The sequence below is a fragment of the Anomalospiza imberbis genome, chromosome 17 (genome assembly GCF_031753505.1).
Source record: "Anomalospiza imberbis isolate Cuckoo-Finch-1a 21T00152 chromosome 17, ASM3175350v1, whole genome shotgun sequence".
Lineage (NCBI taxonomy): Eukaryota > Metazoa > Chordata > Aves > Passeriformes > Viduidae > Anomalospiza > Anomalospiza imberbis.
Window position 1 is genome coordinate 5,577,042 of NC_089697.1, and position 125,599 is coordinate 5,702,640.

Below are 125,599 nucleotides of genomic sequence, written 5' to 3' on the forward strand. Positions count from 1 at the left end.
GCCCCACATCTTCTTCCTTGGACTGAGGGGTCCTGCCCATTCTGTGATGATGTCTAAAGGAGGGAGAGGCAGAGATGGGATGGAGGAAACCAGCAAGTCCCTGGCATCCTTCAGAGCCTCAAGACATGAAGACACTATGGCCACAGAGGTCCCTCACCACCCTCAGCACTGCCTGAACCTTCTGCAGAGAGCCCAAAAGACAACATCCCTGCAGAGACAGGAGAGCAGACCCTTCCCTGCACCCAAGCATCTCCAGCTGTAGTTGTCCTTGCGTGTTCATCCTTGTCAGCACAGAGGCAGGTGGAGGCAGAGCTGGAATGGGAGCAGGGCGTTCACCCAGAGCCTCAAGCCACCAGGGCACTTCCACCTGCAAAACTACCATAGTGATAATTCACCAGCAATTTATAGCTGTGGAATTCTCAGCTGTGTCATCACAGCTGGGCAGAGACTGCAGAGCCCCAAACCCAGTGGCCACTCTCGTCTCCAGCTCTGGTGAAGAGGCAGAGCCTCAGGGCAGGTTTGCTGCCCCTGCTTCCACCAGTGCTGGGCCCTCACCTGAGTTTGCTGTGGGATGAAATTATTCACAGGATCAGATAAATCTCAGGGAAATCACCCTTTAATTGACCCCCTTATTGCATGAAAAGACTGATTTCCAATTTGCCTAAATACTAATTTATAAGGGATTTCCATGTGTGGTGCAGCAGGTGGGGACCTCCCTGCTCCACCCAGCCTGGCCTTGCTGGCAGGAATCAGAGGCCACCTCTGGCTCCCTCCATGGCCATGGCCATGGCCTTGGCTGTGCACAGCTATCAAAAGCAATGCAGGGCAAGTGTCCTCACTGCACGAGCCTGTGGAGAGTCAAAGCTTGGCTTCACTCTTGGTTACTTGCATCATTCTACCTGCACTACTGTAAGATTTAATTGCAGTTAAAGCTGGGCTTCCATCTTCACCTGTCTCTCTCCTGGCAGAGAATCCAGGAAGTGAGCCCATGCTGCCTGTGCAAGTATGGCTATGATGACTGGGTTTTGTGGCTTTCTCTGTACCAGTAAATGAAGTGTGACCAGACTGACCCTGACACCAAAGATGGGTGTCAGGGAACAGAGCAAGTCCTGACATTAACCTCTCCTCTGACACCATACTGCCCTTCTGCCAGCATCCCCACCTGTGGCAGCTCCTAGCTCTGCTGGGAATGGTCTGGAGAGGGCTTGGCCTGTGGGAAGCCTTGGCCCGAGATGCTCCAAGAGGTTAATGATGAGCCTGGGAATAGCCTTTGTTTTTGATGAATTCAGTTTTGGTAATGTGTCCTGGGTCTTGGAGGATGGTGAGACAACCTGGAGCAGAGACAGAGGGGATGTAGCACATGGAGATTGCAGGCTGCTGTAAAATGGAGTCAATCCATATGCTCAAGGCATGTGGGAACTTGCCAAATAGTAAATCAGTGCTCTGAAATGCCTGACCTTACACTGCAGCATCTCCCTGCTTCCTCACCAGAGGCTCTCCATCTCTATAAAAAATAGCCACTGCATTGGTACAACTCTCCAGATTTTCTCATGTTTCCTGTTAGAGTTTTAGAGTCCAAATGCAAGTCAACGTCCCCAGCAAGTTCAGTGAATGTTCATTAATCTTTCCTGGCTCAGGCAGCCAGTGAGCTCAGTAGCACTCAAGTCCAGAAGAGTTCCAGGCTGTCAGAGGGATGGGCTATTGCAGGCCATACTGAGAGCCTGTCCCAGGCCTGCTGCAGATGGATTCCAACAAATCACCTTTCTGCAGGGGGCTGGAAATGCAGATCTATCCAAGGGCTCCAGAGACTGAATGCAGCTGGTTAATTAATTTCCAGCATAGAGCAGGCTGATATCCCCCTGTCAGCAGCATCTACAGACACCTTGTGGCTCTGGGTGGAAGATGGGAGTTGTAGGGATGGAATCCCATGGATTTTGTGTCCCCACTTTTCTCCTCCTGCTCAGAGGATGCTGCCATCACAGCCTGCTTTCTCTCCTGCCCCCACCATGAACTGGCTCCAGGGAGAGGCATGGAAACTGGGACAGCTGACAGCACAAGAATGGGAACAGCCAATGGCATGGGAAGGAAAAGCCCAAGCCCCTCTGGCTGGAGCAACCCCCTCCCATAGCTCAGGGAACAAACGCACCAGCGAGCACAGAAACCACCAGGAAATAACAGCATTAAGGAAAGCCCATGTATTTAGTATTAAGTCTTTGCCACTGAGAAACACAAGACCAGGTTTTGCGTCTGCCCTAATTTAGCTCTTTCCCTCTGGAAAGGACTATTTGTGAAATGCTTTGTGCTCATGTCCCCGGCATTAATCAGCCCCTGTCGGCCGCCAGCTCCACGGATCCCCCTGCACTCGCAGGTGCGCTGCTCTATCCCACCCTCCCACGTGGCAGGTACCCACTGGCTCCAACCTTTCACAACAGATATCCAAGGGGCTCAAAAGTGCTTGGAGATTTTTCTTTTAATTAGAGGAGCTCTGGAGACATGCTATATTCATATGTATTTCCTGCTATTTTTTAAATTTATTGCTACATCAGCTATTAAAAAAAAAAAAAAAAGGCAAAAAGAAGAAAGGAAGGGAGCTGCCACAAGCTGAGCGCCTTTTGGGATGACTCACTGCAGCACTGAAATGGCTGCTGGCTTCAGACTCACCCTGCCTCTGCGATTTGCTTCCAGACTGCAGAAGAGACCACGGCAAGAGGTTTTGCCCCTTGTGCCTGCGTGGAGGATTTGCTGTGCAGTTATCGACATGATCCGCCCGGCCTTTGGCGGGCGGAGACTTGCCTTCCTCAAGAGAGGAAGATGGGGGGAGACATGAAAGGAAGAGATGGCGAGGCATTTCCAGCTGACCTGATTTTCTGCTTGTTCCCATCTCCACATCACTGCCGGCTAGCTCAGGAGTGGCAGCGGGGGCACAGGGCTGGCCCGTGCCGTGGGGAGCTGCGCTTTACCAGGGCCATCGCAAACACAGCTGCGCCAAGGAACAGCCCTTACACCTCAATTTGCTGGAAAACAGCCTTAAAATAGGAGTCTCCCTTTCCTGCCACAGCTTACCAGTGTCGGTGTGAAGGCAGGCCAACAGGCTCTGGTCAGCTCGTGGCAGAGTCAGGCCTTTTGCCTCTGAACTTGTGCAGAAAATTCACCTCAGGTGCCATTGATGCAGCAGCCAAGTCCGCTCTGAAGGATGCTGTGATGCCATCACAAGCCTGCACGGGGCCTCTGCAGCCTGGGAAGTGAATTTCCCTTCTTTGCAGTTGCTTCCAGTCAGAGCCTTGAGCTGCAGCAGGAGACATGGGGGTATCTCCTCTCCGTGTCTCTCCAGCTCCTTCCCAGAGTAATCCCTCCAGTCTGGGAGCAATAACGACAGAGCCCTGTCAACTCCTTTCCCACTCAGGAATCAGCTCCTCCACATGGCCCAGGGACACTCAGCAAATCTCCTTGTACTGGGAGAGCTGATTTTGGGAGGGACAGGGCTGAGGTCTACTCTGTAGTAGAGCATAAACGGGGCTCTGGTGCAGATACCAAGTGCCAGATGGAGTGGGCGCCCTTGCAGCGCCAGGCACAGCTCCTTCCCTGAAAAATGGCTGGATGAGAACTATTTTCAGAAGGGAAAAGAAAATTCACCCTGATCACCATATGTCAGTGACAGGCAGAGAAAACCCCACGTGGGAGCCAGCCCTCCTCCTACCCTGTGGGCTGCACCCTGCTGGGGCTCAGCACCCACCATCATCCAGGCTCGCAGCTGCCTGGAGCAGACAAAGATGGGCATGTTTATCTTGCAGCTTCCAGGGATGCTCAGCCATCTCTAATTGCCGTAAAAATAAATGCTTTTTGCTTCATATCACAGAACAGAGGAATTTCCCTCCGTGTTTTTTTTTTTCTTTTTTCCCTCTTTTCTGAGGCCTCCCTCAAAGTCATCCCTTCCCCCTCCCTCCGCTGCCTCCTTGCCATGTAAACAAGCACAGGCACACACAGTCTGACACATCACACACATGGAGACACGCTGATGGCCCTGCAGCGGCCAGCTCTGCCTGGCACAGGGACAGGACTGGCAGCACACGCGGGAGGCGGGCGTGCGGGCAGAGGGAAGGATGCTCGCCACCAAAAAGAGCTCTCAGTCCGCCTCGTGCAAGCCTGGAGAAGGCTGAGAGCCCTCAGGCTCCAGCCCCTCGGACTATAATCAGCAAGCCGATGGAAGGGATGCAGAGGGTGCTGTGAAGTCTCGCCCCGTGCGAGCCGCCTGTCTGACACAGCTGCTCTGTGCTGCTGCCGGAGCAATGAGCCATCGCTGCGGGGACGTGCAGCCCCGGCTGTCAGCCTGGGAAGGTTCCTTTCCCATCCTCTCCTTGCCATCCCTCTGCTCCAGCAGCTGACTTCCAGGGGAGTTGGTGCGCTTGCAGTGCTCCCCGGGCTGTCTGGGGATGGCCCCGGGCGGCGGCGGCAGCTCGCTGACCTGAAAGCAGCGTGTGCCATGCCCGGGGCTCGCTGCCTTCGCCCACCTCCCAGTGAGCCTTTGAAGAGACACCGAGGAGCCCAGCAAACCAGGGGAACGCTTCCCCGCGGGGCTGCCCCGGTGCCCCACAAACTCCCAGTTGCAAGGAGCAAGACGGAGATGGATCGCATGGAGGGCGACTGCGAGGGCAGGGGTGCATCGTGTGCCCGGCGCAGGGCGGCACCGCTGCCCGGGCCCTGCTCGGCCTGAACGCGCTCGGCACGGGACCGCCCGGCACCCCCGGCTCCAGGGGCTCAGCCCCAAGGGCAGCGCTTGCCACCCGGGCAGCTTCGCAAAGACCTGGGGTAGCCCAGGGCCGGGTGAGACGGGCACCCCCAGCGCGGCTGCCACAGCCATCCTGTGAGCTCTCCCTCCTTCCAAGGGACTTCCAGCAGGTAAGACTTCAGGAAAGCCAGGGGTACCCTCGCCTGGTCCAGATTCCCGGCTCGGTTCCGCTGTGGTGGTGCCTTCGCAGGGGACACCGCCAGCCTCGCACGGAGCTGTGCCGACTTGTTTGGCCGGTTTCGCCAAAATCAGCTCGCTGGTCTCGTCCGGTGGGTTCTCCCCGGGCATCCTTCGCCCTGTCTCCTATACAGAGCTCGGGAGGGGCTGGTGGGAGGCAGAGGCAGCCACGAAACGGGCACCGGCGGTCTGGAACCGGGGACTGGAAACCGGGAATAGGGAACCGGGCTCTCCCCGACTGTTCCCGCGCCGCGGCGCCGGCGGGCGGGCGGGGGGCAGCACCGGGAAGGGCGGCGGGCGGGACCCCGGCCCCGCGGAGCTTCTGCCGCCGCCGGCGCCGGCCCCGCAGGGCTCGCGGCTCCGCGCCGGGCGCGCTCGCTGCGGCGGGGGCGGCGCCGAGGCAGGTGAGCGGCGGCGCGGGGCCGGGCTCCGCCAGCGGGGTGCTGCGGGCACCGGCAGCGCGGGGACCGCGGCACCGGCACCCGGGGCGGGCGGGGACGAGGGCAGCGGCATCCCGGGGCGCAGCAGGGACCGGCATCCCGGGGCGCAGCAGGGACCGGCATCCCGGGGCGGGGTGGGGACCCGCGGCATCGGCATCCCGGGGAGCTGCAGGCACCGACATCCCGGGGACCCGCGGCACTGGCACCCCGGGGCGCGGCGAGGACCTTAAGATCGGTAACACAGGGACCGGGGCATCTGCAACCCGGGTACCCGGGGTACCAGAACCCCCGGGCATTGCAGGGGTCAGCACCCTGGGGTGCGTCGGAGACCCGGGGCATCGGCATCCCGGGGTGAGAGGGCAACCGGAGCAGCGGCATGCAGGGATGAGCGGGGAAGCGAGGCACCGACATCCCGGGGTAAGCGGGGAGCCGCCGTGCCAGCGTCCACGCCCCGGGATGCTGCTGGGTGCCGGGTCGCAGGGACACTCTTCCCCGTCCCTCTGCGGGCGGGTGTAGGGCAGTCCCTCGCCCCGGAGCCTGCCTGCCCCGGGGGCTGCATTCCCCCTCCCCGGGGAACGGAGCACGGAGGTCCCTCTGGAGAGCTGTGCACACGCAGCGTGAGACCCGGGAGTGGAGGCTGGCACCGCGCTGGGCTGTTGGTAATCACCCTCTCCTGCACCCGAGGAGAACAGGGGGTTCCCCCGTCATCTCCATCTCCAGCCCTGAGCATTTTGGTGGCCTCTCAGCATACAGCGGCAGCTTGTGCTCTGCCTGCAGGGAGCAGCCAGTAGTGGGAATCCCCCTTCCATTCTCCCCACTGCCTGCCTGGCAAACCCCCACACCATCCAAGGCAGTCCTGAGCATCTTCAAGCCGATGAGAACGAAGACGCTCTGCAGGGGCAGTGTTGGATGACTAGAAAGCAGATGTCTCCCCAGTCCTGTCCCAGCATATGGGGACACTCTGCAGGAGCTGGGATGCCACCCAGCCCCACTGGCCTCCTCAGGTACTCAGCAGGGGACTCCCAGTCCTACCCCAGTCTCATGGATATCTTGCACAGGATCTCCTCAGTGGTTTGCAGCCACCACCCCTGCACACCTGGGACATGCACGGTCACATGTCCCGGGTGACAGAGCATTTAGGGTAGGCTTCAGGCAAAGGATAAGAGGTTCCTCCTCCTCTACGCATTTCTAATGGCTCCTTTGAGACAAGCCACACGACTCCCTGCTGGGAAGCCTCGCTGAGCTGTAAGTACAGGGTTTTTTATTTGGACTGTTAATCTAAATCCATTGTACCTGGTTGGAAAAGACCCTGCGTGCAATGCTCCCTGCACTTGCTGCATCCTCACTTGAATGTCTATTAGCACCTTCCTTCCCATTCCCTTGAGTTCCCTCTGCCAGGTAGAATAAATATACATAACTTCCATTTGAAAGCCTTTGAGAAAAAAAAAATATGTTGTCAAGGGAAACTCTTCTAGCATTTCTTATAGACATGCTTGATCTGTTTTATATTTTATTTTTACTGTCACACATGCATATATCAGGGATTTTTTTCTCCACAAGATAGATATTAATTTGAAAGCCCAACACCCAGCTCACACTGGGCTTGTGTAATTCTGATGGTTGTCTCAAAATAGCTTACAATATATTTCAACATCTATCAGAAAGAGACTGGCTTGATCTGTTCCTTTTTTCCAATCATTCATGGAAATTTTGGGTCAACTAAAGGAAAATTTTGCAAATTCACTTTATCCCAGACAGACATATTTGTATTCTCTGTCCATCAGGCTTTTAAATAAAAACCACCCAAGCTTTCCAAAGTAAGCTTCTGTTTCCCAGCTGATACCCTGCAAATGTTAATGAGGTGCACATGTGCTTTGATGGTCCAACAGGGGAGATCACACTGGGTCCCAGTTCAAAGCCCAGTTTTGTTTTAAAGCTGAGCTTAGCTGTTCGTGAAACAAATAGGCAAGGGAGTTATAAAACTATTAATTGCTGCTTTAGATTCCTAGATGAAAGCTGTATGTGGGCAGAAATTATTTGGTCTATTCATAAGCGAACATCATAAAGGAACATCTCTGGCAGTTCGTGACCCTTCTCCTCGCTCTGCTGCCAGTGCAGGAGAGATGGAGGGATTTCCCTGGGGTACAAAGCTTGCAGGGTCCTGACACCCACCTTTTAATTTTGAGCGGGGAGAGAGGTAGGAGCCATCCCCTTCTGGCTGTCAGGGTTTGGCACATCTCACCCAGAGCCACAGCTGTGCACTGGGAATGGTCCGGCTGAGCTGGATCAATGCTTCAGGCTTGTCCTGCCATCCTGGGCTGTTCTGTGCCCCAGCCCAGCCCCCCAAACCACCTTGCCTTTGATTTTGGTGTCCTGACCTTTCAGAGATGCTGCTCTATGGGGAGGGAGCAGAGAGAGTCTGAGGCTGGTTTTGGGATAAGCTGGATCCCACCAGGGCCCCCCCATCTGTGTGTGTGTGTGCTTATAGCCTGAATGCATGAGCATCCTTCTGGAAGGAACCTGGATTAGTCATCCCTACCCCACAGATGGGCTGTGTGATGTCTTCTCTGGAAAAGCTAATCTGACACTGAAATTCCAATTTATCCCTGAAAGAAGGGTTTACACCCCTTCTTCTCCCTTGCTTTTGACATAAGCATTAAAAATGTATCCTTCTCCTTCTTCCCTCCCGTTGGAAAGGCAAGACATTGAGTCCATTAAGCTCTGAGGTTTATCACCAGCTGGTTGCCTCCTCCAGACGTGGTGTAATGGAAATGCTGGTTGTGATGCAAGCTGTGTCTTTAAGGAGCCCTGGCCAGGAGATGCAGTGGGGTTCGCAGATGCCTTTGCCAGGCTGTTTCACACAAATCTGGCATTTCCTGCACCCACAGCCCTGCTCAGCTTAAAAACACCTCTGGTGCTTAACCATGCCTCCATTACCTGTTCCTCTGCAGCTCTGCTCTGACCTACAGATTTAGATGTGACCGTGTCCCCCAGGTCCCTCCCAGTCCTACAAACCTTTTACACCGAGGTTCTCAGACTGGAAAGCAGGCAGAGCCCTGGTGTTTGCCCCATAAATCCTGTGAGATGGCTGGTGAGGAAGAACTCATGGGACTCCCCTGGGTGGCATGACCCACCTCGTGTCACTGACCTGGCCCTGGCCCTTGGTGGCTGCTGTGGGACCAGGCTGTTCTCTGTGGGGTCTGCTGGCACCTCAGCATCACTGCAGGGGCTGCAGCCTTTTTCCCCTCAGCTCCTGATGCCTGTTTGTGCCCTGTGTCCCTGCAGCCCCTAAAAGCTTGGAAAATTCTGTGGGTGACATAAGACAAGAAAAAATGTAATTCCTCCAGCAAGAGAGCAAAGCAGTGTCCCTCAAACCCCACCACTCTGTGCCAGGGGCAGGGAGATCCCGTGAGTCAGGGCTGCTTCATGTGTCCCCTGGTTGTTTTGATGAAAAAGGTAGGTGGAAAAATCTGATTTCAAGGTGGTGCATAAAGAACATGACGCTTTTTATTTGCCTTTTTGCTCTAAATTTCTGGTCAAGACAGGTGAATGCATCTGCATCTGGGAATGCTTCACTTTCTCTGATGATTTAACTGTTTCTCATCAGAAAATAGAATTTCTGCTGCCCTGCTCCCTGAAACTTATAAATCCCTAAAATGCAATAGAAATCAAAACTCTGGGTTTTTATTTCCCCATTGACATACAGATTTTATTTAGTCATCAATGATTCTAAATCATGTTTTTGTTATGTTTCAACATAATCAAAATAATCTCAATATTTTACATGGCAGAACACACAAGAGGAAACAAAACAGGCAGATGAATTGTTTTGACACTTCTTCTCAAATTCTTCCTAAAATCGACACTTTCTGTGACAATACTTTGATTTTGGCAAAACTGCCTGTTCTGCTGGAACGATTGCACCATCTAAGGACTTTTTGACCAGGTCTAATTAGTAGCGTAGGTAGTGGGGCTACAAAGCACTTTGGCAGAATCACAGCAGTAGTGATTTGACAAGATCTAATTTTTCCTCCGGGAGACTCTTTGGGGAATAAATCTTCTCTTCAGTGACTAATTACCTGTTTGAAGGAGAGCCCCATGGGTGAGGTGCTGGAGGTGAATTAAACTGCCTTCCTTAGGCCATTAACAACCTGCAAAGGGAGAAACTTTAGGAGGTAAAAAAGCAAGGAAAAGTTGCACATGGAAAAATCATTGGCTTTTCTTTTTTTAGCTTCCATACCACAAGAGAACAACAGTCTAAAGCTGTTTTTCTCCCCTTCTCTCTCCTTGGTCCTCACTTCTCAAAATGTAAACATCCCTCCTCACTCCCCAGGGTGCTTCTCCTCCCCCCCCACCCAGGAGCACCCAGATCTGGGGGAGCCCTGTGTCCCCTCCAGCCCCGCTGTCTCATCCACAGGTGGAACCCACTCCTGCTCTGCTGATCATGGTCAACAAGACCTTAAATTACTGGGGTCCCAGTTTTGAGGAGGACGTTATCAACATCAACGTGGGGGGTTTGAGGAGGCGGCTCAGCTCCAGCGCCCTCTCCAAGTTCCCCGACACCCGCCTGGGACGGCTGCTCTCCTGCGACTCGGAGGAGTCCATCCTGCAGCTCTGCGATGACTACGACGTGAGCGCCAGGGAGTTCTACTTTGACAGAAACCCCGGATTCTTCCTCTACGTCCTCCACTTCTACCAGACGGGGAAGCTGCACGTCATGGAGGAGCTGTGCGTCTTCTCCTTCTGCCAGGAGATCGAGTACTGGGGCATCAACGAATTCTTCCTGGACTCCTGCTGCAGCTACCGCTACCACGAGCGCAAGCTGGAGAGCCGGCACCACAACTGGGATGAGGAGAGCGAGGTGAGCAGCGTGGACACGTCTCCTGATGAGATCTCTGACATCAACCACGACCTGCTGCGCTACAGCACCCTGCGCTGCGGCAACCTGCGCAAGCGCCTCTGGCTCACCATGGAGAACCCCGGCTACTCCATCCCCAGCAAACTCTTCAGCTTCGTGTCCATCAGCGTGGTGCTGGTGTCCATAGCCACCATGTGCATCCACAGCATGCCCGAGTACCAGGAGGTGGATGAGAATGGCAACGTGCTCGATGAGCCCATCTTGCACAAGCTGGAGTATTTCTGCATCTCCTGGTTCACCTTTGAAGTATCCTCCCGCCTCCTGCTCTCACCCAACCCCAGGAAGTTCTTCAAGCACCCGCTGAACCTGATTGACATTGTCTCAGTGTTGCCCTTCTACTTCACCCTCCTGGTGGATGTGACCATGGGCAGTGACTCGGAGCTGGGCAACCTGGGCAAGGTCGTGCAGGTGTTTCGGCTCATGAGGATATTCCGGGTGCTGAAGCTGGCTCGGCACTCCACTGGACTGAGGTCACTGGGGGCCACCTTGAAGGTAAACTGGCTCTCTATCTCCTTATCTACTCCTTTAGTCTAGTGCCTAGTAGGGCTGAGAGTGACCTGCTGAGCAGGTAGCAGGCCAGCCAGCAGCTGCTGGGTCTGCCAGCACCAGTGTGTATGGCTCAGGGCTGCTCCTGTCCCCATTCTGGGAAAAGGGGAACCCTCCTGAGGGCTTGCTGCCAGCTGACCAGAGTCCAGTGTCCAACCCCTGGTGTCTGCCCATTTAGGGAAACAGAAATCCTGGTCCAGCTGAGTTGATACTTGAATGCTTCAGGATACAGTGAGGCTGGGACTGGCACAAAGCAGCAATAGAAAAGCAACAGGTGAGTTGCATAGCTGGGACAACCAGCCCCAGGCAGGGTCTATGCCCTCAGCAGAGCCTGGGTTTCCAGCAGCTGTCCCTCAGTGTGATGGAAAACTTGGCATGCAGGGCTGGGGGAAGCTGGTCCCAGGACCTTGTGGTCCTCAGGAGGAAGGTCTGGAGGAAATGCTGACCAAGTGGAGGACCAGGATTCAGGTATACCTACAAGTGGCATCCCTGCAGGTCTGGTGAGAGGGTCCACATCCCCCATAACATGCCTCAAGGCTGTGTTTCTCCAGACCCCCACCCACAACAACCCTGGCCTCTTCAGACAGACCAAGGTCAACTTGAAATCTTTTTATGCAATCGTCACTATCCTGGTGCTGCAGCCAGACCTCCATCACTGCAGCTCAGTGGTGAAGCAGGACCAGCTTCCACACCCAGTGTGGTTCTGCTCACCCCCACCATCTCTCCCCTCCATCCCCCTTCTGCTGAGGGCCATGTTCCTGAATCTGGGGCGAAGGAAACTCACCTCCTGTGCTTACACAGAAAATCCAGCCTGGTGCAGAGGCCAATTAAACTCAGCCTTTAACTGTCCCTGGTTCTTGGTGATGCGTGAATAGGAATCCTAAAGCTGATCCTTGAGCCTGCTCAGAGTAACACATGCTCCCAATGCCCCAGCACACATGGGGCTCATGTGGGCCACGGGGGGATGATCACCAGGGCAAACATTGCCTCTTCTCGGGGCAATTGCACAAATATCCCTGTGCTTTACCCCCTTCAAACAACCGGTGTACCACACGAATGGCCAAGCAAGCAATCTTTGTAACAGAGCCTGAAATTCAACCAAAGGGCCACTCTCCTCCCACTCAGTGCCTGGCATGGGAGGGAGCTGCAGCTCCTGGTGCTGCTCCCTCTGAAGGGCCACGTCAGGGATGAGTAGCTGGGGACACCCTGTTTTCGCTGCTGCAGCAGTGACAGGGCTGGCATGGGGTGTACTGGCATCGGCAGGTCTCGGCTGCTGGGGTTGGACCCATTCCCGTGGCTGAGTCATGGAGGAAAGCAACCACTGAGTGTCAATGGGGGTGAGGATGGGCAGCAGGAAAGGTCTTCTGCCAGCTTCTGCTGTGACGCAGGATCAGCCCTGCCCAGAACTAATCTTGCAGAGCACACAGAGCATCAAAATATTCCTGGCATCCTCAAAACCTGCTGAATAGAGTCCAGGGTGGGTTGCTTGAAATGAAGATGCCTGAAGTCCTACCTGCATCATACTTGCTTCTGAACACTCACCTTGAAAGGGCACTGACAAGTGACAGACCCAGGTAAAACTGCTGGTGAAATTCAAGTAAACTTGCACACGTGGAAAGGGCTCCCTAAATCCTGCTGGTGCTCCACCCAAGCATGAACAACACCTTTCAGCAGAGCAGGCACTGATGGACTCATGTGCAGATTACTAAGCGGCAAACGAGATCTGGGGAGCCGGCAGCATCCCGGCTCCGGCTTCTGACGAGCAGCTGATTCACCCAGTGACGTGCTGGAAAGTGCCCCTTCCTGGGGACTCCGCAGCCAGCTCTACGTGGGGATGAGCAAAGACACAAATCTGATGCAGCAGCTTGGCATTGTGATTTAGTGGGCACATAAATTACAACGTCTTGTTAATAATAATTAACTTCCTATTGTGAGAGCAGAAAGCAGGAGCAGAGCAGTGAAGGCTGCTAGCAGCCAGGAAGTGGGAGCGATGGCTCTGGCAAGCTGAGTGATTGTTCCCCTGCCATGAAAGTGCTAGCAGAGGGAATTCTGCCATTTGTGCATCGTAAACCCTGAACAGTCCTCAGATTGCTTGGGGCCTGATCCACAGCATGTTTAATTTGAGGAGAGGCTTCCTACACGTCTCTGCTCTTCCTCCCCGCCACGCCTGACATCCATTACCGCTATTGCAGCTCCACGGGTGCGGGTTTGGATCCCCTCTCCCCCTGGCTGTTGATAGATGTTGGTCCCTGGGTAATTACAGCACATACAGGGATCTTCAGGAGTTGCTGTCTGTCCCCTCAGGGGCCTAAATACATAAAGAGGTTGGAACTCTGCACATCCCATGTCACCCTGCTGTCACTACCATGGGCCGTCTTTGCTCGGTCTCCACACCACTATTTCTGTCAAGACTCAAAGTGGGCTCTTCCATTCCAAATGGAGGAAAGATGTGCAGGAACCTGGAGAGACTGCTGCTTGGAGGGCTTTTTGCTGGAGTCTTTTATTACCTAGCATTGCCTCCCCCAAGGCTGGCTACTTGCTAAGCCTGCAACCCACCCAAACCCTGGTTAAACCTGCATCCCACCCAAATCCTATCCAAGCCTGCATCCCACCCAATCCTTGGCTAAACCTGCATTCCATCTGAACCCTGGCTAAGCCTGCATCCCACTCAAACCATGGCTAAAACTGCATCCCAGCCAAACCCCAGCTGCAGCTGCCTTCCCCCTCAATCAGTGAGCAAACCAGAAGTTTTGCAGATAAAGGGCTGTAAATAGGTGGCAGCCAGTGCCTGAGGATCAGCTGGGAGGTTTCTGGAGCCTTCCTTGTGCTGCAAATCCTGACCCTGTGTGTAAATTGAAGCAGCAGGAGCTATGGAGCTGCTTGACTTCCCCTTTGCCTTCCCCCTCCAATACATCCCAGGGCCAGAACTGATACTCTTAAAAAATGTATGAGGTTATTCAGTGCTGCTGGTCCCCAGCTGGGATGTACAGACCCTGCTGTTAACTTCCAGCCAGGAGCAGGTCTTTCTTGGCCAGGTGATACACCCTTGGCTCTGAGCTGTTTGTCCTCCTCGAGGAGCTCCCTTGGCATTGCTATAGGGCATTTGCAGCCACAGGTGAGGGAGGGGAAAGGGAGGAGGAGGAGGAAGGGGAGGAAGAGGATGCTATTTGGTGTTACTGGAATTATCTGAGCAGCTTTTGCCAGCTGTCTAAGCAAAGTCTCCTCATTCCCTGCCATGAATCCACCTCCTTTTAAGTCTCATCCTGACCACAGAAGCCTTTTCCCACATCTGCTGCTGTTTGCTTTGCTCAAATGTTGTTTCCTTTAGCCATTATGTGGTCTCCAATAAAGCATTCTCTGCTTGTTAGGAGACTGGGAAAAAAATCCCCACAGTCAAAGCTCTGCTTTCCTTTCCCCAAAAGATGAAGAGCAAGCTGGCCGGTTAGTGGGCAGAAACATCCAAAAAATTCACTTATGGCAGTCAGAAAGTGATTGGACAAGGCATGCTGGGAGGATGGTGGTGGCAGTCTGTCCCCTGGCAGTCCCTTCCTGGCATGACTTGCTGCCTGGTCCTCCAACTGCCCACTGCCTTTTCCCCCTGGGCTTCTGGCACAGGTTTATACTTTATTCAAATATTAGGAATATAAAAAGAAAGATCACAGCGCAAAGGTTTAGGTTGAAACCAGAGAAATTATGTCTTCTTCAAGGAGCATTGCCTGCCACTGCCATCAGAGTTGGGTGTACCATGGCTCTATTCCCATCAAGGATTCCAGACCCCTTGGGCTGTACCTTATCAAGCTGGGGCTTGTAGCACCCTGTAGGATGGGTGCTAAGACCAGCCCATGCTGGCACTGGATGGGTCCCTGGTCTGCCCTGATGACCAGGGATGTTTGGTTTCGTGTCAGCTCTGATGTGATGTTTCTACATGTGTGTAACATGTGTTTCATGAATGCTGAGGCTCAGTGGTGCTGGGGTACAGGAGGCACCCTGGGGCTCAGGGGTCCCCAGGGAGCCTGGGCTGAGACCTGGGTAAGAGCTGAGCTGAGCCTGCAGCAGAGACCACGTCCTCCCTGCGAGCAGTGCCAGCGATTCAGGAAGGTACAAATTGCTTCTTTTAGTGGCTGCCTATTAGGTGGTTTCTGGGGACCTGCCAAGATAAAAGGAAAATGTGCTAAATATCGTTAGCTGAGATCAGGCCAGAGTGAGTGCTGGAGGCAGGGGAGCAGCCTCTGCCAGGGATCCCTGGCTGAGGAGCACAGGTCTGTCTTCCCTTCCAGCACTTGCAGCCTGGTGGAGTGCAGAGAGGCAGCTGTGGTTGCCAGGTGGGTGCCAGGAATGATTCCTGGCTGCACCACTTGCTTCAGATGTGAGTCACTCCTGCCCCATTCCAGCCCACCCCCAGAGCAGGACGTCCCACAGCAGAGGTGGATAGAGGCACTGAGATCCCTGGTGGAGGTGTGCAGGGAGTCTGTGTTTGCACTGTGGGATCTCTGTGTCCTGGACAGTGGCCTCCACTGACCAAGGCTCTGCTTTGCCTTCCAGCACAGCTACAGGGAGGTGGGGATCCTGCTGCTCTACCTGGCCGTGGGGGTCTCTGTCTTCTCTGGAGTGGCCTACACTGCTGAGAAGGAGGAAGACGTCGGCTTCGACACCATCCCAGCGTGCTGGTGGTGGGGCACGGTCAGCATGACCACCGTGGGCTACGGTGACGTGGTGCCCGTCACCGTGGCAGGGAAGCTGGCGGCCTCGGGCTGCATCCTGGGGGGCATCCTGGTCGTGGCACTGCCCATCACCATCATCTTCAACAAATTCTCCCACTTCTACCGCAAGCAGAAGGCGCTGGAGGCGGCCGTGAGGAACAGCAGCAAGAAGGACCCTGAGGAGGTGGGGAGCATCTCCAGCCGCGACCGAGACTCGGAGGCTCTGAGCGAGACCTCCCTGGACAGGGGCAGCCCCGACCGCCGTGGTCTGACCCGCGGTGCCCACCCCAGCCCCTGAGCCCTCGCACTGCAGCCCTGGGGCATGTGGGACCTGCCTGCTCACGGTGAGCACGGCACCGGGACACGGCGGAGGAGCCGCGGCTGGCATCACCCCTGCCCTGGAAAGGACAGGAGGGGTTGGAGGAGATGCCCAGTGGGTGCTGGCTGCTTCCAGCCCCTGTGCCTGCCTGGATGTGTTTCAGCCTTCAGCTTGCTCACCCGTGGCTGCAAAGGGAGGTTGTGGTGCTGGATAGGGGAGAAAGGGAGGCAGAAAATAAGAAATACAAGTGACCCCTGATCAGGCACTGCCCCTGTGTATGGAGAGGGATTTTCCTCTGCCCTAATGTTTTGTGTTGTCCAGGGTGGTTAAATAGCTCAAGGATGAGGCAGTTTTCAACGAGGCTGGCAGCCCTTACAGATCCTGTGCCATGTCGACAACTCCAGCCCCAGCCTTGTCCTACCCCCAGCAGGAAACAGGCTCAAAAGGCTCAACTGCCCCTCCAGCCATAAAGGAAAGGGGCCTAGGAATGGGTCTGTATGGGAGGAGAGGCAGTGTCCAGCTCAGGGTGAGCCCCATGGTCCCCAGCCCCTGCAGTGGGATCGACTGAACCTCACCTTCTTCACATTGCTAGGATTTATCTGCTCTCCTGCACTGCCACTGCCGGGACCCCCAGGCATCTGGGGCTGTGCTGGGAGTGTGGCACAGCTGGGAGCACTGCCCACACATGGGTAGGGACACTGCCCACACACCCAGGGATGACCAGGATGGCAGAAGGAACACTGTCCTCTGAGGCAGCAGCAGTCAAAGGGATCAGGCTGGGGGAACTGAGGAGCCAACCCCAGTGGGGCTGTCCCCCAAGCCCCGGTCTCCCTTGCCTCAGCCCCTAGCCTGGCTTTATCCTGCCTCTTCCCTCCCTGTCTCAGGGCCAGGAGGCCAGGGCTGTAAGGAGGGGGTCACACTGCCCCAGGTGTCCTCACAGGGAGCTGAGCTCCTGAGTGCCACTGCACTCACTTTCCCTCAGTCATTCCCTGCAGGGAGAGAGCTGGGGCAGAGGGGACCTTGCACTGCTTTTGTCACCGCAGCCTCTGAGCACCTCACAGCCAGGCAGGGAGGTCGGCCTGGAACACCAAACCCCTTCCTGCCTGGACCCCCGGCCCACCTGAGCACTTCGGGGCTGCTCCCAGCACAGCATTAATTCCCGACAGAGCTTTTCCTTGCCCTCCCACCCCTGTCCTCTGTTTGGAAATTGTGCAGCTCTGTTGCACACAGAGGAGTGCACCCAGCAATGCCTGTTTTGAGCAGGAGAAACGTGCATCCCACAATCCCAAACCACCTCAAACACACGCTAAAGGCTGCGGGATGACCCCAGGTACTTGGATCATGGGTTTGCTGCTGGTTGTCCTGGCTGGGTTTCAGCACAGCTGCAGTCAATCTGCTGGTCACGGGCAAGGAAAGCCAAACCAACACTGGTGCAGGTCCAGCCTTTCCAAGCCCAGTGGGACTCAGGGAAGGTCCCCAAGGAAAGGTGGTGTGGGATGGGAGGGTGCTCACGCTTCTGGCGTCATCAAGTCTTCCAGTACCAACTCCATGGTCCGCTCCATGCTTATTCCTGCTGGGAGCTGGGACTGGAGAGCAGCACCCTCTGCTCCAACCAGCTCCTGCTGCACTGTTACTTGAATACAGGAAGGAGTTTCCCCTCCTCAACATAAATATTCCAGTAGCAAAATGTATTCAAATGTGAAGAGTAAATTATATCTATTAATGAAAAAGCATTATGCAAATAATTAAGAGCATGTAAATTAATTTTCTATCTATGCATGGGATGCATACTGTATATTTTATTAAAGACCTCAATGACCTGCTGTGGATGCTGGTTTCTGTTTTGTGGCAGCTGTACGAGCTCAAGCAGGCCACAGACTGAGCCAGGGCTAGGTCAAGGTGAGCAGGAGCAGCCAAGCTGCTCCCTCAGTGCTGCAGGTCCCTGTCAGCCAGCTCCAGCCCCACCCTGGAGCACAGCAGAGTTCCCACCTCACCCCTGCTCTGCATGGTGTGCTGACAGCTAGTCCTGGTGCCTGGCCCACTGCTGTCATCCTGGCTGGAGCAGTTTGAGTAACCCACCTTCCTGAGGCTCAGTGAATGAGGCATTCATGGGGTGTGAGGGAATGTGTTGGAGCTGGTGGGCTCTGGGATAAGCCACTCAGGGAGCCAGGCATCACAGCTGGGAGGGAGGAAATCCTGATGCTGCATGTGGCTCTCTGATGCTCTGAGATGAGGGGGTGTCTCTAGGCTGCTGCTCTGCAGGGGCTGGCTGGGGAGGGCACGACTTAACCACTGCTCTTCCTGTGTCAGGTGCATTACCCTGCTGGGTGTGACAGGGGTAAAACCAGTTTGATCTTTATTCCTTTGAGAGCCTTCCCATTAAAAAAATTTAAAATCCACATGCTGCTAGTCCTTCCAAGGCAAAAGCTCCCCTGCCTTGGGGGCTATAAGCAAGGCAGGATCTCCTGTGAGCCCCTCTCCACATGGCAAAGGCACATCAGAGGGGGCTGGTGCACGAGAGCTCCAAGCTCGGGTTTGGGAAAGCCACGAAAGATGTTTGCTTTTTTTAGCCTCCTGCTCTCTGTGAAGACATCAGGATTTGTATGGCTCTGAGTAAGTGCACTAGGAAAATCCTCCCACTGCTGTGCAGGCAGATCTGGCAGAGCTGGAGCTGTGCAGAGCAGGAAGAGCCGGGTGCAGGAAGGTGCCCAGCAGCAGAGTGGGTGAGCACACCCACGCTCCCCAGTGAGGCACGGCTGTGCAGCACTGGGCTGCAAGGACGGGCCTCACTTACTATTTCTAAGGCAAGTAGGAAACTCGTGTTCTTTTGCTAATCCCTAATCAGTTTTCCTGAGTGGCTGCATTTTCATTTGATACAGTGGGTAAATCAATTACACACTTTATCAGGTTATTCCTATAAAGCTTCTTTCCACATTCACCAAATGATTGACTAAAGCATGACTCTCTTGCCTCCAGGGAATGGTGATTAAGAAGTGACCTTATTAAGCTATTTAATGCAGCTGAGAATTAGACAACTCTGCTCAAAGAGACAAAGTAAACTTCATTACCTTTGTTTAAAACTTCTTTTCCTTTGCCAACTTTCAGATCCATGACTACCCTGAGCATGATCTGTGCACTTGGATGGTAATTAGAAAACCAGGAGATTTTAAAGGGCTTCACCTATAAGAAGGAAAGACTCCTCACTGGTAGTGTTTCTGGGATCTCTCCTGCTCACAGATTCCTACAACCCTGCTGACCTCAGCAAAAATCAGATCTCATTGCTTGAGCACACTGCTTGAAATGTTGAATCAGTGCTACTTCTATTTGCTGAACTACGTAAAGAGATCAGTAAAAACAAACAGTGCAGCAGTACTTCCATTTTTCTTTTTTTTTTTTTACAAAATAATGCTAAACCACTTTTGCCTCGTAGTGAGATAGCCCCAAGGTCTGCATATACTTATGGGTTCACTTTAGCCTTTACCTGAACCCAAGCTGCTTAGTTGTAGGAAAAACACAAAATCAAAACTATTCTAACCATCTGAGAAAGCCAAATGAGCAGCCTTGAAGGCACGGAATTAAATTAACCAAATGTGCCTAGTCAGTTTACACCATTTCAGGGAATAAAACCCACAGGTCAGGCATGCAGGGAGGCACAGCTCCAGCAATATATGTTCACATCCAGAACATGAGTCTGCTGAGAGCAGCACAGTGGGAAAAACTGCCCCACATTTCTTTCAAGATCATGCTCTCTGTAGTGAAGGAATGATGGTCCAGAGCTTGTGAGCCCCTTGGGCTGAGGAAAATGCACCCTACAGCTCAGCTGTCTGCTGACTGTGCACAGACAGGTCTGCAAGAGGCTGCTGTCACCACTCAGGATGGGACTCAGGGGCTCTGGGCTCCCTCCCCATCCAGCACTGTATTGATTTGGGCAGCAACAACCTAGAGAGGAGCAGGACCGTCCTTCATAGATGGAATTGAATTGTTTTAAAGTTTTCAAACACATTGGCTTTCTTCCTGGGCTCTTAAATTAAAGAGCAATTAACTTTCAGTCTGGAGAGAGCTGATGGGTATTTCCTGGTTTGAATCTTCAGAATTTTGCCAAAATGATTAGTGAAATGAAAAATTGTCAACTCTCGAGGCAGGGCTGTCAGCCAGCGCTCAAAGCATTTATCCAGGCTCGGACTCTTTTGGCCTGTGGACAGCAGGAAATGGTACAAAATGAGGGTGTAGGAAATGAGTAGCTGGGCAAAAAGGACACTGGCACAGCAGCTCCTGTACCTTAATGCTACTAATTATTAAAAACTGCTGGTGCTGTGGGCTTAGTGGAGAGCTGACTTTTTCCCTTATGGGGGAGAACACCAAGGCTAACCACCAGTCCCAGCTCGTGGGAACCTGTTGTTGGGTTTGTAAGTCACATGCAGAAGTTTGTGCAGCAGGTACAGTGCTGCCAGCACGGAGGGAGTGCACACAAACACTCCCCTGGTATGGCTGCACAACCCTCCCTCCCTTTGTTCTGGGGCTCCACAATATCCTGGTAATGTTGCTGAGAAGATGTGAGAGCTCCAGGCTTCCCCAGTTACTAGAAAATCCCGCAGCCTCCCCCCCTTTGATTTCCAAGCTCCTTCCCAACACTTAAAAGCTCAGATCTATTTTGTTTCTTCCGGAATTGCTAACCAAAGCTGACTCCTGAATGAATTCTGTCTCTGCTCCAGTTAGTCATCCCTCCAGGACAGATTTAGTAACTGCTCAGGGAAACCACATCCAAGCCAACAGTTCACCATTGGAAGGCAGCACCCACTCACTGTCAGCTTCATCTTTTTTCTGAGCTGGAAAGCTCAAAGTGCAGCAAGTGAGCCAGAATTAGGAGTGAGCCTCTAGCTTCACCTGTTGTGTAGGAAGGTGGATAAGTTGGTATGTACCTAGCCCCAAATCTGCCTGCAGGCTCAGGGAAGCAGCTGCAGAGACAGCAAGGACCTACAGCAGAGCTCAGCATCCCCATCTGCCAAAACATCTCATGGGGCAAACATCCCTCCTGCAAGGCTGGAGCTCCAGGCAGGGCTGCCTGTGCTCCCCCGTGTTGGAACTGCCTGAGCATCATCTCCTGAACCCCCACAAAGCTGCCAGCACATGGAGTTGCCCCTCTGCTCAAGCAATCTCACCCCGAGCTGCAGCATTAGTAATGTTTTAAAGCGTGTGTCTGACATGTTCACTGCCTGTGTTCCTGAAAGCTTGTGCCCTCCTCCAGAACGTTGCATAACATTGGCTGACTAGAGGTGCATCATGTTAAAACTTGTCCTGGTAAACAGTAACACCCCCAAGTACTGCAATGCATAAATATGAGACACAACACTGATGCTTTCAGGTAGGGACAGTTTATTTGCCCCTTTGAACAAATAAGGCAAGATATTTGAGAAAGATCAAACAAAATCTCCTGTATCAAACTGAGAGGAATGCAATAAAAGTAACTGTTCCATACATATACAAACTAAAGACCCAACACTATTATATACAAACGGCCAGATCTTACAAAACAGCATTTCAAGTCAGCAGTTTATGCCAGTGTTGCTAATTTCTTTGTTACAAAAAAAGTTAAAGCTACAAACTTCACATTTGTAAGTCTCACATGACTGATACCATCAGTATCTCCAGGTTTTAGAAGCAAAGGGAATGGTTTGTCCAGAACCCTTTCCAAATGCAGATGGACCCACGGAGCACATGAATACAGCTTCTCAATTAAGCAAGTCTTTTGCTTAAAACTTTGTCAAAACATGCTTTCCTTATGGTACCAGCCTTGGTCATAGCTTGGAGGACTCTGAGGAATGAACAGTTTCTGTGCTCCCAGACATTCTACAAAGGGACCAAAAAGGGAAACATTTTCTCCAGCAAATCGAAAATCAGTGAAGGAGAAAATAATTCCTCTGCACTACAGTTTCAAATGCAAGAAACATCATTGAGTCTCACCCACTGCAAGCATTTTAGAAAGGTTCAAAGACAGTTAAGCCATTGGACCAGTTTTAGTTATTTTGGTTCATTTGCTATATTTTAAGACAATCACGTCAGCAAAGCAGAGTATTTCAAGAGTGCTTACATTCAGTTACAGCAGTCACAGGTTGCATATTCTGTAAATAGACACCACCCCGTGGTGTTTCACCTTAAAGTTGGGGTTTCTAATGCCCTCTGATCTCTACAGAGTTATCAATACAGTGCAGAGAAAAATATCCTTCCAGCAGAACAGGCTTGACCCAGGCCACACAGGCAGTGCACAACTTACCATGTCACAGATCTCTGTGTCCGCCACACCAGAGGTGCTGGGCCAGATCCATCCAAGTGACTTATACAAGATCCAACACTGACCAGAGATCTGCCTGCTAAGCTGGAGGAGTTTCTTTGATACAAAGGATGCTCATGAAAATTGCTCATCATGAAGACATGGTTAGGGCAAAGCCTATTGCACAGATTCCAGATGAGCACGGTATGAGCCCTGATGTTCCCCAGCACCGGGGGCTGTCAGATTGCTGGCTCTCCCAGGATGTACTCCTCCTGCAGCACCCTACATACACTGCTTACTGCCTCCCTTTTCCTTAGGGCCAGCTGTGATCCCACTGCATTATCAAACTGAGACAAACCCATGCAATGAGCCCTGCAGAGGGTAAGAATGGCTTGGTTCCTTTCACAGCTGTGGAGCAGAACTGTGAGCAGCAGCCAAGAGCCTGCTCCAGTGGGGAAACAAGACCCTACAGAAACATGAAACAAACACATCACCCCTGTAGCAGCATTTGACTCAGGAGACACTGCTGTTTAATCATCTAGGTGATGTACCAAGGAAGCACGATGTGGAAACTGTTCCCTCTATCAGAACAAAAAAAAAATATTGGTAGAAACACTTGCTCTGCCCAAACATTCCATCATATGCTAGGCACACCTAAAACTACACAGCTGTGCTGTTAGAGCCCACGGGGCAGAGGCATTGCTCAGCTCCTGCCCTGCAAACAGGCTTTGTTTTACTCTCCACTCTGATGTGAGCTGATTGCACCGTCCTCTCAGCGATTGTACATGCTCGGGGCACTGTGGTTGATTGAGCTATGCTGGGCAGGGATGGCAGGGAAATTAAAAAAAACAACACAAGAGCATCCAGAGGAACTGGACTGAACCTCTTCCAGCAGGACACTGGTAATTGTCTTCCCATCCAGATCAACTCTGCCTTTGCTCCACCACCATGAATGCACATCTTTGTTAATTTAACAGTCTTTACTTTCTGTTTGACTCTCCTGATGCGCTAAACCTTGCAGAAATGTGAAGGATTGTGAAATCAAGTTTTTATTCAAGCATCCAAAGATGTAAATTTGAAATGAAGCCCATAAAATATTTCCCAAGCTGTGGAGATTTTTAAGTCCTCTTAGACACAGCTGAAGTACCTAATTCCTGAGAGAGGTTCACACAACTTCCACCCATTCAAACGCTGTTTCCTTTTCCCAGCACTCCATTCTCAGCAGGGTCTCCCTGAAGGACATTTCCAAACAGACAGACAAAGGGGTATCAGATCACTGACTGGCTTTTGGTTTTAAGTGGATGTGGATTTTAAATTACAGAATGTAATTTCTTAAGGAGGCACAACATGCTTTATCTACTCGTGTAAATTCATGAAGTACACAAAATGAGGACAAAACTGAGGTCTTGAAGATATCACACTTGCTTAAAGCACACAGTGTAAGGCATGGGGCTTATTACAGGCTTTTTAAAAACTGAGATTTAAGTTTCTTTCAAAAGGCTGGAACAGTTTGTACATGTTTTCACTGGCTCTCTTAAGTGAGCAAAAACTTATCAGTACCTTAACAACAGAAACAGTTAACAGCTTGAAATTGAGTCTGTGCATTCACAAAGGAAAACAAAAACAAAATCGCACAAAAGAATCAGCTATTACAGACAACCATCTGTATTAACTTAAACCAAAATAGTCTCCTGAAAGTTCAGTTGAAAAGAGAGTGAGCCAACTTTCATTAGCCAATTTCTATCTGGTTCCTCTGGTTTAAAAACAATCCTCCTAAAAAATAGTAACAGAACTCTTTTGGAATTATGTTTTAAATATATGTCTAACATTAAAACATACAATCAGGATTTTCCACATGATGGCATTCCTGAGTTCACAAAGGTGCTATGGAAAAATAAACGAGCAGAAGTATTGCCCTCTATTTTGCTAGCATATTTCAATAGAAATCAATCTGTTCAGTAGTCATAAAAGCAAGGGGCTGATTGTTTGAGGATGGAAGAACGCTCTACCCGTGGCTCAGAAGTTCTGCTGCCGTCGCTTCTTGGCTTCGATGGCATCGAGGATCGGCTGCCGCTTGGATTGGTACTTCTGGCGGATCTCCTCGATCTCCTGCTCCATCATGGGGTCCAGAGCAGAGAGCCTCTTCTGGAGCTCATCCACGCTCCAAGTCTTCAGCTAGCAGGGAGACAAAAGAGGAACAGACACTGGCATCAGTGCAAGCACCACCCACACACCTGCAGGGATCCTGCTGCTCCTCTGACGGCCACAGCGCATCTCCCAGCAGGGAAAGACACAAAGAGCTCTGCTCCAGGCTGCTGCCCTCAGTGAGAGTGGTGTGAGCCTCAGGACACTGCTTCTGCTCATCTCACAGGTACATTACATGCTCTGGTTGCTGGCAGTGTGAGCACACGACCAACCAGTGAAATGTTTTCCCCATGGAGTTGCTTTTCTAATGCTTCGTTTTGCAGGCTTAGGATAGAAATGCTGCACTGAGATGGAAGGAAAGCAAAGTTCTCTTCTCCCCATTCCTTGCAACTAAACCTCCTTATGCTAAATGACAAAAGAAGACATAGGGAACAGGAAGAAAATAATACCACTGACAAAAGCTGCATGTGAAAAAACCCAGGCAATTATGTACAATCAGGCTGAATCTCAGTCAGGGTGAGGAATTCAGAGTCTGCTACACCAGAAATCCCAGAGCACAAACACACACCAGGTCACTTTGGGTCAGCCTTGTACTGCTAAAATATGCAAGTACAATTTGTATTTTCCTGTGCACGTGAAGATCTCAGGCTCATCTGGACAAGCTCCCTCTCCCTGAATTCTCTCTCTCTGCCTGACCTTTGTTTAGTTGGCTGTCTTGTCTGTGGCAATTTGCCAAGAACTGGCACAGGAAAGTTTTGCTCTGTGATTACAGATGCCAAGTGTGGCCTGGGATAGTCTAGATTGTCCACAGCTACAGCCTTTATGTAATGTTCTAATATTATAACTGGTGCAACAGACAGGATTTTAGTATAATGTTAAAAATATGGACACTGGAAGTGCTTCAAATGTTTACTTAAGCACCAGTCCTTTCCCCATCCAAGACCAAGTGACCACAGGAGAGATTATTTTACAGGCATTCCAGCAGGACAGAAATGATTGTGCAGCACCTGCTATCACTAAGCACCTGCTGTGGATGCTAAGAATATGCAAAATAATTTGGGTTCTTTCTTGTGTGCAAAGAACTGTCAAAAATTTTTTTTTGCTTTCAACAAATGTCATAATTAAGTGACTTATCTTTTTTTTCATGCAAGTGAGCCTGTTCTAGTTTAGCTGTTAATTAATCAGCTGTCATGATTACTCTTCACAAAACACCGAGTGAAATGTTTGCTGCCTACTATAAGGCAACAAATGAATGTTTAATGGCAGTTTGCTTCACTCCTTAAAACTAAGGTATGGAACTCCTGATGCCTTTTCCTGAGGTGGAAGAGATACCAGTCCCGAAATCATGAGGTCACCTGCTACTTAATTTCTCACAATGTCTTTTGAAGTTCTTTAGCATATTCTGCTAAACAAGATCTTTCCTAGTTGCTGTTTCAAGATCACAAATCCATTTTAATAATCCAGACACATATGAAACAACCTTTCTGCCCAGGGTATACAGTTTTTCAGCCTTTCCAATCAGGCAACTGTTCATTAGAAAGACAAAGCACTTCCTCCACGAAGATATATATTATTTATACACATTAAAGCAGCTTTAACAGGCAGCAGTTTAAGTTGATGCATGGCACCAGTTGCCTTTTCACACTAATTTATTAAGGAGCAGGTAATTATTCAACATTCCACTTCCTCACAGTCTAGGGAATTGAAAAGTCAAATAAAAATGCAAAAGAGAAGAAAATATTAATACAAGTACTGAATACATATACTAAGCAGCTACACCTCTTCCAGTGCTGGACTGCTTAAAGAGAGTATTAGAACAAATCTACACCACCTTTCTCAAGGTGTAAGCCAACTATTAGATGTGAGAAATTGCCCTAGGGCTGCAATCTTCCAGGGATGCCCTTTGAGCCTTCTCTGCCTTCCTCCTGAAGTGCCTGGGTGCTGCTCGGAGCCAGAAACAAAGTGCCTGAGCTGGCAGAGCAGCGATGGGCTCTCTGGAACACATGGCAGTATGAAAACACTGCCCTGCCGCTGTCCTTGAACAGGATGGAGCATCAGGGGACATCCTCCGTGGACACCGACACACCGAGTCTTCCTGCAAAGTCTAAGAGCTGCTTGCCAAGGGACACAACAGCTTTGACAGTTCCAGGGACTGTGTTTGTCAGGACAGATGGCTGAACAGCGTGGAAGATGCTGGAGCACAGCTAAGTCTGGAGTGGGCAAAGCCCACGGATTATATCAGTACGAACCAGCGGGAAGCGGGTTACCTGCGTGACGCAGAGCAAAGCGGCCGCTTACGGAGCCGATCACGGGTTAAACACCACGGGGACGGTGGCAGAAGGAAGGGAGGCAAGTGCATGTGCCCAGGAGCACCCTGTGTGCAGAGCTGCGTCAGTGAGGATGAACGACTCACAGTTTTCATCTGGAATAATGGCACACTGTCTGGGAATGCCACGCTACTCCTGGAAGGGGTGGAGAAGCCAAAGGGCAACGCTGGTGCAAGGTCCAGGAGGTGACTGCTCAGCCCAGATGAGCTGATGGGAGACTGGCAGGTCCCCAGTGGGTAATGAGAGCCACACAGAGCAGGGGACACCCAGCCCTCTGCTCCCCCTGCGACAGCAAGAGCCTGGGGAGCTGGCCTGGGCAATTACTCAGCCTGTCCTTCCGCTCACACACACATCTTCAGAAGGAAAAAAATACAGCAAACTTCAAAATGTGATGGCCTCCATTTCCCTTTGCTGCCTGGCATTTCACTGTAAGGCAATGCCAGAGACAGGCTTTCTCCCAGAAATGAAGTTTTAGACTCCAGTATATCTCTTTCTGCACTCCTGGGACACTGACGTTATTCTCTTAGAGAAACGCCAGGAGCAAAATAAGACAAGAAGGACAAGGACAGCATCTCATGACAGACTGTTACCCGGGGTAAAGTCTCAGTGCTGAGCAGCTGCAATTAGAGCTGGTTTTAGCCACGGGCTCAGTCCCACTCCTCTCCTCACTTCTCAGCATTTCCTCTGCTCTAAGAAGTCTAACTGTCTCTGTAAAAGCTATCTATTTTTGTCCATGCTGATCAAATACCTAAGACAAACTTCTAAAGGAAGAAATCTCATTTCAAATGTAAAGCTGGATAAAAAATACTTGTTCTAAGGTTGGCCAAACTAATCTATCAAAATGGTGAGGAGGCAGCACATGAAACTCTTCCAGCAAGGCTGTATGTTGAGAAAGCTAATTTTTAACCGTTTGATTAACAGTTGTACTTTTACTTGAGGTTTTGAGAATGATCTTAAGTCTGTAAAAATGCCCAACTGAAGACATATGTCAGATGTCAGAGGTGGAAGTGTTCATCTGAAAGCCTCTCACCCACAGCCGTTGGATGCTGTTTGTTTTCTTCAGACATCACTGACAGCAACATCTTGTTTTAATATGCTGATGATTTCTACTGCATAATTCAGAAGGACATATATAATTATATCCTTTGGAAGGACATAACCTACAGCCTTCCCACGTCTACACAGTAGTGATGGACAAATCAGGAACAGATAATTTGAAATACAATTTCTTCCTCAAGGAGAAGATTTGTAAGCTATTCATGACATTCCTTTGTCAGCACTTCTGACAGATTTGCAGACAACTACCCCACTGAATAATGTTCAACTCAGCAAATTGCTTCTGAGTTGCAGTTATTTCAAATCACCATCTTAAAAACAGGGGGGGGGGAAACTCCACTTGCATTTCTTACAGTCAGGTAAAGTGTCACAGGAACATGATATTCTACTGAATGTAAATGAACCTAAGCAGCAAAAGGAGAATAAATGTAAGCTCTCTGCAGGCATAGCCACAGGTTTGGCATTCAAGGGCACCATGGTCTGAACTTTATACCTCTGCTGTTCTGTCCTAAACAGGACACAGCCCAAAACCCTGCCAGCATGCCAGACTTCTGTTTCACATAAAACAAACAAACAAAAAAAACTGTTGTAAAACACAAAGCCTAGAGAATTAACTCAGCCTCTGCCCTGTCCCCACGAAAACTAAACAAAAACCCCAAATGGTGAAAACTTTTTGAATTAGAAGCTGATGTAAATGACTCACAGTCCCCTTAGTACCCACAGCCCTCACAGCGAGGAGCACCTGTGCTGGTTTCCCTACAGCAAGGTCTGTAGCTTGCCCAGTTTGGGACTTGGCACATCCTCTGGTCCCTCAAGAGCCCTTGAGCAGCACAAGGTCACCACTGCCTGGACCAGCTGCACTAGTGACATAAATATGGTCATCCAGAGACCCCTGAGTCACTTCAGCCATCGTTCTTATTTGCTCCTCTGGCAAAACCACTGCCAGCCAAATCTCCTTGCTGCATGAGTTACGAGCATCACACAGAAATGAGCTGTTTCCCAGCAGCTTTCACACATTTCTCTCCCAACAAAGAGTTTTGGCCAAGCTCTAGCTCACTGACTGCACAGGAATCAAAAAATATTATCTTGGGGCAAGTGGAAAACATGCTTCTCCTGAAACTTTCTTTTTACTCACTGACACTGATTTTGATCCCTCCATTTAGCATAAAGCATTTTCTCTGCATGTCTGCAAGGTTTCAAGCTACCTGGGCTTTGCTTTTAAATACTGTCTTTCAAGTCCTGAGGCGTGTGCCAAACAGGAACCCTCTATCCCCTGGGTGGGGATGCAGTTTTTCTACCATCACTTTTCAAATGTGCAGATGGACCCTGACTTCTGGAACAAAACCGGAATATGTATGACACTGGTGAGATGAAGTTACTTTCCTCCTGGTGAAAGCATTTGAAGAGTTTTTCAGAAGGAGAATATTTTCAAGTCTTGTCACTACAACCAATCCTACAAATAAAATTAGGAAGTTGTTCTCTTCTTCCTTAGCCTTCCAGACATATTCCTCTACCCTAATTCCTGTGAGTTTGAACACTTGTCTTCCACACGCTCAGGGTGTTTTCCGAATATCCTCCCACTCTTACCAAGAGCCTGTGGCTTTTTAGAAAGAAAACACCCAGCTGTAGCAATTGCTCTGCCTGCCTTTCACCCAGAGATTCCAGGTGGCATTTACTGCTCAACATAACTTGATGTCAAACTTTTAAGTTTTATATAGCCCTTAGAAAAACTGGCTTTGGCAATTGTCACTTCATAAGAGGCAGTGGGAGTTTGAAGACTAAAATACAGAAGTAATAAAATTGCAGCTTCCCACGCTACACAGGGAAATAAATTCTTAGTAGAAAAGATACAAGCTAGATGGGAGCTAAGGAAAAACAAATTAATTGTCTATTTAGCACAGCTTTTATTGTTATAGTTTCCTTTTAAGCCTAGTTTTATGCTGCAATCTAACAGTTCTTGACTGCATAGCCAGTGATCAAAGCCTCCCATAAAACTCATCAATCCCATCAGCAGGGAGCACAACCCATCATTTTTTGTGTGTATTTAGACAGGCAAACTCTAAGCGTGGCTTGAGAAGGGGTTTTACCCAAATCAAGTTACCCAAGCTATGCTAAACATTAAATGCCAAATAGGAATTTGCTGTTAGAGATAACCAAAAGCACTATCACGGTAATAGAGTAGCAACAGTGTGCTTTGGAAAAACAAAACCAGAACAACCAACTGGGACTACAATTGTGTGGAAGCCCCTCAGGGGAGGCTGTTGATGATCACACTCGACAGCAGAAGTGGCTACACGTGAGACAAGTATAAAACAATTCCTGCAAGTTCAGTTAAATGTTCAGGTGTCCTTTAGGAAGGGAGGCTCTTCACAGAAGAGAATAATTAAACTCTTGCTTCACTTGACCTTGGCTATCACCAAGGCTATCAAGATGCTTCCCTGCCGATAAAACCAAGGGCACACTGAGACTTCCTTCTCCAGAACCCTGCAGATCAGTTTGATGTGTATCCACCTCAACTCCTGAACTTTCCTGCTATCACCTCCTCAAACAGAGTTTTATTTCTGGGAGGAGCTCTCCCATCAGATGCCATTTGCTGTGGCTGCTTGTAGCAAGCAGCTTGGGGCAGAGCTCAGCCTGCAGCACGCAGGACTGCAGTGGGGCTACAGAGAGCACAAGCCAGGGAGGGGTGTCAGAACTCAGGGATTCATCAGTGTGAGCGCTGACAAGGGGAAGAGCTGAGATCATCCTGGAATTAGCTTTCTGTAACTTGAAAGACTGCTTAAACAAGGTATCCATTAAATGCTCATATCAAATACACTCTGAGGACACAGATTACTCAAAAGTACTATGCACTTTTTTTGAACCAGGAAAAAAAAAAAAAGTCCTCAATTTCCTTGGCCAAAATTAAATTGTAGTAAGGTAATTTCTCAGGCTCAGCAGTGCTCCAGACTTCAGATCTTGAAGATGGTAATATAAATTGGTGTTGGAATAGCATGCTATTTTTTCCCATAGCATTTTTCCTGAAATGCTGCCTCAATATCACTTGGCATACTTTCAATCACTGCTCTAAAAATTAAGTGCCTCATTCTCGTTTACGCTTCCAACACAAGAAAGCCTTCATGTAATGTATGAGCAGGCATTAACTATTTATTCACTTTAAGTTGTCAAATACAAAGGACACAAGGACCTACTGGCACTTTCCGACCATTTTTCCTCATCCATCAGGTCCCTACAACTTCACAGATCTGTCAAGCAGCCATGCTACAGAGGGGCTGCAGTAAATCAGAACAAGCCCTTGTGCCTACACAAGCACTAATTATCTTGCTTTTCCTCCCTTTTAGCATCAGCATGTCAGTGAAGTTTCTCACTGTTATGAAAGCAATGGAGGAAATGCACTCATTGTGGGATTTCATGCAAGATTAAAAATACAGTTATTAATCTTTCAAAAGATTTGAAAAATAAGTCTCAGCAGCACAAGCTTCTGCTTTTAATGCATGTTAATTATTTAGGCAATATACTGGCAAAACACATCACGGACTGCAGCATCCAGCACCAGCCAAAACATCAAAACATCTCTGCAGCTACAACTGCCCAAAGAAAGAGAACAGGAGCAGTGATCAGTGCACATCTGGAGACTGTTCTCAGAACAGTCACCTCACCTGAACAGCAGATGGCTTTCCACATAGAAACAACACTTTCAATAAGATCATCAGATGACCCAGAGGTCAAGTCAGCTTAAGCCAGTTAAATATTTAAGTGCAATCACAGCATCACTTTTGTGGAAGAAAAGATGGACACTACAACACACTCAGCTTTTGATCCCCAGCTGAACTGGAAAATGCATCTTAACAGAGAGTTATATCAGAGGAGACCCAGGGCCTCCCAAGTGAAGTGTTTGGGATGGCTCTACCTCACCTGCACAGATGTGGAGCTACTGCAAGTGAAGCACCTTATTGTTATGAATGCCAATAAGGATTCCAGTTAATTTTCCAAGTAGCTCTGCTTACTTGATTAAAATAAAGGTTCATGACCCCAGACCATGGTATCTGTACTACCCCTGCAGAATTCCTGGAGGGCCATGTGTGCCATCCTTCTCCTCGCCAGACACGCTGGGAAGATCATATCTAAACTGGAAACTGCCTCTGCAGGAATGACAGCTGCCAAGACCTCTCTCCCCAGCCTGGCACCCTGAGCAAGGCTTCTCCCAAGCAGGCACAGGATCACAGCTCAGGGGCAGCTGCCCCTCCGTTCCAGCCTCATTGCTGGGGTCTCACCAGTGCCTGCTGAGGCCACTGCTCTTCCCTAGCAAGAGCTGCCACAGCTTTGCTACTCCCCTCTATCTTAGTTCAGGCTACATTTACACCCATAGTGTTTGATCCTGCTGGTTCAGCAAGGACCTTTCTCAGCCCCACCTCGAGCAGCCCGTTCCTGTGGCTGCTCTGGAAGAGACACACACGCCCTGGACACACAACTGCTCCTCACCAGCTCAGAGGCACCTCTGCCTTCCCACCCTCCCTACACTTTGGACATTTTCCCCCGTTCCTCAAAAGCCTTTAGGAACCAGAGAGCAGCTTTGCTGTTGGCAAGGTATCAGGAAATTCCCAATTTCAGAGGATTACAGCAAACATCCCGTGAACACCACAGCCAGGGTCAACAGCCTTGGCATCCCTGGGCTGCTCTTAGCCAAGAACTGCATTTCACTATTCCCTGCTGTAATCCTTAAAAGGCCCAGGGAAGTTTTGGAAGCCCAACCATAGAACCTCTGCAAGCTGTTACTATCCTCAGCATTGTCCTGAAGTATTAAGGAAGAAAACCCATCCAAAGGTCTACTTGCTGATATGAGTGCTGAGTGATCATTAAAAAAATAAAGCTTCTTAAAAAAAAGAACAATTTATTTTAACCTTCTAAGCACCAAGATTAAATTTCCTTTTTTAGCCTTAGTGTCAATTATGAGTGTGAATAGCCCCATTCACTTCCAAAATCACCCCAAGTCCTGTGCACACTTTGTGTAAATAAAGGAATGACAAATGGTGTCAGTGTTATTCTGCAGCACTGAACTTCAGGAAGTCCAAACCTTGAAAACCTTGAAATCCTTTAGGAACTTAGAAAGTGGCTGACTAATCCTATCACCACAAAGACAAGTTATCTCACTGCTATTCTTTTTTCAGTAACTGAATTACAAACCAAGCTAAAAGGGCAGCCTGTCTGCACAAGCAAGCAAAAAAAAAAAAAAGAAAGAAAAAAAAAAGAAAGAAAGGAGCACCGTTTGCTTTTAAAAAGCACCTGCTCGCCAGAGGTTTGATTAAATAAAAACAGCAGGGTTTTTTTCCTTCTCTAAGTGATTATGATTTAATTTTCTTAAGTAAGAGCAGAAAAATACCTCTGAACATGCAAAAATAAATCATGTCATTAGGCCATGAGGATCTGGCAAGCTGCACAACTCAGCTATAAAGTAGAGAGCTGACCAACGTGGGGTTTTTCTCCTTTTTTTAAGAAGAGCAATCTGTCAGAAAATGCTGATTCCTTTAAATCAAACAAAAATTTTTTACAAATCTGAAAAGTTTAACAAAGTTCTTCTAGGAAGTGTACATATGTCCATAAAGGATCTCCCTTCCAATTCCAGGTACCCTTCACCCCTCTCTCCCTTGCTCCTAAGGGCTTTTCTTGCTGAAGGATTAACAATTAATTTCTTCATTCAGGATCACTTATCCTGAATAAAGTGGAACAACTGAAGAGGTAAGAATACCTGAACTCAGAGTGATTAATTCATACAATATTTCTCAGTATGAAACACAAATGTAACTGAAGTGGTAACCAATTAACTAACACTAAATCAGCACTCGAATACAGCCTTTATTAATGATGTGGAGTAAGAAGCATCATTAACATATCTGAAGACTTCACACACTCAAATCTGCAAAGCACAGTGAAGGCTTAAAACACACAGTTTCAGTTTCAAAGGCTTAAGACTACATCATCCATGGCAAGCAGCCAATATAGCTTTAAATAACTTGGGCCTATTTCTCTTAAGAGTATTAAACTTTATTCAACAAACATTTTTGAGTCTTAGTCTCCCATTTTAGTTCCAGCTCCATGAAAGCTGCCGAAAGGGGTTTGTTTTCAGGAAGACCCCACATTGTCTATCCAAAAGTGAGGCCTATTACAAAACCTTGGTCCAACACTGCTCTGCCTCCCCTGCTTCACTCAGGGAAAGGAGGAAACAGCTGCAACTTGAAGACAAAGAAGACAGGAGAGAGAATGAAAAGCTTTCTGAGGAAAGACTGAATTACAGAGATTTCTACAGCATTCTGGAAAAATGAATAGCTACATGTCCATAGAGTTGTCTTTAAAACCAGGGACATGTGTTTAATATTTGAGAGGCAAGTATTTTTTGGGACAGTCTTCAGGTGAACCATCTCCACAAAATCTGTCTTGAATTAACCTGCACAATTCACTATGAAAGGTTTCCCCAGCTGTTCACTTGGGTATCCATTTATAACGATCCTGCGTGATGGCAGGACACAAAACAAGAAGGAACTAAACACTTCATTTCTGAACAATATTCCTTTCAGACTGTATCAGTCTGTATGTATTAAGCTGCTCTTTCTCCCTCTTCCTGAAGGTGAAAGCTTTGATTATGAATCGTAAAATGGTTTGGGTGGGAAGGGACCTTAAATCCCATCCAGTGCCACCCCAGCCATGGGCAGGGACACCTTCCACTGTCCCAGGCTGCTCCCAGCCCCAGTGGCCAACCTGGCCTTGGGCACTGCCAGGGATCCAGGGGCAGCCACAGCTGCTCTGGGCACCCTGTGCCAGGGCCTGCCCACCCTCCCAGGGAAGGATTTCACCCCAATATCTGATTTAAGACACCCCAAGGTTACACACACACCAGTCACACTGGCAATGCCTCGATGTTCCTGCAGAAGAGAAGAGGCTGCACAAGGTCTAATGCACCAGGTCCAGCAGTCAGAGCTGAGGTAACCTTTGCTCCTCTCACAGTTTGTCACTTCAGGCACTTGTCCAGATGAGACCCTACCCATTGGAAAGTGTTCACAGAGGCCTGATGGAGGCTTCATCCTTCCACTTTTCCAGATGGTCCAGCCTCCATCCCCCAAGAGGCAATCCAGAGCAGCTATAACAGACTCTCCATGCAGAGTCTCCAACAGGAGCCCTTTTTGGTACAGATGAGAAAAACCTGGACAAGCGTGTCTTTTTAAGCTACATTACCCTTTGCAAACATTTGCACTGACAGATGAGCTGGAAGAAGATTTCAGAAGCATTTCAAATAGATCTCATTTCAGCAGCAGAGTTCTCTCTTTAAGGGAGATGCTGTGCCAAGAACACATCCAGCCCTGAAAACACATCTCAAGGCACAACAAGGCTCAAACAGGTTTTCTAAAGAATTCAGAGAGCATTCTTCCAGCACCACACCTTCAGCTACCAATTCCTCTCCCCTTTTTCCCAAAGCAGAATTGCATGTTGCAGCCTGACCTTAACCATGCAGCAGCAGTAGAACAAACCCAATAATCACAGACCCAGGATGAAATTCTTTTAGTTACTTAGCTCATCTGCAAAACTTTCAGTCAATGTCCTAGCAGATTAAATCTACAGTAGGCAAGGGGCCTCCAAGATAGCCCAGGATGTTGAATTTACAAGTCTGAGTACTCTGATACGAAGTCGATTTCAGGTCACATTATTTCAGTCTCCATTAAGGGCTATGACCTAAGCAACAAACTACAGCAACTCATTTTACTTCCCACTCACTGCAGGTTTCATCTAAAAGCCTCATGTCACAGAAGGCCTGCTATATACAAAAATACAGCAAAAAATGAAAATCTGACAGCAAGTTGTGGCAGTAAGTGCTTTGCAATCAATGTCAGTTTGCACCAAAGTGAAAGCAGGTGGTGAGCAATGACCCTGTTACCAATCGGGAGAGAGCAGGAATCTATTCTCTTCCCAGCAGACACAAGAGTCATGTCTCTGAAGAACCTTTTTCAATTTTAAATATTGCTAACAAATTTTAAAACCAAATGTGGCATATTCTTCTTTTGTTGTTGTTGTTATAAAGGGAATTTGGAAAGGTTTATAAAACCTACGTACACAGAACTCACTGTGAATCACACTGCTGGTTTGACACAGCCACAAATCCAATGAGGTTTGCAGTGAGGTTCAGAGTGTCTTCCTCATGCAAATGTTACAGAAGATTCAAGACTACTTAAACAATAAAAGAGAGAAGCAAGCTGCTCCTGGGATTATTTTTAAAAAGATTGTTTGACTACAAGGTGACAGAATGAACCATTTGTCCTTAATAAAGATGTCACAAGTTAAAAGTATTCGCTAGGAAGAACATACTAAATATGCTGGAAAGGTAATGCTTAAAAGAGAAATAAACAATGAACAGAGCTTTAAAAAATCTTGGCAGATGGCTGAAGAGAAAAAAAAAAAAAAAGGAAATCCATTCAAGGAATGTCACTGTTATGAATCAAGACAGGTGACATTTAAAACCAATGAATAAAACATCAGGAAAACCTGTCTCTTTTTATAAATCATACTTCACAGTGGAACATCTAAGTAATACACTTCAAGATCCTCCTCAATAAGCAAGAGATACCATGGGGGTACAATTCAGGTTTGAAAGTTAATAATTGTCTATCCTGGACTGCCTCCTGTTGTCAGGAAAACAGCCCTTTTACTCGAGTTTGTTTCCCTTCCTCTCACAAAAAGGAACAAAAAAATTGTAGCCTTAATGCTCTCCCATAGAAAGAAATCTTTATTTTAGATCCAGCACAGCAGAAACAAGTACCTCAAGTTTTCTTGCTTCCCAACCAGAAATCTGCCCTAGTTCCATACTGCCTATACAGAGATATCCATCAGCCATCCCAGATCTGGCTTTATCTCTCAAACTGATAAATGCCCCAGCAAATAAGTTCACTTTAAGTTCAAAGTAAAACTATTGGAAAAAGTCAGTGCCTGAGAAGTAATTTTTATTCCAGTCACCACTGGGAAAAAGGAGAGTTCATGATAGATGAAGGGAAGAAACACTTGGACAGAGAAATCCCTGAAGATTCACTCAAAGTGTTTGGTTTAGTCTTCTAAAAATGTTATTGAAAAATGCTCTACTTTAACCAAACTTTTTTATTCTTCTACGCAAAACTATACGTATACAGATGAATTTTTTGAACAATCAATCTTCATTCATCACACAAGGGTCAGAGAAACTTGCTCCCTTAGAAAATAAAGAATATAATCTAAGTTTCATAATAATTCAATAGAAGTCACAAGATTATTTGATTTTCATTGATGCTGTTTAAACGACCTACAAATGTGTACACTTGCATACAGCTATTTTTTTTTTTTTGCGCTGAGACTTTCTGGTGTCTCAGTAACCAACTCAAATTACTCACTTGAGTAATTTGTCTGGGAGAAAGGAGAAACAACGATTAGTGTAGAGGCCTGCATCTGACACCTTTACCAAGCTGCTTAAAAGGCAGAAGTAAAAAGAAGATAAACTTAAGAGGATCACAGCAAAGTTGGGAAACACTATAAAATTATAAATTATAAAAAGTCACACAGCAGCAGCTTTCCCATATAATGCAAGTGTTCCTAGCATCTGCCTTAACCCTGTATCCTCAGCACGACTTCTTCCTACTGCTAGCAAAGACCCAGAGACCAATTCCAACAAAATAAGAGCCAATTATTCAGTCTACCATCATTTTCAAAGCTGGCAACTGCACAGAAAATACTCTCAAGTTTTTAATCGATTGAACTTTTAAAAGGACAAAAGGTAGTAAAGCTATAAAGCATCAATATTAGATTGCTAACAAATGCTATCCAAATGGATGTTCAGAGAAACCAAAGACGTTGAATGTTCCAGGTACTGGCAGACAACGAGCTGTTCACAAGACAAATGACACCTTCACAGACAGCATGCAATAAATTAGAGACTCTGGTCATTGTAAAGCAGCGTGTGTTTACTGTTATTGATAAGCAATAAATCACCTGCCCTCCAACAGCTCCGCCCTATAAATCACTCCCAGTGAAAGAAACAGATGGTTCCAGTGTGCAGCCGTTCTTCAGCAGAGCTGGGAGAGGGCCTGAGCTGTGCTGAGCCATGGCCACGTTAACTGCAGCCGTGCCACAGGGTGCAGGGGAGCAGCAGGAGCTGCAAGTCCCTGCACCTGACATTCCAGCTGGGACTGTGGCCGGGTGGTGCCAGGCTGAGCAGCACCTGGTGCTCCAGAGGGCATCCTCGCTGCACCTCCCTGGCCTGGACTGCAGCCCACTGCCATCCCTCGTGGCTGGGCCCTCCCTGCCTGGACCGCACCTGACACGCACAAGCAGCCTCTGATCTGCAGCCTGCTCTCTACCTGTAAAATATAGAATAAAATGCGGATAAAAAAGATACCATGGTCCTAGTGCTCTGGCAGCCTTGCTCGGAAACAATTCAGCTTTCTATACACTTTTCAGCAACTCCAATGTCTTGCTATCACACCAATACCTAACTTGCCTAACTGGAAGGAAACAGATTCACGTTCGTGTTTTCACTGCAAACAAACAGCCTCTTGGTCAGGCTAAACAAGTTGAAGACACCATTAGACCAACACACTTTCCTTTTTTGCTGGTAAAGATACCAGAACTGGGTTTACTTATTCATTTATTTATTTTAAAAATCTGTTTCCAATGTAAGGTTTTGAACTACTAAGTAAAAGCACAGAAATGATGATGTGAATAATAACAGAATATCCCAGGTGAGATCAGCATAATGAATCACTGTCTCTAGTAAACAGAAAATTTTATTTTTCTTTACTACTTCAAGAAAAATAATTATACCTTCACTCAGGGAAGAGGAAGGTTTGCTTTTATCTACATTACACTTGCAAAAAAAGAAAAATCTATGCAGTGGCTGTTAAAAGCCCTGGTTAGAAGCTGCTTACAGACAGAGAAAATACCAGTTTCCTATCAAATAATTATAATATTACATAGATAATATTATAATAATTATTTCCTATCAAATAATTATAAATGGACATCCAGTTATTCAGCTATTTGAAGGAGACTGCAGTTGAGATACCAACTCCCACAATTTAAGACCTCCAAAAGACGCAAATATACTTTTAGAAATGGGACTTAATTAAATTTTAAGATTTTCCTTGATGTTTTGCTTCAGCCACTTGTCAGACCACTGGCTTGGTGAGCCAGCATCCAACTCCTTACAGCTTCCAGCTCCAAGGAGCCCTGGGCAGGACTCAGGGTGAGCAAACAGAACCAGAGGCCACAAGAAGTGGTGTACAGACACTTTTGAAATGCAGATGTCTCATTTCAACACTGGTCTATTTTAAGGAGCACATTCCAGAGAGAAGTCACACATGGACAGCAAATGGTGTCACTTTGGAAGCAGCAGGTCAAAGAGCTGGGAAGAGATCAATAGGTGGGGAAGAGCAGGGTGTGATCCCACAACTCCTGAAGCTCCTTCTCTGCCCATCCCTGACAGGCAGGTTGTGGAGACCAGAACTGCTGCTTCTGTCTGGGGGCTCTGCCTGTGCAGCCCTGGAAGAAGTGGCAGCTGATGAGCTCTTGCATTCTTCCTCCCAATTAGAGGCAATTAACACCTCCTGCTCATCCTTCTTGATTTTGCCCTGGAAAAATTTCCTAAGCCACAGCTCTAATGCTTGCAGGACAGCCCTCCCCAGCAGCAGAGAAACAGATGACACTGTGCACTGAGAAGTGATGAAGGCTGCTTTGGAATGCAGGGAAATCACAGCAATCTTTCCTGTCCAAAGAAATTCCCATCAGCAGCCAGCGAGACACTGCTCAGAGGGAGCTCTAAGGATGAGCTAAGCCAGAGAATGGCACTCACAGCACGGACACACAGAGCTGAAACACAGGTTCACTCCCAGCACACTGCAGGGTGGTGGCACTGTGACCAAAGGCCATGGCAGCTGTCACCTTCCACAGAAATCTGACAAACAGGCCACGTCTACTCCTTCCACTTCTGCAAAGCCTGGCATTCTCAAGGCTATATGTTAGTTTTATTTTCCCAAGGACAGAATCTCTGCTCCAAAGTGTTTCTGCTTCAAAGAGAGTACCTGTGAATGCAGATCCTCTCCATTAAGCCAAGGAGAGAGAAGGATGGATCCATATCAGGGCTGCTGATAATTGCAGGAATGGGAAAAGTCTGACTCACCAACACCTTGCAGATGCAAGCAAATCAGGGTTTTCCCAAAAGAAGCAGCACACTTAGGAAAGAGACATAAGCCTTGATTCTGGTTGTTATCTTCCTTCCCAGCAGGATGGAGATTGCCAGTGCAGAAAACCAGGGGTTCCTGCGGGGGAATGGCACTGCCTCCCTTCAACAGCCCAGCTGCCTCCTGCTGCTCTGCCAGGGCACAGAGAGCAGCTACAGAGCCAGGGAAGTGTCTGCACCAGCGCAGCTCTCGACACGCAGCCTTGCACAGGCAAGGAATGGCTGGCAGACCCACAGGTGCTGGAATCAAAGAAAACCTTGGAGCAAACAGCTCCAATTCCATGAAGACTTGATGCCCTGCAGTACTCTTGCCCTAATCTCTGTCAGAAAGTTCATGTCCTACTTGACTTCACATCCAAAACAAGCCCCCAGGATAGCAAAAATTCACTGATAAATGAAAAAAAATATGACTTAGAATTACAGCAAAACCTAAATTCAACACTACAGGTATTGAAAAAGCCCTGCAGTCCCATCATGATGGCAAAATTTGAGACTGACCAGGGCCCAACTGCCACTGATTTTTGCCTGTGGAACCACACTCATGACATAAAACTGAAAAGGTTTCAGTGTTGTCAAAGCTCCCATAAACCAGGAGTGGCTGGCACCTGCAAATTTGCTAACAAAACAGGCTTTCAGTAAAAGGATTACTGATGTAATACCAAACATTCATGACTGGCTGATCCACAAATATGTGCTACAATAGGTTTGGCAACACTGAGGGCCTTTCAAGCAGGGCCAGAATAAAAACAAGAGATTCTACTTTAACCACAAGTGATATTAGAACACTGACGTGCTCAGAGCAGTTAAAAGGCTTTTAAAATAGGAATAAGTAAAGGATTTGTTGTGTCTGAGGGCAGGAAACACTACACAACTAATTTTCCTATATGTTACAGTACTACCGAAAGATTAAAGTGAAAAAATGTAGGACATTGACTAAACAAATCTTCTAGCATTATTAAGTCTGTACAACAGCATGTGACTAATGTTCACTGGCAAAGTTAAATGCAACTACAAAAATTCTGAGATCTGATTATGGCAATTAGGAATTATCCATACAATGCAGCCTGCCTATTATCAGCCTACCCCTGCAGCAATCTCTGCTAGAGTTTGTTATGTTCTTCCTAAAAGCAAGAATTTTTGCCCATAATTAGTATTTTTCTCCCCATGTTAAATAAATCATAATGTTGTTGAAAATATTGTTCGTAGTCAAACAGGGCTTAAAAGATCCTTGCTCAAACCTGAGAGGGGATAAACATTAACAGCATCAAGCACTGACTAATCATTTAATAACAACTTCCACCTCAGAAATCCAAGGCTGGAAATACTTCTTTGGAAATACTCTGGATTAGTGCCATCTCTGACCACAACCAGAACATCACATTTAGGAGGAATGGAGTTCATCACCTTCCAGAACAGGATCTCTGGGTTTTCAGATCTGCAGTGGATGGGGGTGACTCAATCTAACCCTCATCTAATGTGACATTGCCATTGTGATATAAATAGTGTCTTATTTGCCTGCTTCAGAACAACAATGTTAGTCAAGAAAAGGTCAAATGGTTTTGCCACAGGCAAAAAAAGAGCAAAAATATTTTGTAATTTAATATTGCCTTTTTTTTTTTTTTTTTTTTTGGGAAGACAGGAGACTCCAGGTGCTAGTCACACAGGAAGAATACAGAAAAGAAGAGAAGGCATATTTATCTAGTCTGCAGTAGCAGAAAGCAATAATATTTCAATCATTTCTTAAGGCCCAGAGGAACAAAGATTTACCTGGCATCTCACTGATCTCATCTCTACTTGGAATGCTGCAAACTGTAGAAAAAGGCTGCTCAAACCTGCCTACTTTGGCAATGCAGAAGTAACAGCTGCAGGCAGGTCTAGGACAGATGTACTGGATACAACTGATGAATGCCTTTTTTTTCTTATTCCACAGTGCTTATTACATTGATGCTTTCAATTAATAAATCATTGATAAACATGACTTTTTACCCATAGTCATGAAATCAATCAATTTTCAGCCAAATGGGAAAAATACATGATTTTAAGTCTTTGACTACATTATACAATATGAGCTTGTACTAACCCTCAGATAAGGGCTATAGAAACACCCACATTATTTATTAAGGCTGCTTTCAAGCAATTTTCTCATCCTACAGGAAAAAAAAGTAGCTCTGTTCCAAAATTTACATGCAAGGCAGGCTGGTACATTCATACACAACTGAACTAGAGAAACATATAGAGCTGTGAAGTGAAATTTCTACAAACTACTTCACAAAGGTGCCCTAAAGGCCGATTTATTGCTCACTTTTATTGCTTCCAGCACAGTGGGAATCTGTGCACACGGCAATACTGCATTACTAATGGAAATGAGTAAACGGGGTCACACATGTCACAAGAGTTGCTTCTTTTCATGTTCTAAAAATATTTGTGGGTCCTGCTTGCTGGAAAGGCAGCAACCTTTGCTTGTGTTGTCTGTGCTGGCTGGGGGTACCCTGCACCTACAGCTCCCAGGGTGCCCAGGGGAGTGCATCCCACTCAGAGGAAATACACTGCTAAACCTGTTATCAACCAAATCAGACAGTAAAATAATTACAGCAAATTTCTCCCTGGGCCGTCCTCTGCAGGCTACAAAAGACTCTGAAGATCATGTCTCCTGGGAAATGCCACTCAATAAAAAACAATTGTTTATCATTCAATTAAGGTACAGCATGAGGTGAATGAGATAAATGAAGTACCTGACTCGACTGGAATCTTGTGTTGGGCCCAGGCCCTGTGAGACACAGGCAGCTTGAGGGTTATTTTTGCACAAAACATGCTTATGCTGTGGCTTTATGCCTTGAGACCAAAGATAACAAAGATAATAGTGCAAAGAGCTACACGGGAGGGAATGCAGGAGGTCCCCTCAGCTATTCTTTGCAGCCTGAACAAGAAAATAAGAAAAGCAGGAGCAAAGACAACAAAGTAACAGCAGTAAATCTCTACAATCTACAGAAAGAGAATGAAAAACTCCAGCTGTTATTCCAGCCTCGAAGGGAGGCATCTCCTCGAGTGGTGAGCAGCAGAGGGAATTTGCTTTGCACACTTTGGGGGGTGAATATCTCCCGCTACTGCCAGAGTGACAACCTGAACCACAGGCAGGCACTGAAAGGGCACACACAGCAAAAAGGGCTCGCAGTGAAAGATCACTGCAGAAAAATGAGGGAACAACGTTCAGCATCTTCTGGCTTTTTGAAATCAAACATGAAATTTTACATCCACACACACACACACAAAGAAATCATATCAAATCTACGAATAATAGGTCTTTCTTTGAACTTCTGAAAAGTTCCTGAAACTTTTGAGCACGTCAGCCTTAGGAAGGAAGAATGAAAATAAGGATTTGAAATGAGAAATGAAGACAAGCTTGATGTTTGTATAATAAAACAAAATCCAGAGCCAAAGCTTTAGAAAAACAAGGAAATTCAATAGTTCTAACACTGTTCTTTGTCCAACACTAGACATTGAGGATTTGCATTTTCCAACTGCCATCTGGAATTATTTTTTTAAATTTTAAATGCATAATGGGGAAGTAAAGCAAGACAGCTTATACCTTCATGTCCTCAGGCTTTTTTGTTCCTTTGTTTGCTTTTAAACAAGGAACGTTTACAGATAATGACTGGCTACGATTACTGAGAAATACATAAAGAAAACGAGTTTTTCAAAATGCCCCATCCAAATGCATTAGCAATTAGAACCTCCTCAAGTTTCCATTAGTCTGTCAAAACAAGAAATAATCTCATGGCAGCTGACTAAAATTCTTAAAGATTGTCACATTGATTGAATTTCAAAGTATAGACTTACAAATTCGTAGTCTCCATCCTGTGGTACTTTCCAATCAGATGAATTTTTTGTCTGGCCAGAAACATTCTTCCCAAAGCTATTGATTTGATTCTCCTTCTCTTTCTGTTCAAAGTATTCAAGGAATGATGGTCTGGCTGGCTGCATTGTTTCATCCCTCCCTGGAAATATTAAAAATAAGAAAAAAAAACAGTTGTTTTGAAAAATACAGTTTTGGTTATATAGCCCTACATCATACCCAGAAGTAATTTTATTTTTTTAGCACACACTAAATCACACAGTACTGCTAAAGTACTTGCTAAAATACTATTTTTCAGCATCTCTTCCATCATAAAACTGACGGCACTGTGAGAAAAGTGGAGAAGGAAAGCTGGAAGCCCAGCACAGAAGTGATTACAGTGCTGGAGGCCTTGGCCTCTAGACCTGCAATCCATCCCTGCCAGCACACTCCAGGTAACCAACCTCCTTCATGCCCTGAATGCCAGAACTGAACAGCTGCTGGCGAGACAGGCTGGGCTCTTCCCTCCCAGCCAGGCGCCATGCACTGCAAAAGGAGCAAGCTTCAGAAATAAACTGTGCTGTTTCACAGCAGAAACTCACCTTTACATTTGTCAACAGACCAGGACAAAAATGAGGCTTTCAAAGACCACAAACACCTTACAAATACCACAACATTTGCCTTGGGTAGAAGTGGTCAACTTTTTTATATTTTTTGGTCAGAAAGGCTTATTCAGCTTTCAAAACTTGGGTATTTGTCTTTTTATAAATAGTCAGTAGGTGTTCAAGTTTACTGCCCTAGTTTTCTTTTTGTAAATTAGTTCTTCTGAACCAACTTTTTCAGTAGAAGAAAGGCTTAGACTTAGACTCAAACAAGCCAGGTATACACATTAACCATTCAATTCTAGGCTGTAATTAAGAAACTTAGGATAGTAAGAAATGGGAGGGCAGCTTCATTGGTAGGGTGATGACAGCACAATAAGGAAGTAAGTGATGAAATGTCAGAGGATGAAAATGCTAATTCCCAACATAGACAGAAAAAAAAGCTAAAACAGGAAGAAAACATGAAATTTAACTTCACAGCAAGTCAAGATTATAAGGCTTCCAGCATCTCCAAGGGAAGATTTCTTCAGTATGCAACCAGTCCAGCACCAGATGCTGCCCAGGCTCTGCACACTTAAACTGGGCTGTCCTGAGTTTCAGCACAGCTAATTCCTTAAGAGCCTCAGTCCAAACAAAGAGGCAGGCTTGCACAGCAAATGTGCTTTAACAGGGCTGCAACACAGGACCACAAGAGCTGCAGGCACAGCTAAAGGCTGCTCACAGCTCAATGCCACTGCACTGCTCCTGGTGATGAAATCACCAAATCCTGTGAGCAGCATGGAAGCAAGCACTGTAACCCACTAAATGGTTTTGTTCTGTAACACAAGGTTCTCTTGAATAAGTTACTCATACTTGAAACATATGTTTTAGGTGATGCAGAAACCACAATTTTCAGAAAGCAGGACCAGGACTGGAGTTAACAGAAAATGGCACCAGAACAGCCTAAGTCTGGACTGCAGAAATGAGTTCAGTGCTGAATGCCATACGTTTGAAATAAATATAAACTGCCAGGCAGCCAACCAACCAAGAGTTTAGAGCTTCAAACAAGCACACAGGAGATGTCCTGTGATGAGCTGGCAAGGTCTGTGTAATGCAGAGACTCTCCCACAAGAATCTGTACAGAAGGCAGGCTGTCACAAAACAGTCCTCTCTAAGGACATTCGGCAGTGCTTTCCTCTTGAAAAAATATTAGCTGCTCTGGAAACTCATTAAGATTTAATCACACAATATTACTCTTGCATATAAAATTGCCACCCAGTAATCCAGAACTTCCCTGGCAGACTCTGTCTGAACCTCAGAAAAGTGGATGAAGTCCTTGGTCGGCTACAAGATACTCTAGGAAATAATTTGTCTATAGACATGTTAAATAAAGAACAAATTTCTACAAAGTATGAGAAATCTTGGCAGGATGTTTGGGTTGTGATACTGTGAGAAGTGTGGTTCTGCACATCCCTAAATGTCATGATGCATTTTGAAAAAGCCCTGCATCATTCTGCCTCTCCAGGGCCAGCTAAAAGCTCAAGCATGAACTGAAGTGCTGATACTTTTGCACCACGACAACTGGAGCAAAGACAAATTATTATACCCCTGGCAGTAGTTCCCCCTTTTTAAAAAACAAAACTGAAAAACTCATCATACATAATTAGATCAAGAAAGACACCTTCAGACCAGCAGCGTGAAGGTCAGGCAGGGAACACGTCTGCAAAGTGGAGAACAGCTTTGCTGTTGGGAATAATTACTGAAATACAATCACAATCCAATTACTGCTGTGTGATAAAACATTTATTTAGAATGAAGTAAACACACCCCTTGTACTCTGCTGCAGCTCAGCCTGCTTGAGGCAGGAGGTAAGTTATTGTGGACAATCATGGCAATGTTTAACACCAGCTAATTTTGTAGAAAGAGAGGAATTCATAATTAGCCAAGCTAATCTATACACAGCTCACTGACAGCCAGCCTGGGTCTCAATAATTCAGACTTCCTGGGGGGGAAAAGAGAAAATATAAATCATGTTTGTACTCTGTTTTGAAGATTACTGTTTGCTGCAGAAGAGACTGTGAAAGCAAATGTTTCACTCCAGTGACATTGACTTATTCAGTTCTTGTCTATTTACTTTCTAAAAAACTGTTCCCTCAAAAACAGAGCTTAATTCAGGGTGCAAGTTAAAATAATCATGCTCATTTCCTCACATCTTGTGTCTTACCAAGAACTGCAGTATTTGCACTTGGCAGAAGGGATGTGCAGAGTCCCACCTCTCCAGTGTGCCCAGGTCCCACTGGATGCCATCCCTTCCCTCCAGCATGTCAAGTGCACCACACAGCTCAGGGCTGTCGGTGACAAAAGGAAGAGCAGGGAAAATTATGTACCTATAGAAGACTTTCTTGCTGCCCTTGATGTCCCTGGCCATATCTAATTCTATCAGGGTTCAGCTTTCCTAACCTGATCCCTGGCTGCTCAAACAACCTCTGTGTATTTCTCCCAGGCTACCTGTCTTTGCTTCCACTCTCTGTAGGCTTCCTTTTTGTGGCTGAGTTTGTCCAGGAGATCCCTGTTCATCCATGCAGGCCTCATGGCATTTTTGCCTGACTTCCCCATTGTCAGGATGCATTGCTCCTGAGCTTGGAGGAAGTCAGCTTTGGATATGAACCAGCTTTTTGGGCCCTTTCTCCCTCCATGACTTTATTCCATGATACTCTACCAAGCTTATTCCTGAAGAGGCCAAAATCTGCTCTCCTGAAGTGCAGGGCAATAAACTTTCAGTGTGATCTCCTCACTCTCCCAGTGAGAGGATGAGGAGAAATGAACTGCAGCAAAGGGTAACTTGGCTGGGCTGAACAAAAGGAAGGAAGTTTCACAGCAGGGATGGTTGTGCAACAGAACGGGACTGGAGTGACTTTGCAAGGCCTCGAGCAACCAGATCTGACTTTGCACTTGTCCTGTTCCAGGGACAAGTGCACACAGGGAATCAGCCTGATGAGCTCCAGAGCTCCCTGCCCACCCAAGTGCTTTTGTGGCACATGCTCTTCACACCCACCATCAGACACCTCTCACCCTGCAGTCACCTTAGGCCTTGCAAACACAAGCAACATTTAATCACCAATTTAAGTACATTTAGTCATCAATTTTAGTACATTTAGTCATCAATTTTAGTACATTTCCACACATCAACACATAACACTGCATCTTAGTGCTGCTTTGTTTTTTAACTGATATAAAGCAGAGATTGCTAACTGACAAAAAATGGAGAAAAAAAGAGATGGTAATATAAAAGGAGAAATAGCTGTGATGCAGATCTAAGATATCTGAAATTTTAGTTGCTGCTATGATCTCTGTAGGGGTGTGGATGCAGCAAGATGGACAGAAACGTTCCCAGAGACAGAAAGACATTACACCAAATCAATTATCATCCCAGCACAACTGAACTTCTTTTCGTCAATCTTAGCATTTAACAGCAGTGTCATCTTTCCAAAGATGACCTGCTATTAATTCAACACAAGAGTCACACCACTATATCTTTAAAATTTTGGTAACAGGCAGCCAAAGACAAAAATCGATCACTGCTATTTGCAGAAGCAGATGCTGCTGAAAGATGACACCGCACCAAATGTGTCCGTGCCAAAAAGCATTTAACTTCCTAATTTTATAGGGTTAGGCTAAAATATGAGCATTTGACAGAAAGTGAGATCACAACTGTGGTAGAGAAGAGCCTTTTATGAGAAGGTCACCCCGTGGTGACAAGAATGGTTTCACTGTTGCATCTATTTTGGAATCTAAAGAGTTGCTTATAAGGATGAGCCATGAGAGCTCCCTGGAGCCATTAAAGGTCTATCATTTAGATATGCAGTCATCTTTTAGGAGCTATATTAATTACACAAATGGAGCACCACAGCTCTGCTGGGGCTGGTCCAACTGACTGCAGAATTGCAGGTTCAGAGTGGCTGTGCAGAGCAGGGAGGGCTGCTCAGAGCTCAGCCTGCATTCTGCGAAGAGAAGAAGCCCACCATGGAAAACTTCACAGGTGTTGGCTGGTTTTAAAGTCATGCTTAAGAAGTATAAAAACATCTGTAGTGTTGTGTCTGATAACAGAAAAAGGTGTGAAACTAGTGGGTCCAAAGGTAGAGAATGCTCTAAGTTGTGCACAGCAAATATCCCTGTAAATTTCTGTGTTGTTCTTCAGCACTGGAAAGCAATGTCCAACTGCTTGTGGCAGTGTGCAGGCTGGGACAGTCCCTCTCCAAGCACTAACAGCCCAAAGACAACTGACAGGTACAGGCAGGGCTCTGCAAGAAGCCAGCACTTGGATCCTCTCCTCTGCCAGGCTACAGCAAGGGCAACTTGTAAGGAAAAAACTGAGCAACAGTCCACTCCTTTCCAAAAACTGTCACCTGTCTGAACAGTTGAGGGAATGGAACAGGTCAGTCTTAGGGGCTGACTGCAGCATACAAACCACCTCACATGAAGCAAAAGATGACAAAGAAGGTGTGGAGAGCCTCCAAGTCATTTGCATTTCCATATGATGCTGCAGAGAAAGCAGAATGATAAAGAAGAAACAGCCCAGTCAATCAAACCAGCAAGAGATTTACTTTTCATACCCAGCAGTAAAGAATATCCATGAAACCAGGTCACTTGCTATCATCTAGCCCCAGAAATCAAGACTCATTTCGTTGATTTTGCCAAATTAGCTCTCACAATTGAAAATTTTCAGAAGCTTACAAACTTCAAAGGATGCTTTCAAAAAGAAAGGGAGATTTACAGAAACCTTCTATCTATCTGAACAAGCTTGCTGAAATGAAAATTTCTGCTTTTCTGTAAAATTATTCTTCTCTACTCAAACTTGACATCAGAAGAATCCTTGTTTTATTATTCTTTCCTCTTGAAAGGGATTGCTAAGGTCTACCTGGGGTGAATATTCTGGAGTTACAAGGCTTGTCATGAGAGGGAGAGTAAGATAACCTCAGGAACACATTTTGTGTGCACTTCACTCAAGGCAGTTTACAAAGTTAATACTCAAATATCTGTTCTTGAACTCACAATGATTAGATTTTCTCCCTATACCACAAAAATTGGGAGCTGGAGTTATGGCTGGGCACAGTCAGGAGATAATGCTCCAAATTAATTTACAATGAAGCTGACATAAATCAGCAACAATGATCAATTACTACACTAGTGATTTCCAACTAAAACACGATCCTTGGTATATGTATGTGCATTTGTCAAAAATTCAGAGGCTGCAACCTCTACTAAGCCTTAGTCCTCACTAGTCTCAGTAAGCTGCTGCTTTATATTCAATTACATAACTTTAAGACTGAAAATACATATTTAGGATGCACAAAAAAGTGCCTGTTGGTCATGTGTAAGCAACACTTTATTAATAAAATTAAATTTCAACTGGAACTGCAGTTTTCTTTGCTTTGGGCTGTTTTTTAGAGATCACAGATGAACTTCAGCAGCTGGACAGCATAATTTGTACAGTGTGAAGAGGACTGAGTCATTTTAAGCAGCAGAGCAGAGACATGTCAAATGACTGAACCAGAGCAAAAATTGCTCCATCGTTAGTAAGTTCATCCCATGGCAAGAGGAGCTGAAATTTCCTTGCATTAAAAGCAGAACACGTAACACTTTTTATCTCTTTATAAGGACAAGTCTCTCCATAATTATGGCCTATGTCAAATTAAATCAAACCAAAACACTCCCAACAGGTTCTGCTAATAAGAAACTCCTAAATGAACATAAAAATCAACCTAAATCGCTTAATGAATAAGGTGTGAAAGACATGTAAGGAGAAGAGCACCAACACTTACCCAAAGCTGTAACATCTATAGTGAGAACCCTTCCAAAAAGAGGGGAGGAAATCCTCACAGTAATTGAAGGTGCTTAAGGTCAGGTTGCCTCTTTTTATATCTCCTCTGCTTTAAATCTCAGACATGACTATAAATATAGAGCAGCTTTCTTCCTCCAGCACAGATTTTCAGTGGCCACCTCACGTCTTTCACCTCATTAGCTTGAATTGCTAATTTAGTCCAGCAGCCACGGCACGTGACAGGCAGCGAGATGTGAAGGTGCATCCAGAAAGAAGTGAACATTTCCTATCCTGCATCCTCTGGCTCGGCTCCTCATAAATCTTAATGAGAAACAACCTCATCAGCAGGGATGTAGTCTTCACATCCAGCACCTGTGGGTAACAGCTCAGGCTCCCCAGATGGCACAGAACCAAGTAAGCACTTCCAAACTCCCTTTCTATTCATAAGCCAGAAACTCATTTGCTTATCTAGAGAGAACAGAAAACAACACTGCAATGGACATTTTTTTCCCCTGAAGCTTGAAAATCTGCTGGTAGAAACAAATATGGTTTTGAACTTCTGCAATTTAAGGAAGGAATTTAAGAGTTGACACTTTTCCTTATTCTTATGCTTAGGAGTAAGGCTTTCTCCAGGATTTATTTTGATCCAGTAGGGAGTGAGTTTATTCTTAGAAGAGACAGGTAGGCTCCAGTTTGCCTGTATGTGCAAATGCACCAATGTGCATGGGACAGAGATGTACTTGCCAAGTGATTTACTACTATTCTGTCTCTTGGCTGAGTCTCCTGAAGCACACTGCCTCCTGCACAGTGCTCAGGACCCTGTTAATCACATCTCCCATCTTATCCAAGAAAAATGCTTCTGTCCAGAAAAAAAAAAAAAAATCCCTACTTTCTATCCCCCACCCTACTAAATACAGGAGTGCTCAATAATAAACTGTTAAAACCAGCAAAAATAGCTTTGTTGAACACATACATTCTTTCACCAATTTCAGTATCCCTGAAAAGATAAACAGATAATTAACTTTGTCTTAGCAATGAAGCTTTGTCAAACGTGCAGGACAACCAAGGGTAGACAAGTATCCCCCTTAGATCCTGGATTAACTTTCCTTCATCCTCCAGCCTGCACAGAGCCAGTATTTCACTTACTAGGGCCAGTGTTCAAAAAGAAAAACAAAACACAAAACAAAAACCCCACAACAAAATGACAGCACACACAACACCTCCCATCCCTCAGAAATGCTGTCTGCATGTTCATGCAGCTTGATACTGTTAAGCAAGTTTTGCTGGCCACTGCTTATGTCAAGCTTGCCAGCAAGGCTGCTATTAAAAGTCAGAAAGCAACAGGAACATTTCTCTGTGCAGATTTGTATTCTCCACACCCCAAGAGTGGCAGTAGGATGATTCTTACAGTTCGAGAACAATTTAATCAATGTAGGAGTTTGTATAAGCAGCATGTTATTTAAATGCATTATAATGCTGGGAGTGTTTTATGGTTCAATTATGACTAAATGGATCAATTTGCTTTAAACACAGAATTGCACCACTGGACATTAATAACACTAAGTAGTGGGAAGCTGCTGCAAAGAGCTATTGCTGTCCATGGAGAAAACCAGAGGCAAAATAAGAACCTTTGGCCAGTATCTTTGACGCACACATGATGTAAATCCTGACAAGACGTGGAGTTATTCTCCATGGTAGCTGCAGGAGCAATTTGGATAACGTGTCACCGCACTTTTCCGCACAACTTATGACATTATCACCTATGGCTACCTCAGCTATACACCAGTAATACTTTAGTCAATTACAATATTAATGCAATCACATAATCCTTCTGCCACCCATTCTCATTCTGCTGCTCACATTGCAGGTTTTACAGTCACTGCTTTATGTGAAAAATCTCAGGTTAATTCATGGGGAAAAAACGTTTCCTGAGTCTTGGCAGAAACATTTCCCTGGCTTAGGTTTAAGTGTCACCCACTGGATGTCTCACACAGCCACCAAGATGACAAGCTTACTCTGAATCATTTGTCAAATAGGAAATTGCCAAGTTTGCATCTTAGCTCATTTAATTTGCTAATGAAGCCCAGTTCCCCCTCAAAAGGGGAAATATTTTTTTTTAAATGACACAACCATGCTTAGCAGTGTGGGCATGGTAAAAGCACAACAAAACCCAAGCCACCTCAAACTGTGTAAGAATGAAGCCTGTTTTTCTTTTTATTTTGAACACTTACAAACTCCAAAGAATTTTTACCAGCACATTACATTATCAAGGTAGAGACAACAGTGTTATTAAAGCCTCTGGTCTACCTCTGCAGCAGATACTGTACTGAATGTGTGCCACATGAACAAAAACCCCACACCACAACCCTTCCCCTGTCTCCAGATTCCTCATTCATCTCAACCCGAACACCACACAGCCCGACTCACACTACTGCTGGCAGTTCTGCATTCTCCAATATAATTCACCAATTATTTCATGCTTAAACAAGCAAGATGTACTTTAACAGAGAAAATAGGGCAGACTATAATACTAGACAAACTAGATCCAATTTCACTTGGATCTGATCGTATTGCAGTGTTCAAGGAAGTCAACATTATTATAAAATTATGTTCCACTCTTTAAATCAAAGGGACAAATTCATGCCAAGATTCCACTATCTAAACAAGTACAGCAAGTAAAGCAGAAAAAGGAAGAGTAAAAGCATAAAGAGTAAAAAATGCTTCATTGTTTACTAGCACTATATATTCTCTCACAGAAAAATTTAAAAAGGACATTTCCAGACATATTAACAGCTCAAAAGTTATTCCAGCTCCCAAGCACAATGGAAATGTCTGTTATTACAAATCATTGCTCGTCTATAGTTCTCCAGCTACATTTAAAGTTTTCCTGGAATAGTTTAACTGCAATCCATAAGAAATCTTTCAGCAATTGATTTAGAAGTAAAATGTGTCGCAGCACAATTTAGTATCTGCAGTCTCAGGCAATCACTTGAGTGCTTTCAGAATGTGCAACAGAATGGCTCAGTGACATTTTAAATGATGCCTGACTATTTATATTGAGTGCCCAGAATAAAGCCAAGCAAATGAAAGAATTTAAGCAAACACAATTACAACTCAATTGACTGCAAAACAAAACATCCCCTACAATGTAAAATACTGGAATTTAAGATTCCTCTGAGCTAAGAAGTCACAAACTGATTTATGCAAGAATCACTTTCAAGTCTACTGGAATTTGCACTTCCAAGGCTATTGGAAGTTGTTTGTTAGAGACTTCTAAGACAATCCAATCCATAAAACACTGAAATACAACACTTTACACACTTTTTACATTAAAAGGAAATACAATCAAACACAAAACTAGTTAAGACACAGATTTATTATTTTAATTAGAAAGAAGGGCTAGAACACAACTTCAGAAACCTGCAGTTAAAAAGCCCAGGACACCTAGGGAAGCTATAATGCCATGTAAAGAAACAAACCAGAAGATTTTTATTGACTTAAAAATAGGTTCTATTGTGAATCACAAGACAAACTGCCAAAAAAAATTAGGTGTCTTTAAAAATATGATTCAATGAAGCTCCTTAAAACTCAGTTGCTCTAAAACAGCATTATTATATTTATATGGAAGATTACAAAAAAGCACTTTCTCTAGAGGGTTCTGCAGCAGGCTGATGAGCTTTAGGGCTAAATGCATTTAACTGAATGTTAGGAATATGTAAATGGCAAGCTGAAAAATGGAGCTGCAGGGAATTCTCACAAAGGGCAAGCTGCTCAGAGACACTCCTTGCAACCCCAAAACAAACTGAGAACTGCTCTGTGCAGCAGCCAACATTTCAGAGTTACACCACCAACGGAGGAGAAAAGGGTGTTAAGGTAAGGTTATCATTTTAATTAACATCAGATTTGCTGGAATGAATCTACAAGCTGTCAAAATGCAGAATAACCTGCAGCAGAGTAGGCTCACTAGGCATCACTGCGTGAAGCCCATGGGCGTGGAAGTGGTCCCTGTGCCAGCCTCCAGGACCTCCAAACGCCTCCAGAGCTGCTGCAGCACCTCTGCCACACACCTGGCTGTGAACACCTTGCCCAGCAGCAGCTGAGGAGCAGCGAGGTTATAAGGAGCCTGAAGTCTAAGGAGGGTTTAAAATAAAAACTCCACTTTCTAGTCACGGAGATCTGGAGGTGTCAGAGCTTGTTGTGGAGCTCCCTCTTGAGGGTAGAGGCTGCCCTGTGGTAAAGGCATCGCTGCATCACTGCTCAAAACCTGAGCATGTCCTTGCTAAAGAGATACTATCAAAGGCATCTCCTCAAGCCTCTGAACACCACACACAGCACTAGGTGCTTTTGAGTTACGAGCACAGCAGCATTAAAAAGATATCGAGAAGATAAGCACATGTCAAACACTGAAGATAAACTCTAGAGGTGCTTTACTTACACAGTGCTGGCAGTGCAGGAGCACCAGACAGCAAAACCTCTGATATTGTGAGCCATGAAATGGAACAATACACACTGATGATGAGAAACTATCAGTGCTGTCTCTTAGTAAAGAAACTGCAGCTTCACTAGGTTTATTTAGTACTGCTGAAATGTCCCTTTCTTTGGATGACATTTTTGCTGCTCTGAGCCTCCATCCATCTCCTTGCTAGGCCAACCTTGTCCCACCACTCCACTGCCTTTGCTGCCCCAAGCTGCTACATGGACTGACACCTCTGGGTTTTAATGTGCTGAATCATGTTTATCAACATTTGGAAAATTCTTTAAAGGGATTCTGCTGAAATCTCCCTCTCAAACCCAACATCGTTTCACGAGCTTCAAAGGGCCCTGACAGGGAAGAAGCTTTCAGCACAGAAATTCCTGAGGAAAGGATTTTTCCAAACTCCTGCAAAGAACAGCTAAAGGCTCAATATCAGATGGCCAAGGAAGTCTTTGGAAGCAGTGCCAGAGCCAAAAGAACAAACCTTGCATGTGATGATCATACTTGAGTACTGCTAAGCCCTCAGTCAGCACTTTCTCCAGTCCTTGAGCAAACAAACATCCAGGCTGGCCAGTTGAGTCATCCCTGACTACCTCTGCCTCAGGACTGGGAGGTTAACAAACCAGTGGGAATGGATTTCTATGAGAATCCATAATTCAGAAAAGATTCATTTTCTTGTAGTCATACTTCTCTGGGAAGGCTCTCCCTGCCATTTCTTTAATCAAAGAAACATTTTCAACCCTTTTCCAGCTCAAGCTGTAAGGTCTTCCACAGACTATCAGTCACATAATTTAAAATCTTACATCCTCTGACAAGGCTTGTGGCTTTAGTAAGCTCTCCTGTTTTAGGGCAGAGTGGATTTCAACTTGAGTGTCTGAAAGAGCAACACGGCTCACTGGGCTGTCCTCAGTGACTGCAGGAACACTAAAGAAGCACACAACTCCAGAGAGATGCCAACCCCTCCCACGGCGTGTCCTGCCATGATGCAGCCTGCAATGTATTTGTCATTTCATAAATCTGTCTCTTCATTGAATGCATCACTCCTAAAACAGACTTGCTGCTTGCAGAGGCCAGGTTACAGCCAGATCATCATCTAAAGCAACATACATTTTGTGATTAACTCCCTGTTAGAGTCCCCCTGTACATTGTGTGAAAAATACAAAACCAGCAAAATAGAACTGACAAAAAAAACCACCCCAAAGCAGTAGCTAGAATCAGATCTTATTTGATTAACACAAAAGCTTGTGGAAATTGTGCACTTCAGCTATACCAAGTGCAAGACTACAAAGCATGGCTTGAAACTTGGACCTAGAAAGGTTTCTCAGAGGGCACTGACCTAAGTGTTTTGGCTGCTTACAACCAAAAGATACAATAATCTACCAAAAATATCAAAGCAGGTTGAGAATACATATCATAGACCACATGAAGCTTTAAGTAATATTCCAGAAGTCAGAGATGTTCCCTTACTTTTCATGGTGCCCTCCTCCTCTTCCTCCTCGGTGTTGATGACCATTGTGCCCAGCTGGGACTCCAGGGTGCCATCGTGTTCTATCATGGTGTTGGCTCCATCACTCATGGTGTTCACAGCTCTGATTGTGCCAGTTTCATCTCCACTCGCCCTCACCATGGTGCCCGAATCCGTCTCATCCTCCTCCTGTTCCAACATGCCACAAAGAGAGATTTTACTGATGGTGGTGAAGTGCCATGGAGAATGTCTGTATTTAAGGACACTGGCAGGTCACAGTAATTCAGAGGTTTTTACAGACACACACACAGAAGCGATGTTTGGTTTATGCACTTTGTTCTCTCCCTGTCATCTCCAAACAGGTAATGAAAACTAATGAATACTTTTCTGCCAGCATGATAAGTAAGAGAACAGATAAATAATCAGCAGAAATAATCAGCAGTGCAAGTTGTATCTCATTTTTGAGCTGGTGAAGTGTCTGTAAGAGCAGATCAGAACACTCAGTCATTAGTGTTTCTATTCATGCAGGCAGTTCTGAGAGCTGACCCTAACCCACTCTCTCCAGTGGTACAGCTCACTGAGGAGTCACCAGTTACTTGACAGCACCAGGTCTAAGTCTGGAGAGTATGTGGCACATGGAAAGATAAGTTCCTCATCCTGTTCTTTTTCTATTTCTTACATTTAGGTAGTTTTACTCATTATAAACTTCAGGAGCACTGAAAAAAAAAATAACTACATCTGCAAATCTTTAAAAAGGATTCAAACAAATTATCAAAGTTTGGTAACCTTTTTCAATGCAAATAACTTTTTATCTTTCCATTTGCTTAAAGGGACTAATAACAAAAGTCGGAATTACTGCTGCCAAGGCTTAGGAGACTGATTCTGTAGGAAAACACAACCTCTTCAAAGCACTTCTGGCAGAACAACTTCCTGGCAGAGCTATGTTAGCCAAAGGTGGCAGTTTCATCAGGTGGTGTGTGCTTCACTAAGTGTGTATTGTGACTAGGACTTCATGAAGAACTGGGTCAAGATTTCCACAATCCATTTGGTTTCTTCAAAATGTGGACCAGCTATGCAACTGCATGAACAGAATTCCCTTTCCAGGATTACAGCAGAGTTTCCAGGCATCTCACCTTAGATGAGATGCTCATGTTTTGTTCTCAGGATGAAGTTCACAGTCTTTATGTGACCATGGCCTTACTGATCTGTGTTAGTGTTAGAAAGAAAACACACAGGTGTTGCACATCAAGCTGTAATACTCCATCTCAGTGTCATGGAAAGAGAGAAGTCACCTTTCCACGTTGTGGTGTTCCCAGCATTTTACCTGCTGTGTCAAGAGTGTCTATAAAATTTACTTCCCAACCTCAAAACCAATAGCAGGAGAGGAGAAAACTACACAAGATGTTAATAGAGGAGAATTAATATTGTATGGAGTTGAGTGGGTGAGAGGAAGTAATAAATATGTTAGCTACACATCATTTAACAAAGGACTACATCAGAAGTTTTCACATCACTTGGGAAGTGTTTGGGAAGCTTTTCTGCTAGCAGACATGGAGTAGAGAAGCTTCAGGAAAACACACACACCAACAGAGAGGACTCAACTCCACCACACAGACACCACCTTTCAGCACTGTGACCCCAGATCAGTCAGAAATTAAGGGATGGCAAAGACAAAACTCAGGGTAGGGACAGTACTCGTAGAATTGACATCATGGCAACATGACCAATAAAGTTACTTCCACACTGAATAAATATCCAGTCCTAGACTGCAAAACCAGATGCACAATGCGTTCAGCACAGATACTATGGACCATGCTGCTCAAGTGTCACCCCTGAGCAGGGCTGGCATACAATGCCTTGTGTTGCCCATTTCATTTACTCAGGCTGAAGCAGGCAGAGGCTCAAAAACCAGCTTTCAACATGCTTCCCAAATTGACATGCTGTAACCACTGAAACACAGAGCCAAACTGAAATTCACAGCAAGCCCTGAACACTTCCCATGCCCTCACCTCAGCCTTCTGTCGGTTGCTCTTGTGTAGAAGAAAGTTTCTATAAGGGATGTTCTAAAGCACAATTGTAAAACAACACAACAGACTTATATCACAGTGCATCAGAGATGATGTTATTATTCTATACAAGGAGAGCAGTCTAAGACCTGAATCTACAATGAAAACATTGTCACTACTGCATAAATAATATAATCCAACTGGGAAAATGAATCAAGTCTTCTGCATACAGCACTTTGTAGCCCAGCCTAAAGCTACACTATAAGGTGAACAGTACCCCACACATGCTGCTGTCCCACTCAAACACAGCTTGAGCAGGGACCAAGCATCAAGTTACACAGTCATAAAGTAGAAAACTCCAGCACTAAGTCAAATCCACTGGCAACTGGACAAAATATTGCAAAAACAAAACCTGAAGCAGTTAAAACTTATGAAAAGAGCAAGAGTTTGGACTTTGCACACTGCTGCTATTAAATACTCACTGAATTTTCTTCATCCTCTTGATCGAGTTCACGCTGTTGTGCCTCTTGGCGTTTCAGCTTGATGTCCATTGCTTCATTAATCAGGTCCCGCAGAATTGATACTCCTTTGGCACTTTTAACAAATGGATGCTGAGAAATATTTTAAAAACAAATAAGCACTACATCCAAAGCAGGACAGAACAGCAAAACACTGTTACTATGGCCTACTTGAAATCAAATTAAGGTTTAACTCAAAACATTACTAAAATAAAGATCCAGTTCTTCTGTTTGGCACAGGAGGGAGACCTTCCACCCTCCAAACAAGATCAAGCTCCAAGGGCTCAACTGATGTGAGACCTTGGGCTCATTCACCACCCACAGCTCTACTTACTTCTTTCCTTAGCTTAGCTGTCAAGAACCAATTACACAGACCATTACCGTGCCTGGAACATTCCGAGCAACCACTTTCACTCAGCCTGCCCTGTTTTGTGTTTTAAGAGACAGTTTCTTGGCAGTGTTGGTGGGAATTTGAAAGTAAAACAGCAAATCCAAACCAAACCAAACCAGCAAACCAACAACAAACTCTGAAAGCCAAAACAACAAAAACAACACAGAGAAGACAAAGGAAGTTGAAGTCAGACGGGTTCTCAGAGAAGAACTGAGAAGTTGAAGTTGAGTGTGAGCTTTTTAAAATGAGTTACTAAAAAGTAAAATCTGTAGTGAGCAGGAGCAGCAAGAAACGAAACCAACATCTCAAGAGCCACACAGCACAGCCTGACCTGGGCAAGCCTCCCCCAAAGCTTATGTTCTCCTAAGAAAAGGCAGACCTGCAGCAGCTGTGTTGCAGTGGCTCTCTGCTCTGGGCTCTTCACAAGACACTGCTTCACAAAGTCTGTAAAATTGTCCGACCACAGCTCCGGTTTCCGGAATGTTGGAGGTGGATTGGTAGGAATCATGAAAATTGCCTGAAAGCAGAAGAGTATTTCAGATTTCCACGACAAAGCTTAAAACCAACAATTCAACATAAACACATCCAAACACACGCTGGTACTAAAGAACAGTGGACTTTTCAAGGTGCTGCCTCTGAGGAGTTTGTGCCAATATTACACACAAATCTGCTCACAGGGATCAAGTAGCAGGAAAACAGACTTTTCTCACTAGGTATTCACACCTGGCTGACCCATTATGTGCCCCAAAAGTGTGACTGACATTTTTCAGTCTCTAAAATTTGTGCTTGCATTAAAAAAAAAATTATTTGGATAATCCAGCTGAAAGTATCCTTCATGTCCAACACAGAGCACAGCTATGTCTTAACAGAAAGAAGAGGATTGTGATTTTATTCCCATGCAGACTCTTCTTGACAAAGACCTGTTTTTCATTTAGTCAACAGCACAAAGAACTGACAGAAAACAACTTGTTCTATACATTAAAAGCAAGACTGCATGCTGATATATGATTCAGCCAGCTATGATATCAAACCTTTTCCAAACATCAATACATTTAAGGCCACAGTCCTTACCCTCATGGGATGAATATCTGCATATGGTGGCTTTCCTTCAGCCATTTCTATTGCAGTGATTCCCAGGGACCAGATGTCTGCCACACAATTATACCCAATTTCCTGAATCACTTCTGGAGCCATCCAAAATGGGGTCCCTATGACTGTGTTCCGCTTTGCCATGGTGTCCTGAGGAGAAAAGGATAAAGATCCAGACAATGGCAAATGTATTAGCCACAAACAGTCATTAATGATTAATCATCATTAATTATCACTCTAATTATCTTGCACGCATGAAGATTATTAGACTCAACAAGACTAGAATACAGAAGTCTGCAAAGATCAATTAAAATGTGCTCACAGAACTTAAAAGTACCCTAAAAAAACCAGCAAATGCTATTACAAACCATTTCTTAGTTGTAACAGCTTCCAGAGACTGAGATCTGCTCTAATCTGCTGCTGGTTTATCATCTCGTGTTGATGCAAAGTGCTAAAAACCAGCTATGAGCAATTTGTCCAGCTCCACAATCCCATCACACACACAGATTTAAAAGATAAACTGAAATGTACACAGCCACCCTGGTTTTACTTACTGTAAGTTGTCCTGCCACTCCAAAATCAGCAAGCTTAGCATGTCCCTCTGTATTCAGCAATATATTTCCAGCTTTGATGTCCCTGTGTATTTTCCTCATAAAATGCAGGTACTCGAGTCCTTTCAGAGTCGACTGCACTATTGTAGCAATTTCCTCCTCTGTGAGCTGAAGAAGGGAAGAGTTACTGCCAACATGCCAGTGGCTGAGACACAGCACTATTGTGCTTTGGTCTGTATTTTACTGAGATTCACTAATTGCCACTTAATTGCCTTCACTAAAGGCTGCCATACCAATGGGGAATTAGTTAGTGACTTACAGTGTTACGTAGCAGAATTAGATCACAACCAGCATACATAAACACACTACCACATTTCATATGCCATAACCTTTTCTCAGCTAGCAATTCTTACCCTGAAATAACCAAAGTAAGGCAAAGTAGGGTCTTACTTGGAATCAGTCTGGGTTTTTAGGAAAGCCAACACACCAAAACCTGCTCCACCAATTAAATTGTCCAGAAAACCAAAACTCAATCAGTTTTCTCGTTTTCAGAGTAACAAAAGACCTGCATCTCAAATTATGGCCAATGGTTGTGTCAGGCACTGAACACTGAGAATTATGCCCTAACTACTCAGCTTCCTTGAGCTGCTGGACACCCATATTCCCACCCATGCACTCAAAGGAGAAAGGACATACAGTTTTATTTCGTAACCGAATAATGTCAGACACAGATCCAGCACCACAGTACTCCATGACTATCCACAGGTCTGTGTTCTTAAAATAGCTGCCGTAGTATTTCACCACATGAGGACTAGGAAAAAAGAAGGATAAAACAAAGGGTCAAACACCAGTAACCAGCATCACTGAATAAGCACAATACACTGCAGAGACCCTAAGTACCTTCTAGAAACTCAGAGCTGAAGTGGCACTGAAACCCAGATCAGAAGTATTCCAGAACACCCTGAATTCTGCACAGGGCTCCCCAGTCCTGCCAAGCCTGTTCCCACAGCAGGGCTCATATGACCTGCCAGTAAGTCACTCCAGGGAGCTAAACTGTCCAAAAAATCCCACGGAAACAAGGAACGATTAGTCCTCGGTCTGGTCCAGCTCCCTGAACCAGGTTACAGCAGGGTCAGTGCTGGGACAGGACAAGGAATGGGAAACAGGCCACAGCAGCCCCTGGAAAAGGTGCTACAGAACATTTGCAAAAAAACACAAACAATAAAAAAACCCCACAATTTGCTAGAAAATAGCTATCATGCTCATTAAGACAAACATTCCCCCACTGCCACGTGAACCTGCTTGTCTCTTTGATTTAGTCCAGGATATATTTTAGGATCTCAGCACAACCTAAGATTCTGTCTCAGTCAGCTATCTGGCTGCCCAAATAGCAAACAACCTAGAAAAGTACACTGCTCAGAAAAAACATGTATCCTCTGGAAAAGGTAAAGCAGAAACTAACAGAAAGACTGTCCCTGATTTGATGGAGCTAAGGAATAAAAGGAATATGTAAGAATGAACATTTTCTAATGAAAAAGCTTTAAAACTAGTAAGTCAGTCACACTGCACAGTGTCCCTTAATGCTTGCACAGAAAATATGATGCTCCAGTGATTCATTCCCTGTGCCGTTCACAACTCTAAGGTCTCACTTCAGGCCTTACAATACTAATATTTAATTTAAGAGAAAGTAGTAATGCATTTCAAGTTACGCAGTAAGGTTTTTCAGGAACAACTTCTTTTCAACGTACACTCTGCTGCCTGCCCCTAAGTCATCATTTAACTACAGTGAGAGTGGAATGCAATACAGTAAGTGACTGGGACCACAGTTTTATACTGCTCATGTAATTTATTTTAAATGGCTTTCCACGCAGGAAGTCCTTCAAAGTAGTGTTTCCTAAGACCAGATTCATAACACCAGAAGAAATGAGCCTATTTTAAACCTTTAGCCTTGGACTTTGAGAGGGTCTTCCCTACCCACAAGCTCTTCACTGCCTAAGTCACTGCAGCATCTCTTCCTATAAAATCACGCACAAAGGGGAACAACATCCATCAGCCCACCGAGCTGCCAGCAGGTTGTTCTGGGGGTGCTCAGATCAGCAGACAGCTTGCGCTGCAGCAGAGCCTGCAGAGGCAGAACAGGACCAGGAAGGACAGTCCTGCCACACGAGCAGGTGACAGCACGGAGGTTGTGCACACACAAGAGCAGCCATGCATTAGCGGCTCTCATCCACATGCCCTTCAAAAAAGAAACAAAAAACCTCCTTCTGACAGTTTTCTATGCCTTGCTGGGAAGGCACCACCCCTGTGGGCACGGCAGCTGCTGTTCAGCTCACAATCAAGTTCCCACTGTCCAAGAAGTGACGGTGCCCGGGCAGGAGGCAGCGACTGCTGACAGGGCTGGCTCTCGGCTGGCAGCAAGCGCAGGGTTACCGCACTCAGCCCAGTGCTCCCTCCTGCTGCAAGCTACACTTCTGCTGTCTTACCTCTGCCTACCAGCTAAGGTGACTCAGTTGATACGAGGTAACTTGATTGTACAAGTCCAGCCTTTTAAAAAACATTTAAGGCAACGTCATGGCTCTAATGCTGGGTGACGGGTGATACTTTTCCCTGCATCCCAATAAAGGGTTTTGCAGCACACACTTACCTGTCACATTGCTGCATTATGGATATTTCCTTGATGATTTCTTGCAGGTCAGATTCCACAGGAACTTGTTTTATTGCAACAACTTGACCCGTTTCTTTATGGATGGCTTTGAACACACTGCCATAAGAACTAGAAAACAAAACATTAAACAAATAGTGAATATAGTAATATTTTAAAAATGCAAATATTATGGTTTTGCTTTTTGCAAGTGTAATCATCATGTAAAATATTAACTATCCTTTTATTAAAAATAATTTGTATTTTAATATTAATAATCAGCCCACTAACGTCTAAACACTGTAATACAAATAAGTCAGCACACTGGGGCAGTGAGGGAAGGGCACACTGTCATTACACTGACCATGGCTTTGGAATGGCCTTTCACACAAATTCAACAACTAACATTTCTTTTTTTTTTTTTTTCCAGCATAGAGTACAAGCTGAGCATCAGTAAGAACTACAACTCTGGTCAGAGAGCTTTGCTTGCTCCTGTCAGATATTACCACTCTTATTTCCAGCTTCTTTACTTACAGCAGCCAGGCAGATTTACAACTCAGTCTTTTCAAACTGCTTAAGGCAGTGAACGTAGCACTGCAGGAGTGTTCCCATGCTGCTCTGCCTCACCAAAGGGCACAAGTTCACTTCCACCAGGCAGATCTCCCTCAAGAGGTACCAGGGATGAACTACAAAATCTCTCGAGCTCCCACAGAGCTCTACCAACTCCAGGCTGGGATTTTTCACGAACTTTTAAACTCCCAACTGCTGACCCATAACCTGCTATCTGGATTAAGCTATTTCACTCTTGGGAAACAAATTCTTTATTCTGTTACTAACCAAACAATGCCACTATGTCAGTAACTACCTTTCAGAAACAGGACCATGATAAAAGTGAAACATCAGAGTCTACTGAACACACCTCCATTATACAGATGTGTTTTCCTAGAAAAATGTACATTGAGACCACTGGAACACAACACATACCCTTCTCCAAGCTTCTCCAGGACATCAAATACTTCTTCAGGTTGTTTGGTTAAACTGTCTTCGTCTAACTTCTTCAGCTGCCTGTATGGGTGAGAAGAGAGAAATGTTTACTTTTAATTTTATGGCAGTTTGGGCTCTGCTGAAACAGAAGAATAAATAGCACCACTTAAACATACAAAAGGTTTGGCATGAAGTAAATTGATTATGAAGTAAGTTTATTTCACTTGATGAGGAGACTGAATATTATTAGCATCCAATAGCAAAAAAGGGCTGGGAGTTACAAAGAATAGAATGTGAGCAGGCACACAAATCTACAGCTCCTCTTGGCAGAAATCAGTTTCAGGATCTATAAGCTGGTGGTCACATCTCAGCATGGCACAGTCTTGAAGCCATTGAACGTATGTGTTGAATTTCAATATCTGGAATGGAAGGATACCTATCAAAAAAAGGGAACATCATCTTCCTTGATGATTAGAGTAGATGTGGAATACATTTGTTGGGAGGCAGGAGGCAGTACTACTCTCACCTGTACATTTTTATCACCAAAACGTCAGATCTTAACTTCATGGGCCTGGACATTTACTAGGAAGATTCCATCAGGGAAAAGGAAACTGTATATGACTGTCAGGATCTTAATGGCATCCCTCTTAAAGTACTGCTAATAAGAGTCAGCTAAAATAATTTCTAGGAATAAAAGCCTGCCATGTGCTGTGATTCTTCACACGGTCCCCCCTTTCCCCTAGTACAGCTTTTAGGGAGATCCCATACACAAAGCAACAAGAAGCTCAATCATATTTTTTTGAGTCTACACTGGAGAGCTGATCATCAAACCTCCTGAAACAGCTAAGGAATACATAACAAAAAGGCCTGAAAACGGTATTTTATTGTCAGTGATAAGAGTATCCAACAGCCCACAAAACAAGTGCTCTTTCATTTTCTCACGAACTAAAATAAAATCTGAAACAACAATAAACAAAACCAAAAAATAGCCAACAACCCCCCCTCCAAACTCCCTAAACCAGCTCATTCAAGTTTTTTAAACACAGAAACTTAGAAGAGTCTCAGAGTTTTTAGCACTGACTGGTGTTTAAAGTAAAACACACGTGGTTGCCTGCAACTGCGAATTACTCCTGAAAGCTCTTACAGCTGCTGCTAAAGATCAGGACTCCAGTTACAGGAATACGAATTTTTATACTAAATATATAACTGTTTAACCCAATTTCTTCAAAAATAGAACGAAAAACCATTCATTGATCCCTGGCTATTATGTTTATGCACAAAAGCCACACGGGAGGAGCAGCTCATGCATGGAGCACATACAATGGCTTCCTGAAGCAGAGGAAACATTATATAGAAGCAGACTCAGGAAGTGGTGAAATACTGAAAGTAGCTGCTAGCTTCCCTGCTCAGATAAGCATTAAGCAGAATTTACTTGTCCCTGTGAAAAGGGAGAGGGAAGGTGTGGGAAAAGGGGAAAAGCAAGTAATACATGCACCAGAAAACACATAAGCCACCATTTCCAAGGAGCCCAAAATGCGGCGACGCAAAAGGCAGACCCTTCTTGTTTAAGTTGAGGCTAAAATTCTACTAGCATAAAAGGAAAAAAAAAAAAAAAAGACTATTCATCTAACAAACACAATAACCAGACAACTACTGCGCTTGCAGCAAACAGCCTAATTTCTACTACAGACCAGAGCCCAATTGCTTTGCGTTGTCTTGCTCCATCGAGTGCACTCACTGCTGTCTGACACACTGCCGTTCTCCTGGGTGTTTATACCACACAGGTGTAACAGCAACACAAACCCAATCTCACCTCTGGTATTATTCCGATCTTATCTTAATCACCTGCCCTGGAAACACCGGCATAAGCAATTATAGACTAAAACGAAGCCTGTTTTGTTTTTTAACAGAACATATATCACTGTTTAACCAAACGGGCCAATGCCACTGGGGACCAGCGCTAGCAGCTTCCTTTGTTCGCTGCCGGAGCGTTCCCCGGGCCGCAGCTGCGAGCCACTGATAGGATTCTGACACTGACACTTCATTCCAGCTGCCGCCGATCTCCAGCTCTGCCCCGCAGCCCCGGCCCGGCCTGGCAGCCCGAGATAGGGCCCTCACGGCTTCGTTTCGCCCCGAACCCCCCGAGGGTCCGGGCTCGGTGTGCCCGGTGTGTCCGGGCACGGCGGGAAGGCGGCAGTGCCAGGGCTGGGCACCGCGCCCGCACACGGCACCGGGGGCACAGACCCGCACAAAATTCACCCAAGGAGAGACGCGACGGGAGAACAAGTGACCGAGGCTTGGTCACCCACCGGCACGGGCCAGCACGCCTCGTACAGCCGCGGTAGCCGGCGGCAGCTCCCGCGGCAGCGCAGGCAGCGCCTTCTCCCCAGTGCTCCAGTTTAAGCCGTTTCCCCGCCCCTGAGAGCGGTGCTGGCCCAGCAGGGACCTGCAGGCGCTGCCCGGTGCCACGGACTGCTGCCCACGGCCCCGCGGCTCCGGGCAGCGCAGCGCCCCGGAGAACCGAGGGGGCCGGAGCTCGGCGCGCCCGCAGCCCCGCTCCCGGCCCCGCGCCGACAACAAGGGGGTGACACGGGCCGGAGCATCCCCGGTCCCGGCAGGGCCACAGCCCGCGCTTACCGGCGCGGGTTCCGCAGCTGTACCGTCTCCATGGCGGTCTGTCGGTGAGCCGGCTCTGCCCCTCACTGCTCCATGGCACCGCTCCGCCACCGCTTCCGCCCGCCGCCGGATGCCAGCGGGGAGCGCCCGCCCCGGCTCCGGCGGGAGGGCGCGGCTTCCCGGGCGCGGCGGCAGCGGCGCGATGGCCGCGTCCCCCGGTGCGCTGCGCCGGGCCGGCAACGAGGAGTTCCGCCGCGGGCAGTACGGCCCGGCCGCCGAGCTCTACTCCCGGGCGCTGGCGCAGCTGAAAGCCGCAGGTAGGGCACGACCCGGGGCGGGCGAGCGGGCGGGGGCACCTCTCTGAATGCCGCCTGAATCGCGTGTGCCCCGCGCAGGGGATGCCAGCGCCGAGGAGCTCAGCGTGCTGCTGGCCAACCGCGCCGCCTGCCACCTCAAGGACGGTGCCTGCAGCCTCTGCGTGGCCGACTGCACCAGGTGAGCGGCGGCGGGGCCGGGGACACCCGGCGGGGCCGGAGGGAGCGCTCGGCCGCTTCCCCGGCTCGGCTGGGGCGGGCGGGGGAGCGGCGGCAGCCCCGGACGCGCTGGCTCACAGCGCCCCGGCGCGCTCTCCCCTCCGCCGCAGCGCCCTCGAGCTGGTCCCGTTCGGGATCAAGCCCCTCCTGCGGCGGGCAGCGGCGTACGAGGCTCTGGAGAGGTACTCGCTGGCCTATGTGGACTACAAGACGGCGCTGCAGGTGGACTGCTCCGTCCAGGCGGCACACGATGGAGTCAACAGGTAAGGAACGCTGCCCGGTGACCGCGGCAGGGAGCACCGAAAGGCTCGGGAGTACGGCATCTCGGTGCTGCTGCTGCTCGAACCGTGCTCATTCCTGCTGCCCTGGTAGGACCAAGCTGGGTCCCAGGCCTGGCTATGCTCCCTCTGCCTGCTAGTGCCTATAGCTCCTTCCAGGGTGCTGGTCGAGGTCTGGGCATGATTGCTGTGGGACTGTTTTTGCTTTGCTCAGTGCCTGGTTTAAAAGAAATAATGAACTAAAGTTCAGTAGCCTATCCTTTAAGCTTCTCTATATTCACTGTGTTTACAGGCTGCTATAGTCGTGTTCTCTTTCTGGTGCCCTCTGCTTGCCAGACCAAGGAGTGAAATGAATGTCTCTTGCTCACCTGAGCAGTCACAGCCCCAGCCCGTGTCCCGTTGTATTTTTAGCCCTGCTAGTGTGAAGATAATATTTTTGCAAATGTCCTGTCTGTAGAATAAAACTAGCTGAGATACATGTAAAGAAATTAGCAGACAGAGAGATGCTGTTCTTAATACACAGGCTCGGTTAAAAGCGATGTGGCTGGCTACTGCGTGGCCCAGCCAGCCAACAGCCAGGGTGACTGAGAGCTGTCTCTTCCAGGATGACTAAAGCCCTACTGGAGAAGGATGGTGTGAACTGGCGTCAGAAGCTCCCACCAATCCCCACAGTGCCTGTTTCTGCCCAGACGAGGTGGAGCACTCCTTCTGCCCAGGCCCCTGGGGCAAGCACTCCTCCTGCAACTGCACCACAGGGAGAACGAGGTGGGAATGAGCCCTTGGGCTGGGCAGAGAGCCCTGTAGCTCCCAAGGTGATGAACAAGACAGCTGCCACACCTGCTTGGTGTGTCTGCACCCAGGCCTGGTTCTGCCACAGCCTTTTTGGTTGATTCTGGCTTCTTTAATGTCTCTGTGTCTAGCCTCTGGTATGGGTATATTTGTTTTCTGTGAGGCTGTGATATTCTTGTGGGTTTTATAGAGTTCTGTATCCTTTCACACCATTTCCAGATGAGACTGCTGCTGGCATGGAGAGAGCTAGAATGCTTAAGGAAGAAGGAAATGAGCTTGTAAAGAAAGGAAACCATAAAAAAGCAGTTGAGAAGTACAGTGAGAGTTTAAAGCTCAACAAGGAATGTGCAACTTACACTAACAGGTACTGTTCAGCTCTTTGCCCAACTATTTCTGGGCCCTGTATAAAAGCCACCATTGTATTTCCTGGCAGAACTGTTTAATGTTTGCTCCCAAATTAATGAATAAAACAAAACCACCCCCTCAGGTTCACCCCAAGTGCAGCCTCCCTTGTAGTATAACATTCTTTGATTAGGTAGTAGAGAACCCCTTGGAGACACTCCCCTCTGGGCTGCCAGGGGATTTCTCCCTTGACTGCTTTGTCTAACAGGACTCCTGTATGTTGATTGGTCTCTGCTCTCCTACAAACTGCAGACTGCTGTTCTTAAACGCTCAAAGTTCTTCTAAAGCAGTTGCAGCAAGCAGAGCAGGTGCTGCACTGGCAGAGGCAGGAACCTGCATCCTCAAAGTGCAAGTCTAGGTTATTTGGTTTTAGTGCAGGTTGCTCTAAACATCTTCCTTTTTGTTTCTTTGAAAAACCATTTGCTGCTTTTTTTTCCTCTCTGTAAATGAAACACACTTGAGCTCAAGAATAAGATGGCATAAGACACAAGGATGGTTTTGGAGCCCAGCTTTGTGCTGCACTGGCAGCTACTCTGTGTGTTGTGGCAGTGGATGCTGCTTTCAGCCAAAGGTCTCTGAGCGGGTGTGTGTGTTGCAGAGCTCTCTGTTTCCTGACCCTGAAGCAATACAAGGAAGCAGCACAGGACTGCACTGAAGCTCTGAAGTTGGATCCTAAGAATGTCAAGGCACTCTACAGGCGTGCTCAAGCACTTAAAGAACTGAAGGTAAGTCAGGAGTTTCTGAAGGGCTTTAGGCTAGGACTAGATGGCTCTTGCTGCATGATCAGAGACAGAGATACCCTTCAGGGCTTGTTTTGTGCTAGACAACCTCTGCTGTCAGACCTTTAAGGACTAAGAGTCAAACATCACACTTTGCTGTTTGAATCTCATGAGTTTGTCAGCATTAGGTCCTGTTTCTAGAGATGCTGAAGGCAACTGCTTTCCACAGAATCACAGACTATGCTGAGCTGGAAAGGACCCACAGGGACCCTTGAGTCCAACTCCTCACCCTGCCCAGCACCAGCCCCAGCAATGACACCCTGAGCCTGAGAGTGTTGTGCAAACACTTCTTGGGCTCTGTCAGTCTTGGTGCTGTGACCACGGCCCTGGGGAGCCTGTTCCACTGCCCACCCACCCGTCTGGGTGAAGAAGCTTTTCCTAATACCCAAACCTCCCCTGACACAACTTCAGGCCATGCCCACAGATCCTGGCTCTGGTCACCACAGAGAGCAGCGTTGTGTTGAACTTTATCTTTTTGTCTCACAAGGAATGCTGGAGTCAGTACTGGAGTACATACTGGTGTTGGACTCAGAACACAATTGAGTGATGAAATTATCTTCTCAGCCATAGTTTGAGCATGTTTTAGAACAGCTACATCAATGCCAATGCTTGAGCAGTTACAGAGAGGGAGTCACAGGCTTAACTGTGCTTTGTTGCTGGGGAGTAGTTCTGCCTTAGACTGCCTTTTTAATGCACTACCCCTTAAAAAATATTCTCTTTCTAGGATTACAAATCAAGTATTGCCGACATCAAGAGCTTGTTGAAAACTGAACCAAAGAACACAGCTGCACTGAGACTACTGCAAGAACTGAACAGAGCCTAGGGTAACCAAGCAACAAGGAAAGCTTTCTTTTCCGCTGCAGAGAAAAGCTTTCAAGCTTTCTCCCTTCTGCTGTTGATACAGGGACCAGTTGATGCAGGATTGGTGTTGAAATCTATCTTCCAGTGCTGCTGAGATCTGAGAGGTTCTGTACCAGCACAATGATTGTTAAGACATAATCTGTATCAAACTCTATTCAGCTGGCTCTATGATATGCATAGTTTTAATGCCCCTCCCCAAGAGGCATTTAGGTTAATTTTCCTGATTGAAGTCAACTTGCCTCTAACTATTGGCCTCAGGGACTCTTTACATGTTGGCTAAGATGCACAGAAGTGGCTGTTCCTGTCTGAAGAGCTACAAACAGAGGGGTTTTAGTCCTTATTCAGGTGACAGTTTTGCTGCATTTGTGCTGCTATTACTGAAAGAAAGTCACTGCAAGAGCTGTTGTAGTTGCCAGAGCTCCACATACCCTTCATTTGACAGGGGCTCAGTTACTTGCACAGGGCCAAGCTTGTTCCCTCCCCCCTCCATACCTGCTGGCCCTCAGCTGGGTTCTGCTGCTTAGTGTGGCTGGGCAGATGTTTACAGTAGCAGCTTTAATTATTCTGCACATTTAAGAAAACACAGCAGCAAGTTGAGCCTGCCTTGTTACACTGTTCTGGGTGCTTGGGAATTTTGCAATGGTTTTTTTGTCTTGTTTTTTTTTTTTTTTTTAAACCACTTTAGCTCTGTGCCTTTTGGAGCAGTTGCTGTGGGGTGTTACAGGGACGAAAATATGCAGTAACACCCCAGCTGAGGTCTGGCTTACTACTTCAATGCATGTTTAAATTTCTTCTGATCTGATACTGATGGCACTGGTTTTAAATGGTAGATAAAAAGATAGTTGGAGTTACTTTGTGAACTGTTAAAACCCATTCTCATTAAAGCCATGTTTATTTTCACTCTAGGACTGTGTTTTTTGTGATGGACAGAATAGGGGAAGGGAAAAACTTGTTTAACCATTTCATACTGTCCCCTCTCTGTCAGAGGATTTCAGGCACTGTACAGGGGCCTTGCTCTTTCAGACAGTGACCTCAGCTCATAGTTGCCATTAGAGTTCAGAGAACCAGAAAGCCTACAGCTCCAGGGACACTGGGGCTGGGAAAGGCATGCCAAGGAGGGCACAGCACTGCATCATGGTTTCCAGCCATTGCTCAGCCTTGCACTCTGCCTCAGCTAGTGAGATGCTGGGCAATGCTAGACTGATCCAACTCATAATACAGAATAATAAGATCAGATAATAAGAAAAAGCTAGCCCTTGGTCAGGGTTCAAAAATACTTGTTTTCCACCTTGCCTCTCACAGCAGTGTTTCAGGCAGGTACCCTGCTGAATTGAATTTTGAGAGCAATTGAATAAAGAACAAACCCTCTAATACCATTGAAGACAAAGACCTCTTACCTTAGCCTGACATTAAACAGCTTTTTGTAGGTCCCAGGGTTGTACTCCATCAGCTGTAATGTGCCTGGGCTTGGAGCAAGTCCTCCCTGAGGGGCACAAATTGCTCCATTCACTCCATTCCTGCTTCTAAGCATGGCAGCTCCAATTGATCCCACAGCCAGCCCTTGCCCAAGCTCTCAGCAGGTGTGATGGATTTCAGGGTGGGGAAGCACACAGCAGTACACAGGCAGAGAAGGAGTAGGAGTCCAGAAGTAGGACTGACTTCGCTTGAGTAAGAGCTATCCTTCTGGCAGCCCTGCTGTTAGCTGAGTGGCAGATACCTGCACTGTTCAACAGCAGCTCATTACAGCACCCCTAAGCAGCAGCAGTCACCATCTCCTTCCCCTCAAAACAGCAGTTTTGGTTGTGCCTGACACCAAAGATTTCCCCAGCAACAGCACCAGGTGGACCAAGGTCACACACAGCAGTAAGACACTACTGCAAGCTCAGGGTCACTTCTACTCCTGTCTCTCCTTCTGCTCCTGCTGAGGTGCTGCTGTCTGTGCTGGACACGTCCCAGGTGGGCAAAGATAGTGCTGGCCACAGGGCAACAGAGAGGGTTTGTCACAGGGACACACCTTCAGCTGCCCCATTCAGTAGCAGCAGCTGTTCCAGACTCATTTGCATTGCTGCCCCAACTCCCCAAAGCCTCAGACCTCACCAAGGACTGCAGCCAGGGAGCTACTCGGAATAATTTCTAGTATCATCAGGGATCCAAGTGCCAGCTTGACCTTTTCTGATTATCATTTGAAAAGCTCTTGTCCTTGTTCACATCCTTTCAGAGGCTATTCTGATATCTCTGTGTTCCTGGGCCCCACTTGGCATTGCCTCTGGTTTTCAAGAGGGCTCACCCGGCACAGCCATCTGGCAGTGTAGGTGGTGTCACAGGCACACCTGAACTGCCCTGTTACACCTGAAAAATGGCTGCAGCCAAGCTAAACAACAGCAGCATGAAGTTTACCTGCACAGCTCCATTCCAGCTCTCTTTATGTGCATTATACTCATGCAAGTACATGTTTTTCCTCTAGACACCAAGCAGAGAAGCTTCCAGCCTGTGACACTCCGAGACAAATAACAAATTAGGGTCCTGTATCTTGAGTGAATTAAAGTCCTTTATAAGCATCTCACTGAGGAGATGATATCTAAACAGTGAACAGTTCAGGCTGAGGCATCCACTAAGAGAAAAATAAATATTTAAGGAAGTCAGAGGAAGAACTAGTGAAATGAAGGTGAGAAAAAAGGAATGATGAAAAGCCCCAGTGAAGAATCCCAGTGGAGTAGAGCAAACACCATGCAGAAGCAAATGTGTAAGTGGTTCTATTAAAATGCTGGAAGGAAAACAAGAGGTAGGAGGGGTGACTCAGCAGGGAGCTGAAGTGAGAGTATGATACAGCACAGAAGGAAGATTGAGACAGGAAAACCAGCACGAGCTGCACAGAAAGAAGGTGGGTGGTACTGGTGGAGGTGTGCTCCTGCCAGCTCGAGGAAGCAGTCAAGTGAGGTCAGTGCATCACCAGCCTCAAGCACTGAGGAGTCTCCGGGGACTGAAATTCCTTTCCTAACTAGGAAGAGCAGAGGATTAAGGCCAGGGTGATGACAGCAACACAGGGAGCACAACACAGCAGTAACAGGTCCCAGCTCCCCCTGCAAGCAGGAAGTGTCCTCGTAGGACACGATGCAGTCATGAAGGCTTTCAGACTCTTCAATGACTCCTGGGAACCTCTGGTCAGAGACACACATTGGAAACACAGCCTTTTATTTACAGCTACTCCGCTATCTCTCAAAAAGTTGATCTTGTGTACCACAGAAACATAGACAGACCTTGTGGTGAGCAGCAGGTGACACTCGAGGCCATAACTACAGGTCTAGAAGATTCATTACTGGAGGAGAACAGCAGCAATCGCTCCTGTTTTGCTTAAATCCATCCTCCTAGGGAATCAGAAAGGATTAGAGGAGCCTGTTGGTTGGCAATTTTTAATGTAGTGCTGTGTGTCCCTTCTGTCAGCTGTCCAGACTGACACCCCACCATCACAAACTTCAATCACTGATTACTGCAGCCTGAGTCCATCCTTCCACCTGTGAGAAGCAAAGTATTGGCTGTCTTCCTGCCAAGGGAACTAACCCATTTGTGGAGGTGGAAGTATCAGTTCTTTATTAGTGTCAGCTACATGAACAAATAAAACTACAGAACCCAATAAATCCAATAAAATGATGATTCATCAGCACTCATCATTTTCCGGGTAACTGACCCAGGCTGGGTTCCACACTACATCTCACAAGGTGCTTTCAGTGGTGAGAAGAGATTTAATGTGAAGATTTTTACAGGTGCAGGAGGAAGCAATTCTACAGGGGTTACAATACACACAAACAATAGGATGGGGCATTTGAAGACAAGCCAGGGTCACTGCATGGGCATGATTCCAATAGCACGGTGGGGTTCCTGGTCCTGTTCTGCAACAGCAACATTCTCAGGGCTTGCTCTCAGTCCCATAGTCTGCAAGAAACAGAGAACCTACAAATGTAATTGTCAACTGCTAAAGGAAGAGTTTAATCCAGAAAACATGAAATTCACCTGAATTTGGATTAACACAGTTACTTTGATATCGTAAGTTAAGAAGACATCTGAAATACCTTCAAAGGGGTACATACAGTCTGAATTGCTTTGTTAGTGCATCTATCCCAGCCTCAGCAGCAGGGCCAGCTCCCTGATCAAGCACACAAAGGATATTTTATAGGGTATGTACTGTCAAGGTTCTGCAAAAAAACCACTGGTAATTCCCGGGAAAGATTTTTGGTCTCCACTAGACGTACAGAAAAGCAAGGACCTTTCCCATGCTCCTTTTTGGTAGCAGAGTCATTGCCCTCATCAACATACAAAGAACCAACACAGGACTCTGGTACAACTAAGAATGGAGGATGCAATTCAAGAAATGGAATATTACAGTCAAAGACACTGATACTGCTCATTAAACCTGGCTTGGCATGGATGAGAAACCCAATCCCCAATTTCAGAGTAAGAAACCAGAGACTTTGAGCACACCAGGGCTCCCAGCACCCACCTGGAGTCACGGCAGGAACGCCCCAGCACTGCCCTTGTGGGGCGTCTCGGTGCTCTGGTGTGCCTGGAGAACAGTGACTGCTTCCTCGATCTGACAACAGAGCACAAGAGGGAGAAGTTGAGTTGCTCCAGTGTAAAACTGCACTGCACCAGGTACTCAGTATTTTGGGTCCCCAATGTGGCCTCCACACAGACCCGCTTTCAAAAGGTAAAGGACTTGACTACAAAATCCAAGCCTGCTGCTTCTGCAGGAGACTGATCAGCCCAAAGACCTTTTCTGTCTCTTACCAAGGGAAATTCTGGGGCATCTCTCCCTTATTATCAAAGTCAGAACTTGCTAGACAGAAGTCAGATTTCACAGGTAAAGCTACCTGACACCACCCAGCAGAGCCCAGGCTCCTCAAAAAAAACAGGAGTGGAAGGGTGAAAGCAGCTCCTGTCTCCAAGGAACAGCAAAAAGATGCAGTCAATTCACTCCAACTACTTCGATGGGAACCAAAGCTAAATATTCACCAGAATTAAGAAGGAAACTGAAGACATACTGCAGAGAGGCAGCAGTTTGTCTGGTTTCTATTCTGAGGAAAGAGCATCTTCCTGGCTACTTCCATGCAGACATACCACCCTGCTTTTCCCCTCTCACTTCCCAGCCACCTCCAAACCACCCTGAAGCTTGGCCTGTGCTTTCAGGGAGCTGCTTCCAGCTTCTCCTTATGCTGAAGGCAGGCAGACATTCAGGCACTGGGTGTGGTGACATCAACCTGGGGCTCCTTTTTCACGTGAAATAAAACCAGCAGCTACTTGCTCTTCCTACAGTGATCAATGTCCTGGGCTGTGCTCACCTTTCCTTGCAGCAGCAGGTGATCAGCCCTTTGGAAAGGGATTTGTTTGGGCACAGAGTCTGTCCTACCTTGGAGCGCAGGGAGTCTGGGGACTCCAGGAGCAGCAGCAGCTCGGAGTTGTCTATCTCCAGCAGCATCCCGGTGATCTTGCCGGCCAGCGAGGGATGCATCACGTGGATCAGAGGGTAGAGGCGTTCGCCTGCTCCAAACACCAGTGAGGACATGAGCACTATGCCAGCCCCCCAGCATTTTCAAACCCACTGCAAGGCCCCCTGCCTGCTCAACCAAAATGGGATACAAGGGTGGTGATGGTGGTGGAAAAACCACTGCTCACAAGCAAAGCTACTCCAGCATGTCTCAGCAACAGGAAACTGCTGGGTGAAGTCAGCAGCAGGCACCTACAGTGGGCACAGGGCAGTGGAGCTGTGCACATCTGCCCAGCTGTGCACAGGTGAAAGTGCCAGTTTCTGCAGGAGCAGTTTCCTCCTGGGAAGAAAGAGCTGGTCCATGACCTGCTGTGCTTTGGCCAGGCCAAGCAATGCTGTCCCACCCCAGGCACTGCCTGTTCCACCACGGAACACCTGAAACCCAAGGGCTGCGTGGCACAGCTGACCTGAACCCCTATGGCCACCAAGCTGTTCATCAGTGCCCAGGAGTACAGCATGGTTCAGAGCCCAGGGGAAATGCAAATGCCCTGGCATGGCCTGGCAGCACAGGCAGGCTGGATGGAGCTCTGCCTCTCTGCAAAGCTTCACCAGACACTCTCTCACTGTCAGGCAGCTCACGCAGACAGGGAGTGGCTTTACTGCTCCCATCCAGTTCCAACACAGACTGAATTTATTTTTTTTTAAGCAGCATAATAACAGAGCAATCCCACAAAGCCTTGCAGCTTCTTTGCCCTGGTGCATGCAAGTTTATATGCCCCCAGGGCCCTGAAGCCAGACCTGCTCCAGCAGAGCAGCCGTGGCACCCACCAATCATTTGCTTCTGCTCCTGAGGGGGGGCTGCTGCAAGCAAGGATGCTGTCAGTGGCTCCTGCCCCTGGACATGCACAGCAGGTTCTCCCACCTGGAGGAAAAGCAGGGAAGAATAGCAATCAAAGGCTGGAAGGGATGCGAGTTACCTGACTTGCAGGAATGGTACTCAATACCAACCACAACAGGGTATTTCAGCCTCCCAAGATGCATTATCTTTTTGTATTCAAACACCATCTTCCAGAAAAGCTGGAGTCAAGCATTAGAGCTGTGTGGCTACTGGATCCACAGCCCCACAGCCCCTAGGAAAGGTCCCCACAGCACCACTCCCAGAGCATGGGGATCCCTGGGGTCAGCAGTCACATTATCCCCAGAGCAGGACCAGGAATGTCACATTTTGGTGGCTGCAGAGCACTTACCTGTGGGGCCACCACGGGTGGCATGTGCCCCATGGGCTGCATGTTCCTGGCAGATGAGGAGTACTTGTACTGCTGGGCACCCCGTGGCAGGGCAGATGAGGCGGGCACCCGGGTGCTGACTGTCTGTGTCCCGATGTTGGCTGCAATGGGGACAAGAACATTTGTGAGGAGGAGTCCTTAAATGCACGCTTGTGTCAAGGAGGCTGAAGCCACAAGGACAGTGTGCTTGGTTGGAGGGCCTGAAAAGTCCTACATGGGCTCAAAGCAGCCCCCAGGTCAAAGGCAGCTTCCCCATGACAGGCAGGGCACTGCTGCCCTTGGGGTGGGGTGGTCTGATGTTGTGCAGAGGGCAGGAGAGCTGGCAAAGGCACCCACACATCATCATCTCTCCTCCAGAAACCCATCTGCATCAGCAGCCAGAGAAGGGGAACAGCACCCTTGTCTCCCAGCTCATCCTGAAGGGAGGTGAAGGCAGAGAAATGAGAGGACAGCGACAGAAGGAGAAGGGACAAGCCACAGACAGCCCTCCTGGTCCCACTGCTCACTTCAGCAGTGACAAAGATAACTTTGGGCAAAATCCCATGAAGAAGGGAAGGCTGTAGGCAGTCACTGCCCCAGATGGTCATGTGTGGAGGGGACACCCCAAGAGCCAGGGCCAGCCTCAGCACAGCCAGGCACTGGGGATGCCAGCAAGGTCTGGTTCTCAGCTCCAAACCCCTCTAACATGAGGCTTGGCATTGGCAGCAGTTCAGGGCCTGTAAGATCCCCTTCCTGTGCCCTCTGCCTTTGTCCAAGCACTATGCCCAGGTGCTGTGGCTGCATCACCATCTGCTTTAAGGACCATATTCAAGGCATAGCCACCAAGACCAATCTGTACATCAGAAATTTGTCCCATTACCTGAAAGATCCCAACCTTCCACAAAAGTTACAGACTTAGTTCCTACAGACATTGCTCCAACTCCATCACACCATCAGACTCCTCCACGAGCAATCCCACAAACCAATCCATCCTGATTGGAGACCTGAGCTCACAGCAAGCACCCTTGCCACCATGGTGGTGTCCCAGCTTGTTCTCATGGGGGTCCTTCTTGCACTCACCCACTCTGTGGGCCTGGGGGGCCACACGGGGCACCTGGGTGGAGGCCTGTCTCGTGGTGCTGATGTTGGACAGCAGGCGCCGGGGCGGCACGGCAGCCCTCAGGATGGGGGTGGCTTCAGGATACACTGCTGCAGAGAGAGCACACAGAATGAAGCTGCTTGGTAGCAAAGGCATGGAAGGAGATGTGGGGAGAGTGGCTGTGGCTGGGGACAGTTCAGGAGCACCTCACCTCTGGTGTCACTGCCAACATCTCACCTCCCGGTGCCCATCACCATGACCCCGCACCAAACACCTGCATGCTTTTCCAAGATAAACCCCCATGGTTACACACTTCCTGCTGCTTTTAAATACCCTCAGTCCCTGACTGAGCCCAGCTGGTGCCAAGAGCCCCCAGGGAGAGACAGGCAGACTCACAGGGAGGCCGGGAGGGCTGCGCACTCCAGCGAGTGGCAGGGCGGACTGGGACAACAGGGCTCGGGCCGTAGAAGGCAGCTCTGGTTTGTGGCTGGGGAAGAAGAACACATCCAACGTGACTGGGGAGCTGAGCTGAGCCAGAACTAACCCAGAGCCTCTTGGTGGCTGCTGCACACAGACAGACAAGCCAAAACCATGCTCTGCAGGGTGCTAGAGCACTTTAAAGACCAACCTCCAGCCCTGCTGTCAGCATGTCCTCCAGCAGCTCTACTTCATGCCTCCTCAGGAGCTTCTGCACGTCTGTTACCCTTCTCCCTTGCTCTCCATGCTTCCCTCCCACCAAACTCCTCCTTGCTTCCTTCCTCTGAGGAGCAGCCCCAGCCCATTTCCTGGAGCACCTGCACTCCACCCTGCTGCTCACATGGAAGCCCAGGCAGATCCCACTGGTTCCACAGGGTGTGCCCAGATCTGCACAACCCAAACTCTGCCTTTCAGCCCAACTGCCACCCCGCTCCAGGGCGGACTTGAGTCCCTGTGCAAGGCTGCCCTTGGGGAGCAGGACTCACCTGAGGCATGGGGGGTAGAAAGTACCCTGGGGGGGTCTGGAAAGAGCCCAGGAGAGGGCCAGGCAGGGCCCTCATGGTGGCCAATCTCTGCATGTACTGGTTGGTGAGGATTGCTTTCCGCTCCTCTTTCCTTTGAGCGAGCGCGACGTAGAGAGGCTTGGTGCTGACAATGCGCCCGTTCATTTCTGTCACGGCCTTGGTAGCCTCTTCTGGGGAGGAAAAACATACAAACCCAAACCCTTTGCTGCGGCCACCCTCTGTCATCACCTAAAATAGGATTAGAACAAGACAGCTAAGTCCACAGATCACTGCAGCATCCACAAAACACACTGTGGAGGGTGGGGGTGTGGGATCCAACCACAGGAACCCCATTTCAGCCCCCACACCCAGGGTGGGATGGATGGGACTGCACCTCTCTTACAAACAGGTTTATCTGGGGAAGGGCAGGATTTACTCAGGCAGTAGGTTTGGAAAATGAAGATGGTAGAGTCTGGACCAGCCTGAGATCAGGAACTTGCGGTCATCTGTGGGGGGAACCTGTGCTGCAGTCTCACAGGGCTCATGGGCCAGAAATGCTCTGGTGCTGAATGCTGCAGGAGTCAGCAAGGGATGGGGAACAGTGGAATTCTGTGCCCTGACAAGGGCCAGGCAGCATCTGTCCCTGGCAGGTTATAGGTAGCTGACCTTAAAGCCAGACCATCCCTTACATGAGAATCCTGACACCAGTGCCAGTGAAAAGAGTGGCACATCCATGGTGTTCCAAAAGGCCAAACACCAGCCTGTCACCCCACTGTCCCGAGAGAGGCGGCTTGTGGGTCATTTTCATTTGTACCAGCGTCACAGAGCAGCTGGGCAATATTCAGAATGCTGCAGCTTTAAGGTCCCATACCCGGCACCTCACCAGGGTAACTCAACAAAGCTACAAAATATTTGCTCCTCAGGACAATGTGAGGTGAAGCAGCATGTCCCTTACACCTGGCCTGAGATACAAGCCATCAGCAGGGAAGTGTAATTCAACAGGATGATAATCCCTATCCATCCCCAAGGCCTGAGTGCACCAGTTTACTGACTGCAGGAGCTTCATCCCTCACCTTGGCACTGGTGATGGTGCCATAGGGGGAGAACTCCTTCCTCAGCCTCTCGTCGTCTATCCCATCATCCAAGTTCTTCACATACAGGTTGACCCCCTGCACACAGGTGAAAAAAAAGCAGCTTGGCATCCCAGAGTTTACAGCAGTTTGTCACACTGGATGCACATTTCACCAGCAGCTCAGCTGGAGGGTGGGACATCCCACAGAGACATCCCCTGCAGGAGCAGTGACATGGAGAGGGGCCAGGATTGTGCATAAACTCCACTAAAAATACAAACACCCCAAGAGGGCACCCACACCATCACTGGGAACCTGCTGAACCTCATGAAGCTGTCTCATTTCCAGATTAATATTTCTGGAAATTAACAGACTCATTTGTTCACCTCTGAACATCATCCTAGGTTTGAATCTCCCTCCTCTTTCCTGATATTGCTTCCCAGGACACTCCCAGGCAGTGACTGGGTTCCTAATTGCAGGAGGTACCAACCATGCCGATCTGCTCTGGAGAGCTCCGTGCTGTCCCGAAGCTGAGAGTGTCCCTGTTGCAGACCTGCAGGATGGAGCACCTGCAGGATGGAGCACCCTGCTCTCCCTTACCTGGTACCTGTTCACCCGCTCTTGCTTCATCTGCTCAAATTTCCTCTTGAGCTCGCTCTGGCGCTCCAGCCGCTTCTGGGCACGGCCCACGTACAGCACTCTCCCGTTGATCTCCTTCCCGTTCATGTCAGCCACCGCCTGCCAGGGGAGGGAAGGGCTCTCAGCTCAGCAGGAGCCCATGGCCACAGCTCTGCTCTTCACCCACCGCCCCAGCGCAGTCCCACCTCAACCAGAGACCCGCTCCCCCTTGCCAGGTCCGGCCCATCCAGGTACCCAGTGCCAGCTCCCAGATAGGCACAAAGCTGGTGAGGTTCCCCCTGAGGAGAGGTGGGAACATCACCAGATGACAGTCTCAGGAGAGAGATGGGCAGTGAGGAGCCTCTTGCCTGCTGGGCTTCTTCGTGCTTCTCAAAGTTGACGAATCCAAAGCCCTTGGAGCGGCCATTGCTGTCCATCATGACCTTGACACTCAACGTCTTTCCTGCAGCAGGGAAGGAAAGCACAGTCTGAGGGGTGCCCTCAGGGGGTGCTGCCAGCGTGCAGCACTGTGCTGGGGAACCACCATGAGAGACCAGCCCAGCGAGGACACTGGACAACCATGGCAGCATGGAAGAGCCCAGCAGGAGGACAGACAATGGGATCCCCAAGAGGCAGGGACAGGACGCTGTGAGGTTTGGTGAGGGTGATCCCTCCAACCTGGGCTGCTGCTCTCATTGCCCTGGGCTTTTCAGCTTCTCCAGCCAGTGCAGCAAATTCCTTTGGCTAGAAAATCTCATCTCCTTTACATATGAACACATAGATTGGGTTCATATGAAGGATAACTACAAATTACCTGGGATGACACTGACCAAGTATAGCCCATGGATTGGCACAACACCAAAACCCATCACAAGAGGCATTCTCCAGTAGTGGACTAAACTGAAAAGCCTGTTTTCCTTACATTCAGACTCAACAAGTCTTATTCCCAAGGTTCCTGTAACCAGACAGAATGCTGGTAACAAGACAACTTAAAAAAAACATACATTTTTCAAGACAGCAGAAAGGACAAGTTATCTCTGTCACAGCAGGAAAGCACATGTAACATCCTGTCAAATGAAGTGACTGCAGTTCTTTTATGTGGGGGTTGTCTAAACAAGTCACATCTCACCAAGAAAAGGGGCTTGCTATTTCAGCCAAGCACTCCCCCCACTTCCTTTTAGGTTGCCCCAACTCCAGTTTATCAGACACAAGGATATTTCACTCACCAAATTTGGAGAATATTTCCCGCAGTCTGTCATCATCCATGTCATCCCCAAAGTTTTTGATGTAGACATTGGTGAATTCTATTGCCCTAGCCCCAACCTCTGCCTCACGCTCTTTGCGGGATTTGAAGTGTCCAACAAATCTGTGGGAAGAAAGGAATAGGCCTCAAATCCTGCATGTCTCCTCCAGAGGGAAGATGGACTCGGGCACACCTGTCTCAGTACAGGCCAAGAGAGATCCCATCACCTCAGGCCATGCTTTGCTCACCCACAAACTCACCATGACTTTCACATAACCCACAACTTCAGCATAACCCACTCTGCTGTACATATACCCAAACTCCCCACTGTTACTGCCAAAAGTAGGGATTTGTCACCCCAGGAGACATCAACAGACTTCAAAGGATGCCACCACCACAAAAGACCCCAAAGGATACCACCAAGTGGTATCTCTCTTCCTCCAAAGCATTGTCAAACACCCTGGGCAGTCCTTGCCTCTGTGGGATGCAGAGAGTGAGGTGACGCAATGCAGAGAGAGGAACAACAACGAAACCTCTTCCTGCCCAGATTATCTGATGGCAACAGCCAGGATCAAGGACCAGCTCCACTTTGTGGGCACTCATTACACTGCCTCAGCAATAAAACCAAGCCTGGGGCTGGACTCCTACCCCACCATCTGGGAGCAGCTCCAAACCACTATCACACTTCCCCCAGCACCCACCAGAAGTGACTCACTGTCCCAGAGAGCAGCAGAGCAGCCATGCCCAGCAGGGATGGAAAAGGGAAGAACACAAAGCAGCAGGAAGGGGATGCCTGAGCAGGGCATGCTTTTACTGCTGATAGTGGACCAAGGCAAGGGAGGAGCAGAGCCAGGTCAGAGTCCAGACTCCTCTCTCTCTGGCACTTACACCTTCCTGTCATTGAGCAACATCCCATTCATGGTCTCAATGGCCCGAGTTGCTGCCTCGTGTGTCTCAAAGTGGACGAAGCCATAGCCACGGGATCCATTTTCATCACAAACCACCTACAAACACAGCACGAGGGGCAAAGGAAGGAGACAGACACTGTTTTTCTCCATGTTTGTACATAAGTACATCACAGGAAAGCCCGGCCCCATTTTCCAGGGGCATTTTCCCTCCCTGACATCCTGCTCCCACTGCAGCTGAGCTCTTTTGGGATGTTGGCAGCAGATCAGGGAGGTGGGCAGTCCCAGAACCAGATCCATGGTCTGCACTGAGCTGGGACAGGATGACACATAACATCTCTGCAGGGACTGGGGGAAAAGCTCCCATTCTGAGGGGAAACACAGCAAGGCCTTTTGGCTTCAAAGCAGCTGGGAATTTAAAGGAGATGTTGAGGGAAGTGAAGTGCGAAAGGGAATTCCAGCTGGCTGGAGCATGCTTCCAAGAGTGAGGGCAGCTCTGCAGCAAGTCCTCTCCTGCAGGGCCCTGGGCACACCTACCTTGCATGACAGGATGTTTCCAAAGGCAGAGAATGTGTCATACAGGGCTTTGTTGTCAATGGAGTCATCCAGGTTCTTGATGAAGACGTTTCCAACCCCTGATTTCCTGAGCCCGGGGTCCCGTTGGGACCACATGATGCGGATGGGTCGGCCTTTGATCACCTCGAAGTTCATGGTGTCCAGGGCTCGCTCAGCTGGTAAAGAAGGGGGAGGAGAGAGGAGTAACAGAGACAGATCTCCCTCACATTCTGCAGCAGCTGAGATGGGCACAGGAATTGGGGACAGGGGCTTGTTACCTTAAATGGGATAGGCAGCTCTGCCTCCCCAGCCCTCCAGCCATACCACTCTTTGACTAATTACTTTCTTCTCTCTCCAAAGTATGTCTGACTCCCAAGGATCAACCGTTTCACAATGAGCTCCAGTCTGGCAGATGCCCAGCTAATTTACCCAGTAAGGATTTTGGTCTCTAGGGCAACTAAATCAACATCTTCCTATCACTACAGCTTCACTTCAGCGTGGAACGCCTTCCAATTACAGTACTGTGTCATGGCAATGCCTGCCGGGAGAGTGGCCTCACTTTACACTGCGAGCCAGTGGACAGCTGGGTACCCCAGAGGAAGAGCAGAAGGGGTTTTGGTGTCCTTCTCTGATGGAGAAGGAGGAGGGAGGCAACTTTTGCAAGTCATCTTCAACCCCTCACCAGAGCCCAGAAGAGATGGAAGCAGGATGGGTCACCATCAGAGAGCAGACTGGGATTGGTGAGAATCAAGCCCCAACAGCAATGCAGCTATTTGAGACAACTGCTCCCCCCAAAGTCCCTGCTGTGAGGCACTTCCTCGGAGCTGGTTACAAGGAACGTACCATCCACAGGCTGCTGGAAGTTTATGTAGGCATAGCCCAGTGACCGGCGCGTGGCCACGTCCCGACAGACTCGGATGGACATGATGGGCCCAGCAGGGGAGAACTTCTCGTAGAGCATGGCTTCGGTCACATCTGGGTGCAGGTCTCCCACATAGAGAGAGGCTAAGGGATAGCCAGGGCCACTGGCATTCATGGTCACCCACAGAGCTCAGCTGCAGAAGGAGAAAGACCCAAGGCTGCAGGGCACAGGTTTCAGATAGCCTGCACAATCACAGACCCACACTGGAGCTGGCCCCACTGCAGCAGCACAAGTCAAAGCAATGCCCTTCCCTTCCCTTCCCACCAGCAGCACTAGGATCAGGAACATCCCAAGGAAGCTGCAATCTCAAAACTTCCCAGGACATAACAATTTTGGTGCAAAAGTTGAGCTGGAATGATCTGCACCTCACAGCCCTTGCACACCCTGGAAGGATGCAGAGGGACACACTACACACACAGAGATTTGCTCTTAAAACACACAAACTGCAAGAGAAATGAAATGGAGTTTAATTTCTCAGAAGGTAAACAGCCCTTCCCCACCAGAGACTTCCATTTTAACTCCTTAATGGCTCCCTCCAGCCAGCGCAGACCCAAGGAGTGGGGGTTTGTACTGATGGCCAGGGAGCAGAACTGCAGCCCATGTGCTCCCTGCAAACAACTCCATCTCTAACAAGGCAGACACAGGGTTTTAGCCACTCCTTCCCAGTTTCTCAGCTTGTTGACTACTGTTCCCTGAGCAGGCAAATTGATGCTCAGTCTCTCTGTCTGGTTTCAATTGAGTATAAAGTTCTGTGTGAAGACAAGAGTCAGTGCCTGAAACTCCCGGGCTACTGCCTAGGAACACAGAAATGCAGGGCCCGCCCCAAAAACTTATAAATCCATCCTTGGGGCTCTTACCTTAAAGCTCAAAAGTCTTAAGACACTTGTTTAGACACCTATAGATACCCAAAATTAACACGCATATACAGGAGAGGTGCATCGAGCAATCGCCCGGCCAAAGGCAATGCCCACGGCGGGCAGCCCACGGCAGAGCCGCGCACCGGCTCCGTGACACAGCCGCGCTCCTCGCACCGCCCAGAGGCCCCCCCAGGGCCCCCCCAGACAAACACAGGGTAACAGAGCAGCCCCAGCGCCCCTTGCAGGCAGCGGGGCAGGGAGGGAAGGGAGCTCAGACGGGGAGGAGGCGGCCGGAGCGGCGATGCGGGGAGCGGCCGGGCAGAGGCGGCACAGCCCCGCCGGGGAGCCCAGGGCAGCGCACACCGCCGGACACGGGACGGGGCTGCGGAGGAGCGCTGCTCGCCCTGCTCGAGCGAGCCCGCCCGCCGGCGGGGACCCCCGACCACCCCCGCCCCGGAGAAACGGCCCCGGCAGCCGGAGCTGGGCGCTGGGAGCCCGCCCCGCACTCACACCGAGCGCTCGCCGTGGCAGCACCGCTCCGCTGCGGCTGCCGGCACCGCCCGCCTCTTCCGCGGCGGCCCCGGGGGCGGGACGGGACCCCCGCCCACCGCCCCACCCCCGCCAGGTGCGGCCCTGCCCCGCCCTGCACACCTGCGGGCGGGGCAGGGCGGGGTCCGGCCGGGCAGCGGCGGCCCCCGCGGAGCTGAGGGGCTCAGGGGTCCGGCAGGTGCAGCTCCTCATCTTTGCGAATCGCAGCTCCTGCGCATCTCGCGCCTTCCCAAACGAAGGGCCGGGGAATTGCGCAGCGTGTCACCCTGGAACACTGACAGCGTGTCCCACCCACGCGCTTTTAGGAAATCACATTCACCTTCCGACATGAATTCCCTGAAGTTAAGGAGTACAGGCAGGAGGCGTACACAGCTCGGTTACAGATCACTCGTCACCGGGCACTCACGCATTTCCAAACTGCACAGCAATCTCCCTCAGGACCCAACAGAGAGCCAGAGAATACGGCCTCTACCATCATCACCCCTTGTCTGTATGGCCCAGGAGCTCTGTAAGCTCACTTTCATCCACTGAGGTCACACCCCAGCTGTTCTGGACGTGATTGTGCTGCTGAAACGCTGGATGAAAGCACACAGGGACCTCGAGCCACAGGCAGTGCAATTCCAAAGCAGCTCCACCCCATGCTGCACCCTCAGAAGGGTCAGCAGCGAAGCAATCAGGAGAACCATCACCTTCACAAAAGCCTTCTGGTGGTTTCCCCGCACCAAGATGCCTCACCTGAAGGTCAGATCGGCATCAGCAACCAAGAATGAGAGGCTGCAGCAACAGCTGGATGAGTCAAACATGTTGAGTGCACCTGGACTCTTACCGTGGCTGGGCCAGCTGCAGTGCCCTTTCCCAGAAAGACAGAATTAAATAAGAAATGGAGACACCTCCTCAACTCATCACTGCTGCAGACCAGCCTCCTCAGCTCTTGATTTCCCCAAAAGAGACAGCAAGGATGAGAGATGTTATGTGAAAGGACTAAGACAGGAGGTGGTCTCTGAATAGGAGCAGCTAGCAGATGCAGGGATTTTTCTTCTCAGAGCTGACAATGCCATCAGCATGAGTCAGACTGGGAGTTGGTGCACACTATAAAATAATTTAAGATGTGTGGTATGTGCATACATTTAGGTATGTCCATAAAGGCTGAAGAAAATGACAAATACAGCCATTGAAGGACCACCATGTAAAGCCATGACAAAGGCCAGACCAGGGGTCAAGCTACAGCTGGTTAGATTTTATCTTAATGCCTTCATTGATCAATCATGAGCAGCCAAATGGTATTTTCCACTGCGCATACTTCTGTGTTGCCACACTCTGGGAGCAGGACCAAGCTTCCTTGAAGCTTTCAGGCTGCCTGGCATCTGCTGCCCGGCTACTGCCCTACATCCCTTCAGGTGCTCTTATGGCCAGTGCACCTCTGCTATTTTGCACTCTTGGTGTTCCTTTAGCACAGTGCAGTGTGAGACAAGCAGCTTGATGTGCAGAGGTGAGGCCAGCCCTGTGTACAGAGCAGGTATTTAAAAGATTCCCAAGAAAAATCTCTAAATGTAACCAACAGACTTTTTTTTTTTTTTTTTACACTGTGTTTGACCCTACAATAGGCAGTGACTCATGGCAAGTTAAATGGTTATTTGGAGTTGCATTTAAAAGCCCTGCCGTGGCAATATATTACATGTATGCCCTTGAAGAAAAAGAAGAGAAACAGTGTTTTCTCCTCCAAATCTGGGAGGGTGTGTGGGAAAGTTTCTTGTTAAAGAAATGACTAACTCAGTATTTGTAAACCATGAATCAACTCACACAATCCACAAACTGAAAACTGAGTACAAGTGGTGATTTTACTACCACGGGTTTCAGCAGTACTATAGCAAAGACGACAGACAACCAAATGATAAAATTTTTTTTTATTATTCACTTTTGAATTCTTTTACACTTTCCTGATTATTTTGTGTAAGGTGAAACTAGAACTGTTTAAAAGACATACACAAATCTAGTACATCAATAACCAGGTATTTCTTTTTGCTATACTATTCTCACAACCACGTGTGTGCTAGGCAATATAACCGTCACAGAAGCAAACTTTAGGCAGAATACTGGTCAGTAAAAACAAAGCGAAAAGAGCTACCAGATATACAGACAGGCTCGGTTCCACATTCACTACTGCATTTATCAAGCGCCAAGTATTAACTGCACAATTTGTTCAGCTAGTAGAGGGGAGTTTTAAAATCAGTGCATGAAATTCTCTTCAGCAGACAGATGGACAAACAGATGGATCCTATACCTAAGTGGAATGTGAAGGCAGGGGATGATACCACGGGACTGATAGGTGACTATTCCTAATCTTTTCCACTGCATTATTCACGCAACTCTTACTAGGTTTTGTTTAATGGGACATGTTTGAAACATGACAAGGTGAGGACGTTTGGAGCTCAAATATTACAAGCATTACAGATGTATAGGTCTGCATTCCAGTACAAGATGGGAAATCCTGAATATCTGAGCCAGTACTTGAGCCAGTTTCCTGGTACTACCAAAGAATGGCAGACAAGAGCTGAAGAATACAACAGCACTGGCAGCTCTCAAACACCCAAGGAAGAAACCTGTCCTTGGTGAGGTGCAGGCCTCATCCACCATCCTGACATCACCAGGAACCAAAGAAAGGATGATGCATATGGGAGTCCAAAACTGCTTTAATGGAGTTTAAACAGGTGAAAGGGTCAAGGATGAACAGAGTCCAGTGGGAGAATAAAGTGAACTAAAAGATGGCTCAGTGGATTACTTAGGAAGTTTTCAGGATAAATTGAGAATGGGAATACCATGGAGATTTTGATTTACCTAAAAGTAAAGTAATGCAAAAGTGGCAGATCACTTCATGGTATCATTCAAACTAATAAGGCCATTCAAAAAATTGAATCTTCTCCTATTGCAAGTCCATGGCAGTGAACCAAGAGTTTTTACTACTGAAGAATATCTAAGTTGTAACTAGGTAAAAGTTATTGCTGTGGGAAGGGGCTTAGTCATGCATGTGGTATGAGCATGAAAGCACTTTGAGAAGTCAAACCCCAGTTATCTGCCAGTGTAAAGAGTTTGGAAATCAAGCTGCTAACTCCCCTGTTTCCCTCCTCCCCAAAACAAACCCCATCCCCACAAAGACAGGATTGACAAAGTGAGCTTTTGACTGAAAGTGGTGCCTCAGACTCGGTTACAAACGTCTACAGAGTGTGCCTGTTCAACTGCCTCACAGCAGTGTCCCTAACTGGAATGCCATACATTGGATTGTTTTCCTTCCATGCCCCAGTGTCACAATAGAATCTCTATAACTTTCTGTACAACTTTACAACAGAATTGTACTTCAACTATTTTGGTGCCAAATTAAGCTCGCCAGAGTTACATAATTGATGTCTACTTTTCTACCAAGAAGAGTTTTGTAAAGTCAATTGCAATCACAAAACCCTTTATTATTATTATCATCACAGTGTTCAGTTAAAAATATAAACACGGTAATCGGAACTGTAAATGTTCAGAATAGGAAAGTTCGGAATGCCATTGGAATAACCGACCTCCGCTCTAGGTACACAGAACACCAACCAACCGGTTTTACCCCACAGACAGTTTTTGCTACGTTGAGGTTGTGAAAGTCAATGTACTATTCTTTTTGCTTGTCGCACAAAGGGATTATGTGTAGGATACAGGGTGACATTGAACATATAGTGAAGCGTGACAGCCATTAGTTCTCTCCCTCCCCAGCATCCCCTTCATCTCCCTGGTTTTCCGACGTCCATAGCTGTAAGGAAATACAAACACGTGTTTATGCTGGAAGCACAGTTAATTACAATTGTCAGGAGAGGGAAGACAGCGTAATTAGTAGTAGCTGTGCAATTTTCTCAGCTAAAAGCAATGCAGAACTGAACTTAATAGTAAAGCTGTAGAGTAATAAACTAGAACATGAATAAAAGATAAGCAAGAAGCTAGCACAAGCCGGGAAGTTCCACATAAAACTGTTGAGAACAAACTCCACTCTGTGTTACAAAAGGAATCTGAGTTTGTTACAGCAGTTAACAAGTGACTGGTAGTTTGAACAAGCAAGTCTAACTGGTCTGGTTACAAAAAGCATCGCAGTTAACACATGCAGTTAACGCCTCAGAAAAAGCTTTTAACGGCACAGAACCGCATCAGCTTTCAGATGCTGAGTCCCACTTCAGAGTGCAGCAGCCTAGAGTGCAGTGGTTTGCCCCATGGTACTCACAGTGAGGTTGTCCCTAAGCAGCTGCATGATCAGGGTGCTGTCTTTGTAAGACTCTTCATTCAGCGTGTCCAGCTCTGCTATTGCTTCATCAAATGCCTAAAAACATAAACACAGCCCTTTCACACTCAGCCTTCTGAAGTCACTTCTGCTTACTCAGAGCTTAAAAACTGCCACATTACTATCCACAGTCTATAAAAAAGCTTCCAGTATTTTAGTTTCCACAAGAAGAAATGTAAAACGAAGTGAGCACCAGATCCTAGACAGCCAGGGGAAAACAAGTCTTCAGGGGTGTCCACATAAAAGCCCAAAAAACTTTACTAAATGCCAATTCCAAACACCGAAGAGACAAGATATGTGTCATGTTGAAAAATGGTTCACATAGCTTGAAGTCAGGTTTAAGACAACACTTAAAAATAAGAGATGTTCATTAAAAGGAAGTCTCCCTGGTCTAAATAAGCAGTGAAACACAAAGGTACCATTACTTGAATGAATGTATATTTATACATATTGTACATGAGTCAGTAAACAAGAAAATGGAAGACACAAGATTTTTCGACAGTGGGGAGGAAGGTTTCCAATTTCTTTTCAAAACAGCAGAGGAAATCAGGTATGTTCCACTAGAGATTAACAAAGCCATTCTTCCCATCCATCTGTTACACATGAAAATCAATACTGTGAGTCTGAGAGCCGTAACTGCTATTTCTTCATTCAGGTCTCAAAGAGATGTAAGCATTTTGACTAAAAAAAAGCAAGAACAGCAGCAGCATTTTACAGCACAGTGTCACTTCTTGCTACATAGTCTTACTGAAGTGCATATTAAGAACACAAAGATTCACCTAAAGCCTTGTTATTTAAGCTACTAGCAGACAATATTCACAGACATAAAAAGCTCCATTTAGAAGACTAATCCTATTTTAGGAAGAAGGCTAAGGAAAAAATGACTGGCTATTTGTTTGTCACAACCCATCACATAAGCTCTTTTTGGTCTCTGGAGAGCAGGGCACACATGCATATGGATAACAAGGACATTTAGGGCTACAAAGATGGGCACACAGACAACACTTCATGTACTGGCTAAGTGCTCCAATCTAAATAAATATTTCATTTTAGAAGCACTAAATTAATTCAAGTGTTTTCAATTTTGACACAAACACATTCCAAGAGAATTAGGTGGACATTAAACAGAGGCAATTTGTCTTCCCTGTCACTGGAACAGCTGCAGTAGCAAATTAGCCTTACCCAAAGCTAAGCTAGTCCAGCAAATCCACTTACCTGAAAATATGCTACAATGACAAGTATTTTATGACAGCATTTTTAAGGAATTTGATATGAAAAGCATAATCACCTAGAAAGTGCTACTGTAACCATGTAATTACCTCTCAGCCTCCACAAAAATTGGTGATATGAAGAGTCTGCTTACCGTCTTTGCCAGATTACAGGCTTTTTCAGGAGAATTTAGGATCTCATAGTAGAAGACAGAGAAATTTAAAGCCAAACCAAGTCGAATGGGGTGTGTTGGCTGCATCTCTTTCTTGCTAATTTCAAATGCCTCCTGATAAGCTTGCTGGGAGTTTGCTACCGTTGCTGCAAGAAGCAATTACAACCACATAAATACACAATACATCTCTCTACTTTCACAGGGGAAGCAATTATATTCTCAGCCTAGACTACCATTCCACCAGAAATTCATACAATTACCTATGCACAGACACTTATTTCAATGTTTTTATATGAAAAAGCCTCCCACTTGCTGAACAATTAATGCTGAAATAGATTTTTAAATAGAAATGTAAAATAAAATGTATTCAACAAATTCCAACCAATGTGAATGGACACAAACTCTACTAAAGTGCTCTGGTTTCAAACATTCATTTCCAGCCCAGATGAAGAACTCATAGTTATCAATAATAAATCCAGACAAAGCCATATGGGGGGGGGAAGAGGTAACTAAACTGCTGCACTTAGGTCATGAACTTTGTGTTTCAGGTTGGGGTTTCAGGGCAGAGCCAACAGTCCCTTCCTGGCTAATGAGTAACAATAAGCTCCAAACTGACATCAAGCTAAGTTTGCAAGACATAGACTACATCAGACACTCACAGGAATTCAGACAGTTCAGCACTGCTTTCCCATTTCAGAATTTATTACTTTAGAACCCAGGAACCCAATATCCCATATTTGTATGGAGAAACACTTCACTTTGCAAACAGTGAAGACTTGAGCTGAATCCATAGTTTAAACATGAGATCAAACAAATGAAGCATTTTCTATGAGAAAGAATCCTACATTCTCCAGGAAAATAATTTTACACTGCCACATATGCTTGAAAACTAGCTACTGTGGTCAGGGGCTGCAAGCAGAGTTTGACTGCATTCATGAACATCTGTCAAACACTTTCATTAATTTCAGTGAAGTCTTTCTCCAAAAATGACTTGCACTGCACCTATCTTCATAATTACAGAGCAGCAATGAAAATAAATAAGTACATGATATTGGGGAAAAGAATACAAGTGATTTTTATACTTGTTTCTGCTTGGTCTGCAGAGAGACATTTCTTTTCTACTTACTTTGTTTATTGTCCCCAGATGCCACCTCTGAGAGGTATCTGTAGTAATCACCTTTCATTTTCAAATAGAAGACCTTGCTTTCTGGCTGCGTGGCATTGACAATAAGGTATTTATCCAGGAGTTCCTGAGAAAGATTAAAAAAAAAGTGATGTTTCCTGAGTCACAAAAATAATGTCTGAAACAGGGACTTTGCTACAATGGTGAGCACGGACTGTTCAAACAGTAACAATGACTTCTGTCATGACTTACGCAGACTCATGTGTTAATCACTTTGCCTACTGTTGTCTAAACTCTGGGAAAAAAAAGATAAAACAACTTGTAGCCTAATCTATGGAGAGCTGAAAATGTGCTATGTTGATCCCACCCACAATTCCCTCCTGCAGGATCTGAAGGCTATCAGGGCTTAAGCCTGCCGATGCAAACCCACATCCATGACCAAACTAATGAAAAGCAGCAGCTGGAAATTAGCACATCTGGTCACTTTTGCTGCCACAAATTTGAATTCTATGCAAAGCTGTGAAATTGTCCACAATAAACTGATTCTATCTCCAACTTCAGCTGAAAAGTTTGACAGTGGCATAAGCAGCACATGTGCACTCAGAAAGAGATGCAAAGACTGACTGCACTGACAGCATCTGCTCCTGACTGATATTAAGCAAATGGAACAACAATAAAAGGAATTCCTCTTGTCTGAGTGAAAGAAAGAGCAAAATCAGCTGGGGAGAAGAACTACACACCTTGTCCATTAAAAAAAAAAGTACTAAACAAGACTCAGGATGTCAGTATTCATTAATTAAGGAATTTAAACAGCAAGCCTTTTAGCAGGACTCATGTCAGCACTCCAGATCTAAATTTGTTTTCATGGTGAACCCCCTCCAGCCAGCAGCCAGGGGTCTTCAACATGGCCTTGTATGCTTTTTGCTGCTAAAAAAATATACTCACTTATAACAAATTCCCTCAGAAGCAAGCTAAATTACTTAGCTCCATTTTAGGAGCTAGAATTGGACCCATCTATGTAGCTATGCAAAATTGTTCCCCTGCTAAGGTGCTGCAGTGTCTACAGCACAACTAAAATTCCTTAAGCCTCTCTGAAGAATGCTGCAGTACTAACTACTGTTATTTTTGCTGTTGGATTATTACCAGAACATCATTGCAGATATCCTGCAATTCAGCCTCAATTTTCTCACGATATTCTTTTCCCATCTGCTGTTTCTTCTCGTTTCTCTCTGTTTTCTGCTCGATGCTGGAAATCACACGCCAGGACGAGCGACGGGCACCGACCACGTTCTTGTAGGCCACGGAGAGGAGATTCCTTTCTTCATTGGACAGTTCATGTCCCTGCTCAGTGACAGCTTTCATAGCAGCAGCCATGTCATCGTAACGCTCGGCCTGCTCAGCCAGCTTGGCTTTCTGTACCAACTCACTTTTATCCATGGCTGTCCTGCAATTAGCGAGGAAAAAAAGGGAGAAAAATGTCTCCATGGTCTGCACTGGGAAAGTTCATGATGAAGCAGATCTTACAGTCAGTAATAAGAGGGAAATCTATCAACTGTAATAAAGTAATACAAAGGGTTTCTTTTAAAAAATGTATTTGACCTTTTGCCAAATATGTATAATTTCCATGTGTAAATGACTAATGACAATCCTGAAGATATGAAAGCATCATTCTTCAAAATGCAGCAAAAGTCATACTGGCATTAAGCACAGCCCTATGTGAATCTCTCCTCTTTCCTTTACCAGCCACAGCTCAGCTGGGGAGATATTAACGAAGAAATTGCCAGGTTGCTGAGCTTTTTCAGGTTTGTTTGTTGTCTGTTTCCCTCCACTGCAGTACAGGAGCAGCTACTTAGGAGCACTGAAGCACTGGACAGCTCCTTCTGACACTGAAGATTTTTGGCAAGTTAGAGGAGATGTTTCTGTGGGTTTACATAAACCATACCCAGGAAAGCTGTAGTTGTTGGCAATTATGGAAAGTACATTTATAATGTTCTGCCAGAAAATAACGTGGGCTTTTTTTACATATGCATCAACATACTCGTAATGGACAACTCTACACAGCTAGGGTGGCTGCAGTCTCAGGTTTTCAAGACCTTTTAAATAACATTGACATTCATAAAATCTGAATGGGACATGGCCCACACAATGGTCACTGCTACAAAACAAATTGCTTATATGGAAACAACTTGTTTATAATTTCTGATAATGCAGTTTAGCAACCAAAGCTGTGAAAGCACACCACATGGCCACAGGGTCACTGAAGAACTTATGCCAGGGAGAATGAATAAACCACCCAGGGCCAGGCTCACAGGAGAAAGTAAAGGAGTTTCTTTGCCTTTATCAAAATGGTCCTCAATACGTCACAAACTTACAGACAACCCAAAATAATCTGTAAAATTTCTCCAGGTGTGCAGGTTCACTTTTGTACACATCCAGAACTGTTATTCTCAGCAGTATTGAGCAATAATTATCCTCTCCCACTCCTAAATCCTAATCAGGGCTCTCACTGTCTAGGTAAGTTGTCAGGCTGAGATTTAACAGCCTAAAAAAAAGACTTCTGTAAGAAAAAAAAAAACCAAAAAACCAAACAAAAACAGTGAGTTACATTTGTATTTCACAGACTTCTGTTCATTACAGAAGCACTTACAGTCCTATTAGAAAGCACCAACACGCTGAAAGAGATTCCTGCAGCCTTTTCCCTGAATCTCATCTTTGAAGATTCCAGTCTGACAGGCTTCTGATGGAGAATATCTTGCACATACTGCTCAGCTTGTATTTTACTCCAAGGACAACCTACCACACTATTATAGAGGAAAACCAATCCCCTGTACCAAAACCTCAAACAGGACAATGAGACAGAGACCCAAACTCCAATTGTGATGCATTCCCAAATTCATACACTGCTCTCACACTGCTGAGGATGAGCCCTAACTACAAAATTATTTTGAGATGAGCACATTCTGTACCTCCAGCTGAAGATATTCCACTTTAGCAAAAAAAAAAAAAAAAAAAAAAAAAAAAAAAAAAAAAATCACACAGTATTTCAAGTCAAACATTGTTATTTCACATAGAAGTTCTTGAAGTAAACCCAGCAACCAAATGTACCTGCTCTGTATCTGCAAGTCGCACTCACCCCTGCTTGTGTTTGATCCTTTGTAGATTCTAATACATCCATCTTCATAAGGCACTCAAAGTAAGGACATGGAATACTACAACCAGCCTCCTGGAAAGGGATCTTTTACTGGTAAGTAAAGCTGGGCTCTGGTTCAGCTCCATTTCAAGTGCTGTGTTTAAACCAGTGGACCTACTGAAAGGTGCTACACAGACTTCAGATCAAAGCCCTCACCACAGGGTGACTGTGGGCAGCAGTGTGACAATTTGTGGTAAGGCATGATTCATTTGGTTCTCTCTTCCCCAGTAAGCTTTTACCCTGGGGATATTACCATTGGCTTCTACAGCCTTACCAAACAGATAGCTCCTGATGATGGAAAAGGTTAAGTGGGATTTGTGATGTGCTTTGTTATTTCCTGATTTGAAAGGTATCACAGCACCAATGCAGAACGAGCCCAAGGAAATCATCGGGCCATTTCCCCTTGAGACAACTCATCCCACTTTTCCCTGTTGAGTCTATCAAACCTCGTAAACCATTCCCTTAACTCAGCACCATTTGCAGACTATGCTTAAGGCAGGAAGTAATTTGTGAGTGGTATTTCTCTAGTCACTCACTAAAATCTGAACATGAGCAAAGTACACCTGAAGAATGCTTTTTACATTACAAGAGCCAGCTTTAAAAAACACGACATTGAAACTAAACAGTTTCAGAGCACTTTTTGTTTCTTCGTTTTCTGCACAGCTTCTAGAAGTATTTCTACTGCAAACATCTTATCTTCTCCTCTTCTTCTCATGGAATGTGATTGTTATGTGGAAGCAGCCTGCTTGTTGAAATGCAGAGGCAACTAGCTCCAACAGAGTTTACATTTTGCCATTGAAAAGTCACTTAGTTTTATCTTTGATCTGCACTTTGCCAATAGTGGTCTCATCTGTTGACATGCAATCTGTGCAAAATTCTGTTTACAAACAATATAGTTTAGTTTGGAAAGGGCGCAGAGATTGTTTTATCAAGCTCACTGAAATATTTATATTTAGATGCAACACAGTTCACAGGAGTCAATGGGTTCATATAAGGACACATGAAGGAAATCACAAAAGGAACTGCACATGAAGGAAAACACAGGGGCACAAAGACCTAATGGATAAAAGAGATCCAGAAACCAGTTTAACGTATCAATTATACAAGTAAAATACCAGCACAAAGATTAGAATGTTGTTTCTCATCAAGCAACTTTCCTCAGCAATGTAACTAATTTATGCACGTGAAAGTCATTTATGCTTATATGAAACTCAAACTCATCACTAAAGATGGAGCTCCTGAGCACTTCACTGGCTTAGTTCTGACACAAGAATTCAGTGTACACAGGCTTGAGTTTAGTTAATTTGTGTTAATATCTGTACTGTTACAAGGCTTGCTATGAAATACAAGTATTATTCAGTAACATAGATTTAACAGAACTTAAATGCAGTAAGAAAAGCATTGCCCACACCAAAATATCTGCCAATGACAGTAAGCCTAACATTACTACCTTCCCAGGATGCTGCATAAAGGAAGACTCAAAATCCTCATTTGATTCTCCATTGCTTACCTTGTTAGAAGCTTGGAGAGAGCTTTGCAGAGCTATGCTGGCTTGAGCTCCAAAAGAGGGAAGTGTTTGCCAGAAGGAAAAAAGATATAAGGAAAGGAGTGACGTTTGAAAAGGCAAAGAAGCAACTATCAGTTATAACTGGTCCCTCCCAGAGAGGAGATGAAAGCCACACTCTAACAATGGACCAGTGTGCCACAGTCTGAAACAAGCCAAGCCTAGAGCTAAAAATACACCTAGGCCACACACAGAAGCCATCTACCAAAGGTTACCTGCAGCTAGGAGCAAAACACACAGAGGTGATGAACAGGAGGCTGACAGGAATGGTCTATTCTAGCACTGATAAAGCCATGCCATGGTGGCAAAGGGAAAAGAGGGAAGATGGAAAAAGGAGCAGAGACGTGCAGATCACAGCCATGGAGGAGTCCTGAAAGTTGCCTGTTCTAAGCAGAAGAGTCTGATATTAGAAGCATTAACACAGTTCAAATTCTTAAGACGCTGTCTTCTTAAGCATCTGTCCAACACAACTTAGTAGCCCTCGAAAAAGGAGTGACTGGACATTGTTCACAATAAGGAATGCCAGCCACTGCCCAGCAGTCACAGCCAATAGCAACAGCTGCCAGAAATTTCAATCACCTGAAGTCCCACACGCAAAATGTAATTTTTTTTTACTATTTTTTCCCTCTGTCTCCCATACAGCCTAGAGCTCTTTCAATCTCTCTTACAAATGCAGAAGAGCATGTATGCAGGCACTGTAAGTTAGAAGTGCTTACTCACACTCCAGGAAAGCTTTACACCTGTGTGGACAAGACTGAAACATATCACAAAGCATCAAAGGCAAAGGCCAGAACCTGCAAAACTCATTAGTTTGTAGCTGCCTGCATCTTTCAGTGGAAGATGCAGTGAGAAGGGGATGGTGTGGCCAGCCTGGGAACAGCATCTGGAGTCAGCACACCCAGGGATCTTTCAAGAGTGGATAGACACACAGAACTGGAAGTTTACATCCCATTAACAGCTGAGGGGTAAAACATGCAGCTACTGCTCTTCAGAAGACTGCAGAATTTTGAGAACTACAGCTTACTCCTTAGCACTTATTCCATCTGCTCTGTAGCTTTTATTGGTTCCCATTCCTATGGGCTCTTTAGGACAAAGCCAAAACGAATCAGAACTAACTGTGCTGAAAGTCTGTAAAAATCAAATGAAAACTGACACTGAAAATAATCTGGCTTATATAACATATTGAACTGACAGGACAATACTAATAAGCTTATGTTGGTCTGAAGTCTGCTGCTCTTGATGACCTGTTCTTCTGATGCTAATTAAGTCATCGATTTTTGTGCACTGTTTTTCTCTCTACAGCGAGCATGAGAATCTATCAGACAAACACTTCCACTTTGTAGAAAAGAACCGGTGAGAAAGCAGTGCAGTTATTGGTCTGACATACTGGTTCCTAACATGTTGAGCAGAGCTGCAAGTTAACAGACTTGCATATTTCACTGAGAAAGGAATACAAAACGAGGTTTGGTGAAATGGGAGGCAATCATACTTCCCAGTCATAAGCTCTGTAAATCCATTCAAATTCTAACAGAAAAAGCAGCAGACTGGTACAGAATTTGCAGCTCAATATTCCAACAATGTGTGAACACACCTTATTTGATTTCTGGACAGGCAATTCAATCTGAAAATAAACATTCACGTGAGGTGAGTGGTACCTCAAATTACAGTCCTGTAGCTACAGAGAGCAAGAGCTCTGGGGACATTATTTCTAAAATAAACAGAAAATCATTCTCCACCATTCAGGTACACACATGCTGACACAAGTATCTGCATGATGGGGATGGCATTCCCTGTCAACTGGACAGTGCTTCCAACATTTATTTTTTACAGGAAATGGAGTGCAACTCTTTCAGTTGAGTGCAAGGAACCTTCCTTGCTTTCCTGTACCATTAGGCATTTGATTTTATTAGTTGTGTTTCTCTAGATGGTTCCCTCAAAGGCTACTATGGGTTGTTAAATAACTGATTAGAAAATGAATGGCTCTGGTAAGATCTGAACAGCAAAATCTTCCTGTCAGGAGCTTGGGTATAACAAGTTCAGTAAAATATCCTGCAAACATAATGAGGGAAAAAGGAACATGACTTCACAGCTGTGATATTCTTGCTGACCTTGTGCAGCACATAACTTCAGCCTCCTCTGCATATACACTGGCCTTCGGCTCAAATCTCTATGCAAATGTTGAGATAAAATTAACATTCTATAAAGCCATGCCTCACCCTGATCTGGCCATCTGCTGCCATCATTACTTGTTGCTTCGTAAAATTGAATAAAATGACACTCAATGGCTTTCGGTCTCCACAGAGAATTACAAAATGCCTATGACCACTACCAAAGCATGTGGGGACACTGATATTGTATGGACATCTTAAATTTAGTGAGAGCAGCCTTGTTCTTCCTAATGCCAGGCTGAAAAGCAGAGCTCTGCTCCTGCCTATGGCCCTTTTCTCAGGACAGCTGCAGGTGGAGACATGCTGGCACTTCCACAGCACAACATCCCCACATGGCAACACCTTTTTGTTCCAACCAGCAGAATTGTTTTTGGCTAGAATCCAGGTGTAAATTGTGAGTAAACCCAAAAAAATCTTCCCCCAGGCATAAAGTTCATGCCAAACTAATGTATTCGTATCACAGGTAAATCACTTTTGTTTATAATAAACTGACAGTATTTATATTACAGGGTGGGGCAAGGAATGTGGCCATATAACAGACACACTACTGTAATGCCTGGTATTAGGATACCACACGGATCAGAGTAGGAGCTTTTACCTCATTAACCAAATAATTATTTACTCAGCTCCTCCTCATCCGAGTTTATTCACATGCATCACAAAAAGCTGCAGACTGGCACAGGCCTGCTCAGGAAAAAATAAAACGACTCAACATCAAAATAGCGGAGATCAGAACATGCGGTACTGACATAATGAGGTTGAGAAAACTGCACCAGGCCCATCTGTGCAAGGAGTCTATCACTTTATTGGTACCAATTTAATAAACAAAATATGATACAGGGGATATTTCTGCAGTCCTTTAATATGAAGGGAGAAAGAGGCACTTGTGTTCTTGTTTTCTTTTCTAGACCAGATTATATCCCATTATTGCTTTAAAATAAAAATAAGCTCATCTTTTTTGATATAAAAGTATTACAATTTCTGACTGAGGTGTCCTGCGTTAGTGACCATGTGAAAACACAAATATTCCTACAGCCACCGAAGACACTAAACATTACAAACATTGCCAAAGCCTCTGATGTTTTTCCATGGGAATTTAGCTTTTATGGTGCTGCATGATGTATTTTTTTGTTCTCCTATCAGTGGAAAATGTGTTTTAACTATTAATAAGGAATCTATCTGAAAGCAACCAATTTATATTGTGTTCTTTGCGTGAGATGCATTTATGCCAATACAGTGATTGCGTGCCACTGTTATTTCAACATCCCAATTAATACCTGGTTATACATACCTCAAACAAAACCCAAAGCCGTTAGATGTGGGCTACTGCCCAGCCTTTTTGTAGGCTGGCACTGGCTTGAACCAACCTTCTTTCCCCGCGCAGTTCTTCCTAAACGCATCTCTGTTCCCAAATGGACACGAATGATCAAAATTGGAAAATAATAAACGCATTTTGTTTTGTAATAAAGCCCTCATACGTGGCCATGACCACCTCCGTGGGCCGGCTCACAGCCACCGGCACGGCCACGGCAGCTGCGCTCTCCCGGGCTGGGCACGGAGCTCCCGGCTTTAGGAAGCCGGAGGCCGGCCCAACCGCGCCGCGGTGTGGGCGAGCTCCGGGCAGCGCCGCTGCCGGCGCGGCGGGGCTCGCTCGGGGCCCCGGGCGCGCAGCCCTCGCTGCCGGGCGGGCCCAGGTGAGCGCGGCCGCGCCCCGGGCACCGAGTGACTCACCGGGGCGGGGCAGCGCCGGGCGCCCGGGGAGGGGCGGCGCCGCCCGCCCGGGCCCGCCAGCGGCCGCCGGGCGGGGGTCACACCGTTACCCGGGCCGGGGGACGCAGGTCCTGGGAGGCAGAACCGGGAACCCTCCCGCGGGGACCCCCGCACGGCGCGCCCGCCGCGGCCTGCGGCTCCCCGCGCGGGGTGGAGCGGAGCGGGCCGGGCGGGCGGGGGCAGGCCGCCCCGCGGGCCGCGACGCCGATCCCCCACGCCGATGCCCACCCCGATGGCGGCCGCGGCCCCTCACCTGGCGGCGCGCGCGGATCCCACGGGCGGAGGCGACGGCAGCGGCGGCCGCTCGCACGGACACGCGCACACACCCTGCGGCGCTCGGCCCCGCTTCCGCCGCGCGGCACGCCCCTTCCGGCGCCAGGGGGCGCCACCGCCCCGCGCGCCGCCCCAGCGGGACGGTCGCCACGGCGACGGGGCTCGTCCCGCCCGGCCCGGCCCGGCCCGGCCCGGCCCCGGCGCGGGGCCGAGCGGGGCCCGCGGCTGCCGTGTGAGCGCACCCCGAGCGGGGAGAACCCCCGAGACGCGGCCCGTGGTGCGCTCACTCCTCGGCAGCCGCCGCGCTGCGCGCTCTTTGTCTCCGCGGAGCTCCCGGGTGCCGCAGGAAGCGCTGGGGTGGGAGTCCAGGGGAGGGGGTGCTGCGGCCTGGAAGTGCAGCAGTTTCTCCGGCAACAAAAGCAACAGTTTCTTGCCATTTCGCACTCCTGTTGTTTGGCTGGACCTCACGGTAGAAGTCACAGAATCACAGAACTGATTAGGTTGGAAAAGCCCTCTGAAACCATCGAGTCTGACTGGACACCTCCAATGCCAGCTAGCTTGGCACTAAGTGCTGCACCCGCTCTTAAAAACCACCAGGGACAGTGACTCCACCGCTCCCTGAGCACACCCTTCCAAAGGGACATATCCTCGGAAAACAGGCAGTGCGGTTATTCTATGCACCCTCAGAAATAAAATGTGACAAATGCTTTGAATTGCAAAATCACCTTTAAATGCTGTTTTAGTAGCAGCTCTTCCCTACAACTTCAGTTTTCACTGAAAAAATCAAGATCCTTACTGGCTAGATAAGTTTTATGCAACTAATAAACTACATTTTCTAAGGAAATGGCAAAAGAGAACATTTTTAGGGCATGAGGAGAAGTCTAGCTTGGTGTCCAAAAAGGAATCCAAGTAAAAGAGTTCAGTTTTGTAATCCATATAATCCTTTTGGATAAGAAGGGACAGGACACACAACTCAATTGCACTGCACCCAGATCTCAAATTTATGGCAGCAACGCTTGTCAAAGTGTTATTATTTGGGCTCGGTTCAATTACAGCATCCCGGAGTCCAATTTTCTCTTTAACTTTCAGATACGGTCCCGGGCCCATCAAAGTCACTGTCAGATTCCTTTTTGGTGATGGAAGGACTTCATTAATTTCCTGCTTAGTCTCAGTCCAAAGGTTAATTACTTTGGAAAGTCAGAAGGAAAATTACTTGGCACCCACCAGTTATCTTAAGCTGCAAACACTGATTCAGCTCCATTAGTTGCTGTCATCACTCTCTTTTTTCTTTTCTAGGCAAAACTTGTTTTTTACCCCTGATCTTCTCCATAGTCCTTATCTTCTCAGTTTCTATTTGGGCCATTCCCAGTGTTCTTGCTGAGGCCTTGAGGGTGCTGATTCATGGCAGAATTACTTGGTTTTGACACTGCTTGCCTGCATATCTGTGTATCATACCCAGTTTGCAGAGGTGTGCTGTCGACACCTGTTCATTTAGACTCCCACTGTGCCTCCCTCACCCTTCTCCCCTTCCTGCCTGTGTTGTCACGGCTCATGCCTCTTACTTCCAGTGAGGTGCCCTGAGCTCCTTTCATACAGCTCCTCCAATTTGTCCACACAAAATTCTCATCATCGCCGCTGAAGTGCTCACAATCCTTCTGAACTAGTATTTTTGGACCATGCAATCTCCACCACAACATCCAGGTAGGACAATTCCATCCTGTGTAGTTAGAGAGGTGAAGCATCACCCTGTGCTGTCACAGACTCCTGCAGCTGGGTCCCTGCTGGGCCAGAGGCCACCGAGACATAACTGTGTTAAGGATACAGATCATTCCTCCCTGAGCCATTCCTACCCTGGGGCCTTCCCAGTCCTGTGCCTCATCTGGTGCTAGAGATAAGCAAGGCACCCTGCAGTTCCTCCAGGGATGGTAAAGGCTGGAACCAACACCAAACCTCAACTCTGGAAAAGCTTGCACCAGCAGCAAGTGGTTCAAAGTGTCACCTTTCAGAGGAGGAAGTGCACATCGGCTCAAAGACTCTGAGACAGGAGATACCAAACTCTGTGCAAGAACAGCCTTTATCTCAGGCTGGATCCATGAGGAAACAAGCACAACAGAGAGACCAGCTTGCCTGGCTCTCCAGCAGAAAACGTCCTGCTGTGTGTTTTTCCGAAGAGCCACATTTCAGGTAGATAAGTGTGAGGTAGAATGGAAATTGGCTTTAGCAGCTGGGCAGCGTTAACCCTGTCACTGTCCTGGGGAGCACAGAGCAGCTGCCCTAAGAGAGTGCTCACACTGAGCTACAGCCTCAAAGACAGTAAATCCAGAAGGGAGGAAATCACGGGATTTGCTCTGAAAGAGGAGACAGCTTATAGCTGAGGTGGAGTCCTTTTGCTGGAGGAGTGGCTCTTTCCAAGGACTGTGAGACCCAAGCCCTTCCCTGGATACTCCACAGGCTTCACCCTTCAAAGGAGGCTCTGCAGGGCTGCAAGGACAGTTTGTTCCTGTCTTTTGCAACTGATTCACTATAGAGAGAAGAGCTCCGTCTCCAAACCACTTCTCCTGCACTAACTTAGTACTTAACATGAATAGCAGGTAAAAGAAGTGGAACAAGCTCTTTGACCAAGATGTCAGTTGCCAAACAGGGCGGGCTGGCTCTACTCCCCGTGCGAGCAGCAGTGTCGGAAGAAGCTGTTCCCAGCAGATGGCACAAGAGCTCGAGCTGCTCCAGTCTCTGCTCTCGGCAGCCCGTACCTGTCCTCAGGTGTGCGGCTTCAGGTGCAGGAAAAACGAACCTGAGATTTGTACTAAAAGAAGTGCATAAACCTTTGTTCAGAAATGCCATCCTGACGAGTCGCTCAATTTTTGTGATTTTTTTTGTTTGTTTGTTTGTTTTTGGTCATTTGTGTTGAAAGAAGTAGATCTCAGCTGCTGTGGGTACCAGAAGCAAACAGTTGATGGCACTGCATGATCGCTGTCCCTGCAGCTGATGTCTCCCTGCAGCTTGATTGAGTGAAAAACGAGGGTATTTCACTTCCATGCTGTGGGAAAGACACTCACAAAATGTAATCGCCACCTATTAAGTATATTTTATTTCTTGATTGCTCTGGTACTCATTTTCCCAATCTTCTTCTCTGTGTGTGAGAGCGTACAGCCTGGATGTTTCAATTGTCTAGAGCTGGATCTCACAGATCACTAAATAGTGGATTAGGTGATGGATCCCACATGGAACTGGTGTGGTGGTTTATGGCAGCTGACACAACTGACCTGCTGGAGCTGACAGCTGGGATGTCCACCAGAAGTCTCATCAGTATATTAGGAATTTCATCATTTGCCAGTGCTGGTTGTGGTGTATTTTGAATTGCACATGATGGCCCTAAGAGGGAGACTTGTAAGGAAGCAACAAGAAACATGAAAGAGCAAAACAGTATTTTTAAAATTAATATTTCTGCAATAGGAAATTTTTAAAAGCTTCAAGGGAAAAGCTTCTGCAAAACATTTTGTATTTTCTCTGTGCATAAGCTGCTTGTGACATTACAGACTACTGTGATGAAGTTAAAACTAGAATTAGGTTAGTTAGAACTAAAATTACAACTAAACTGTGCTCAGGCATAAACATCTTGCATAGGATAGAACTATTAATAAGTTTAATTAAAGCAACATTTAAAGCAAAGAGCATCAGGTTTTCCTCATGGTCCCTGCCAATTAAATGCTAGACTAAATAATACTTTGTTTGGGCATCTTTCAGTCCTTCCTTCTGTCCAAAGAATGCAAGTGGTTTAGTGCAGCTTCTCTATGAAATGTGATTTGGGCAAAAGTCAAATTGCTGTTTTAATTTGAAGGTGCTTAAAGGTCTGAAGGTGACTTTAGAGAACACAGTTAAGAGCATAATTGCAAAGCAACTTACAAGAAGTAACTGTGGGAGCATGAAAATATAAATGACCTAAATAGTATAAAATAGTATGATGGGAAATGTGGTTGGAACAAATGTCTTGGATGGGATAGGAATTCAGGTCCAGGAATGCAATTTTGGCAGTAGTGCCCCAAACAGAGAATGCTATTTCTGGGGAAATGCACTGAACTCTGGGTCACAAATTAAACTCAGGTAATTTATGTTCTGCTCATAAAAAGTGGCAGTGCAAAAAAACAAGCAGAAATGGAATGGAATATATTGCTGTAAATTTTTGTAGCTGCTGGGACCTGGAGAGTAGCCGTGTGCTTCTGGTGCCAGGTAATGCCTAAGAAAAATTCAAGCCAAGGAATACATAGCAAACCTTTCAAAGCTGCCAACTCAGTGACCCTAAGGAAATCCATTTTCAAAGCAGCATGTGAAGAGAGGTTTGAAGAGGTGACTTCCCAAACCCTGAACTTTATTTATTAGCTGTTTCTGACAAGCTCTAAAGAAAGGCAAATGTCTTGATATTTTGAAATCGCATGGCATGTGTTCATTTTCATAGGAAACTCTGATCTTTAGGAAATACCAATATTATTCCATTTCCCGATTTCTCATTCTTTTCTCTCTTGGTATTTAATACCAGTCTGCTGTGCAGAACTTCCAAGCCAGTGTCTCATCCAAGACTTGGCTCCCTGGGTCCCACAGAGCTCCAGTTTCCTCACAACCAGCTATCTTCCAGGTGCCTTTGAAGTGGGATTTCTGCTAGAAAAGCAGCTATGGGAGAAATAACCCTCCTGTGGTAATGACAGGTAGGTCTGCTAAGGTTTTGATAACGTTTCACTCCTCAGCATGTGCAGGTCAACAGGAATTCTTTATGGGGAGATGCAGCCAGACAAGAAGCCTCCACTTGGCAGAGGGATGGGTCCCTTTGGGATTTGGTGAGATCAGCTTGAACAAGTCTAGGCCCCTTATGGAAAATTGGGAGAAAAATCTCCTTAATACACGGAGTGGTGGAGCTCCTTCTTTGGTATAATGCATAGGGGAGCCTGGCATGACGTTTTCTCTGGATGTCTCTGGGGAAAGGCAGCTTCTCTCCCAGCAATATGTATCTGTTTCAGGCCATACTTCAAAGTCCAGTCTGGTTTTTTGGTGTTTGCTTTTCTCCTTTTAAACAGGAACTATCCAAAGGGCTAAAAATCTGAAGTTTAAAGAACTATACAAGCTGCCTGGAGCTCCAAAGTGGTTTTTTATAATTAGCATAAATGCATTAAATATTTAACCTTCATCCTGTGAAAACCCTGACTTTTAAAAAAGAATTTACAGCACAGGGTGGAGTTTTATCTGCTCCTAAATAGGACAGCGATTTCCTTCCTTCCATTTCTGCCCCAAATCTCAAATTCCAGAGTGCAATGAATCAATTGCAGAGGAGGAGATGACTGTTCATCCACCTCCCTGTGCAGTTGACTCTCAAAAACTTGATTTTTCTCAGAGAAGTCAGGGTGAGAGTTCTGAAGTAGCACAACGCCAGCTGGATATCTGTTCTTTATTCTGGCTTGTGGTTCAAGGTGTCTTTTTCTTAATAAGCACCTGCCTCTAGACTGTTAATAGTTTAACAGTCCACAGCTTCCAAGGAAATGCTTGCCAACAGTCAGAGCTGGAAAATAACTCAGAGAATGGCATAGGCCTGATAAAAGGATTAATAAATCATAGCCCTGAGAGCTGTGAGTTCAGTTTTGTCTGACACTGGCTCCACGGATTATTTTGTGCATTCAGTGCTCTTAATTGCTTTTTCTCCCCGGAAGTTTGCGTGCAGCTCTGGGATAGATTTGGAGAGTTTTCCTAACAAACTGAACTAGATTTCATTCTAAATTATATTTAAACTCTGGTCCTTACAGTAGACACTTGTATTTGAGCTGTACTGAGGGGGCTGAAAAACAGAGAGGGGAAGGAGTGACACATCTTCTCATGGCAAAAGTAGAATATTTTTGCAGAATAAAACTGCCAACCATTTCAACCTAGCTCTGCTATTCCACTTTTACTGGAATTGTTCCGTCTGTTTCTCTGAAAATGAAAGTCTGTTTCTACTCTTGCCACCTGCTATTTCCATATGAAAAAGCTGTTTGGTTATAATGAAGGTACCATTTCTCCCAAGGGCGAAGTAAGGACATTTCATCACACTGCTCTTCCTGAAATTTCACTAACCAGATTCAATATGTTACTAGATTTGATCTACTTTTTCACAAAGCTTAAAGCCTTTAAGGGAAACCTCAAGTTCTGTGTGAGTATTTACAAAACAAAATGTCATTTCCCTGCTGAACTGTAAGACAGTCTGATCTGGCAAAACAAAAAAGAGAATCCAAAACCAAGATTCACTTTAGCTTTGAGACTTACCCAGTTACAAGCTTTTGGAAATCACAATGATTTCCAAGCACAGAGCATAATTTATCCCAGGCAGAAGTCAACAACAGTGTAAACAAAAAGTTCCTTCATGCTGACTTTGATGTGAGCAGTTGGGAGCAGTTGAGATAGCCAGAATTTGGGTTCCTGAGCAAGTCAGCATTTTGCAGATTCATTTATGTTTTTTAAGAAGCTGTTTAAACTGTCCCTTGACCCCAGGAGAAACTCTCCAAATGAGTCACTTTTGACACCCACCTTTTAATGAACCTCTTGACATCATGAGCGTTGTTCTCCTGGTTTCCAGGAACAGAGCAAGAAAACAGTCTGAAGGCTGATACTGGGCCACCTGAATTTCCTGGAAAAGAATCATGGAAAATTGATCCTGCTCTTAACATTTGTATAGCTGACTCAGTATCTAACCCATGACAGAGTGTACTCTGGAGTACGTGACACCCAGGAGTTTATAACAAGATTAGTTTAATCTTGCAGGCCTGGATTCACTGCAGGAGATTCCCAAATGGCTGATAAAGGCTTTGGCAAGGGAAAGAGCAGGGTGTCTGCCCCGGGCCATTTGCTGCACTTTCAGCTGTGCCTCAAGTCCCCTTTTCAGAGCAGTGCAGACACAAACATGAATCAGAAAAGATTGCACGGTTAAAAAGCTCTTTCCAGCACTGTATCCTTTTTCATGGTAGCTTGGCAATCCCCTGGGCTGAGACACACTCTCTGCTTTGTCCAGGGTTAATAGGTATCATTAGGGATGGAAAGGTACAGGCTGCACTGAAGAATGAAGAGAAGGCATAGCTGAATTTTTTCTCAAATCCCCAGAAAGCCATCACCTGTCACCGGAGCTCTGGTCAGGATAGTACAGCTCCTTCGAGACTATCCAGGCTCATAAAACGCGCTAGGCCTCTTGCTGCTTCTTTGACTCCTTTAGGTTCCAGCCTAAGTTGAATCCTGAAGGAATAAGGATTGGGGCCCATAGCAGACTGAGGCTTTCTTGAAAATCCCAATTGACTCTTCTCTAATAATATTAAAGATCTGCCTGCTTTTTTGCAAGTCATCTTTATTTCAGGCCTGATTCATTTATCAAATACTCACAGATCAGCCAAAGGCCAGGGCAGTACATGGGACTGTGTTAACACATTCACTCTTGGATTGCCAAAATATTATCCAATTATCTATGCTAATGCCAGCTGCTTGGAACATGGAAAGCCTTTAATAAAGAAAACACTGTGGTAAAGAAACAATGAAATGAGAATAGCTGAAGATGTCTCCCCAGGCTGGGTGAGATAGAGACGCAAAGGAATCATCACAAATGCACGCCTAAACATTTTGCAAACATGAATATATCAAGGGATGAAGTCTTTGTAGCCCCAGGAATAGAGGCAGAGTGCGTGGTTTTGGTTTAAATAGGTTTTCTGACATATTTCTTGGAGGAAGCACCACAGAACTGCTGTAAGCCCTTAACTACAAGTGCTACCAGCCACTAGATGTCCCAGAGCTGCACTCAAACTGCACCCATCAGCTGCAGACAGAGGGAGGGCAAACTTGGCAGTCCAGGAGACAAGGTATAATTTAACAGAATAACTGATTTGTCTGGGATCAGCACATATATATCCTTCTTTAGGGCTTGTATTGTACCTCTGATGGTGTGAGGAAATAATGGATCTGAACACATGGATCTGAGGAAGGGTTTCCACATTCCAAAGCTGGTCTTGCTTCATTTATTGTTACCTTAAACAAGGGTACAGCAACACTGCTACCACAACAGGAAAGCAAAGAGGGATGGGAAAGCTGACACTTCAGTGTTAATAAGCTCCTCAGAATAGCAATATGGAAGAGAAGAAGGCAAATATTTCTGATCTTGTCAAGCTGGTATAACCATGGGTTCTGCACGTGCACATGAAGGTGCAATGTCAAGTTGCTTTTCTTTTCCTGTTCCTCATTTGTGGTTTAGCATCTTTGCTCAGCGAGCTGCAATGATGCAAGTTTCTATACACACATGCACTGTTCTGCGCCCACTGTTTCTCCCTTCATTTAATTGCTTTGCTATCATATTCAGAAGTGTTGTGATTCTGCATTTGACCCAGGAGAAAGCTGTGAACAGCTCACTCAGGGGAAAAATCCAGAAAATGGCTCAAGCATGGCTTGTGCTCCTTCCACACAGAAGTGGTTTAGAAACATTTACTTTTCTGACATCCTGATGCCCACAGGGCCTCCATCAGCCTATGTTTAACCCCCCTTCACCTCCAGTTCTTGGCTAATTCTTATCTCTGAACAATCTTTATGATGATCAGCCATATCTGTGCTTGTATGAAGCCTTCTGCAGCACTGAAGTGTTGTGTTACGGCTCCTGTATTTCTCTTCTCCGTGTTGCTCTGTTGCTTGATCCCTCTGATACAGCCGAAGCAGAATACCTGACATGCATAGCATACCCTGGCACTGCTCTGAACACACCCCTCACACATGGTTGGGATTTTGGGGTGCTCAGAAACCCTGGGGAAAAATCCTCAAAGCCCACTGTTCTGCTTCCTTCTTGAAGTCATCTCCTACACATGATTTTTCCTGATTATCAGGGAAAAGAGAGACTGTGGTCCTGCAACACTCCCAAATCTGCCTCTTTGCTGCGGCACTCACTTGCCACACAACTGCTATTTCTTCTCTGTCAGAGCAGTAATTTAATAACACATACCAGGATCCAGCCAGCATGTCCAATAAAGGAACAGAAGCAATTTAATGTGATTCATGATCAGGACTAATCATGACAGGACTAATTCTTTGGCATTCATTCCTCGGAGTAAAGAGTCGAGGAAAAAAAGATATTCTCGATTAGATTCAAAGAAAGTAGAGGAGTCTACAACCTGTTCACATGCAGAAAGGAAGGAAAATGAATCCACTAATGAATAATTTTTTTGTAAGTGATCCCTTGTACTGCTGGATGAGGAGGGAGAAAGGATTGTGTCAGAGAACTGTCGTGCTGCCACTTGCCTCCTCTAAACCATTCCTTCCAGAATGTAAAAAATTTCAGGAGACAAGGCTGGATGTGACAGTAAAAGGTTATTGAGGTACTGGGGTATTCTCGCTTGCTTCCCCTTGATATCTCAACTACTAAGCAGGATGAGATAGAAATGGGGTTATGGATGCAGAAAGGTTGCATGGGGGCATCTGCTCTCCGTTCTGGTGCAGAATGGTGGTGTCATTTGTGCTTGGCAGGTCCTGAGAATGAATGAGAGAGAACTAATGAGCACATCAGAAAGAAACCATTTATTAATGCTTCCCTTGCTAGGAAAATCCATCGTGTCAGTCTCCTGTTCCTTCTACCTTACTTACAGCTGAGTGACACTGGGTGACATTTTTAGATTAGTCATTTTATCAAGGCTGTGAGATAAATCACTGCCCAGTGTGGGAAATGAGCTCAGCAACATTTATAGCAGTGTGGGGTCTCATGAAATCTTAATTTAATGACCTGTGAATAAGAATAGAGGCAAATATACACCCCTATCAGGTGACCACATCCTGGGCTCAATCAAATCTTGCCATCTACTTCTCTGGCTGTTCTGATCCTGTGCTGCAAACCAGCCCAGGTCTCAGATGATCCTCTCCTTCGGTCTAATGGGAGCGCTCAGAGAGTTCATTTCTGCAGCCAAAGCTACAGGCAAGAGGGATGAAACCTTTTCCCAGGATGCAGCAGTGCCGGTGAAAGAGCTGTCAGTCACCAGGACTGCCAGGCAGCTGATGGTTAATGCCATCTAAAGGCAGGCAGGGAGAGGGCAGGAGAGGCTGCAGCCTTGCTCTTCTGAAGCCTGTCTGTGACCATAGGAGCCACAAGCAAGGCCTGTTACAGCTTTATCACATCATTCATCTGACAAAGCTGTCATTTTGCACTTTGGGCCCGGGGAAGCCCCATGATGGGCAGGATGGCAGCCAAGCCTCGATCTATGCACGATGTGACAACCATGTCACAGTGCCTAGGGACCTCCTGTGGCATGGATGGCCCTGTGGTTAATGGCATTAACCCAGGCAATAACTGTAAGGGATCAGGACAATGTCCTGGAAAGTGCACTCCAAAAGTTCAGCGATGACAAGTCCACAGTGCAGCTGCACAAAGCTTGTGACCAGCAGGCAGCAAGACAAAGCACAGAGTGGGCTCCTGAGCACGTGAGCTCAGACTGCCCAGGCTGTTACACTCCTCTAGTTGTCAGAGGACTGGTGTTATGGTCCTTTGTAACACACCCCTTCAGTGCCTCTTTATCTGCCCATTTCTCTTTCTATGGCCCAGCCTCTGTGCTCTTCTCTTCACATATATCTAAATAAAGGAAGAAATCCGAAGAAACAGTGGAGCAGCGGTGATGCCACTATTCCCATGATCATCATTATTTGTCATATCTACCATCAGTTATGGTTTGTTTGTGCTGGGTTTTATCCAAAAGCATGGGAATAAGATATTCCTCACCAGAGGGAACATGGAGTGCAGTTTAGGATGTGATGCAACAGGTGGGGGTGTTTCAGGCTGGCAGGGACCATTGCTCCCTGTTCGGCTGTGTGGCAGATCTCTCTGGCCCTGGGCAGGAGGAAACCAGGGAGCCTCTCACCTGCAAGGAAGCAAAGAGAAAGTGTTTGGTGTCAGCTCGGCCCGGTGACAAGGACAGGAGCACTCCTCAGAAGTGGAGGAGTGCCTTTGCCAGGAAGCTGAACTCCTGGGTGGTGGGACACGGCTGTCAGGAAGCCTGGCCAAATGTCTCAGAGAGCTTGTGACGTGGCACTGCTTCGCCACCACACACACACCATCTGCCACCAGCCGTCCCCAAGCACAGCCTCAATGTGTAGCTGCTCTGCAAAGCAAGGCTGCAAATTAGCTCTGGGAGAAGGAGGCTGGTAGCAAATGCCACCCCACGCAGGAGTGCTGAGTGTGGGCTCTGGAGTGAGGTGGGGACACTGCACGGTGTCCTGGCCACCAGTGTCTCCCATGGCTGAAGCCAGGGGCTGCTCAGTCTGCCCAGTTCACACAACCACCATGTCCACAGGGCAAAACAACTTCCTCTTCAGTGGCTTCCTCACAGAAGTCTAAAGAAAATTCCCTAAAGAGAGAGAGGAGACAGCTCACAATGACAGGGTGACTGTGCTGTGTTGGGGTGGTGGAACACATGCATGTGCAGCCCCTTGAACCTTGGCTTGAGTAGCTTTGGAGCCCAACTCCCCAGCCACCACAGGGTCCATCAAACTGCTGATTCCTCTGCCAACCTCATTCCTCTTCTGCAGCTCAGACACCCCTGGTTTCCCCATGAGACGCTGCAGGGCCGAGTCTGCCTTCCATCCACAGCATGGCCGTGGAATGCACACTGGTCCCTGCCATGGGTGCACAAGACAGGCTGCAACTTGTCGCCCTGTTATTTTAAAAGTTTTCTATGCCTTCTCATGTTTACATTTTTCTACCGGAGTTCTCATGCACTGTTCATGTAAATAATGATTGTTTTGCATTCTTCTTTGTGGGAGGAGAGAATTGATAGACTGTTGGTTTGACCAGTGTAGTTGGAGAGGTGGCAATTTCATCCTCCAATCCACTGCCACTTTTAGAATTCTGTGTATTGTGAGGTCAGAAATAAAGTTCCCTCCTTTTACTCTTTTCCTTCTTTTGCATCTTGGGTGGATGTGTGAGTTATTTCGTGTCGTAGTGCGACAGCAACTGGTGTTTGCTGTCTATAGGCCCTGTCTCCCAGATGTGGTCCTTTGCTTTCTTTACTGGTAGAACTCCCCCGAAATAGAAGAATTTGCATTTTAAGTGGAAACTATTATTGATGAGCACTAGGGTGTCACAGATTTTACTGTCCTCTACCCTCTCCATTTCCTCTCTTAATTTTCTTGCTGTTGGAGACAGCCATCTGCTCTGCCTGCCCCAGGGCTCAGCCCTTGGGATTGTAATATCTCCAAGCAGTCCTCAGTACAGGAAAGCTATGAGCCAGTAGACTCTGTGAGCACCAGAGTGAGGAAGCCTCGTGGGAATGGAGTGAGAAAATAGCAGGCCCAGCCTAATCATCATCTTGGAGCACACCCTTCACTTGGGAAGCTGAGACCGGCGGTGGAGAGAAGCTGCTCTGTGTAATCACTGCTGCACATGGAGCAAACCTGTGCCAGGCATCTTTTTTGGTTCCCAGGCTGCTTGGCACCTGTCTGCCACCCGGCTCAAATCCAGAAACTTTGCAAAGAAAAAGAATGCCAGTCTTCTGAACTGCTTAGTAGTGAGTTCCTTCCCAAGAAGGAAAATGTGGCTTTCAATGCAGCTCCTTTTCTCCAGGGGTTTAGGGTAATCAGCTGCAGCCTGACAACACCGTGAGGACTCCAGCAAAGCCCAGATCTGTGACACAGTCAGCAGAGGCTGGACAGAAAGAGCTGGCAGCTTAGGACTGCCCCTTGCCTGTCCTTCTGCAGACTGGGGCTCCGGTGCAGCTGCATGGGGCTGATAACCTGCTGCACTGCTTCATGGGCACATCACACAGCTGAAGGGATTGAGCCCCAGGACTGTTCATCAAAAGGGTGGAATGTCAAGTTCAGCCTGGCCAGGAAAATCAATTCCTTCCTGCTCAAGGGCAGGGTGAGTTTAGCAGGCTGTGCAGTGGACAGCTAGCACTGACAAAGTTGTTTCTTGGAGAGTAGGGTTGAGCTCCACCATCCAGGGCATTTTCCCTCCAGAAACAGAACTGTGCTCCACTTTTTCCTCTAAGAACTTTCTTTTCTCCCTGCAGTCTTTAGTTAACGAGACATCCCCGCTCCAGAAACTCTAAAAAAAAAAGTAAATTGTTGCCAACTTTCTTCAAGATTCCGTTACAAGAAGTCCAATAAAGCACAGGAATAGATCTGATTTGCTAGAAAGTAGGACTTTTTTCCCCTAGAGCTTGTTCCTATTGCCACAGAGAAAGCTTCAACATGGTGATCCACCCGCACCTGGGAGTGTGGTAGGAGCAAGCCCAGAGGCAGGTGGTGGATCCCTGGCTCAGCAGAGCTCCCGAAGTGCTTACAAAGGGCTCTGTGCTGCTGCTCTGCTCACGATCACCTGGTGGGATTTTCAAGTAGGGCAGATGTACATGGACTCTATTTCTCTGACCCTCCTGTCAGGTATTAGTTGTACGTGCTGGAGATTGAGTTTGTAAATGATTGATGTAAACAGAAAGGAAAGTTTATACCAAACAAGAAGAGGTGACAAGGAGTGAGCCACAAACAGCCTTCCAAAGAGGGAGCTAGGTGTTTGGGAGTTTTCAGATCCAGGCTGAATGTTGTCCTACTGAAGTGGAAATATGGAAAGTGCCTCAGCTCCATACCTGTTCAGGTCACTGTGTCCAGTCCAGGAGGACCTAGAGCACACCTGGACTCCTTGGGGAGGGCATCTACATAATCCCATGTTTACAAAATGCCCACATAGTCCTGGAGCTGGACTCACCGGGATGAGTGCCTTTGCTAGGGAAATATACTCACTCAGGGTGACAGGCTGCCTGCAGCCCTGCACAGGCGTGTAGGACAGGAAACCAAGGAGAACAAATATCCTGTTCAAATACTGGAAGACAGCGTGTAATTACCTGAGCTGGGAGCTGGCCAGGATTCCAGGAGCCATAGTGCTGCAAGAGCAAAAGATGAACAACGTGAGGGAATTACAGATGGGGGAGGTGGGTACCAGAGAACCAGGCACAGATTTTTACTCTCTTTAGGAAGGCAGCATCTCTGCACTGTGCCCATTGCTGGGGCTTTGATCCAGCAAGGATGGAGAGAGAGGTGTGTGCCTGCTGCACCCTTCCCAGCCGCTCCATTGCCCTGCAGGGCTGGGGATCTCAGCCCAAAGCAGTCCCCGAATCTGGTGGGGAAGATGCAGATGGATTGGAGCAATGCATCACAAAACACTTTGGGACAGAGCAGGGAGTCACAGCCTTCACTGATGGTAGGAAACCCCGTTCAGAGGCCTGTGGTGCTTGCAGAGACCAGTCCACAGTTCCCTCTGTGGAGAAGCGTCAGCCTCCACCATCTCTTCCTTCCCAACCACATCGCCACATATCCCATCACACTTTTCAAGAACCATTTTTCTCTTTCATCACCAGCCCCAAGTTTCAAAGTTAATTGGGGCTGGTGAGGTATAAATAGATGCTGGACCAGATGGAAACTCTGTCGTGATTTATAGCTCACTGAGCCATCACATGTTCCACTTGTACTCTAAGCAAGGGCACCATTAATTATGACACTGCCCAGGCAGATCACAGGGGAGGTTACAACAATGATTTTCAAGCTGAGGACTTAAATATAACCAGGTTGTGACGTTTTGCTGAGTGTGCGAGATGCAGACAGGACCTGCTTGTTGCAGTGGCACTGTTTCCAGAGCATTTCTTCAGGAGCCCCAGGGGAGCTCGTGAAGCAGCTATTTTGGTGACTTTTACATGGACAGAGCCAACATAGCCAGTTCTTTGCAGGGTCCTGCCTTTGTCCAGGCAAACTGCAATAAAGCTGAGGGATATTTTCTAAGCCCTGTGAAGGGAGAACTGTGCATTCCTGGCCGGAGGAAACAAAACAAAACAAAGAAGAAAAAAAAAGGAGATGTGGGCATCCCATGCTACAAGCTCTGTGTCTTTGGCTCCACAGCTCTATCTGGATGTGGACCATGATGCATCACCCCCAGGGGCTGCAGGCCAGGCTGATGAGAGCAGTGGAGAGGGACATCTCCTCCGGGGGGATGCAAGGATCAAAGGACTTGCTGGAAGTCATCTGGGAGGGTCTGGTGCTGCACCAGGTCTCCTGAGTTTCAGGCCTCTTTTTGTCACTGACTGTTTCTCCTTGTAGCCCACACTTAAAACTTCTATTCAGTTATCCGTTGTGAATTGGGATTTTGCTAATTACTGGAAGAAAGGGAAGCTCAGGGCAAAGGGGGTGACTAGTCCTGCCTTTCCCCAAACCCATTCTGCCTCAGGAACACACTCCCCATCACTTGTGAAGCACCCAGTTCAACAACAGTGTGCAGTTGTCCTGATTTTCCTGGGACCTGCTGCTCAGAGGTAAAATGAGAACACAAGCCACAGCCTCCTCTTGCTTTTCAAAAGTACTGACCTCTTGCATTCCCTGCACAGTGCAGCTTCAAAATACAGACACGTGTCACACCCTACTGCCAGATATGGAGAAGTCTTTACAAAATCTTCCTTGGGAACTCTTTGCATGACAAACTGAATAAGATGTGCAATTACAGAGCCATGATTTAAGAACTTAAAACCCAGCTAAGCTCAATAGAAGGTATCAGACTTAAAAACAATATGTAGGGAGAATTTAATCTTGCAGGGACTGCAGTTATTTGAGGGGAGAGATTGTGTTTGGGATTAAGAGTCAAATTACTCCACAAGTTTTTATTAAACCTTTATATTTTCAGCTGTACCTTCCTATGGCTGTTTTGGGACAGGAGCTTGATTTTATGATGGGCATAAATCCCTCCAAAATTGTTTGGATTCTCTGAAACAGGCAAAACATGAACAAAATGGATTTGGACCTTATCCGGACTGCTGACGACTTAGAGCCAACACACACAAGCATTTCATTAAGGCATGCAATTTCCCAGAAAGCAAAAAGAGGTCTAAAAAAATATCTAATTTCCCTAGTGTCCTAAAACCCCAAAGAAGCCTTGAGCACATACACACACCCCTCTCTGGGAGCCCTCCTGTTTTGCATGCACACTCCTGCTGGGAAATGCATGTCTGAGCATCCCTGTTTTGAATTGATCCCAGCACTGACACACCACAGAAACATTCACTTGGGGGAGCAACCTCCTGATTATCTTAGAGCTCCAGGCAACACAGCCCAGCTCCTCTGGGGGGATGCTGGGTGGGATTAGTGCCCTGGACAGGGCTCTGTCAGTGCCTGGATGGCCACAGCCCTGGCTGGACACATGATGTGGCTTTATGGTGATGGGGGGCTGGGGGCTCAGGGGCTACCGGGGGCTCACGCCTGGGACTGTATCCACAAATTTCCATCTTCCACCAAACACACAGACATCATGTCCTGGTGTGCAGTGGATGTATCTGTGCAAGACAAATGTTTGGTTTTGAGTGAGCATCATTGCTGTAGAAGAGAGAGCAGGAGCTGGGGCAAATGCTTTTCCCCATTGATGTCTCTGATTCAAAGTGGCTTTATTCAGCTGGCAGCCAACTCTGGGACTGGGAGCTGAGCTCAGAGCTGAATGGAGTTGGCTGTCCCCAGCTGCAGGGTGGCATCCCTCGCCAGCTGTGTGATGGGTAATGTCATGCTGTCAAAACATCCCTGCCTGCAAATATACCTGGAAAGAAAATACGAGTGTCTCTGGCTTGATGCAGGTAGTGCTGGCCTGGAGGTGCCTGTGCAGCAGCTCCCTGCAGCTCATCCTTGGTGCCATCACCCAGCAGCAAGTGCTCTTCTTGAACAAACCCACTCCTGTCTCTGTATCTCTGCAAGTGGGGTGACAAATGCAAAGTGCTTTAAGGCCATCTGTGGGAAATAACTCACTGCTGTTGGCAGACCTGAGCGTGTGAACATCATTTTATCTACAGGGAATGCAGGTGCATGCCAGGTGAACATGGGTATAGATCACATGTCATTAATGATCCACAGAGACTGGGAGCTGGGAGAAGGAAGGAGCAAGTCTGAGACAGGGAGCAAAATACAAAACACACACTGAGGTGTTTGCAGGTCAGATCCACGGCACCAGAAACCCTTCTCTGCCGTGTCTGTGCAGTGGATCTGTGCCACCTCCCCACAGGCAGGGCTCCTGTGCAGGCTGCCGAGACCCTGCCGGGGCCAGGCGCTGTCGCAGCTGACACGGCAGGAGGAGGAACGCTCTGCTCCCTTGTCACCTCCTGCTGCAGCGCTGCCGGCTCACCCGCTGCTCGATAATGGCTCGCTCTTCCTAGCTCCGTTTGCCGCTCTGCTCTTTCCTGCCCAGCTCAGCTGCTTTATTCCTGTGGGGATTCACACTGTGTCCTAAATTGTCTGAGTCTGGGCAATTCCAGCTTGTGCCAGGTCCCGAGGACCTTTTCACCTTTGCACTTTTCATTTGGAGAGGATGAGGCAAAGTGGGGCAGCATCGTGCACCAGGGTACCTGAGGTGGGTGCCAGAGAGCTGCACCTCTGAAAGCATCTGGGGTACATGGACATGGGTATTAAACATTATTTGAGGAATAGTGTGGTAACACACTGCCATGAAAGTGTCACCATGGCTGTGGTCACCTGCCATCACAGACTGATTCAGGCACAGGCCTTTTTCTGTCCAACAGCTGTGCAAATGCTGGCTGCAATCCCTGCAGCATCCTCCCAGGGCAGCACCATCCTCCCTGCCCCTGTCCACTTTTCTGCTGGGCAGCAGAAAGGCGAAGGGCAGGGAAATACTCACCAGGTTCAGGGCTGGCTCAGCACTGGGGAGAAGCCCTGTTCTCTCAGCAGGATGAGCACTTCTAATTTATGGTGACAGAGGGAAATAATTTGATGTATTCTGGTGGCTGCACTCTGCTATCAACCCGACCCTAACTCTCATGGTGTGAAGCACTGGCTCTGTGGAGGCAGCTGGCAGGAAAGGAAGACAAGGGCCCTTCCTTCCAGCACCTTTGCCCAAGCAGCACCATCCCTGATGCAGGGCTGCTTCCTCCTCCCCAAGCCGCCAGCTCCTTCCCAGTGACCCTGGCTCACTCCCACTGCAGTTGCTGCCGTTCTGGGTGATTAATTCACTGTGAGTAATTTTGGAGCAGATGATCTCATTCACGTGGTTCCTGCTATTTCTCTGGCAGAGTGGAGAGAAGGGGGAGAGGAGAGGAGAGGAGAGGAGAGGAGAGGAGAGGAGAGGAGAGGAGAGGAGAGGAGAGGAGAGGAGAGGAGAGGAGAGGAGAGGAGAGGAGAGGAGAGGAGAGGAGAGGAGAGGAGAGGAGAGGAGAGGAACATGATGTCCATGGGAGTTGTCCCTCTGTACATGCTCAGGAAGCCCAGCACCACTTTGATGACCACTTAGTGGTACAGTGCTACAGGCAGAGTGGAAGAAAATTTGCTGGCAAATTGGTTTCTCTCAATAGAGAGCAGTTTGATCATTTAGAGCAATAGGAGCTCGGTTATGGCTTTGTAACAAGGCCAGCATTTGGAGCAGCAAGTGGCTCCTGTGGCCGAGGAGCAGCCTGGCTTGCTGGGCTCCTGGAGGGCTGGGGGGGGCCCCAATGTGGAATGTGGCACTGGAAGTCTGGGCCCTTGGGGACTGCCAAGTTCTGCCCCTGTCAGGGGCTGGGGAAGCTTTGTGAGGAGCTGCAGGGACTCGCTGCAGTCCCCAGTTACCAGCAGGAAACCCCAGTGGATTTAGAAGCCTCCAACTGCCTGCTGACAGAGACATTAAAGAAATCTGTGAGCCCGTGCTTGGAGAGACAGGACCTGCACTGAGGTGGCTGCTCCAGACTGGCAGCATGGGTGGTGGGAGAGCGAGGGCAGCAGCACTGCCCTGTCCCGGGATGTACCACGAGCAAACTGGAATGAACCCTATGAAATGGGATGAGATTAACAAAGCAGCTGAATTATTCTAAGCTAATAAAGTACCAGGTCCATATGGCTCCCACTATGAATACTATTAAAGAGAAAAACTCAGGGTAAATTAGGAGATTTGAAGCTAAGGCTTTTCTTGTACAAAAGATGCACTGTGGGGTGAGCAGCAGTCTCCTTTCCCTGGCTACCTCCAGGGACAGAGATTTGGTGCTGTTTTTCAGCCCTGGAAAAAAGAATATATATTCCTTTTCACTCAATTTCTGCTGTCTTTCCCTTGGAAACCATGCTTGTTGCCTCATGACAGTGCCAGGCTTGGAGCCATGGGGCATCTTCCTGCCACACACATGCCCCAGCTGTCTGGAATCCATGTGTGGAATTATTTCCCATCCCCAGGAGTGGTGTGAGCCCCCAGCCATTTCTGTGTTGGCCCCCTCTCACTTTCTGATGGGATCCCACTCAAAGACTTTCTGCTAAGGGAGTAGCAAACATGAGTTTGCTTCTGAATTTCTGTGCCTGAAATGAGCAGCAGTAGCCCTGTGCTGTGTTTGCCGTGGGAAGGGCTGGGCTGTATCCCTGCATGCAGAGGGGCTCAGCAGGAGGCTGCATTTAAGGGCCAGATCCAAACCACAGCATGCCAAGGACTGTTTATCCCTCCCTCAGCCTGGGAAGTGGATCCAGAGGCAAGAAGTGGCTGCAGAGCTGGGGCAGCCCCAGCCCCGAGCTGCTGCAGGGAGTGAGGCAGTGCTTACCAGGGCTCAGAGCACCTGGGACACCTGTGCCATGCAGAAGGGGTGACAGCTTGTGCCATGGGGTTGACACCAGGCAGAGCAGCTCAGGGTAGGGCAGCAGAGCAGGCAGGACCCAGTGGGTGCTTAGAGACACAATATTTCCTGCCCACTATGGTGCCTGGATGAGGATGGATATTTAAAGCACATCCTTGCTCCAAGAGGGAGGAGAAGAAACCATGGCAGGGAGGGAAAGAGCTGGTTTTGCTCCATCTACAGTGCCTGGGGCAATAGATGGCTGATGTGTTTAGTTTCTGAATTACCCTGATGAGATGTATAAGCTTGTTATTTGTTTTAATTAATGAGAAGGAAACTGTTAGAGTGCCAGAAAGTGTGAAGAGAGGGGGAGCAGAGAGGGGAGATGGGGACATTTGGAATTGAAGCATCCTATTAATATCTCTGCTGTTGAATGAAAGGTCATTAATGATCCAAAGAAAAATGAGCTTGGAGAGAAACAAGATAACCAAATCCCTCTCTGCCTCCCATCACCCACGTTATTAACAGAACATCTTCCAAGCCCTGCTGCAGTCCTGCTGCCCCTTGTTCTCTGCTTTTTTCTGCTGTCTTTAATCTGCCACCCTCCCATTGGTGCCGGATGGGGTGGGAGTGTTTCAGGGAAGATGAGAGTTGGTGCCTCATAACACTGACACAAAGCTCCTCAAAACTGCAGCCTTCTGCTGAGATCCAGAGCAATGTCTCCTGCCTTTGTCCCAGGACCTCACCTGGACACAGCAAGTCTTGATCTCAGCTGAAGGCATCGAAATACCATCCTTGGAGTGATGTTTGACAGGCAGAGGGGCTGCAACAGGTAGAAAAACCTTACTTGCTTTATTTCGCTATTTTTTTCTGCTCTTTTCGAGGTTTCCATGACCAGTGTGTGTTCCCAGCCCTGTGCTGAAACTGTGCTTGCCCAGGAATTGGTTTGTCACGCCTGAGGTGGAAGCAAACACAGATTAAATTTAAGCTATTTGTTCAGTATCTCAGGTATGCAATTGGACATCATAGATTAGGGAAGGTGACCTCCTGTAGCACAGGGAGGGATTTACTGAGATGTTTGAGCAAATATTACACTTCCTGGCATCCAGCACAACTCAGGATAAAGGAGAAAAAGATACTGGCTGGCTGCTTCCCTGCACAAGCATCTAAACCCCAGCGATCTCTGTCTTCCCTCAGAGCCTCCGACTGGAGGACCCGGGATCTCCAAAGTAGGGCCAACCCTGGTTCCTCCTGCAAGAAAGAAAAGGAGAAAAGGAAAGAAAGATAAATGGAAGGAGAAGGGGGAAAATGAGCCTTTGTAGGGTCTCAACTACCTGCTAAAAACAGGCCAGCCCAGGAGATGCAGGATTTTGTTCCAGTCACCATCACCCTGAGAGCTTCATGATATTGGTAAATCCAAGGCTTGAGGCTCTTGCTTGCTGCAGGGAGGCTCCCAGGGTCAGGGCTGGTCTGAGGGTTGTGGCAGTGGGTGGGGAGCAGGCAGACGAGAGGACACAGCTCTAGGGACCACGGGAAGGTTCACTTGCTCAAGAGGCCAGCAGTGGACCAGCAATTTAAAATTTAAATCTGTGTGCTTAAAAAAGAAAAAAAAAGGAAAGGAGCCAGCCAGGATTGGTGGTTGCACTGCAAACTGTCAGTGTGTGTTTGTGAAAGGCTTTTGACTGACAGCAAAGTTGTCAGAGGCATCTGACGTCAGAGCTGCACAGCGAGGTGTCGAGCTATCCGAGGGCACAACTTGCCAACGGCAACAGCAGCATCAGCTGCCTCTGGGTAGCTCTGAGCTCTCCTCCTCCTCCTCCTCCTCCTTTTCTTCCTGGGCTCAATTTTGGAGCAGACAAGCAGGCTGCCTCAGCACTGAAGTGTCTGCTGCCTGTGGAGCTCCCAGGTGGAGGAGGAAAGGGGAGATGCTCCCTGGATGCCACATGGCTCCAGAGCTGTTGGACCCCCGAGATGAAGACATCCTGGCACAGGCAGGGCAATGCCCAGTGCCACCTCCTTCTCCCTGAGCCCTGACCTCCAAGGGCTGGGACAGGCTGGGCTCAGCCTGCACCTGGAAAGAGAGTGGGAAGGGGAGCTGGGATCTCACAGCAGCACTGTGCCAGAACAGGGTCTGCCTTGCGCTTCCCACACCCCTCCCACTCTTCCAAACCTCACCCAGGGTTTTACCCACCCAAGTGCTCCACAATCCCTTCTCTGGCTTCAGAAAATTCATGAATATGCCAAGTGCCAGGGTGTAACACTAACCCTGGGCCTTCCCACTCTCCTTATCTGGTTCTGTGCCACCTCCCACACGACCTGGACAAACCCAGGGCTCTACCTGAACAAACCAGGCAAACCAGATGGAGACTAAACCTGGTTCTGCACGCTTTAGCACTGAAAAAAATACAGTAGCTCTGGCCATGGCAAGAGCAGGGCAGAGCTGGGACAGGGGGAGGCTGGGGTGAAGGCAGCACGGATGGCTCATGTTTGCTCTCTTGATGTGAGGTCTTGCAAATTGAAATGATTCTCCAGGAGCATCTGTTCCCCCTGCAGGGGCTGTACCATTGCAGGCATCCTCCAGAGACATCACCGGCACATTGTGCAGATAAATAAATCAATAAAAGCAGTGGCTACAAGAAGGGATTTGGCCTTCTTGTCTTGGAGACACCTGAGTCCCCCAGGATAATCACCCCGTGGTCTTGGATGGGTGGGTTTTCAGAGCCCTGAGACACCTGCTTGCTGCTGAAGTGGTTTAGCCCATCTGTTTAATGCTGTGCTAGCTGCAAAATTGTTTCTCTGCTTTAGCTTAAATGATGAATTGTTGCCTGAAAGATTATCCTCTGTTTGTCTCTGTTCCAGTGACCCCCTTTGCTGCCTCTCCTCTCCCCTCTGCTTGGGCGTTGCAGCAGCGAGGGCAGAAGGAGCAGGAGATGTGATCATTCCCAGCCCTGAGTATGAGGCTGTTGATCTTTCCTCTAAGCCATCTCCATTTCCAGATGAAATTTTGCCTCTTGTCCAGTTCATGGTTTCTCCAGAACACACAGCAGGGCCTGGCACTCCTGAGACTGGAAAGGAGCACCTGAAATATGGAATAACTGGGATGAGAAAGGTGGGGAGGAGAAGGACACTGCCTGTGTCACTCCAGCACCCCAAGTCCCAGCACTAAGGGCATCTCTGTGGCCCAGCTCAGATGATTTCCTGTTTTCCCTGTGTCCAACAGAATGGTCTCTAGAGCAGGAATTTGTCAGCTTGATTTGCATTTTAGATTAATTCCCTTAGAAAAATCCTTGGGCCATAACTCTCTTAGAAGGGCCAAATGTTTTCTCTCTGGAATCTGGCATAGCTTGCTGCTCTGTCAATGCAAGAATGAAACTGTTCAACATCCAAGGCCAGCTGGGTATCTGACCCTAAACTGAAGGGAGCAGCAACCCCAAGTCCCAAAACCACCCGTGAGAGCTCCCACTTCATTTGTGTTCTCCTGAGAATTGCAGCCTGAATTCCTCTCTATTTCCTGACAACTTGGACCAGCTACTTGGGAACCAGGTTTTCATAGAAATAAATTCAGAAAGGAAATGGAGCCATTACAAAAAGGATTGAATCTCACTGAGGAAGCTTTGTGAGTGATGAAGTGACAGGATGGATTAGTCTTTAACTTGGTTAAAGCTGGGGAGGCAAATCTGCAGAAGGTCACAGTGACACTAAACAAGTGTCTTGTATTAAACCCAGCTCAAGTTTTCATGTCTTGGTAAAAGAGCTGGAGCATCTATAACTAGTAACAGGTTATTTTTGGCATCTCAACCTATTTTGTAGCTCCCAGGAGGACAAAACTGCTTCTCTTTGACTTTGCAAAGCCTGGATATTTTTTTTTTTTTTTTTTTTTTTTTTTGTGTCAGCAGGATGCTGGGATCTGCATTTAAATTCTTCTGACACTGCCTGTCTTAACAAAAACTCACAGGTCCAGGCAATTACTGCTCTTCCTTGCTTTCCTAGTCCAGCCTAGATGAGAGCTGTGTTCAAAATAACAACACAAAAGTTATGTTGAGTGACCAGCTCTGAGGGGATTTTAAAAACATGTAGATGTGGTGTGTCTTGGGAACATGGATTAGTGGTGGTCTGGGCAGTGCTGGGTTAAACTGGGCTCAATGATTTTATAGGTCTCTTGCCACCTGAGTGATTCTGATTCAAAGATGCCACA

The 125,599-nt window shown here is 47.1% G+C and overlaps 5 protein-coding genes across 10 annotated transcripts; 2 read left to right on the plus strand and 3 right to left on the minus strand.

Moving 5' to 3' along the window:
- Window positions 1-4,617: 4,617 nt before the first annotated feature.
- KCNS1 (potassium voltage-gated channel modifier subfamily S member 1) lies at window positions 4,618-17,709 on the plus strand. 4 transcript variants are annotated; one of them, XM_068207560.1, is made up of 3 exons: window positions 4,618-4,896; window positions 9,821-10,813; window positions 15,410-17,709. In XM_068207560.1, the coding sequence occupies exons 2-3, from the start codon at window positions 9,848-9,850 to the stop codon at window positions 15,863-15,865; spliced, it is 1,422 nt and encodes a 473-aa protein (XP_068063661.1). In that variant the 5' UTR covers window positions 4,618-4,896; window positions 9,821-9,847; the 3' UTR covers window positions 15,866-17,709. The 4 variants fall into 4 exon arrangements, with proteins under 4 accessions (XP_068063661.1, XP_068063659.1, XP_068063660.1 ...); XM_068207558.1 differs by lacking the exon at window positions 4,618-4,896 and adding an exon at window positions 5,251-5,367; XM_068207559.1 differs by lacking the exon at window positions 4,618-4,896 and adding an exon at window positions 5,517-5,820.
- Window positions 17,710-21,242: 3,533 nt separating this feature from the next.
- Window positions 21,243-67,051, minus strand: STK4 (serine/threonine kinase 4). Of its 2 annotated transcripts, XM_068207561.1 has the most exons (12): window positions 66,917-67,051; window positions 64,280-64,360; window positions 63,299-63,427; window positions 61,351-61,465; window positions 60,658-60,822; window positions 60,086-60,253; window positions 59,394-59,531; window positions 58,588-58,716; window positions 58,109-58,162; window positions 56,102-56,288; window positions 43,764-43,921; window positions 21,243-24,329 (listed from the first exon to the last, which is right to left on the minus strand). In XM_068207561.1, exons 1-12 carry the CDS (start codon window positions 66,946-66,948, stop codon window positions 24,171-24,173), a joined length of 1,515 nt encoding a protein of 504 aa, XP_068063662.1. In that variant the 5' UTR covers window positions 66,949-67,051; the 3' UTR covers window positions 21,243-24,170. The 2 variants fall into 2 exon arrangements, with proteins under 2 accessions (XP_068063662.1, XP_068063663.1); XM_068207562.1 differs by lacking the exon at window positions 58,109-58,162 and having other exon boundaries at window positions 66,917-67,049.
- On the plus strand, window positions 67,052-71,437 carry TOMM34 (translocase of outer mitochondrial membrane 34). The gene is made up of 7 exons (XM_068207563.1): window positions 67,052-67,212; window positions 67,291-67,390; window positions 67,539-67,691; window positions 68,311-68,471; window positions 68,715-68,859; window positions 69,496-69,622; window positions 70,401-71,437. Exons 1-7 carry the CDS (start codon window positions 67,098-67,100, stop codon window positions 70,497-70,499), a joined length of 900 nt encoding a protein of 299 aa, XP_068063664.1. The 5' UTR covers window positions 67,052-67,097; the 3' UTR covers window positions 70,500-71,437.
- Window positions 71,438-75,020: 3,583 nt separating this feature from the next.
- On the minus strand, window positions 75,021-85,636 carry PABPC1L (poly(A) binding protein cytoplasmic 1 like). The gene is made up of 15 exons (XM_068207564.1): window positions 85,531-85,636; window positions 84,595-84,806; window positions 83,734-83,927; window positions 83,180-83,295; window positions 82,275-82,414; window positions 81,417-81,511; window positions 81,031-81,168; window positions 80,434-80,529; window positions 79,343-79,609; window positions 78,777-78,867; window positions 78,362-78,490; window positions 77,264-77,403; window positions 76,845-76,938; window positions 75,939-76,069; window positions 75,021-75,122 (listed from the first exon to the last, which is right to left on the minus strand). Exons 2-15 carry the CDS (start codon window positions 84,785-84,787, stop codon window positions 75,039-75,041), a joined length of 1,908 nt encoding a protein of 635 aa, XP_068063665.1. The 5' UTR covers window positions 84,788-84,806; window positions 85,531-85,636; the 3' UTR covers window positions 75,021-75,038.
- Window positions 85,637-87,968: 2,332 nt separating this feature from the next.
- YWHAB (tyrosine 3-monooxygenase/tryptophan 5-monooxygenase activation protein beta) lies at window positions 87,969-103,568 on the minus strand. 2 transcript variants are annotated; one of them, XM_068207567.1, is made up of 6 exons: window positions 103,414-103,568; window positions 94,030-94,330; window positions 92,890-93,013; window positions 91,746-91,909; window positions 90,326-90,421; window positions 87,969-89,863 (listed from the first exon to the last, which is right to left on the minus strand). In XM_068207567.1, exons 2-6 carry the CDS (start codon window positions 94,321-94,323, stop codon window positions 89,807-89,809), a joined length of 735 nt encoding a protein of 244 aa, XP_068063668.1. In that variant the 5' UTR covers window positions 94,324-94,330; window positions 103,414-103,568; the 3' UTR covers window positions 87,969-89,806. The 2 variants fall into 2 exon arrangements, with proteins under 2 accessions (XP_068063668.1, XP_068063667.1); XM_068207566.1 differs by lacking the exon at window positions 103,414-103,568 and adding an exon at window positions 101,832-101,964.
- Between the last annotated feature and the right edge of the window lie 22,031 nt (window positions 103,569-125,599).

Excerpts from the sequence above, each read along its gene's own strand:
- YWHAB (XM_068207567.1), bottom strand. The coding sequence starts at position 94,323 with ATGGATAAAAGTGAGTTGGTACAGAAAGCCAAGCTGGCTGAGCAGGCC. Across the intron at positions 93,014-94,029 it reads ATATCTGCAATGATGTTCTG|GAACTCCTGGATAAATACCT; the intron begins GTAATAATCCAA and ends AATCTTTCTCAG. Across the intron at positions 91,910-92,889 it reads ATCTGGGGACAATAAACAAA|CAACGGTAGCAAACTCCCAG; the intron begins GTAAGTAGAAAA and ends TGCTTCTTGCAG.
- STK4 (XM_068207561.1), bottom strand. The coding sequence starts at position 66,948 with ATGGAGACGGTACAGCTGCGGAACCCGCGCCG. Across the intron at positions 60,254-60,657 it reads GAGTGGCAGGACAACTTACA|GACACCATGGCAAAGCGGAA; the intron begins GTAAGTAAAACC and ends TTTTCTCCTCAG. Across the intron at positions 56,289-58,108 it reads GCAACCGACAGAAGGCTGAG|GAGGAGGATGAGACGGATTC; the intron begins GTGAGGGCATGG and ends ATGTTGGAACAG.
- TOMM34 (XM_068207563.1), top strand. The coding sequence starts at position 67,098 with ATGGCCGCGTCCCCCGGTGCGCTGCGCCGGGCCGGCAACGAGGAGTTC. Across the intron at positions 67,213-67,290 it reads GGCGCAGCTGAAAGCCGCAG|GGGATGCCAGCGCCGAGGAG; the intron begins GTAGGGCACGAC and ends TGCCCCGCGCAG. Across the intron at positions 67,692-68,310 it reads GCACACGATGGAGTCAACAG|GATGACTAAAGCCCTACTGG; the intron begins GTAAGGAACGCT and ends TGTCTCTTCCAG.
- PABPC1L (XM_068207564.1), bottom strand. The coding sequence starts at position 84,787 with ATGAATGCCAGTGGCCCTGGCTATCCCTTAGCCTCTCTCTATGTGGGA. Across the intron at positions 81,169-81,416 it reads AGCACGAAGAAGCCCAGCAG|GCGGTGGCTGACATGAACGG; the intron begins GCAAGAGGCTCC and ends CTCCCCTGGCAG. Across the intron at positions 79,610-80,433 it reads GCACCATCACCAGTGCCAAG|GTGATGACAGAGGGTGGCCG; the intron begins GTGAGGGATGAA and ends ATCCTATTTTAG.
- KCNS1 (XM_068207559.1), top strand. The coding sequence starts at position 5,788 with ATGAGCGGGGAAGCGAGGCACCGACATCCCGGG. Across the intron at positions 5,821-9,820 it reads CGAGGCACCGACATCCCGGG|GTGGAACCCACTCCTGCTCT; the intron begins GTAAGCGGGGAG and ends TCTCATCCACAG. Across the intron at positions 10,814-15,409 it reads CACTGGGGGCCACCTTGAAG|CACAGCTACAGGGAGGTGGG; the intron begins GTAAACTGGCTC and ends TTTGCCTTCCAG.